General features: G+C 38.9%; 5 protein-coding genes across 5 annotated transcripts; 4 read left to right on the top strand and 1 right to left on the bottom strand.

Annotated features, from left to right (window-relative positions):
* Positions 1 to 8,406: 8,406 nt before the first annotated feature.
* fig4a (FIG4 phosphoinositide 5-phosphatase a) lies at positions 8,407 to 65,450 on the bottom strand. Its single transcript, XM_085371846.1, has 24 exons — positions 65,299 to 65,450; positions 65,035 to 65,148; positions 62,617 to 62,715; positions 61,473 to 61,596; positions 56,850 to 57,006; positions 55,945 to 55,995; positions 55,158 to 55,321; positions 54,272 to 54,400; positions 52,124 to 52,224; positions 50,585 to 50,747; positions 46,942 to 47,039; positions 43,542 to 43,675; positions 42,725 to 42,841; positions 39,386 to 39,431; positions 39,082 to 39,230; positions 38,357 to 38,523; positions 34,513 to 34,651; positions 32,447 to 32,505; positions 30,489 to 30,636; positions 30,276 to 30,359; positions 29,262 to 29,457; positions 19,630 to 19,718; positions 13,741 to 13,815; positions 8,407 to 8,793 (listed from the first exon to the last, which is right to left on the bottom strand). The coding sequence occupies exons 2-24, from the start codon at positions 65,095 to 65,097 to the stop codon at positions 8,616 to 8,618; spliced, it is 2,730 nt and encodes a 909-aa protein (XP_085227972.1). The 5' UTR covers positions 65,098 to 65,148; positions 65,299 to 65,450; the 3' UTR covers positions 8,407 to 8,615.
* Positions 65,451 to 65,993: 543 nt separating this feature from the next.
* ak9 (adenylate kinase 9) lies at positions 65,994 to 77,950 on the top strand. Its single transcript, XM_085372840.1, has 35 exons — positions 65,994 to 66,086; positions 66,540 to 66,603; positions 66,704 to 66,756; positions 66,868 to 66,964; positions 67,125 to 67,237; positions 67,407 to 67,577; positions 68,282 to 68,398; positions 68,742 to 68,816; positions 68,910 to 69,011; positions 69,175 to 69,314; positions 69,403 to 69,722; positions 70,207 to 70,325; positions 70,606 to 70,741; positions 70,884 to 70,974; positions 71,080 to 71,144; positions 71,234 to 71,293; positions 71,648 to 71,842; positions 72,051 to 72,187; positions 72,348 to 72,551; positions 72,643 to 72,918; positions 73,013 to 73,131; positions 73,397 to 73,616; positions 73,761 to 73,829; positions 73,913 to 74,125; positions 74,271 to 74,489; positions 74,657 to 74,873; positions 74,965 to 75,166; positions 75,346 to 75,492; positions 75,602 to 75,819; positions 75,954 to 76,150; positions 76,280 to 76,449; positions 76,719 to 76,817; positions 76,978 to 77,080; positions 77,176 to 77,290; positions 77,736 to 77,950. The coding sequence occupies exons 1-35, from the start codon at positions 65,994 to 65,996 to the stop codon at positions 77,948 to 77,950; spliced, it is 5,151 nt and encodes a 1,716-aa protein (XP_085228966.1).
* Positions 77,951 to 79,075: 1,125 nt separating this feature from the next.
* Positions 79,076 to 90,427, top strand: LOC146617134 (structural maintenance of chromosomes protein 6). The gene is made up of 27 exons (XM_085372142.1): positions 79,076 to 79,143; positions 79,545 to 79,676; positions 79,830 to 79,965; positions 80,391 to 80,496; positions 80,640 to 80,776; positions 80,985 to 81,046; positions 81,313 to 81,393; positions 82,111 to 82,212; positions 82,346 to 82,465; positions 82,579 to 82,677; positions 82,860 to 83,006; positions 83,348 to 83,436; positions 83,551 to 83,715; positions 83,863 to 84,041; positions 84,160 to 84,361; positions 84,857 to 84,971; positions 85,734 to 85,894; positions 86,025 to 86,160; positions 86,370 to 86,450; positions 86,989 to 87,159; positions 87,634 to 87,771; positions 87,903 to 88,048; positions 88,181 to 88,306; positions 89,398 to 89,503; positions 89,628 to 89,780; positions 89,984 to 90,081; positions 90,277 to 90,427. The coding sequence occupies exons 2-27, from the start codon at positions 79,563 to 79,565 to the stop codon at positions 90,371 to 90,373; spliced, it is 3,267 nt and encodes a 1,088-aa protein (XP_085228268.1). The 5' UTR covers positions 79,076 to 79,143; positions 79,545 to 79,562; the 3' UTR covers positions 90,374 to 90,427.
* A 2,567-nt stretch (positions 90,428 to 92,994) lies between these two features.
* LOC146617133 (required for drug-induced death protein 1-like) lies at positions 92,995 to 96,374 on the top strand. The gene is made up of 2 exons (XM_085373251.1): positions 92,995 to 93,417; positions 96,182 to 96,374. The coding sequence occupies exons 1-2, from the start codon at positions 92,995 to 92,997 to the stop codon at positions 96,317 to 96,319; spliced, it is 561 nt and encodes a 186-aa protein (XP_085229377.1). The 3' UTR covers positions 96,320 to 96,374.
* A 3,519-nt stretch (positions 96,375 to 99,893) lies between these two features.
* On the top strand, positions 99,894 to 104,868 carry tmem18 (transmembrane protein 18). Its single transcript, XM_085373036.1, has 5 exons — positions 99,894 to 100,033; positions 100,181 to 100,298; positions 103,726 to 103,780; positions 103,888 to 103,981; positions 104,073 to 104,868. Exons 1-5 carry the CDS (start codon positions 99,941 to 99,943, stop codon positions 104,169 to 104,171), a joined length of 459 nt encoding a protein of 152 aa, XP_085229162.1. The 5' UTR covers positions 99,894 to 99,940; the 3' UTR covers positions 104,172 to 104,868.
* The last annotated feature ends 17,598 nt before the right edge of the window (positions 104,869 to 122,466 follow it).

Below are 122,466 nucleotides of genomic sequence, written 5' to 3'. Positions count from 1 at the left end.
CAGAGACTAAGGCCTGGCTTTTTAACGCTGTTGTGCATTTTAATATGGGAGCCTCCGAGGATCAACTTTACGATCAAGCCTGTAGCTGCCATTTTCAGGTCTGGAAGTTGCTACTTGGCAATGGCTAACAACTTCCCATAGCCCTCTTGTCTAGATATTTGGTCATGCCTAATCTCACAGGGACCTAGATGGATATGGCTATCAACATTTTTTTTTTTTTTTTAAATATTACAGTCTATAGTTCATTTCTATAGTTGTCTAAGGACAACTGTCTCTTAGACTTGTGCAGATTTTGAACAATCAACAAGGCAACAGGCAAGAATTCTGTTTTAAAGGCAAAACGTATTCACATCAAAGCATTTTTTTAAAACTAACATGCCTGCACGAGATCTGTGAGGATTCACTGGCACGCATATAAAGCCTTCACATATCTGTTGGCCTTGAATTAAAAGTTTGTAAAACTAAAAAGTTCAAGGCAAGGCAAGGCAAGTTTATTTGTATAGCACAATTCAACAACAAGGTGATTCAAAGTGCTTTACAGAGACATTAGAAACAGTTCAGTGAATGTAGAATCTTTACAAAGCACATAATACTCGGGACAAGAAATGTTGAGTGTATAAAAAAAAAAAAAAAAAACGAACAAAGCATGAACACTTTTTATAATAAACTTTCCACAGCTGTTATTCTTAGCAAAACCCAGTGACACTGTAGCATTGAAGGTAAGGACAAAGCCTCCCTCATGTCCCTCTTGTGGTCTTGTGAAGGCAACAATGTGAAAAGACTCCAAGAGTCTCCTGCAAGGTGGGATGTGTCATTATCGGACTGTATCATGGATATTTATAAGAGATAAGATAAGATAGAACTTTATTAATCCCTCGGGTGGGTTCCTCTGGGAAATTCGACTTCCAAAAAAAGCACAGCAACGACCAAAATTACAGTTACAGAACTGTTTTTTTTTATTTATTTATATATATATATATATATATATATATATATATATATATATATATATATATATATATATATATATATATATATATATATATATATATATAAATATATATAAATAAATACAGAGACAAATATAAATAAAATATACAAAGGGGATAAATAGAATAAATAGGAATAAAAAATAAATTATAGCACATATTTTTTTTTTTTTTTTTTTTTTTTTTTTTCTAAATGACATCAGAAACAGCAGTATGCGACATTACGTGATGGCAGAGCTTCAGTTCATCCTTTGTCATTTTTTTTTTTTTTTTTTTTTTTTTTTTTTTTAATAAATAGGACAGGGGGAATGAATGAGAGAGAGAGGGGGAGAGAAAGAAAGAAAACCAAAGGGGAGAAGAGACGGTGAGAAGGGGGGGGAAGAGAGACAAAAAAAAAAAAACTCCTGGGTCACCTGTATGGAGAAAAAAAAAACAAACAAACAAACAAACAAACAGAGGAGACAGCAAACAACAAAGAGCAACATAATAATAGAGAAAACAAAGCACCATCACAATAAACTAGCTAGTCATAGATATCAGTATTTACTAAGTAATAAACAATATTGTGCAGCACGCAAGATAGACAGCGCACAGTGTGCTTTGAGGCAGCAGCCAAGAAAGCTTTAGTCCGCGTCTGTGAATACCCATGTGTGCATACCTGTGTGGATCAGCATGCTTGCATTCCAAAGGTTTCTCCATGTAATGATCTGCTAGGGAGTGTGGGGGGGCCTCAGCCCCGTCCTCCAGGGTGTGAAGCGGGTATGGAGGAGATCAAAACTCCAGACATCCAGAGGCCCCCAGAACACAAAAGACCATGGAAGACCAACAGAGGGGCAGCCGCGCCACTGTTCCAGTAAGAGCTGAGGAGAGTCCCAGACGAGGGCTCACTCAGCAGCCGCGGAGCAGAAGCCAGGGGGGGTTGCAGTGACGCGCCCGTGAGCTCCGCCGGCCCCCAGCTGCGCCTGAGTGACCGAGCCCTAGGCCGAGAGGCCGGGGGCACCCCACCTCCAAAGGGGGCCCGAGCGAGCCCCAGGCCCCAGGCCCCGACAAGCGGCCGCCAAGGAGTGAGCCGGTGTGTACCCGGACGCCCACCCCCAGACACAAAGAACCACCAACACACCGACACCTGAGGGAGTCCGCCACCGGCAGGGGAAGTGGTGGTGGGTGGAGATAGGCCTCCAAACCTTGGAGGGCCTGAGGTGTCCCCAGAGAGGTGGCGTCTGATACCCAACCTGACATATAGACACAGACATACAGGCACACACAGACACAAACATCCATTCCCACCCTCATGCTCTCATATGCACTCACTCCACACTCAACCAACGTGGAGACAGACATAAAGAGACGCTGTACACACAATCACACTCCCCAAGCGTACTCTACAATCCGGGTCTAGGTACCCTTGCCCCTGGAGGGGGGAATTGCACCCAGACCCAGGTGGTGTTACCCTTTTCCCTGCGGTGGGGAGAGGCAGACCACCCCGACTCCGCAGCAGCAGGGAGGCCCCACACCCCAGACCGCAGTCGGACGGCCAACTCCTCCTACTAGCCCTCCCGCTCCAGCAGGCCGCAGAGAATGGGGGTGGGAGAAGACTCCAAACCTCCCTCCACCCGCTCATTGTAGTGTTGATGCATATGTGTTCTAAGGTGCAATTAAAACCCAGGAGGGCATGGAGCTACCTGCCAAGGAGCAGCAGGTAAGCGCATAGTCCCTCCTGCTAACCCTCAATGACTAAGTGTATTTAAAATTGAGAGGTGGGCAACGACGTCAGGGGTGAGGTATACACCCTGATGGTGATTTGGACTCCGTGATTGTGCCCACCCCCAAGATCCTATATGTATGTGTAATGAGAGTGTGAATAATGTGAATGTCTAAGATGTGGGATAAAATTGAGGCAGAGGCAGCCAGAAGGGGACAGGGGGGGGGGTAGCCTCCTCTGCACCCTGGTGACATACCCCCACTCCAAGGCCCTGCATGTGTGGGTGGTTGTGGAGGAGCGGGAAGAGGGAGGCAGCTGGAGATGGGGAGGGAAGGAAGGGAGGGGCAGGTAACCCCTCCCTGGGGCCAGCTCCCCCGCTGACCCCAGTAGGCACTCCCACCCTCCGCGACCCGCCAGGGAAGGGGGGCCCAGGCCCATCAGACCGGGGCCCAGTGCAGTAGCGCCCCCCGGCTCCACAGAGCCCTGGACAGTCCACCCAACCCCACCACAGAGAAAACTGCACCCACCCCACCAACCACACATCTTCCAGACTACATAAGACGGTAAACGCCCAGGCTGAGATCTTCCTCCACCTCTCCTGTATCTCCCCCTCCTGCAGAGAGTTCCTGAGAGAAGAAAGCTCCTGCCAGATGTGACCATCCCCCCCACCAGTTGAAGAGCCCCCCAGGCGGCTCGATGCACCGGCGGCACCCTGCTCCAGGGCCGGGCCCCCATGCACCCACCCGCCCACAACCCCGGCAACACACCAACCAGGACCCGAGCCCCCGAGGCCCGGCCCGGGCCCCCGCCCAGAGACGGAGCACCCCCAGAACCTCACGCCCATCCCGGACCCACCCAGGGGCAGCCAGGTTGCCAGGTCAGTAACCCACGTCCGTCAGCACAGACCCTCCCCTAGCCCCGCTGCACGCAGCCGCGAGGAAACAGTCACCTGAGAGCCAACAGAGCCCTCAACCGGACGTGACCGCTACCCCGGGTTGAGCCCCCCAAGGAAGATGCCTCCGGGGAACCCCCCGACGCCCTAAGCCTGTCCCTACCCCCTCACCAATCACAACAGTGAAGGCGGGACCAAACTATGACCCCCCACCCCCACTAGGTGATGGAGCTGATAAAAGGGGCCCAGAGCAATTGATCTGATGTGGTGGCAGAGGCTGTGTCAAGACTAATGTAATCTAATAGATAATTTCTATATTGGTTAGAATTAAGATTATTTTTATTTTTCCAGTTCATGAGGACTGTTTTCTTGGCTATGCATAGGGCAGTGAAGATCATATGGGCTATATTCTTTTCTGAAGTGACATTATCTAAGCTGCCCAACAAACACACTAAGGGGGAGGTTGGAATGTTACATTTCAGACATTTTGATAAGTCTTCACATATCTCGCGCCAAAACTTTTGCACTGGTGGACAGAACCAAAGAGCGTGGATGTAATTGTCTGGTGTATTGCCTTGACAGTGTGAGCAGTTGTTGGAAGATGTAAAGCCCATCTTGAACATCCGATGACCTGTATAGTGCACTCTATGAAGTATTTTGTATTGTATTAATTGCAGACTGGGATTTTTAATTAATTTAAAAGTTTTTAAGCAAATCTGAGACCAGAAGTTTTGGTCTAGGTTGACTGATAAATCTGCTTCCCACTTTGCAGTAGGAAGGGATATTGATTCATCTAATTTAGAAAGTGTTCTGTATATTTTAGATAATAATTTGGGGGATTTAAGAGTAAGAAAATGTGCCGCGCTTAGTGGTGTTTGTAATTCAACTTGACTGAGGTTAAATTTCTTTTTTACTATGGATTTAATTTGTTGATATTCTAAAAACCTTGTCTTGTTGATCCCATATTGTTCAACTAGTCTGTCAAATGGAATAAATTCTGTTCCCTCTAATATATGTTCTAAGTATTTAATTCCTTTACAACTCCATTCTGGGAAATTAATCATATTATTGTTTTGTAATATGTCAGGGTTATTCCAGATAGGTGTACGTTTGCATGGGATTAATGAAGACTCCGTTATTTTTAGAAACTCCCACCATGCTGTTAGAGAAAAGCTGATGTTGATACTTTTAAAGCATTCATGTCTTTTGATGTTTGAGCTAATAAATGGTAGGTCTGAAATCTCTAGATCCTTGCATAGTGCCTGTTCAACATCTAGCCAGGGCTCAACTAAGAAGGTATGTTTTAACCATTCTGAGATGAACTGAAGCCTATTGGCTAAGAAGTATTGGTGAAAATTAGGCAGATCTAATCCTCCTCTATCCTTGGTTCTTTGTAGCGTTTTTAAGCTAATACGCGGGGGTTTATCTTTCCAAAGGAATTTGGAAATATATGAATCCAGAGATCTGAACCAATCTTGTGATGGTTTGTTAGGGATCATCAAAAATAAGTAATTTATTTTTGGCAAGATCATCATTTTTATAGTGGCGACCCTTCCCATGAGTGATATGGGTAAAGATTTCCATCTAGTCAGATCGCCTTCTACTTTCTTTAGAAGTGGGATGTGGTTTAGTTTAGTTAAGTCTGAAAGCTTAGGAGAGATATTAATACCTAAATATTTAATGTTTCCGGATTGCAGTGGGGCAGAGGAAGAATTATGGAAGGAGCAGTTAATGGGGAGAACTGTAGATTTTGGCCAGTTAATTGAATAATCTGAAACTCTTGAAAACCAGTTTATTAAAGTAATTACCTCAGAGAGGTTGGTTTGTGTGTTTTGCAGAAAAAGCAACACATCATCCGCATAGAGACTGATTTTATGTTCTATGTTCTTACATTTTATGCCCTTAATTGTTGTAGCCTGTCTAAATGCTGCTGCTAGAGGTTCGATAAAAATTGCAAAAAGTGAGGGGGAGAGTGGGCATCCCTGTCTGGTGCCCCTCAGGAGACAGAAGCTGGAGGATGTCTGGTCATTTGTTCTGATACGAGCCGTTGGGGAATTGTATAATATTCTTATCCAGTTTATGAAAGAGTTTCCAAAACCAAATTTGTGTAAAGTTGCGAATAAAAATTTCCAATTAACTCTGTCAAATGCTTTTTCTGCATCTAGAGATAATATTATGGCTTCGATGTTTTTATCGTATGAGTAGTCTATTAAATTAAGTAATCTACGAGTGTTTGTTGAGGAGTGCCGACCTTTTATGAAACCAGTTTGGTCAGGATGAATTAAGAGGGGGGTCATTTTCTCTAATCTCTTTGAGAGAGCTTTGCAGATTATTTTAAGGTCTACATTTAAAAGAGAAATTGGACGATAGCTTGAGGGAAATAAAGGGTCTTTGCCTGGTTTTAGCAGGAGACTAATGTTGGCAGAATTCATATTTGGTGGTAGTCTGCCCTTTTCCTCGATTTCCTGCAACATGCTGTGGAATACTGGTGCCAAAATTGTCCAGAATTCTTTGTAGAATTCTGCAGGGAAGCCGTCTGGACCTGGAGCCTTATTATTGGGCATACTTATCAGGGCTTCCTGGAGTTCACTTGGCGTCAGTGGCGAATCCAATTCCATTGCTTGACTGTCTAGTAATTTTGGAAGAGTTACGTTGTCAAGAAACAGATCAATTTCATTTTTAGATGGGTTTATTTGTGGTGAGTATAAAGTTTCATAGAAATCCCTAAAAATGTTGTTTATTCTTCCAGGATCATATATTGTGTTCCCCGATAAATCTTTAGCAGCACATATAGTTGTTTTTTCTTTATTTATTTTTAGCTGGTTAGCTAGAAATCGACCTGATTTGTTACTGTGTTCAAAATTCTGCAAGCGAAGTCTTTGTATAAGGAATTGTGTTTTTTTATTAATAGTTTCATTTAATTCTAGTTTTGTTTTGCATATTTTGTTCAATGTTTCCTGATCTTGGTGGGACGCGTAGGCTTCTTCTAGTGATTTGATGTTTTTTTCTAATTCCTGAATATTTTTGTTTTCTTCTTTCTTTTTGTGTGATGAGAAAGAAATTATTTTACCTCTCATCACAGCTTTCCCTGCTTCCCATAGAACAGAAGCAGATATTCCGGGAGTGTATTATAGCACATATTTAACAATTTCCAGTGTACCCGTGGAAGGTGTGCAGATACTGAAGATACATCCTTCCTCTCGTTCTCCTCCTCGTCGTTTATTTCTTAAAATATAGAAGAAAACATTTTTCGCCTTTATTTCCTCTGCTTTCTTTGTCACATCACATGCTGAGACAGCCGGCACCTCCTCCCCTATTCACAGACTCACGAGGCAGTGATGCTGAGACCAGTGGCCAGTCAGTACATTTACTGAATGTGTATGTGCATTGCTGGGAAGCCGTCCTTCATCACGTTTGCCATTTTTTTTTTTGACACCCGCAGTCAAAGGCCAAGCGCTAAAAGAGTGAGCAGAGAGTGAAAACAAGCGTGAGACAGAAAAAAGGGCAAAGGCGGTGCAAGATGGGGGGGAAGAACCAAGAAGAAGTCACTACAGGAGAGTGGGAACACTTATAAAAGGCCACGTGAAAGCAGCAAGCGTTACAGTACTGTGCAAAAGTGTTGAGCCACCCATCATTTCTTTATCATATGCTCCAACACCACTGACTGAAATGCAACCCCAAACTGTTACAGAGCCCCCACTATGTTTTACAGATGGCACTCATGTTATACCTCTCCTGACACACGACCCATGGTTTGAACCAAAAGTTTAAAATCTGGATCTCTTTGAAATTTTTCATCACTCCATAAGACCTGTTGTTACAGTCCAGTTCTTGTGTAATTTGGCATACCTATATGCAAAGTCTTCATATAATAGTTCTTTGGGAATTGAAACCCAAACTGTTATCTTTGGTATTTGAATTATTTGATTTGAATGATGATGGCTTTAATGATGAAAGCAGTCAGGTGCATAGACTGACCTGAAAATGAGTGAATATGTAACCAAGGTCAAAAAGAGGACTTTAAAAGACCTTCTCAAAAAACTACTGTTCAAAACAACTTGTGGTACTGTCGTTTCTACCTGTACAAAGAGTGAAGTAAGATTGCAATAAAAGCTCTGGCAGCCAATAGAAAAAGTGGAAAACTAAAAAAAAAAAAAAACAACCCAAAACTCAAATAACATTCTGTCACACTGTTACTTTGTTACTAAATACAATTTTATTGTAGAACTAATGTACACAATGATTATCTGATCTGAGCATTTATGCAACATAAATTAGTGTGTGACTTTGTAAACTGGTGGCAAGGTTTGAAAAAACAAAAACAAATCAAATATCAAGCTATCACTGCTACGTTTTTCTGTACAGATCGTTAACAACACAAGAAGACACAGTTTATTTAAATTAACCAGTGCACTCTTCAATACAGGACAAAACCCCCCTATTTTTAAATAATGCAAAAAAAAAATCTCAAAAGGCACTTTAAAAATGGTAAAGCTTAAACTGTTTAACAAAAGGAATGCAACACATCTGAGGAGGAGAAATTTCCAGGTTGCTGAAGAAATAAAAAAATTAAAAAAAACCCTCAAAGGAAAGACAAGGACATGAACGTGTCCTGACCTCACAGACTATAACGACTGGCTTGTAAGTGCCCGACTCTTTCAAACCCCTGAACTCCAGTCTGTGATGCAGTTTAATGTGTGCACAGTTTTGAATGATAAATCTAACATTCAAAGTATTTCAATTTTGAATGACGCTTGTGGATCGCAAAAAATAAAAAGACTTCTATAAAAAAAAAAAAAAACACCTTTCTTCAGTTCAAGTAGAGGCCAAGCGGAGTTCTCATGCACTGTTATCTTTGTTTTTTTTACAGCCTTTACCATAGAAAACCCCCCACATCAATTTCAAATAGAACATTTTATTTTGCATTTGTTTGTAGTAGCAAACATGATTAATGACGACGAAACATCTTCAGCAGCTGATCGTGCTTCCCATTCACACTGGTAACAGAGATCCAGTCTGTATTATCCGTGTCTCACATATATCTGTTTTTGATGTATTCCCTGTACATCAACATGTCCTCTCTGCACAACGCCCTCACCTGGCCCTGACCGGTCATCACATGGCACTCAAATACCTCCTGGCTGTTTTTGCCCACCTGTGGAGGTAAAACTGCATAGATGCTGTCCTCTGGGAAGCAGGACACTGGCTCTCTAAGAGAGAAGGAAAAGAAAAATGGGAGAGAAGCATGTGTGATTGGTGTATCACCATATACATTAACTTTAGGCAAATCACGTGGCTTAAGACAAGGCAAAAACAAGAGGTGGAAAGGAGTTTGTTTGAGCCAACAAAAGACTGTAAACTGCTGCTGAGAGGTGGAAACAACACGAGGAGGGTGAAGATGAGTGCTTTCACAGCAGTATTACTCATATTTTCCAAAAACTAGATTTTAAAGCATGTCTTACCATCTTCTGGGTGAATTATCAACTGCGTGCTTGTCAAGTCATCTATTCAGTTAGGCTTCCAACAACAGCTGAGGCCTGAGTGAGAGGCTGTTTAGACACATGGCTGCATTTCAAATGGCACCTGCCTCATGATGGGCTGTTTTCAAAGGCACAGCGGAGGCTCTCGGAAGCCTTGAGATAAATTATGAGCTGTGGAGGATGTTGTAGCCATAGAGTATATGGCTACAACCCCCCCCAAGGCTGCTGTGTAAGAATCCTTAATTACACAGACTAGTCAGTAGTGCTGAAGGTAAAAAATATCTCTAGGCCAAGTTGAGAAAACAAATAGCATTTTTGTTTTGGGACTTTTTATTGCAAAATGTGGAAAATGAAAACTACTGACTGATGCATTCATTCATCATAAACTGAGAAACCGCAATCCGTTACAATTCACTGTTTATTGCCCGTAAAATAACAAATATGACCGTGACCCTTAGGCGCAATCTGGGCGAAAAGCCCCGTGATGATTACTGTGTGTAAGTTTGATTAAAATCTGCCCAATGCAGCAGGAGGAGTGATTCCTGTGGCACAGATTCATCAGAACTTTGAGTGGATTTTACACACACACACCTGAGACTTGCTGGAGAGATCTGACTCTAACAAGTCTCACTTGTTTCACAGCCTGCTACACAAAGAAACCGGTGCTGTTAGATGAGGTTAGAGGACAATATGTTTGATTGAAAATGAACTTCACAGTTTGCAGTGTGACTTAATACGACTATAAAGAGGTGGTGCTGGTGTTCAAATAAAGTTCTTATGAGATATTGATGTTGGCAGTTTAAATATGTGCATTTAATAATGAAAAGTGAAGCAATATTGATTACTGGTATATTTTTCAGATATATTTTCCTTTTAAATTTGAGGTTGTTTTTTTTTTAATAAATTTGCCTCTTTTATCCTCTTAAATTTGCTATTATTTCCTTGTAAAACTATCATCTTGAAAATATTATTTTAAACTTTCACTAGCCCTAATACATTGTCACATGAATAGTGCTGATATTAGTTAAACAAGCAAGAAATTTGATAAGTTGCGTGTACAGAGCTGGAAACATGGGTCACAATTTGGCTATTTTCAAACTTATTCAAACAGTATTGACAAGATTTGTGAATTTTTATTAGAAGCAGACTTTTTTACCCATAAAAATAATTTTTATTTCTTACTTTCTTGTTCACATAATATAAAGCAGAAGTATAATGTGTCTACAAACTCCTACAAACCATGTGAGCAACACTGAAAACATTTCAAGTAAATATGTTTGTGTTTTCAAATATTTCAAACTTCATCTTCTGGCCTGTTGAGCTTACTATTACTGTATAAACTGTTTAATGTCTGTAATTTGTACATTACATTTGCCATATTATAAGACAACTTATTTTAGAGCATAGAAAAGCCTCAATTATACCTTCCACATGAGTCTGCTACAGTCCAAGTGATATAAATTTCATCATCAGCATGAAGGTCCATACAGATATCCACGTGCCAGCCTATTGTTTGTTTACACCACGTGGATTTGTGTGTGGAGGATTTACAGCGCACCAACGATGCATACACCTCAGGCGGCGAACTTGAAAGTAGTGTAAAAGGAATGATTACTCGGCCATTGAGCCCCCAGCTGTCCGTGTTCGAATTTGCAACGGAGTACAGTCAGGTCTTAAGGTCAAGACCTTCCAATACTGAAGACAGAAATCAAACAATCTTCCCATGAGCAACACTTGCCCCGGTGGTGCCGAAAAGTTCTTTTTAATGGGTAGAAACCTTAGAAACCAGATTCATGGTGGGCGGCCATCTGTCCTAACCAGCTGGGGTGAGAGGAGAGCAGAGGAAGAAAAGAGGGCCATTAATCTCTACACCTCACTGATGTTTCTCAACAGGAATGGGCTACAGTATTCATTTCTTTTCCATTTTTATCTCCGTCACTTGAGTCATCTTTGGCTGAGCCTGATGGATCAATAGAGGAACATAGAGGGAGGTGACACTCTAAAAGGCTTCTAACAGTGACAACACGTTTGGGGTGCTGTAACATCTTAGAATAGCACTGTTGCACAACAACAGACACACCTGTAGCACCCTGCGGGCCTGACACGAGGATGACAACAATGGCTGGATGGACTACTGAAAGGCCAGAGAGAAAGACAACGTAGATGAAAAGGTTTGATTCCCTGCTGATGGAGATTTCCTAAAAGAAAATATTGATACTTCTGCCACTTTTGTAAGATAAATTACAAATTTTCTCCTGTTCTGTAAGAAGGGATACATACAAGAAACTTTCACATTTAAAAACGGTTCACACACCAAAGACATACTAGAAACACATCAGAGGCATGTCTTTCATCATCCTTGAATTTTCCTCCTCCAAGTTGATTACATGTCCCCACTGTGTCTTTGTCAGCCTCTGTCAGTCTTCCTCTAAGTGACCATTTCTTGTCCATATCCTCTTCAGTTCCACATGACCATCAAACTTAGTCGATCCGAATGACAACCGATCTGGTTTTCTAGGAAATTACTGGCAATGATAACGAGTCGCATTCATGGTCTTCTTAGAAAACTGAAAGTGAATACCTTCCTCACCTCTCACCCATGCATTCAAACATAACAAGGGAAAGAAAACTAATTCATGAAATTTCTATCCACTTTTGCACTTTTTCATTCTGTAAAAAGGTATCATTTCTATAATGTCTGTTGAACAATACAACCGCTACCAATTCCCTCTGATGCAGTCTCTAAGCCATTTTCCCTTCAGGAACATTTGCTTAATAATCAACGTGTCTCAAAGTGTTTTTTTATTTTCCTGAAGCGAGGTTTTACTACCTTTTTTTTGCTGTTTTTTTACTACAACTGCAAGGAGCTCCCTCCACCTCCCTCCCTAATCTCACTGCAAACATCACAGTCGACAGTGACTCCTGCCTGACCTCATCTGCCAGGCTGTCCATGACCACTGCCAAGAGGGGTTCAGTATCCTGCACCACAATTAAATATTTCATCACATGCTTCCTCATACAGTACCATAGCTCTTCTCTTGGTATCCTATAAAATCCTTTCACATGCTTTCCAAAATGACACATTACAGCTCTTTCTGATCATCTCTGTACTTCTTCATCAAAACTTCTAAATATGTAAAATTTGAAATCTCTAAACTAAACCGTGTCTTAGAGCCAACTGCGAGTTAGTATGGACTCTGCCTGCCAATCGTCACAAATTAACAAGTCATATCTCGTTTGTATAATCCATAAAAACATGATTAAAAACATCAATCTGTGATTTCTGCTTTGGGAGGCTTTGGATGCTGAACTAATGGAGATTTGTTATAGGTAAATTGTCTTACTATAAACAGAAAGACAATTTTTTAAAAGAGAAAACAGCGGCTGAAAGATGGGAATTTTCCATGTACAACATATATGAAATTGGGAAGGCGAGTGCGGGAGTTATTTATAGTTACTCTTGCCAGGACAAAAAAAATTTGTATTTACTTGATTCAAAATGAGTAAGTAATTTTAGGGGGTTGTAAAGTAATTTTAGGGGGGTTGTAAAGCTGTAGCTTTTCCACATGATTTGATTTCTTTACACACAGGAAAAAATCCAAGTGAACTGCAAGCAAACCAAAATGTATCATTACAGAATATTCAGTCTGCTTATTGGGCATATATGTCTAGGGTGCGAGCAGTAAATACAGTAAGAAGGTGCTGTGTTCTGATCTACTGCATAAAATGAAGAATTCCTGCTCATGTCACAGATGGTTGCTAATAGATACAGACCCCAGCACATTGATTGCGCCTTGTTGCATCCCAGAACACAAAGCACATGTAGCTACAGGAAGTTTTTTTTAGCTCAAACTTGCAATGTATACCTGGTAGTAGGTTTGGAAAGGGGTCAAATCAAGTTCACAGAATCACAGACTGCTCTGGAGTTCATTTGGGACCACACAGGGTCCCCCTCCACCAAAGGGTCTTAGTGTGGTTGTTTTGGCTCGCACTTACATGCGATTACAGTGTTCAAATCAGCACAAATGGACTGCGCCAGAGTTCGATTTAAACAGACTAAAAACTGGAGGTGCGCAAGGACCATCAATAAGTTTAAATGTTCAAACAAGTTTTTTGCACTTTCACAAGAAGACAAAACCTAGCAGGTATGAATGTTGATATATAAGAAGCCATCATGTAAGAAAATCACAAGTGCATGTAGAGGAGGAATTTGTTTCTAAACTGATTTATGTGTTTGCACAGGTGTGTGTGCATGCATGCCTTACAGCTCAAAAGACAGCTCGACAAAAACATCTTGTGCGTTTCCATGGCTGCACATTGCCATCACACGTGTGGTTGAACTTTGAATCTGGCTGAGGGATAAAAAAAAAGGGGGAAAAAAAACCAAACAAACACCATCTACGGTAAAGAGTGGACTGTCTGGGAAATAGCGTGTATGCAAAGAAGTGAAGAAACATATGACAATTAAACAGTGCGCAGCTAGAAGCCTCGACTGAGACCACTTAGTAGTGCAATCCTTCTCCCAAGGCTAGTGAAAATGTTGAGTGCTTTATAAAAGGGGTCATTTATAACTGCAAACCAAGAATACAATACCATACATTACACGTGAGCCAGGTTTATTGAGTTTGAGTACATGTGGCTTTTTTCCCCTTTTTTCTATTAATATGTTTTACTCACAGACAGATGATGTTTGCCGGGTTTATGTGTTCAGTTCTCTCCACTCTGTGCTGGCTCTCACCCAAGTGAGCAAACCTGCAGGAAAATACAAAACATAATACAGAGAATGAATGATATTTCTGCAAAATAAGCCAGTAGTGTAGGTGTGCATTGCTTACAAATGCTTCTGCCCTCTTCATCGTGAGCGGAACGATCCAAATAACCCTAATCTGTAATAGGGTCGTTATGGCTCTACCGAATGCTTTCAATTTAAGGCTTCATACTGTCTTCAGTGTTCAACTTGTCTTCTGAGATCTCTAATATTTAGATCTCACCATCATCAAATCACAAATTTCCCTGTAGGTCATTTTTCTCTCACAAAGACTCAATAATATGCAACTGCTGAGTCCCCCTCTGGCTGTTGCTTATGATTTTTAATATTAATGCATTGATTAGCAGAGCACTGGCTGCAGCCACCATCTTTGGAGCAGTTTCAACTTCAATAATGAATGCAATTTCATTCTCATTATGTGCCACTGTAGTAGGAGAATATGAACAGCATTCTTCACTGCAATTTGAATTGTGTGTGTTTTTTAAGGTTTACTCCCTTGCTTTAGTCACCCAGTATAAATGTGACTGCCATCGAAGTGCGATGAGACAGAATACAGACCTAAGTCAGTGAAGATGTTAAAATAAATAAATGTTTTGGTAACAACTAAATGTCAGGACCATTTTATTTATTGTTACGTTAACTACCTAACTTATTAGAAATTGCTCATACATTCTCGACCAATGCCACATTTCTATGTAATGCATATGCTGTATTTTAAATGTATGCATCAGTTTCAGTGTTTTGGTGTGTGTGAGACTGATTCATGATGTTTATGACATTCAAATGTTTGATTTTTCCATGTCATTCTGATCTATTCAAGCTTTTTTTGTTTTCATTTCTACATTGCATTTCTCTATCCGGTCGTTAAGTCTGACGTCACTAGCCGTGTCTGGGCCTAAACGCCGCTGCAGGTCCATATATCAAACGATCACTATGGCATTACTGAGAGTTGAAAAACTGTCTGAAGTCTTTCATCTTTAATAAAATCATCAGCGTTCTGCTCTACCAGGTGTAACAATTGAGTTTAACATCCAGGCATCCATGAAAACGGAATTTATGAAATTTAACGGAGTTAGGAGCTAGCAGGAGGTTAGCTCGCTAGCTTCTATCTAAATACAATATAGCATGTTCTGACTGCGGGGCTTTGGAAACAAATTAAAACGTACAGCTCTGTTATCACTTCCAACATAAATGAAGACAGAAAACTAAACAGCAGTGACGTTTGTAAGGTTACTGAAGTTTGGCTAGCTGGTATATAATGATGTGCTACATGACCGCTAACGACACAGCTATGTTAGCATAATATAAACAAGCTAACTTTTTTTCCACTCGATAAAAGTTAACGTGAGTGTTCTCGGTGGTCAGGAACAAATGTAATCGCATGGCAGGATGCTGTAAAAGGACCAAACTTCAGCTAGGAGAACAACTGAGATAATCCATCCACAATATGAGGTTAGTCATTCATTGCTGCATGGGCTGGGCTGTAGTTACATCCTAAGGTTTTAAAAACTGAGCTTAAATAAATGATTAGCGGTAATAAAAGCCGAGGGAGGTCAACAGTGATCACTGACTGTTTTAGGAGCTTTTTGAGATTAAATAGAAGAAAATACATAACATTAAACATGTTAACAACACAAAAGCCATATTAAACGCAGACTACTTTAGGCCCGGAAGTAGGATTCGTCACGTCATCACTTAACGACCGGATAGAAGTGCTGAAAATTAAGTTAATCTGATTGGCAGTCAACTCAAGTAAATTGTTTTTTTTGTGCTGCAAGTAGTTTCATCTACTTGGTGACAGAGTAAAAATAGGATGCCATGGGTTGTAGCTCAGAGGTCATCTACTGATTGCAAGGTTGGTTGTTTGTGAATGTTCAATAGAAAGCATTGAAAAAAGTGCTTGTATGAATGGCTGAATGAGGCATACAGTGTAAAGTGCTATATAAAAATCATTTACCATTCAACCTCTTTGCAACTAGAAAAAAATCGGTGATTGCATTTCATTTTTTTGCTTTTGCGACTGATTGCAAGACCAACTTGCAACTTGACCAACAATCACTCAGAAACATTTTGAAAGGTTCATAAACAACTGCTGCCTCATTTATAAATGCAAACAGGTCGCCAAAATGTTGCAATTAGTCAGAGTCAGTGTGTAGGAATGAGGGCACCTCTTTGAATCAGCAGACTCAATGAGCTGCCAACTGTTGTATTTTGATTACACTGCAATATGAAAGTAAGGTTGCTGAACACTTATATCATTTCGCAATTAAACGTCCATCTTACTTTAACATTTGTATAAGAATTTCAGTTATTGGTCAAGTTTCTGTTCAATCTGAATTTCTATGTACGCAAACTGTAACAGTTGCAAATTTTGCAAAGTTACCACACTGTTATATCAGAACAAGATTGTGTTTAATTCCCAACTTGACTCCATTCAATCTGATAGCAAACTGACCATCTAATTGCCAGATAAAAAGATAAAATAAAATAGTGAGGCGTGGCTAAAAACTATTGCACAGCACAGTACATGAGAGGATGAAAGCTCATGTTACATATCTTCTGATATAATAAACACATAGCATGTATGGCCCCCATTGCTTTAATGACAGCTTGGATGTGAGCTCACATAAACTCAAGAAGTTTGTCTTATCTTAAATTGAGGTTTTGCACAATGTTCCAAAAATCTTCCATTTTTTATCCAATGGGTTCCAGGTCAGGTGTCAGGTGCCCATTGGTATTTTATGGTCTTCAGCAGTTCTTGCAATGCCTTGAAGTGTGTTTGAGGTCTGCAGTCACATGGTCTTTTCCAAACTATAATGTGCACTTACTCTATAAACAGCAAAGATTCTCTTAAAAGAATAACTATCCACCATCTACAGTTCTACTTCAGTCATCCTCTTTGGATTTAGGACAGCAGTGTGAGGGGGAAAAAGCTATCAAAGCTTCATCCAATGATCATTCTGTATAAAACGTGCTGTAAGCTTCCAAAGAACAGACAGACAGTTCTGTTCAGATTCAAAGCCTGCTGATGGCTATTCACTGTGTCCTAAATCAGTGTTGGCAGCAAACAGGGAGAAAGTACAAAATGAAATAGAAAGGACTTGCAGAAAAGAGAAGGAAGGGAAAGGTGGAGAAAGAATAGTGAGGTCAGAGGCGTGATAAACCCGCCTGGTTGATGCTTGTTTTCAGGATGACCCATATCACCCTGAGGGGGTGGCTGCCTGTTCTGCCCCTGTGTCTTGAACACTGCGTTGTTCTGACTGATAATATTAAGTGCCTCATTCAGGATAAAGTAGACTTCATAGATTTTACTACTTTTATTGAGCAGCATCCGCAGGTGAAAATATCAGATTGTCCAATACTTTGACATTTGACCTGAATGTCTGTCGTTGACGCTAAAATAGTAAATTAGGAAGCTAAACCTTTTCACTTTAACATTCCAGCAGTGCCTAGTCATCTTATGACTAGAATAAAATTAGGACAGCAACCTTCTTGCAACCAGAGCTGTTGAATGGAAGACTCCGTTCACTTCAATTGACCATTTTTTCATTTTTATAGCAATGGCGGATCATGGTCATTCTGAAAGGTAGCAAGAATTGCTAGCCGTGGCATAGAGCTATAAAAGAACAGAAGTTTGAGATGCATTTCTAAAAGGTAGGAAGTTAAAAAAGAAAAACTATTTGAAGGCCATATGACCCACGTGACGACCCCAAACCCTTCAATCGGGCACTGATTGTAGTATCAGTAACTAAAGTTTGAGGGTTTGAATCATGATTTTATGATTAAACACGTCCCCTAATGGGACACAATCTGTCTCCAAACAATCACAGCCCAGCTTGACTGACTGCAGTCGCTCTCAGATTATCAAAGATTTGCAAATAATTGTTGTTTAATATATACACACAGATTATCACCATGGTACAACCCATCTGAGGTAGTATGTGCTGATGTTGACTACTAGTCTCTTTGCAATGTGGGAACTGACTCAACTGCTTATATTCCTAAATGAAAGCAGGGCTGCCGAGCACTTAAGTCTTTTTACAGTTAAATCGCCATCCTACAGCAACTACATCACTATTTGTTGAGGAATTCAGTAACTCGCAGACTGCAGATGCAAACATGACCCCTTTCACTTGCAAACTGATAGCAGAATGACAGAATAGTCTCTCTGTCTTATTGGCATTTTATTGCTGTCTTGATGCACCAAAACTTTGAAGAAAAAAAAACATTTCAGAGGCAAAGAGACTCCAAATAGCAATAATTGTATCTCCAACCACAGTTTTTCTTAATGTGACTGAAGCATTAATGGACTAATGGAAACATTTTCATTTCATTACGCAGTCCAGATTTGCAGCTCAATCTTTTAATATAAACATTAGCCTCCTAAGACCTGAACTCTTTCACGGCATGCATTTTAAATTTTTCTTGGCCATTTGAGTTGATTGGGACCTGATGAATGTAAAAACAAAGAATTACCAGATTTTTTTTAACCTAATTTTTGTTTCTGAGACAAATGAGATCCACGTATGGTTTTAACAGTGGCAGTATAATGTCCTCGTAAGTGGATATCAGGCCCTTGTAGAGAAAAATTAACTATTTTCGTCTAGACATCCCAAAATGTGATGTCCACACATGTGGACGCCAGGTCCTGGGAGGTTAAATGAAATTAACAGGTGGGCAGTAAACATTAGTGCCACAAAAATCAATTCACCCCCTCCCAAAAAAAAATCTGAAATGTGGTCACAATTTCTTTCTTGAGAAACTGCAAGACAATTAATTTTGGCTTACTAGCTATGTGCAAAAGTTTTATTATAAATATTATTTCTAATATTTATCTTATAAATATACAATTTCTTTGGAAGTCACATATTTTGACCACCAAAATTGAATCTGTTCCCCTCAACTCTAAGTGACAATGTAATGTAATTTTCTCCTTGTATTCCTGTCATGTCCAGTTTACAAGACTGGCACTTCACAATAATATTCCTGACGCAATCTTTCCAGTTCGACGACACCACTACACTACAGTCCAAAAGGACACACTTGTTCAGTGTGAAAAAGTGCATTCTCATCAGCTCCAAATACTCAGCGCCTTGATGCACCTGCAGTGGGAGTATTTGGATGTGTGCTGGTGCCTTTGTCTTATTTTCATTTGCGTTGTTTTTTTGTTTTCACTGTCATTACGAGGTTAGGTTCAGGCAATGAGGATGTAAAGTTTTTCACTGGGAGTGACGGGATGGACGAGATCAGATATGAGTACGTCAGAGAGACAGTTCAGGTTGAGCAGTTTGGTAACAAAATTAGAGAGAAAAGGCTGAGATGGTCAGACATGTGCAGAGGAGGGATAGCAGATATAGTGTACAAAGGATGTTGAAGATGGAGCTGCCAAGCGGTAGAAAAAGAGGAAAACCTCAGATGTTGCAAAAGAGGACACACAGAGGGTGTGACAGAGGAGGATGCTAGAGATGGGGTGAGGATAAAGGAAGATGATCCACTGTGGCAACCGCTAAAGGAAGCAGTCAAAAGAAGGAAGAGGTGATTAAGTTCAGGCAACGAAGCTATTTTGTATAGCAAAAGGTCTTTGAGTGGGAAAAATAAAGATTACCCAGTTTGCTTAAATGTTATGTCAACAGCTTCTTTGATGGATGGATGGCCATCTTTAAATTTAAAGTAATATTGCTGAGATTGCGTGAGTGAAATTGTGGGCCAGTATCTGTGATATGATGACTACTGAATATATGTTATTACATATTGTTATAGTTTTCATCCCTTGTATGTAATTAGTAGCTCAGATTTACCTTTGGTAAACGAGTAGGTCATCTTCAGAGGGAAACTCAGCCAGATTGAGTCCATAAGGCTCCTTTGCCATGTGCTGCTGATAAACCTCCTGAAAATGTGAAGAGAGACACAAAAACATACTTACGCATGTGGACAAGATAGAAAAAATATTTAAAAAACAGTTTTCATAAATGTTTAATCATGGCTTTTAAATGACCGCAAAAAAAAAAAAAAAAAAAAAAGTAAGCTAGTCGACTTATAACTATAAAACCATACAGACAAGGTCATCAGGTTCAGCTGCTTCTCCCCAACAGATTCAGTAATTAGGATGGCGCAAGGAGGTTAATCTTAGCAACTTCAAAAGTAATTTAATTGTTGGTGTCTGGTAAGGTGCTTTCATGTTCTTTCGTGCTTAGGGACATGCCCTCCTGGGGATCTGTCACACAGTGTTCAGTGTCTGTTGGGATATAATAATCATAATAAACAGGAGATCATAATAAAAAGGTCAAACTGGTTCAAGCTGACTGATCGGAATAGAATTAAACTGTGAGGCAACGGGGCATTTCAAATGTGACACTTAATTTAAAAAAAACTCAACAGAAACTTTAATTTAGAGAGAACTGTAATCCTTAAAATACAATTATAAACACTCATCATTAATTTATTGTAGTCTGTAGTCTTTTCTTTACAATATAACACATATTAAGATTATCATTGCTATCAAGTGGGGCTGTGTAAATATAAAAACAATAAAATTGTAACAGAGTACCCTCCATTAACAGGCAATGCTCGAGCTAATTTATTTTATTGAAGAAATTGAAAATTGCCAAAGGAATCAAAAGGAAGGTGAAACAGCTGAAATGGTAGATGCTGCAGAATTGTGCAACACGTTTTAATCTTGATAAATAAATGATTAAAAAGTGGAAAACACAAAACATATCCTGTAAAACATCTTTGTTCTCAAAATTTGAGTTCCAATCCAACATCTGCTAGTTTTAGACCAGATTAACATGTCAATATTTTAACAAGATTTAGCAGATATATCTGTATAACCTTCCTGATTATTCAAAATGTCCTATAAAAAAGCATTTTCTAGGCAAAATATGATTTGTGGGGGTGTTTTGTTACATTTTACTCTGCCTATAGTCTCTACAGAAAAGGTAAAAGCCTGTTATGTAACAGCATATACAGGATTTGCATGAACGCAGTTAGGGCTGAACGATATATCGCATTTGCGATAATATCGCGACATGATCAAGTGCAATTTTCTAACCGCAAAGGCTGCGATTATACTCTGGACATGTCCAAATTCATGGGCTGCATCCTCCTGAGGCCGCATTTGTAGACCGATTACGTCACAGCGACGCGCCGAAGGCTGTCCAAATTACTACCATATCCCAGAATTCATAGCGCGGCCCAGCCAAACTCCAGTTTCCAGCAATGGCGGCCGCTACTAAGTTTTAAAATTACTCATACTAATCTTTCTGGGTCACAAAATAAACTTTTAACATATTTTCAGGCGAGAAAGTAGTTGTGTAAACATCAAATATCTGCTCGGTTTATCAAGATATCCCATATTTGCAAAAGTGCTTCGACGTTTTCAGAGGCGTCTGCTACCCACCAGCTCGACAGCTAGCCGGGACCTCGAGGGTTACTGATGCGGCCGAGAACGGCACAACTCCCGGCACATCATTTTCAGATCACCGCGGAGTTTCGCTGCTCGGGTTAAACGTAATATATAAGTCACTTAGACAACCTAAAAATGTTATTGTTGGGTTTTTTTCAGTGTTTTGTTTGTTCGTGAGTAAATCGGTTTGGCTGAGATTAAAGTTATTAGATTAGATAAAATAAAACTTTATTAATCCCCCGGGTGGGTTCCTCCTTGGTTTTCACACAGCTGACTAAACGTCAAACAGAAAACTTATTAAACAGAAGTATGAGACAGTCGAGAATTTACATCAGTGTCTGGTTATATTTTAGATAGCAAGAAGCAGACGGCCGAGTTTATTAAACTCCACCGAGACAGCGGTGACGCTAATCAGAAGGCTAGACCGTCCAATTTCACGCCTTTAAATTTTAAAGGCGTGTTTGTGTGTGTGTTTATACAATTGCTATTATGTTTGCACTTTATGTGTAATGTTACTGACTGCAGAGATCAGTAAGATGTGTGTATTTTTTATTTATTAGTTTTATTTATTTAATATTATTTTTTAATTGAATGACTGTCTAGTAGTTCACAGATGTCGAAAAACTGAGTGTGGTAAAGCCACTGATTTTTTTTATGTATATTTCTGCAATCTGCACATTGTACTGACTTTCATTTTAATGTTTACACCAGGGTTCCTTGTCAGCACTTTATGCTCAGATGTTTGTAAGCTAAAAATAAACTATTGTGTATGTTCAAATATACTGTTGTGATTGAAGAAGTTAAATAAAAATGTCAGTCATCAATTCATGCATCACCTCATGTCATCATAACAGAGGTCTGTCTTCCAGGAAAGAACAGTTTAAAATTAATGTAATATAGTATTGGCCATACTATATGATGTATTGCTTGTCTTTGTTTAATAATACAGAAGACAAATACCTTAAAAAATAATCGCATATCGCATCGCAATCGCAATATTGGGGCAAAAAATCGCAATTAGATTATTTCCCATAATCGTTCAGCCCTAAACGCAGTCCGTTCTCTCACTTTTCTGACATTGCAGTAATATGTGCAACATAAAGCTTTCAATTTTCCCAGTAACTGTATTGATCTGAGCTGCAGGGAGGGGAGAATTACGCAGGGTGTTACCAGAACCATGTCCAGGAAAACAGCAGCTGTGAACACACACAAGATCACAATAATACACAGAGCCCTGATCAAAGACTACACGGGGATTCGCAAAACACTAACCGCACCATACACACCTACGTGCAGCACACAGGCGAGGGTGTTGTGCAGGCGCATATCTGCTTGTACAGCAACACACAGCAAATCTACCGAGCACATGCACGCTCAAATCGAGGTGGAATACCAAATGAGCATGTGTAATTACATGGTAAACGTAGTAATGATCCGATGTTTAAATATTTCAACAGTTGTGTGTTGTGCTGGCACCCTGGCAATCCATTCTCGGGGACAGGCTTGCAGGCAGCGACACGAGATGCACGAGAGTGACTGCGTGCGCCCAACACGTGAGCAAGCTGTCCGGCCCAAAATATTCATGACCAGCTCATTGCTCATGGCCACGAGAAGACAGGCAGGCAACCCAAGGAAAATACATCATAAATCAGGAGGAGAAATAGATGGATGGAGAAAGAGGGAGTGCCTCTGCTTTCAACTCTGAAGACAAAATGCCTTCAAGATATTTCTCCTTCTCGGTGCCACTGCCCAGATAAATCAAGCAAAGGTGCTTTTTCTTTTTGTTGTTAGAACAATGTTGTAGATTCAAAGCTTTGTGCTGCACAAATAGGACAATTACATGAAAAAATGTAATGAGACTACCGATGAGACCTCAAGGACAGCTGGGACTTTCTACAAGAGCAGTCTAAGGTGCCAAGACCTTTAGTGAATTATAAAACAGGAGTAAGCCCAGGCTGAGAATAATGTGAAGATTTCCTAAATCAATAACTAATCTAAATGGCACCTAAAAGGTGGTGGATTAGCCAATTGGTTATGATCAACTCTGGGCTGGACCAATTACAATACATCCGTATTGAGGGGAAAAGGAACGCGATTAGTCCCGTACTTCAGCTAGAATGAAAAAAAGACACAAAGCTGGAGTTATTCTGTCTTTACGCTGTCAGCTGCCTCTTCTCCCCTCATTCTCCCTCCCTCCCTCCCTCTCCTGTTGCTACTTCAATCATGAAACTGATCAATGATCAGCTGATCGTCTCTCTTGTTTGTTTATCTCCCACTTTGCGCCAGAAACAGGAAACCAGCGGATGTTGCGCTAAACAACAACAGCAGCACGTTCAAGCTTGATAAGCTGTTGTTATAATTTATTTTAAATTAATTTCTAGTATCAGCTGATGTTTGCTGGAGCCACAGCTGTAAAAGCTGCTGCTCATGATATCGGTTTGGAAACATGAAGGTGATACAAATCATACATATATATATACCAACAAGACAGTGTACATCACTGTCACAACAGCGTTTGTTTTAGTTTTGTCTTTTTTTCATGTCATGTCATGATGACTGTGAGCAGCTTCGGTAGCAAAGGCAATATAATAACTCTGAAACCAACAGTTTACACATCACTGGGGGCTCATTCATGCATGACAAAGGTAATTTCTTAGAAACTGAGACATTTTAAGAGGATGTAGTTATCTGGTGCATCAGTCCTGTTGACACACTGACCTACTCTACCTGTGCTCATTAATGTGCTTCTTGGTCTCACTGTGCTTATAGGGAATCTGGGTCAAAACGTGCATCCAGTCCCCCCGGGACATGAAACAGATACCAATATAGACAGGACATGACAAAGGTTCGTTACTAATATCTACACACATACGCAGATTTTACTGCATTTGATGAACTATACAGTGATGTGTCTGTTTAGAAAGTAGCAAAAGCATTTATCAGAATCGCATATTGAGAATTTTTTTCAATGAAAATATTCCTTTTAGGCCTAAAAAGGTCTTACATGCAATCTACAGCTCTGCCTAATTTGGTATGCATGGATCTTGCCCAGTGTCAGCCAGGAGAGGCTGTAGCTGCCATCAGTCTTAGTTGGATACATGGTTAAGAAAATGAATGGATGAATGCATCTCTAAGAATATCCACTGCAAGCTCTACTCACTCTCAAATTCTCTTGCTACATGGTAGGACGACGCAGTACTTACAGTGGGGCAAAAAAGTATTTAGTCAGCCACCGATTGTGCAAGTTCCCCCACCTAAAATGATGACAGAGGTCAGTAATTTGCACCAGAGGTACACTTCAACTGTGAGAGACAGAATGTGAAAAAAAAAAAAATCCATGAATTCACATGGTAGGATTTGTAAAGAATTTATTCGTCAAATTAGGGTGGAATATAAGTATTTGGTCACCTCAAACAAGGAAAATCTCTGGCTCTCACAGACCTGTAACGTCTTCTGTAAGAAGCTTTTCTGTCCCCCACTCGTTACCTGTATGAATGGCACCTGTTTGAACTCATCATCTGTATAAAAGACACCTGTCCACAGCCTCAAACAGTCAGACTCCAAACTCCGCCATGGCCAAGACCAAAGAGCTTTCGAAGGACACCAGGAAAAGTATTGTAGACCTGCACCAGACTGGGAAGAGTGAATCTACAATAGGCAAGCAGCTTGGTGTGAAAAAATCAACTGTGGGAGCAATCATCAGAAAATGGAAGACATACAAGACCACTGATAATCTCCCTCGATCTGGGGCTCCACGCAAGATCTCATCCCGTGGGGTCAAAATGATCATGAGAACGGTGAGCAAAGATCCCAGAACCACACGGGGGGACCTGGTGAATGACCTGCAGAGAGCTGGGACCAAAGTAACAAAGGTCACCATCAGTAACACACTACAACGGCAGGGAATCAAATCCCGCAGTGCCAGACGTGTTCCGCTGCTGAAGCCAGTGCATGTCCAGGCCCGTCTGAAGTTTGCCAGAGAGCACATGGATGATACAGCAGAGGATTGGGAGAATGCCATGTGGTCAGATGAAACCAAAGTAGAACTTTTTGGTATCAACTCAAATCGTCGTGTTTGGAGGAAGAAGAATACTGAGTTGCATCCCAAGAACACCATACCTACTGTGAAGCATGGGGGTGGAAACATCATGCTATGGGGCTGTTTTTCTGCCAAGGGGACAGGACGACTGATCCGTGTTAAGGACAGAATGAATGGGGCCATGTATTGTGAGATTTTGAGCCAAAACCTCCTTCCATCAGTGAGAACTTTGAAGATGAAACGAGGCTGGGTCTTCCAACATGACAATGATCCAAAACACACCGCCCGGGCAACAAAGGAGTGGCTCCGTAAGAAGCATTTGAAAGTCCTGGAGTGGTCTAGCCAGTCTCCAGACCTCAACCCCATAGAAAATCTGTGGCGGGAGTTGAAAGTCCGTGTTGCTCGGCGACAGCCCCAAAACATCACTGCTCTCGAGAAGATCTGCATGGAGGAATGGGCCAAAATACCAGCTACTGTGTGTGCAAACCTGGTAAAGACCTATAGTAAACGTTTGACCTCTGTTATTGCCAACAAAGGTTATGTTACAAAGTATTGGGTTGTATTTTTGTTATTGACCAAATACTTATTTTCCACCCTGATTTACGAATAAATTCTTTACAAATCCTACCATGTGGATTCATGGATTTTTTTTTCACATTCTGTCTCTCACAGTTGAAGTGTACCTCTGGTGCAAATTACTGACCTCTGTCATCATTTTAGGTGGGGGAACTTGCACAATCGGTGGCTGACTAAATACTTTTTTGCCCCACTGTATCTGCAAGTGATTAATGTCCTTAAATTCATCAATGCTGTGGTCACACTAAGGAACAGTGGTTAGAGACGTCAGCACGACCACAGCTATTGCGACTGTGTGCACTGAATTTGGAGTTTCATCGACTTTGAAATGTTTTTTTCACTGACGGGGACCAGTCACTGAAACAGCCACAACTACCGTCTTCTCATAGATTTGAAAAGAGAAGAGAAATGCCTCCACAAATAATAATGCAGTTGCTTGATATAGGAATAAAACTAGAACACAACCTGTTGGCAACCAGCCGAGTCGAGTTCCATATTGCAAAGAGATGCGTTGAGCAGACGAGTTGCAATTGTGTTGTCTTTGTGTTTACAAATTCAAATCATTTTCAAACTGTTACCAATTTGCCTGAGAGTGATTGCAGTAAAACGAGTACTGACTGTCATGATATTGATATGGTAACGGTAAAGAGAGTAATTGATGGTATTGTAAAACCACTACAATATATTTTTAATTTGTCTTTCCAGGAAGGGGTTTTTCCACAAAAAATGAAAGTTGCAAAAATTATTCCTATTTATAAATCAGGTGAAAAGCATTGTTTTACAAATTATAGACCAGTGTCAGTACTCTCCCAGTTTTCTAAGATACTGGAAAAACTATTTCTAAAAAGATTTGATAGCTTTGTGGCTAAACATGATTTGTTGGCAAATTGCCAGTATGGGTTTAGAAATAATAGATCAACAGTTTTGGCATTGATGGATTTAATGGAAGAAATAACAGCATGTATGGATAACAAGAAGTACGCACTTGGAGTCTTTCTAGATCTAAAAAAAAGCATTTGATACTGTTGATCACGAAATTCTAAAAATCAAACTGGAAAAATATGGGTTCAGGGGTGTGGTACTGGATTGGATAAACAGCTATGTGATGAATCGACAGCAATATGTACAAATAAATGAGTTTAAATCTAAATTGATGGATATTGAATGTGGAGTACCTCAAGGATCAGTATTAGGTCCGAAAATGTTTATTACGTATATAAATGATATTTGTAAAGTATCGAAGATACTAAAGTTTGTAATTTTTGCAGATGATACCAATATACTTTGTTCAGGTGCGGAATTTCAACAGGTTTTGGAGGTGATCACAGAGGAGTTAAAGATATTAAAGAAGTGGTTTGATAGAAACAAATTGTCCTTAAATTTATGTTATTCGGAAACTATAAGAAAAACATTAACATTGAAATTTGTGTCGATATAATATATATCTAGAAAGGGTTAATGCCATAAAATTTCTTGGTGTGATCATTGATCAAAAGGCCTGTTGGAAATCACACATCACTTATGTGAGGGGAAAGTTAGCACGGGGCATTGCTGTCTTGGGGAAAGTAAAAAAATTTCTGGATAGGAAAATATTGTATATGTTATATTGTGCTTTGCTATTACCATACATGAGTTATTGTGTAGAGGTTTGGGGAAATACATATAAAAGTAATATTCAGACTATAATCATAATGCAGAAAAGGGCCATTAGACTAATAAATCAGGAGGGGTATAGGGCTCACACAAATGCACTCTTTATTAGGACGCAAGCTATAAAATTCCAGGATCTGGTGAAGTTTAAAACAGTGCAAATAATATATAAGGTAAGGAAAGGGATGCTCCCAATCAAAATAAGTAAATGGTTCTTAGAAAGAGAAGGGAGGTATAATTTTAGAGGGAAGTGGAATTTAAAATTACAAAGAGTAAGAACAACATTGAAAAGGATGTCTATTTCAATAGCGGGAGTTAAATTCTGGAATGAGTTAAAAGAAGAAATAAAGGTCAGTAGTGATATAAACCAGTTTAAAATAAAACTCAAAAAAGAAATATTAAATAAGTATAAGAATGAAGAAAATGCAATTAACCCAAGACAGCAGTCAAACTCATGTTTATTTTCTTCTGCAAATTAGCAAATCTAAATATAGTTTTAGTTGAACATGTGAAAATATTTTTTTGAGATGTTATGTTCTAAGTTGAAGGTATTGTATACGTTTTTGTGGTTCAAATTTAGATGATGAGGATGTAAACCTGAGGGGGTAGGGCTAAATAAGTATATACTTCTGCCTACTCCTTTTCAAACAACTGTATGGAATGATTTTATGAAATGTTGGTGAATGTATATGTTTGAAATAAAAAAGAACTGAACTGAAACTGAGTCAGACTGACTTTTTGGAGACAGGTAGCCTCCCACCAGGTGACCCATGAAATCCATTTACAATCAAAAGTGCAACATACTCAACCTCTTGTTACTAGCCGGTTGCCACAACTACTTGCAGGCAAAAGAATTCAGTGCAATCATTGGGTAAACAAATTCTTCCTCACTGCCTCTCGTATTTTATTTTTTTTAACTCTAGTGTGATTTTAGGCTTTTAATGTGAGTGTTAGGGAGTTTCAAAGCTGATTTGGACCATAAAATCTACCTTGGCAAGAAACCAAAAAAGAGAACCGAATCAGTCATCAAAAAATTAAGGCAAGCCGGAAACCCGCTGGTGACCTCTCATCACCTGATGTTCTAAAAGCAGCCAAAAATCCCGAAGCACATGCCCCACATTCTCACCCAAAGGGACCATCAAGGACATCAAAAAGGTTTACACGCTATCACAATACACGTGCACAGAACCAGAAAAACCAAAATAACAACAAATGGAATTATGCAGGATTGATTTGTTTCCTTTGACAAGCAGAGTAGTAGTAGCAGCAGTAGATTTGTAAGCAATAATACAAGAGAGGAAACTGTGCAACTATCTCAATTCATTTCTTCAATGCGTTAGAAGAAACAAACACTATTTAGAGCCTCAGCTCTATCACTGACACCGATTAAGGTGACGTCTGCTCTTCCGTCTGACGTAAACCAAAACAAAGAACTAATTTCTTCTGGGAGACTTAAGGGAGGTGGGCGAGAGAGAACACAACCAGGGTGACATACTCATACTGGAACGCAACATTCATTTGAGGCCTAAAATATAAGCAGTTAGCAACCCAGCATAAACTGAGAAGTGCTGGGAGGTCTTTAGACAACATAACATATCCTTGAATTATTAGAGGATATTAACTTGTTAAACAATTACACTCAGAAGTGAAATTATTTTTAATTTATTTAATAAGATCCACAAATTCAAATCTGATAGCTTCCTTTAATATATTTGGGGATTTGAATCTGCCTTGTTAGGACAGTGTTTGTGTGTTCATACCTCCTGGGTGCGACTACTCTCTCCAGACTCCGTTAGCAGTTTGATCGGTGTGGATCGTTGAGATACAGTCCCCTCATCCTCACGGTCCTCCTCGGAGTCATCCTCTGATGTGCTAGATATGGCCTCCTCACTCGGGGGAGGAGGTGCGCTAGCTGCAGTCTTCCTCTGGAGAATCGTCTCCTCTTTACTGCTCTTGCTGTTGCCAAGATCCACACGCATGCACACAGATCAACGTATGTACAGTATAAACACATACAACTATCGTTCATGTATTGTACATTTTACAGTTTAGTCAAGCAGCAGAATCCCGATTATTTTTATCATGTCTAATGAGTCATCAGATCAGAAATGGCACCATGTTCTTCCACAACATCTCCCAGCAGAAATGTGACTAAACATGTAACTGAAACAGACTTCATGGTTCCCAAAGGCTGTACGAGTTTGAGCCCATGATCTCTGTATACAGAGGATTCTGCAAATGTTATCCCTGATCGCAATATTAGGAGGAGAACCTTGCAAAGCAAGCAAGAAAAAGCAGATATGAAGGATAAGAGTAATGAAACACAATTCTTATTCTCAGAAAAATGGCAACAGGTACACAGAGCAGCTTTTGGGGATGTAGATTAGCTTGTACAGGGAAAGCTATCTGAAGCACAGAACACAAATGGACTTCAATTGCATGCTTAAACATGTAGATTCTAATTTCTATTTCTACAGCAAATCAAAAATAAGCATTTCATATGTAAGGGTCTTGCTAATGTAGGGACAATGAAAAGCACATGAGGAATTGCATTATCCTATTTTTTCCTGTGTGCATACATATTTATTTGGAAAATATATTAACATATAAATGTTTTTTGAAACCAAAAAATAGGGGAAAAGTGTAACATTGCTTGTGGTTAAACAAAGCTGTGTGCATGAGGGCACAGTGACATCGGGCTGATTTATTTTTCATGTAATAAATAAAAAGCTACAACACAAAGGTTGATGTGTACATGGTAGTACTACACTCACCCCAGCACTGATTTTCCCGTTTCCTCTGGCTTGCGCACTGTGAACGGGTTTGGATCCGCTCCCACTGTTTTGGGCATAAATTCCCTTTATGATCAGAAAATAGCTATTAGTCGACATCCTGCATAACAACAACAGCTAATAAATTCAGAACACACTGTTTATCAGAGACATGTTTCACTACCAAAATCATTGCTTTTGTATGTGTATATCCACCTTGCAGAGTTGGTCATGGCAATGCAGAACGTGTCATCAAAGGAGGTAAGTTCATACGGTTTGAAGAATTCCGTGTAAATGTCAATACTCTCGTCCAACTGGTTCATTCTCTTCACTTTGACCTTATTCATATTTTCCTCACAGGGAACTGCATCCAAACAGGAACAGAAATAATATTAATATTTATAACAATTACAACCGCGACACCCACACACTTTCAACACAAAAATACACTATATCGCCAAAAGGATTTGCTCATTTGCCATCATACGCCTGTGAATTGAATAACATCCTATTCTTAATCCACAGGGTTTAATATGATATGACATCAGCCCACCCTTCTTCCACAAGGTTTTGGAGTGTGTTTATGGGAATTTTTTGCCATTCTTCCAGAAGCACATTAGTGGGGTCAAACACTAGTGTTGGATTAGAAGGCTTGGCTCGGATTCTCCACTCTAATTTATTCCAAAGGTGTTCTATTGGGTTTAGGCGAGACACCTCGAGTTCTTCAACACCTATCTTGCTAGTCAGTGTTTTAATCGACCTTGCTTTGTACTGTGATACACAGCTATCTTTGAACAGGAAGGGGTCATCCCCAAACTGTTCTCACAAAGTTGAGAGCATCAAATTTTCCAAAATGTCTTGGTTTGAAGCATTAAGAGTTTCCTTTCACTGGAACTAAGGGACTGAGCCCAATTCCTAAAAAACACAACCCCACATCATAATCCCCCCTCCATCAAAATTTTAACTTTGCACAAGGGAGTCACGCAGATCACGTTCTTGTGGCAACCACCAAACCCAGACTCCTCCATCAGATTAAAGAAGATTCATCACCCCAACGAACTTGGGACTTTCTGCACACATTATCATATTACCACTGGAATTCGACAAGCTCATGAGACCAACCCATTCTTTCACAAGCATTTGTAGAAGCAGAATGCATGCCTAGGTGCTTGATTTTTACACCTGTGGCTAGGGTTGTGCGATATGACCAAAATTTCATATCCTGATATAAGATATCTATCGTCCCGATAACGATATAAATCACAAAAATTTAACATTTTCTGTAAATTCTGTGAATCTCGGGCAGCTCGACTTGCGTGAAGCGTTTCCAGCTGGGCGTCGTGTACCTGGGTCGAGTGTTTTAACTGATGTGTGAAACAATATATTTTTAGACATAAGTTGTAACGGCCGCCGTTTTCCTTGTATTTATTACACAGCGTGCTGCGGGGAAAAGCCTGCTCTAACGTTTGAGTCTAAGGTTTATTTTTTAGCACCTGACGGCTCTTTTTTGCTTCTCATCCGTAAATAAGCTGCTCTTTCACGTGGTTCAGTTTATTTTGAAAAGTCTCAACAGGATCTTGAGCTTTATTGTGAAAGGTTTATGTGGAAAACAAACAAGCGGACACGCAATGGTTTTATCGTCGTAGTTGCTAACGACAACGCATAAATACAGACACTTGTCCGTCCGTAGTGCGGTTATATAAAATATAAGAGAAAGAGAGAACTTTAAGAAATTAATATGGCGACTACAGTGACCATCAAAACGATGAAAAAAATATTGCAGTAAACAGTTTATTTTGCGACACCACGAAACAAAATGAAACGATAGACATTTTTATATCGTCATCCGATATATATCGTTGTATCGAACAGCCCTACCTGTGGCCATGAAAGTGTTTGGAAGACCTGATCTCAATGATTTGGCAATATAGTGTATATTTAAACAAGTCAGTTACAACATCAGTATAAGGTTTGTTGAATCCCTAGATTGGTCTGCAGAGTTATTTTGCATTTATTTTTTACCAACAATAATTGCAACCAAATACACAGTTCCTGCTAGGCTAAGGAATATGGTAAGCAATGACAGACAAAGCCATTGATGGTTGGTCGTTTAAATCAGTTTCATAAATAGTTCTGTTTCTTACAATTAAAACCATTAAATTCATTGACAATACCTTCATCATAGGGGACAGGAAGGTAGGACAGGACTCCCTCTGACCACCAGAGTGTATAGCTACAAACAAATAAAATACACAGCATTAAAATATTAAAACTTTTGAGAAGGTGAACGCAACCTAAAGTCTGAATTAGTCTCTTCTGGGACTTAACCTACATTTGGAAAATTGGCCTGTCTGGACCACCTAGACTTTTATTCAATGTGAGCAATTTGAGCGAACGCTCTTATGATGATCTGGTTTAGCGTGCGATTTGCTTCTTACTCCTCTTTGAGAGGAAAAGCGCAAAGTGTGGAAGCTGAATTGAATTTAGCTGCAGCCATGCTAATTTCTTGGAATAATGACTGAGCTACTTTGGCCCATTGTGGCTACACAAATTCGTGGCCTGAAAAAGAAAATTGGGTCTGCTTTTACATAAGCATGAAGACAGTATGAAGCAACCAAAGTGAATACACTCTCACACTTACGCGCATAAATAACAAGCACAAAATCACTCTGGGTCAAAACATGAAGTGAATTGCAGTCATTACCAGTGTATGAATGTGAGAGTGAATGAATAGTGGCATTGTAAAGCGCTTTGGGTGCCTTGAAAAGCGCTATATAAATCCAATCCATTATTACTGGATCATGACTAGGACAGACCAATTGATAAACTGACATTGTGAAATTTGTAGGACATCAGCTTGAACAGACAACACCTGCATGAACAAACAACAGGTGATAGAGACATGTGTCATACGGACATGCTTATGTACTGCATGGTGGTTCTAAGAAGACACAAAATAAACAATCAACCACATAAACAGAAATACAAGGAAAAAAGATTATTGATATTTTCTTAGTATGTAGCCCTGTCTTATCATATATTCAATTATATTTAACAATATCTCACATAAAAGGATTTCAGATTTCACCGAAGCGATCGTAGACTCCCCAATAAAACGCATAACCTAACATTACCTCGAGACAAACTGACAGCAACGACTGTTATATTCTATCTTAAAGATCAGATTTGATCTTACAATAGAAATTATATCATATCCAGATACTACAGACATCAGTGCCAGTGTTAAATTACCACTAGGATAATTACAAGGAGAGTAATTACTGTGTTAAGACTGTTCTCCATGAGATCAGTGAGCATGGTCGTGGAGCAGCCAGATCCTCACATCTCAAAATATGCATTAAAAAATGGCAACGTATTTAAAATCTAATGGATATTTTGTCCACACACACACACACACACACACACACACACACACACACACACACACACACAGAGTTTCTTCAAGTCATTGATAGGATAAGCAATAAAACAGCTTTCAATGTCTTTCTCTGTGCTGTTAATGAGTATTTATATCAAACTGATCACCCTCTTAGGATTATCTTACAGCATATATACATTTTCCTCTTTGTAGGGGTTTTGGATTTCTGAATTTTGAGCATACCTCATTTAATGTTTGGGTTGCATCTCTTATAGGTTATTTCTCATAAGAAAGTACTGTGTAAGAGCTTCACAGGTGAAAGCTACAAAAATAAATAAATACAATTGGTCACTTTTTTGACAGTCAAAGTCTGAAGTCTGAAGCAACTACAATCTAATAGTAAAGTGTGTAGTTGCAAAACTCTGTGTTGTTTTTTCTCACTTTGCACTGATTTTTGCACATATGCTGTGGAAACATTAAAAATTTGTTCTTAATTTGCCTGTGTTTCCTCTGGATCTCCTTCCCTATGTTTAGCATTCCTGTACTTTCAGAACCCACGCATAAGATACCAATTTGCACATAGACACAGGTATAAAAGCATAAAGCTCAACCCAGTAGGAAACATATAGCTGCATATAATTAAACTTTCAGGATCAAATTTTTGAAAATCTTGTCCAGCTCAAGAAAAAGCTGGACGTTTTGCACACTTGGATGTGCAAAAAGTGTGCAATCCCAATCCTATAAAAATCCACCAACATTTAAATGAACAACTTCAATATTGAAGACAGAGAAATAAGGTCTGTGTTCATGCAAAGCAAGCACAGTAATCTTTTGGTTGGTGTATTTAGGGTTATCTGTTACCTCCGTCTGTCTTGGGGGATGGCCATGGTGCTTGTATGATGCAGATAGAAGTCTGTGGGAAGCTCCCAAAGGTGTGGCTTAAACTCTGATGGCTGGTAAACTTGGAGGAACAAGTTGATTGCATCTTGTCTGTCAGCATCTGAAAGAGAGAGATGGAAACACGAATAGCTAAAAAAAACAAAAAACTCCAAAAACTGTAAAACAAACTGTAAAGGTTATGATGATATAACTGGTTCATCAAGAGACGTGATTATACACGATCTGAACTCTCTTAGGCAAACTTTCCTGTCATTTCTTTAAGTAGTCTTCAGAAATATTTATCCAGGGTTCTTGAAAGACATTCAAAGCTCCTCTCTTGCCAGAAGAGTTGCCAGTCATTTCCAATCCAGTTCTTGGGTAATTTGACATAGCTGAGCCTTTTCTTCCAATTTCTCTTACCTAGAAATAGCTTCTTGACAGCCAAACTTCCATAAAGACCGTTTCTGATGACATTTCAGTGAACAGTAGATAGACAGACTGAACTCATCCTCAACTGGTCTAGGTAGCCATTGGTTGCTTTTTCAAAATGACTGAAAAAGCAGCCAATGGCAAAAGATAAACCTTGAAAGTCTTCGAAGCCTGGAAAACTACTGATGTAGATGACTTAAAAAAATATACTGCTTGAAAAAAAAAGTCTTGAAGTTACTAATGCCCAGAGATGCTCAGGAAGAGGAAAGCCAAATAATGTGCATACTTTAAATTGAATCTTTTTAATCATGTACCATTTTATATATTTAAACTTTTGAGTTTTGTGTCAACAGTGCCTTGTTTAAAAAAACAAAAGAACAAGAAAAAAATGTTAGTTTATAAATTACTGTGGTTCCTAATGCAGGAGAGTACAGTTCAAAAGTGAATGTGAAGCAAACTTAAGCCTCCTTTACCATGATGGCAAACTACACCAGCTCTTCACTGTGAGCAGCATTGAAAAGATTTAAGTTAATGAATCAACATCTAAGTAACGCTGACTTGTACATACATCATAGCAGTAAAAACTCTTGTAACAACTGCACTACAGCATTTTGGCTATGAGTGTGTGCTTAGATAATCTCTGTGAGCGTTTGTGTGCTCAGCATGTGGCACGTGCTTTGTACATTTGTCTGGTTTAGTGCCATTTAATTCACCCTCCCTAACTACAGCACGAAGCCACGTGCATGCTGCCCCAACAGTCACGTTAGGTAATTAGAAACTAAACAGGGTTTTATTACAGCCCACCACCAAGACTGTTCTCCAATTACGTTTTTTTCTCTGAGATTTATCTCGTGTATCACACATGATACGAGTTACTGGTGATCTTTGAAAATAATATACACGTGCAACCATTATGAATGAAAGGAAGGAGGAATATAATTTGACATCATGTCTGTTAATTGTCTTAATAAGCATATGAGGTCACACTGCATCTACCAATTAAAAGGCTGCACAGGATATGGAAGCTTACACTACATGGTTCTGTGTATAAAATTGATCTGTGATTCAAGGGGAAGCTGTTACAGTGCTTGACTATGATATAAAATTATATGTCATTTACCTCATAGGAAGTAGCATTTTATAATTTTATTCTACTGTATTTATTTTAATTCCCCATATACATAATAAAAATATATACAACATACATATGCACATATGAGTGCCATTAATAGGAGAACTTATTATGGAAGGATTATGGTTTTAACATTTACCGGGTGTTCTTTTTTTAGAAATTACTGAGCAACACAAGGGTGGAATTACCCTTTTCCAATTTTGCAGAAACTAGTCTAAAAGGGCATGGAAAACATGACCACGGAAAACATGACCACGGGAAAATCTGTGAAAATGGTTGTGCCCTTGTAAAGGGTCAAGTTGACAGAACAAACCAGCCAGTGCTCAGACTACAAAGCATTTAGGCTAATTTGTCCTTATATAGTCTTCTTAAGTGGCAACAAGTAGTTAATCATATTACCTGATTCAGGTCATGGGATTGTTCAATTTGCAGTTCATGAATCCCGTTCGAGTGTGATGGTCTCTGGCTGTCTGTGCTGCTGGATTATATGGGCTTCTTTTTAAAAATTCTTAATACACGCTACTCTCAGCAACAAACTACTGATTGAATTTCTCAAAACTAAATCAAGAGCAAAGCACCACAAACAAGGTCGATGTTGTAGGTCAAGTAGTGCAGTTCTGTTAATCAAGGTTTAAGACACAGTACACAGTCTTCTTCTTCACTCCTGGAACACTCGCTGGTGTACTGTGAAAACACCTTTGTAAACCCATTAAGATTTCTAGATACACTGATTGTAACCACGCACTAGGGTGTCATTTAAAATGATTAAAAATCTAAATTGCGGACATTGCAAAGCCACTTTTATCAGTAATTGCTGGGTAATTATGTCATGTCTACAAATTGGCTGCAATCAAAAAAATATCTGCAATTAACAATATTAAAAATCTCATCTGCAGTCATGCGCAGAAAAAAGGGGTTTAGCAAAGGTAAATGTGAAGTAACTGCCTTTTTTTTTCCTGAGGAATTTTGACCCACCTCTCTTTACCATGTTCCCACAGTTCATTGAGCTTTGCAGGCATTTATTTGTGTGCAGGTCTCTCAAGGTCTTGTCCCAGCATTTCAGCAGCGCTGATGTTCTGGACTGACACCTTGTTGCTGCAGTCTTTTAGCTACTGAATTGTATATTTGAAGCTGATCATTATCCTGTTGCATGTCCCAATTTTAGCCAAGCTTTAGCTGTCAGACAGATGTCCTCATATATGACTCTAGAATAGCTTAGTATGCAAAGGAGTTCATGTTTGGCTCAATGACTGTAAGGTGCCTCGGTCCTGCTGCTGCAAAACAGACCCAAATCTTCTCGCATCCACCATTGTGCTGACAGTTGGTATGAGGTGTTTGGGGCGACCGTGGCTCAGGGGGTTGGGAATTGCATCTGTAACCGGAGGGTCGCCGGTTCGATCCCTGGGCTCTCTGTCCTAGTCGTTGTGTCCTTGGGCAAGACACTTTACCCTACTTGCCTACTGGTGTTGGCCAGAGGGGCCGATGGCGCGATATGGCAGCCTCGCTTCTGTCAGTCTGCCCCAGGGCAGCTGTGGCTACAAACGGTAGCTTGCTTCCACCAGTGTATGAATGTGAGAGTGAATGAATAGTGGTATTGTAAAGCGCTTTGGGTGCCTTGAAAAGCGCTATATAAATCCAATCCATTATTATTATTATTATTATTTAGATTTTGCCAAACATGGCATTATGGTCTCGTCTGTCCAAAACACATTGTTCCAAAAGTCTTGTGATTGGTGCAGATGCAACTTTGCAAACATAAGCCATTTTTGTTTTTTAGAGAAACAATACTTTTCCCCGACAACCCTTTCAAACAAGCCATGCCTGTTCATTTTCTTTTGAATTGAGATGTCATGAACTTTGATATTTAACATGCTAACATATGGCTTTACAGTCACCAATTCTTTGACTTGGTGCAGTTTCTCTGAGTCACACAGTCGCACAGTCTGGCTTAAAAGTGAATTTGTTAAGTTGTCTGCTGGGAAGATTGGCAAATATCTTGAGTGATTTTCACTTGTGACCAAACTTTCTCACAAAACGTTTTGTGAGCCGATTCACATTTGTCCTATGTTCTGTTCAAGTAAAGGCAGAAATGTTTGCTTATATGTAATTATAGAGTGTTGTTTTCTTCATACTTCACATGAGTGTAAACTATACATGCATGCACAGGTTGAGCCCATTTCTATGGAAACCTGGAACATAACTAAGGGTAGATTCTGTTTAATACGGAGCATAGCTGAGGATAGAAGGAACTAGCGTAGAACACACCTGAGAAAGCATTGCTGTAGTACCGTGACAGCGTTTGCATGATATCTTTGGAGTGCTGTGTCCAGGGTGCAATCTTGCGGTAAGTCTTGACCCTGTGCACGAGCTGAGAGCCCCCGTACTGCAGTGACAGAGTGTCTCCATGGTCTTCATACAACTCCTCAAACAACCTGAACAGCACAAAAGAAAAAATGTCATCAATTCGCAAGGGCAAATAAAACTGTGATTCATTTATTATTTTGGTGATGTGGACTTTTGGAGGATTATTTTTTGGGAAAAAAAAAGGTGTTAAAAAAAAAAAGTAATTAAAAATACCTCAACTGATTGGGTCTGTATTTTGTGCTTGTTTCTTTGTATGTGTGCAACAGTGATTAACTACTAGAGAGTTATGAGTCATATTAAGTGGTGTTAATGTGCTGTTCTAACAGCTTTCACGTTGCTTGTAAGAACGCTTCAGTTCAAGCATGTGACAGATTCTTGTTCTCCTTGATGCACTGACTGTAGCTCATGCTGTGTTCAGATGGAAAAAACTGAGCTTTAAGTGGCAGTTTCAAGTAAAAGTAGACAGAGACACACACTACTGACTAATGTTTGCGAATACTGAATTTAGAGCAGCAAACTTTGGAATAAAAGGTTGGAATAACTGCGTCTGCCAAAAGGATTCCAAATAAATGAAAAAGATAAAGTTTAGCATGGATTAGATTTTCAGGCAATTATATGAACTTTACCTCACGCAGTCAGTATCAAACTGGAGCTTGGGCTTGTCAATCATTCCCAGTGCGTAAAGCTGATAAGCCAGAGCGCACTTGCCCACCATGAACTGGGCAGTATTGGTCCGGTCAAGACAATCCACACAGTTGGTCCGCAACACACCAGTCTACACATCAAGCAACAAGAGGAAAACAGCTGACTTTATAAACTACAGCCTATTAACTCAGTAGTAGTAATCATTATGATGATGACAAACAGGCAAGCCTTTTTAAAAAAGACTAGATTTTTACAATTGTGTGCAAAAAGCTGCAAAAGACCTACCTGCAGTCGCCCAGTGGATGTTATTTGTCCACCTACATCTCCCCACCTGTAAAAATGTTACTTAATTTACTGAAGTCAATAAACAAACGGAAACAAACCGAACACATACATCACAATACTATTCTTCTGCAAGAACATTTTCTAATTTATTCCGGCTTCAGTATGATGAAACTGCGATGATAACTGTCATCACAGTGACTGTCACCATTACGAGAATGAACATAATGGAATGGGTGCAGACACAGCAAATGCACCCTGACACAATGCACCCCCATCAGGAGTGCAAGTACAGAAGAAAATGTTCAGCAGACAAATTCTAATACCCAGAGATGAAAAGTGGAACTCATGTTCACATTTACACTGCTGTAGTACTTTCTGTGCAAAACCAAGCAAAGTTATACTGACCCCTAGGAAAAAAAAGTTACAGTATGTTTAAAATTTAGAAAAAAAGAGATTAATTCTTGGTTATTTTGTTAACGTGAAGTCAGAAAGAGGCAAACAACCAGAGTGCTAGTTTTTTTTTTGTTACATGAATGTTAATAAACAGGACACCAATTTACTGATTAGTGAACTTGTTAGTAGGTACATATTGTGTTACTTGGGGCCAAGCTGAACCATCCAGTAGCTGGCCGTTGCTTTACACTTCACTGTGTAGACCTTGCTAGTACCAGTTTAGACCCTCTTTTGCTTTCAGAACTGCCTTAATTCTTCATGGTTTCATAGATTCAACAGGGTCATGGAAACATTCCTCAGAGATTTTGGTCAATATTGACACGATAGCATCACATTGCTGCAGATCTGTCTGCGGCATATCCATGATGCAAATCTCCCACCACCAGTGTTGGGAAGGTTACTTTTAAAATGTATTCCACTACAGATTACAGAATACAAGCCCCAAAATGTAACGTATGAGAGTAACGTATTCTGAATACAATGGATTACTTTATATATTATCAAGCTTTTTACAACTACATGAATGTACTATTGCTGTGTGATTTATTACTATTACTGAAGGCTACACGCCATACCAGTACCAACTAGATTTTTAAATCTTAATATAAAATGAGTAACCGTAGGGTGGACATTAGGTAAGGCTGCACTTTTTGCAGCGAAAACTATTCGGCGTGTATATAAAGCAGGTCTGTGTCTCCGAACCGTAGTAAATGGACCTCTGGCTAATACGTCGGGTTCCGCGTCAGGCTCGTAACCGATAACTAGTTTTACTTTGTTGTCTGGGTCAACTCTGCTAACGAGAGACAGAGAGAGGCGTTGAAAGGCTGCTCCAACAGAACGTCTTGTTTTGGAGGAAAACACGAACACAGTGTACAGTCGAGTCTTAATAGCTTACTTACAACTGGGCTACACTGCCCATGAGGCTACATTCTTTAGGGTTATGCCTGTAGCACTCTGCCTATTGCCTTCATATTAAATAATTTTTTGAACAATAATTAAAAAAAAACATATTTTGTCACGTCATTATGTGGGCTGCAAGTAGAGGTGACATGGGCCGCGAGATTGAGACACAGGCATTAGAGCCTCTTAATGCGTTTTGTTTGGGTTTCCAGTGTTGTGCCAAAAAGTGATTTCCAATGTTTCCGTCTGTTTTTTATGTGTAATACCATTACGTATGTTGCTAAATAGACTTCGGTGAACAGGTATTGCAAAGGGGTTAAATACACAATTTAAAAAAAATTACCTGTTTCTCAATTATCTTTGTAGCTGTGTTATTGTACTTAATTATAATCAATCAGCTTCCTTTTGTCCACTTAAAATATGTTTACAGAACTATTTTTGCATTTGTTGCAATTTCATTGTCCTCTTGGCCAGAATACTCTTAAAAGAGACATTTTTTAAAGCAAACAAGAATTTTTTTTAACTCCATAAATAAAGGACACATAAAAGTCACTGCCAAAAAGTGATTGCGGCTTCTACCTTCTTACAGGAATGTTGTTTGTTGGTCAAGATGACTGGATATAATTCATGAGGGATATATTTGACATATGTTTCACATATTGTAGATCAACAAGTTATTTATAGCAGTTTAAATACAACCAATCAGTTTTTGGCAAATGCCAGAAATCAGTTTTTGGCAGACAATCACTTTTTGGCACAACACCGGCAATGCGTGGAATTACCAAAAATAGAGAGGGGACAGCCTAACATATGAAACAGGAAAAGACTGCCGTGTAATCCCTTTATTTTAACAAAGTAACTGTATTTTCCTTATTCCATTTAAATTCTCTACCACTCTCATTCAACACTTTCTTTTTAAAAGGGAAAAACAGCAAATAAAGAAAATCACCCTTTGACGAAAGGCAGACTAAATTGTACAAAAGCAAGCAGAAATCAATCAATGCAAAGAAACCCCAGTAATTCTGAATTTCTCCTTGTGAGCTGTGGATATTTAAGAGGAAGTTTTAAAACACATTTTATCATCTCTGAATAAACTCCGTGACCCACTTTAAAATCAATCAGCAGGTGTAGCTAAAGTATGCATCAAAGTACAAAGTCTGAATGCAGCGAGATGGAAACTTCAGACAAACGTGTAAATGATCAGAACAAGGCAGCGTTATCAAGACTTTGTAAATATCTTCATTATCCATGACCCAATTCCTGCATGTGATGAATGCTACAGGTGTCATACCTGATTGCACAAACAAACAAAACACCTACCAGTGTATGTGTGTGCGTGCATGTGTGTAGTTGGGAGCATGTGGCTGAGCGTATGAGTCCTTAAAGCAAAGAAAGTGTGATAGCTTACGTAATGCAAAAGAAAGGGTAATAAATATGTGCTCTGGCATGGTCGTTGTGTTATGTAACAGAATGCTAATGCTGAGTAAAAGCGATTAAATCATCCAGACAGTAGAAGAGCCAGGCACTATGTACATGGATGGCAATCTACTCAGCTCATTAGCAGAAATTTCAATGTAATACAACTGCCATCAGGCATAATTTCCATTAAGAATTCATATGTGGAAAGTTTCAAAATCAAGCAAGTGTCGATAAGTGTGATCATGAATATGGAAAATGACAAAACCTTAAATTTACAAAATTTGTGGAAAACATCCGATATATAAATCTAAAAAAAAGACACTATTGCGGTTTAGTTTTCTGTAACCCGGTCATATTCAGATTCATTAAGCAGCTTCCATTTTACTTATTAGTTTGCTTCAAATAAAACTGAAACAGTAACAGATGTGTTTGTTTTGCACATGGGGCTGACTGAAAGTTTTAATTCTTGTCCAGCAGTGTGTGTTTCGGCCTTCTCTGTTTTAAAGGGGCAGAAAAAGAAGCAATCGAATAGGATTTAAAAAAAAAAGAAAAAAGAAAAAGTCTCACCTTTCATCTGGTCTGAGAGTGTGACAGTAGAAGTCAGAGCGATTAATGAAGAAACCCGTTCGCTTGACCACGTTCTCTGCTATCATACTCAGACGGTCGAGAACATTGCACAACTTGCTGGGACAGAAAGAGAAAGATTGGAAATGTCATTTTAACTCGCTGAAGAATAAATCATTTTAAAAAATGGATGTGCCTGTAGAAGCTCATTCATCAAATTTTATATCCAAGTCCCTAGACTTTAACATCTCTATTCTTTGCTCCCAAAAGGGCTCAGGTTAAAATGTCAAAATCTCATATGAGTGTATCAGAAACAATGAGAAGGTCTGGAAATGAATAATGTCAGTATTTTAATCCAGAGAAGTTTCAGAGTATCCCAGATAGCTGCTTTGAGCTCTCTTTAACACGTCTGTCCGGACCTTCCCAAAATTCCTCTACAACAATGTGAGAGGAATTTCAAGCAGTTCTAAGAGAATTATAAAGTCACATAGAAAATGTTTACTTCAAGTTATTGCTGCTAAATATTGGTTATACAAGCTACTAAAGCCCAGGATGTACTTAGTTTTTCACAGTGACTCTGATTTTCCTGATATACCACTTTCACAGGAATGAGGTGGACATGGGGGTCACAGTGATTTTGTTATTTGAGTGCTTACAGGCATACAAACTTGTCCAAAGGTTCAATTTTCTCTTTATGTAATGTGCTTACGTCACACCATGATATTTTTCCCCTCTTTCAAAGTGAGCTTCTTATTTTGATGGTAAAAACACAATAAACCTGCACCTTAAAGATATTCTGTGCACTAGTATTTGTCAATACCTCTTGGTGTATCGGGCCATGTCCCAAGCGATATAGTCTATGCAATGGGAGGGAGGGAGGAACTGATTCAAGTTGACCACAGCACGGAACAGCTCCTCACTCAGAATCTTCTCGTGTTTCCTTTTTTCACGCTTCTGTAGCACAACAAAGAGATGTACACATGTATGTGTGATTCTATCAAACGTCAACTTAAGTGTTACATTATGGGGAGCTTGATGTACAGTCACAATAGTATCTGAGTTCTTTGAAAGGTTTCCATTAGGGCTGTAGTCAGACATGTAACAGATTCTGTGTTTTCCTTTGAAGTATTAATCAACATCCGTTCATGTCTTTTACACAGTGACCTCAGAGAACACAAAGCTGCAAGATGCAATTTACAGGTATCGAGCAGAGTAGAATATATGTAATAGAAACCACATGATGCAGGCCAAGGACATCCCAGCCTACTAAAATCAACCTAAAAATGAAAATTAAATGTGAAAAAACATTTTAATTAAACAAAAACAAAAACACGACTTTCACAAGGAAAATAAATAATCAGAAAAAAAAAGGGGGTTATGTTTTGTGTGTAAAATATTAAAACGAGCGGTCCACACACGCACACGGGTACTTAAATATAAATATAGGATATACCTCTGGCACTAATTGGTATCAATTTGAAAGTCCTAAATTGCTTTGTTCACGAATGATCCCATTCACAAACTTGGGTGTCCACGTCGCCTGACCTCTCACCTGCCTGGCGGGGTGATGATACCCCATGAGCCTTTTATGGCTGAGGGGCAAAAAAAACAGTAAAACATTTAGAAATTTTGTCCAAAGTAATATTTAAAACATCTTTCTCCTGCCTTTTACTTCAGTTATGCCTGCACAAACTTACAAAACTTTGTGGCCTTAAGAACTGTTGGTCAACATCTAGCAACCAACCAGATTGGTTTCCAAGCTCACTAAGAAAAAAAATGATGGGCAACAACATCAAACTGCAAAATACAGCAAATTTGATGGTGTAAAATTTAAAAGTACCTTTGGCGAGCAAACATGGTGCAACAATATTACAGTGATTATAAATCTTGCCTCTAATTTTGTCGTAATCAGTAAGTGAAAAAAAAAAAAAAAAAAACAGAAAAAAAAATCGAAGGAATTATTCTTTGTCAACTAAAATGCATGAACTCATAATCCTTCTGTGTGATCTGCAGTCACACTATCCATTAAGCTATTTCCACATGAACTCCACTGTAGCTTTATGACTGATCACCCAGGGTGATAATCAGCTTGGACGCATCATTTAGCAGCTCACATCGCCATTCAAACATCCAGCAGTGGCACCACAGCAACCAGTCAAATTACCAGCACATTTCCTCGACCATTCAGCAGAGCGTGTCATACAGGCAGACACGTATACACGCTCGGTCACACTTTCTGAGCACAGATGAGATGCTACAAGTACAGTACACGTGAACAAACACTCAGAACAGCAGACTTGTATTGTTCACAGGTATAAACAAGCTTTAATAAAAGGCCACAATAATGTTGAGGTGCAAAAGTGCAGTCGCAGATCACGAATGATAACATAAAACAGTCACACATGCACACTGACGTATGGGAGTGGGCTTTTCAGTGACGTATTAGTGACGTTAATGAACACTGTAATAATATGGGTGTATATTTTACCACAATGGTTTAATGGGTTTCATGTTTTTCTGTAAGGTTACAATCCAAATTATATATCTAAGGGTACAGCGTACAAGGTATCCTGAACAAGTCATTCACATGCTTTACCATGTGTGCCTTTACGCCTCCTTTCTTACATGCTGGGATGCATGCATTAGCCCTTGCCAAAATGATGCACATATAAAAGAGTTTGAAGGGCCAGCATGGCCCATGCCACCTCCATTAAGGGATAGATGGCAGTGGGTTTTATGGTTAAATGCCATTTCCTTCCTCTTTCTGTCTCTCTTGGATAATCTGGAGGGGGGTATTGTGTTAGCAGGGGATCCCCTGCTTTGCTCCCCGCAGTCTGCAAATTTCACATGGCTGTGGCTTGTGCACACCTCTGAGCTCTGTGATTCGTTCCTCATCTCACAGTTCCCCTTGTGAGTGACAACGTGAGCTGGAGACCCAATCTACGGAGTATATGGCCATGTGCCCAACATAAAGTAACTGTGATGCACACAAGGATACATCTGCAGCATGAAGCAAGATAAAGCATTTTATAATCTTCATAATTTATAATAAAACATAATAATCTTGCTTTTTTTTCCTTTTTTTTTTTTAAACTGACAGCAGTTTAAATGAATTATGTTAATTTTTCAGCAGAATAATATGGAAGGCATAATGTGGTGAAAGCTAGGTGTGTCTTATCAAATGTGCTTGTGCGTGTTGGTATGCTTGTGTTTCCAGAACAATGCAGAAGCAGATCAATATTCAAGGCAGCTTTTCAACTGCTTGTAATCAGCAAGCACTCAGAAAGTCTCCTGTGACTAAACGGCTCCACAGCAACACCTAACGCACCAATATCAACAGAATGCTTGACAAATTACAGTCGTGCCCTGCACTATAATTTTAAATAGCTACCTCTTGAGTGATCACACAAGAAAGTTATATTTGATCTAAAGATATGCCTGATGCATATATAATCCTTAGCCATTTTTAACTCTTTCAGTTTTAATAAAAGTGCTGTACCGAGAGTATTGGCAGGGACTAGAAAGAGAGGCCACATTTCTCCCACGTTAGCTTCTCTTCATTGGCTTATCTAATTTAAAATCCTTCTCCTCACTTACAAGGTCTTCAATAACCAGGTGGCATTTTATCTTAAAGGCCTCCTAGTACCATATCACCACAATAGAGCACTTTGCTGTCAGACTGTGGGCTTGCTCATGGGGAGGGATTGTTAAGGTTTTCTCTGTATTATTTTAAGCTGTTTACCGTACAATATAACGTGCCTTGAATTGACTGTTTTTGTGAATTGGGCTTATGTAAATAAAACAGATTTTACTGACTTTATTGAACTGAAATTTGATATACAGAAAATAAAATGTAGATAAATTAGCAGAAGACAACATGAGCTGTGTATTTACGTATTTCCCTTTATTGCATTGTTTCTCTGAAAGCATTGTGTTGCAGATGTGCCCTAAAGTGCTAATTAACTGTAGCACTGGAAAAATTTAACCGTGAACTCTCTAGCCCTAGAATGGATTCACAGGTACATTCAAATCTGCTATTAATTTAATAACTAAGACGTTCGAAGTCTGCATACTTGCATAACTGTGTGGAGATGTGATTTTATTTATATCACAAGAATTTATGTAAATAGTAAATAGCTTGTAAGTGATTTTATTACTTAATGACTGTATTTTTGTGTCATTAAACACATTTTGGAATACTTATTTCAGCACCTCCCTACCTTGACCAAGTTGAGGATGATGATGGGTGAGCCAAACCGCTGTAGCATCTGGTCAAAATGGAGGCCAGCTACATAGGCGTATGGGTCAGCTTGGTCCACTGCAAAATTAGACAGAAAAAATATTTTAATGGTTAAATATTTAAGGGTCCTCACAACTTTATTGACCTCAATATAAATTATTTTTCAAAACAATATTGCATATTGTCACAGCTGAGGTAAAAGTAGCAACAACACTGAGAGACCTACATCACCACCACCACCAAAGATCACTACAGTGGAACACTTGGTCTAGCTGCTATGAAAAAGAAGTTATCTGAGTCACTTGACTAAATGCTTAAATTCTTATCCATCACACATCACTATGATAGAGCCATCCGCTGTGTTGTGCCTGCATGACTGAGCATGCGTCAAGGCATGACATGACAAAGAGATCTGATAATAGAGATCTGATTAGGGCTGTGCGATATGAACAAAACACTCGACTTGCGTGAAGTGTTTCCAGCTGCGCGTCATGTACCTGGAGTCGAGTGTTTTAACAGATGCATGAAACTATACATTTTTAGACATAAGTTTTTAGCACCTGGCGGCTCTTTTTTACTTCTCATCCGTAAATAATCTGCTCTTTCACGTGACTCAGTTTATTTTGAAAAGTCTCAACAGGATCTTGAGCTTTATTGTGAAAGGTTTATGTGGAACATAAACAAGCGGACACGCGATGGTGTTACCGTCGTTGTTGCTAACCACAACGCATAAAAACAGGCGCTTGTCCGTCTGTAGTGTGGTTATATTAAATATAAGAAAAAGAGAGAACTTTAAGAAATTAATATAGCCACTACAGTGACCATCAAAACGATGAAAAAATATTACCGTAAACAGTTTATTTTGCAACACCGCGAAACAAACGATAGCGTAAAATGAAACAATGGACGTTTTTATATCGTCATCCGATGTATATCGTTATATTGAGCAGCCCTAGATCTGATGATAACTTTAAAATAATTTTACTAAGACGTATTCCTGATATAGAGAGCAATACCTCTATCGAACCCTGGCATTACATCATGGAGTAAATCCAGGATTTACAAGAAGGGATACAAACAATTTAGACCAAGCCCAATTCATGTGTTTTTAAAAATATTTCTGCTACATAAAGGGCTTAAGAAATGTATTAGATCAGCACCCAATGTTTGTTTTATGTCACAACCATAAATTAACAGTACTGGTAGTTACCAAAATCATCTTTAATGTTTGTAACTGTTAATACACCTTTGTGTGAAAGCTCTTTAATTGAAATTATACTTTTCATGTCAAAATTTAAATATTGTTGTTATCCATTAATTTCCAAATTAACTGGTTTACAATTAAAAAACCGAAAACAATAAAGCACATAATTATTTTTTTGATTAAAATGTAAAAGTACTTGATTGGATTTCACTCCAATGTTTATGTAGTCTTATTTGTAATAAAACAAGTATTCTTAACATTTTTTGTATCTATACTTTTCTTTTTGAATTTAAAACTTTTCCACGTGACTATTTTAACAGACGACCTTTAACACCGCACTGAACCTTTGCATTTTCATTTTTCTATTAAATGTTCCTTTTAAAAAGCACATTTACAGCTTCTACTTGCCACTAATGCTCAACCCCACACCTGCACACGTTGCCAAATTGGACTAGTGCGGCTGCCAGAAAGGAGACTTAAGAAAATAGGTCAGATCGTGCTGCAGTTCATCCCACAGAGCTGCTTGTGTGTCAGAACTGATAAATTAAATGTCACCTTTTTCAGCTTCTCCCCAAAACCATTTAATCGTCATGTTTTCCACTGCTCACACCTCAAAGGATGATAGTTTATGTAAAGCGCTTGTGCACCTTGGGAGGGGAGTTTGGATAATGACATTGGTGACTTTCCTTCAGCGGTCAACTAAGGTCATCTCCTAAAGGATTCAATTATGCAATAATGAGTCTTGACATATCAGAGATGGGGCAAGGAGAGATGCATTGTGTAATATAGACGCTCTCTACTCTGCATGCACTCAGTCCAGTATGTCTCTTAGCTACGTTGTTGACCTAGATTCAGCTACGACAATGGGCTTGGATATTTGTGATCCCTTTAAAATTTCAGCAGAAAAACAGAAAAAAAATATCAACTGATTTCCACATAGGTCCTAAAAGTAAGTAAAAAGAACCCAACTAAACATATGTGACAAAAATGTCACATGTTGGTCATTTATTTATTAAGGAGATTGATCCAATACCCAAAAGTGCATTTTAAGCTCTTCAGACCACTTCAAGTATTCCAAGATTTGTTCTGTTTTTGATTAGAGCCAAGTCAATTTGATGCCCTAGGTAAAATTTAGATTATGGTCCAATCAATAAATGTGTGTATCAGCCTACCACAGAGAACATATTTGTTTTGACCAACATAAGTGACCTGGAGACGGACAGTTATTTAATATGAAAGGTTCCACAATAATAATAACCTATATTATTAAATAGAAACAAATAAAACTGATTTTTGAGTTTCATTTGTTGTACCATCAATGAAAGCAAGCTATACTGGCACACCAATAATTTATTTAAATATAATTTTTCTATAAACATTTATGCACCAGTGAAGATGTCTTTCTCTCCAGTCAACAACAAAGCAACATTTTCCTCGTATTAAACATGGGCTAATGTGAGCAGGACAGCTTTTTAGTTTCACCTAACTCAAAATTAGGAAGGCTCAGGAAGCACAAAGATGTGAAATGTACAAAAATAAAGTCCAGCTGGAACGAATAATGAATAATTTAGTGATTTTAATTTTAAAATTGATCTTAAAGTGTTTTTAATTATTAAAAATGAAATCCCCAGTAATAGTAGACCTATTGGGAACAGGATTAAAGACTCAACAAACTAAACTACTAGTTTGCGTCAACCACTTAATTAGATGGCATATTACTTCTCCTCAGTGGAGGCAAAAATATGATGGAGGGGAAAAAGTATGCCATGCACTGAGAAAACTGTTAACACACGTAAACAGGTCAAATGTTAAACTGATGGTGGAAGGGTTGGGGAAACATTTAGGAAATGTCAGATAAGGACCGTTTTGAAGGATCAAAGTGAAAGCAGGACGATGAGGGAAGATGACACACGGAGAGATCTTAGGAACATGCTCAGTGTCTATCTTTCACAGGTAAATGTCACCTGAGGATGAATTAAAGGGCAAACCAAACGAAAAAAAGATTACAATCTAATACAGGCATTGTACACATGCAAACACCAGTCTATTCCTGTGTGTACACCCCCACACACAGAGCTGTCCTCACCGTCAGTCTCGGTACCTAATCACCTCCCTCTGGCCACGGCTTTGTGTTTTTATCCTGCTTATAATGAAATAGGACGGATACAAAGCTGAAGCCAAAAGGGGCCATCCTGCCTTCACAGTCTTATTTTTTTTTTAATCTTTTGCCAATAGTTGAAAGGAATGGCCTCAGTATACTCTACATATATTCTCTTATTTTAATGTAGCTTTTCTTCGATGACTTATTTCTTCTGAAGTATCAAAAGACAAAAATAATACATATACAGTTCACCACATGTTACATATTTCAGCCTACAACAAAAGCTGCTGATGCTGAAGTTTAAAGAAGAAGTCTTACATCGAATTGGAGGTTTTGGCATCATGGTGGAAATGTCCTGGGACCAGTAGAGTGGGACGGAGCCTCGCACCTGGACATATGAGGAGTAACTCCCTGCTGTGAAAGACATAACTGAGGCATCATGGACGACCTGTTCAGTCTCTACCTCATTAGCCACATCCCCCTGAAAAAAAAAAAAAAATAAAACAAAAAATGAGAAAAGCAAAAAAGAAATGATAAACTTCGGCATGATTGGGAAACCCAAGAACATGTCTTTAGAGAACATAAAACAATTATTATAATACAATTATATAAATCTAAATTCTTTATGTAGTCTACAGGAGTGGTTCTTCAGGCTTGTTGAAGAACATTCAGAGCTATTCTTTGGGTGTTCGCTGTTTTTTGCTCTGTAAGGATGATCTCACATTACTTCAGTAACGTTAAGGTCCGGGCACTGGGACTATCCGTGATGTTTTTCTGCCCAGGTATGTTTTCACTGCATTAGCAGTGTGTTTGGGATCATTGTCATGCTAGAAAAATGAAGCCGTTGCCAATCAGATACTTTCCAGATGGTATTGCATGATGGATCCAAATAACATAGCACTTTTCTGTGTTCATAATTCCATCAATTTTGACATGATGACTATAATGCAGCACTAAAACCACCTCTCCTGTGTTTTATAGATGGCTGTAGACAGTCACTGCTATACTGAAGAATGGACAGAAAAACTTTGCATGAACTTCAGAAAGCTTGAAGAGCTTTTGCTCAAGATTAATGTAAAAATTACGATGCCATCGCCTTGTGAACCAATGAGGGGAGGCTCAAAGCTTTACACAGTGCTGTAGTTTATCATAAGATATCAAAGTGTTTCTTCACCTTTCACATGGCAAACATTTCAAAACTGAACGTACAACTTACGTGTATATATTATATAAACACTCCCACTGCACTTTATGTATGTATATGTACATATGAAAAAAATTATTTGAGTTTATTTCCTGTGTATAACAACCATTTTACCAGTAACAGAAATTACTGGTGTACAGTTTTTTGGGCTTTTTAAAAAATAAAATTATTTTTCATTTCTATTGCTATTTTTTTTATAATATAGCTCTAATTCACTTCCTTTTTCACTGACTCTTGTGCTGCTGTATCCCCACTGAATTTCCTCACTGTGGGATTAATAAAGTCTATGTCTATGTTCTTCATCTAACATTCTAATATAAGACTTCTAACATTCGGTCTGCAATTACCTTCCTCATTCTCAGTTTTCCTACTACAGTCATGTGAACAGTAAATACTAGAAATTGTTGGGGGATTTTTTGTTACATATTTTGTTACATATCTGGGCAAGAAAACTCTTCATCTTCTTTACCTACAGAAAAAAAAGGATATAACTGAACAACATCCCATCTCAAAGACACTCACTCCCATTCCAAAAAGAGAAAGTGTGTCCAATTAACCCCCTGTGATTAACCAGAGTCATCTCAATCTGTTTTGTGGCCCTGATGCCACCCTCTACTATCTGTTCCTCCGAGTTACCCTGGTAACTTCTGTACCTCACAGTTGGCTCCCCTTTTGAGGAAACGGGTGCCAGCAAATTTGCTGGAGCGCCTGGCAATCAGGGTGATGTGAACCGGTCGGCCGTAGATCAGAAGTTCTGTAGGTGGTCGGTAAAGGAAAAATAATAATAATACCAATATAGACCTAACAGCCTAACAATGACCTGTGGAAACAAACACATATTATTAGTAAAATGTAAAGAAAAATCCTTTTTAAAATTGTATTTCATTCATAGCAGTCATGCTTTGACATTAGCTCTTAATGATGACAGTTTCACTTGTAGTTAGAATATGAACCTGGGAAATATATTTATTTCCGATTCATCCCACCTCTACCAATATTAAGAAACCAATAAGAAACCTTACTTATAGCTCGTGATTGAACCATTCCACATCTTTTTTAGTGCATTTCTGTGTCTTCCCATCTGCTAAAAGGTTTTGCATATTTCCTATCTGGTGAGTCTCTTCTTGTTGCACCCAGTGGCCCTTTCATCCACTCAGAAAAGAGGACTGAATGCCAAACAATTTCCAGGAATTTGATAAACTCAAAACACCCACACACTGCCACAGCGGCAGCAGGCTGCCTAAAGAGGGAGACAACAGCAACAGGCCTGATTGCATATTAAGTTATTGCACTTCTGTGTTTATCTGCAGAAGACTCACAGAACGTGGCTAAAGACAAAAAACAAGATAAATCTGGTTTGAAAGTATTTGTATATTGAACATCCATTAACGTTATTAATATTGGCTGAACAAAAATAAGGAAAGATTGCTTAACGAGACACAATGGTGAATGACTAAAACTTGAAAACTGAACCTGAGGCTGACTTTTACTCCCATAAATCAGAGGTAATCAAGTGCAAAGTCCCTCTGCGGCAGTTACCCATGCATCAATAACACAAAAAATAAATGAATAAAAAGAAATCCAGGAGAATTTATTCATGGAGAGAAAATTTGCTGGTGTGTACTCAAAACTTAAAAGAAAATGATACTAAAGGACTGAAGCTCATAAACAAACCAAAAAAAAGAAAAGTATTCATAATTCATACAAAACACAGGCACGTCTCCAGAAAGAAGCACGTGTAACTCATCTGTTTAATATGCACAGTGTTGTTTCTCCCTGCAGATAACAGCCCGAGCACTTCTGAAAGTGCTTGTGCAGTTCTGTGATGAATCACACAGTGTGATCCACGTGATCTGGTGGGGGCTGAGCACAGTTCAACAAGTGGTGCTGCGAATGAGAGATGAGAAGTATCGACAAAGGATAACAATGTGAGAGTCTTCTGTGGTGTTGGGTGTAGTTTCACACATGGAGTAATCAGTTATTCACTTAATTTTCAAATAAGCAATCCTTTACCGTTAAAAATAAATAAAAATAACAGCAGTTCCCTGTTCTTTTTGCTGTGACAAAAAGGGAAAAAAAGAAAATCAAAGACACAGACTCCCTGGCATGCAGCTACATCTATGTGGTTGGTTAAAATGATCAGTGCTGACAGATGCATCCCAACAAAGTCTCAACATGGCACCAACTTTATTACTTAAAAGAATGCACTAGAGCTGCAGTCCCCAACCTTTTTTGCACCACGGACCAGTTCAATGTCAGACAATATTTTCACGGACCGACCTTTAAAGTGTCACGGATAAATACAACAAAATAAAATGATACGACCAAAACAAAAACGGTGGTATTTTGTAAATACAATAATAAGCGCAAATTTACGGTGTAATTGTGTAACTTTATTAGCAACGTCCTCTTGAAATGTGCCAACAACATTGAGTAACATCCTCCTCTCTGCCCCTTAATGCTCTCTGGTTACTATGGTAATGGTAATATAATGCAAAAATATTCCTTTCAAAATAAGACACACAACTACAACACGGGAAAAAACCCAGGGAAACCTAGTTAACAATAAAAACCCTGAAAACCATAAATTTCACACCCGAGCCTCAACTGTCACGGCCCGGTACCAAATGACTCACGGACCGGTACGGGTCTATGGCCCGGGGGTTGGGGACCGCTGCACTAAAGGTACTAACCTTGAGGATATTCTTTTATGGTTTCCATAAAAAGCATAGCAAGTGTGTCATGGCAATTAAAAAGGAAACACTAAATAATTCTATAAACAGCTGATGCTCAAAGGATACTGGACTGGCCACAAAATCCATGGATTATATACATAAGCCAGTCATGATGCACTATGTCCTTGACTCGCTCCAGGAGCTTCCCGTTCCACACATATTTGTAGTAAGGCTCGTTGTAAAGGCCATAAACCACTGTAGAGAGGAAAAAAAAAGAAGACTGAAGCATTTTTCTGGACTGGTATCAGTCACGCTCATCAGACCATAAAGATCATATTTAGTGATAGTTATATAACTGATTAATTTTATCTACTGGTATACTACAAAATATGTCATAAATGGCACGAATCCTGTGTCAAAGAATATAAAAGTATTTCCCAAATAGAGTATCTGTGACTTTAATGGTATGTTAGGTTTTAATGTAGCCACCTTAAGTTGCTGTGTCTCACTGCATTTGGACTTGTATTCAATAACTGGAAAGTATATTCTCTTGGGTTAAGATCAGCTGACTGATTTGTCCATTGAAGAATATCCTATTTCTTTGGCTTGAGAAACTCTCAGCAATATACTTTTTTGATCATTAACCATTTGCAGTCTGATCAGTTTTGCAGCATGTGTCTGAATCTGAGCAGAGAGTAAAACCCTGTACAATTCACAATTTATTCTCCCACTTCTATCAGCAGTCACACACTACCAATAAATAATAGTAATGCTGTTTCACTAGCAATCATATATGCAAATTCCATATATTTTGTGGTTTTACCTCTGTACACTACCACAGCATTTTTTGAATAAATAAATAACAAATTATGGACCCAACTGTATATACTTCAGGTACAACATGTATTCCCTCTCCAGATTGAAATCATAGTTTTGTGTCTCCCAATGAGCTCCTCCCCAGCCAATACAATGAAGAAAATAAATGAAAGGAATATAGATAAACTCCTCTCACCTTTTGTAGGCAAACCCTCATCTTCAAAGATGTCAAAGCTGTCCTGCTTGCTCTGTGTGTGTACCTCTTCCTCAGTAGAGGAAGCTGCTGAAGACCATTGTTCATAAGGTCTCTGCAGCAAAGTCAGGTTGTACTGCAGTGAGTGGCTCAGGTCATAGCTGTAACTAAAGAGCATAAAAGCAAAGTCATATGAATCAAGTACAACCTGTGCTGCACACCATTATTACACCAAGCAATACTTTATACACTCACAGAAATTCTTTTTTCCCCACATATTAGTAAAACCATAATGCAATGCAAATTTATAACATAAACACAATGTTTTACATATCTTTCAGCAGTTATGTTGGTGTTTTAAAATACTATATAATCAGATGAGTGATTAGCAAATCACTCATTTCAAACCTCTGAGATAATTTTCCTCACTGGAAAGGGTTTTTTCCCCTCTTATCATCTTTAATACTGCAAAAACTGTTAGAAAATGATTCATATTATCAAATTAAATCTCCAGGCCATAGCCAGAGTTCCTTTCCCAACCAAGGCCACAAGGTCAAGAAATGCTTTTTAGTTGTTCCTAGCCTTCAAGCTGAGCAGGGCATCGGTACACGTGTTTAGTCTGGTGTGATGCGATATTGTAAAATTCAAAGGGCACTTGTACTAAATAAGCCTAGAGGGAGTGTGCTGAAAGCCCCCTTGATAACAGCATTTATAATCTGACGTAATTTGTGCATATACAAGTTACTGTATCCTTCTAATAGTGAGAGTTTGGAATAACAAACTGTCTTACCTGAAGTAGAAGTTGCTGGAAAGGTCCACATTCTGAAAGATCCTGAGATACCTGTCAGAAGAAATCTATTTTTAAAAACATTTTTAATTTGCACATCCAGTGTAACAGCTATCATTTCATCTACTGCATTCAGGTACTCCTGAACCGAAATGCACAACAATAGCAAAAACAGTGGTTAACTTGGACAGAGCCTCAAAATAACAACCAAATAAATGTTTGGGTGTATTTCAAGATGGCTACTAAGCAACAAGACTTGCATTGCTGCACTAGAAAGTTAAACTAATGAATCAAAGCGAACAAATAGTTACAACTTGGCAAGTGGTGACCATACTAGCATATGATATATATAGTATATATAATAATGGGAATGCTATTATTATACTATATAACAATGCACTCATCAATATTTCTTCAGCTTTGAGAGATTCTTCCTCTTTTGTCAGACTTTCCACTGTTTTATACAATTTGGGGATTTTGGGTGGTTTATAAATACCTGATACACCTTTTCCTCAGTCAAGTGGTCAAATAATGTTTTCACACTAAAATTGTGTACATGTGTGAAATCATGGGGGGGTTTTTTTCAAGCCACTATTAGAAAAGCTTCAGTCCTTGTCCACTGGTAGTGGATGAGTCAGCCTTTGTGTTTTGTTTTGTGGGGTTTTTTGTTGTTTTTTTCCTATTTTGGCACATTCTGTATGACAACACTATTTTTGGCCAGACTACAATTGTGGGTGTGAGCAGAAGAGAGTAAGCGTTTTGTTGTTGTTGTTTTTTGCTACAAATGCATTTCAAGATATTTTATTATTTCTGAAAATTTCCATACTCAAAATTAATAAAATCATACAGTAATGTACTTAAATAGAGTGGCCTCAAGGTAATAAATGGGAGACAGAGTAACACAATACCTTGCTTCATCGGGGTGTGTAACTCTGACTGAGTCATTGGGAATGTAGATCATAGTGGTGTCTTCAATTTTGTAGATGGAGTGGCCCCCAATATCAGCCATCTTTCTGCGCTTCGTGATCAACACGATGTAGTACCCCTCTAGGAAACGCACAAATCCTGGCAAAAAGAAGACAAGTTTTAAATCTTTTACAACAATCTCATCAAATGGAATTTCCTTTCCAGCAACATGTAGTGTGGCTCAAAACAAGTTGATTTGTAGGTCAACTTTATTGTTGCCAGCAAATCTGCTACAGTTTTGACAGGACAAACAAGTGAATAGCTCCACTTGCGGAGGTGGATAGTGAATGTATGTGTGTCATATTTGACAATATTAACCATGTAATTTGCTCCATTTACGCTTTGAAATTTTGACCCAGAAAACATCATGCAAACACAGTCAATGATTTGCTTTCAGCATCATACAAGCTATTTTTCCATCTGTGACATTTAGAAAATAATGCAGACAATGTCTGTATGTTTTTAATAATATCTTACTTAGATAAACACAGTTTATGTAAGTGTGTCTGCTAGAAATATACCTCCCCTTCATTATAAAACTATTACTAGAACTAATTTGTTAATGGATGAATTGAGGATCACAATACAGACACACGGCCAAGAGTGCTACTCAGCCCTCAAGAACAGTTGTATAATGTCTCCTGCGGTTTCAGAAGGATTTTTCAAAAACAAGAGACACCATCTTCCACCTAACCTGGAGCTTTAAAGATACATTTTTAATATTTTTAGTAGCTTTATGTAGCTAGAACAGTGGCGAGAAGACAGGAAAGCTAAAAAATATTTTCAGGTATAAACAACACCGGCTGCTGCCCTGCTAAAATCGAACATCTTATACAAATTCCTACTCTTATTCCACATATTTACAAAGAGTAAAACTGATAAAGGAAAATATGGCACAATAGCACTGATAGCAGTCAAAGATATATATTTATTTGTATATGACATTGTGATGCATAAAGTCATAATTTCACTATGTAAATATTTTGATTAATTAGTGTTATTTAACTTAATTGGATATCAATTCATTTTTTTCAGTTTATACAGTTCTTACAGTGGCTTGCTAAAGTATTCGGGCCCCTTGAACTTTTCCACATTTTGTCACATTACAGCCACAAACATGAATCAATTTTATTGGAATTCCACGTGAAAGACCAACACAAAGTGGTGTACAGGTGAGAAGTGGAAAGAAAATCATACATGATTCCAAACATTTTTTTTTTTTACAAATAAATAACTGAAATGTGGGGTGTGCGTAATTATTCAGCCCCCTGAGTCAATACTTTGTAGAACCACCTTTTGCTGCAATTACAGCTGCCAGTCTTTTAGGGTGTGTCTCTACCAGCTTTGCACATCTAGAGACTGAAATCCTTGCCCATTCTTCTTTGCAAAACAGCTCCAGCTCAGTCAGATTAGATGGACAGCGTTTGTGAACAGCAGTTTTCAGATCTTGCCACAGATTCTCGATTAGATTTAGACACCAGACAGGTCAGGGATAAAGTTATTGAGAAATTTAAAGCAGGCTTAGGCTACAAAAAGATTTCCCAAGCCTTGAACATCCCACGGAGCACTGTTCAAGCAATCATTCAGAAATGGAAGGAGTATGGCACAACTGTAAACCTACCAAGACAAGGTGGAATTCCAATAAAAGTGATTCATGTTTGTGGCTGTAATGTGACAAAATGTGGAAAAGTTCAAGGGGGCAAGCCACTGTATATTGAGAATCCCACTGAACAGTTTCCCACTTCACTTGTAGTGTAACAGATTTCTTCTCACTTGAAGACAAACACAACCTGAGCTAAAATCTAAAATAACTGATCAATGACAAATGATAACCAACAATGGCAAATGATGCCGCCTAAGTAGTGGTATGTAATTAGTTATATGATTAGTTAGTGAATTTGTCACAAGTTAATCAACATTAGCTAACTTTAATAATTTGTTACTTCAAACTAGAAAGTGGCCTGACATCCAAGTTGGGTGAAAAAAAAAGTGTGTTGAATTGGTAAGTGCAACATACATACTACACATATACACACACACACTAAGGACTCTTAAAGTTATACTTTGAAGTGGCTTGTACTTAATCTGCAAAACGCTGCAGTTGAAGTTAACCAAAAATATTCCGTTTCATAAACTAATCAGGTAAAACCTTTGAAATAAGAAGTTCTGTTTCACTCATGAACATTCACGTGACAAATTCAAAGTAATGGTGTGCTAGTGTGTCTACATTATCAAAGGTTTTTGTATTTTTTTCTGCATGATGACCGAGAAGCAATAACCCTGTGTAAGATTAAATAACACTTATGAGTTCCTGTATGAGTATACCGGTACTGTCCTTCTTCCTGGAGGAGATGGGTCAGACTGACAAAACCTGCGAATAAAAATATACTTACGCTAATCATATTCATTTTGTACTGTAATAAGAAAGCTACCGGGCAAAAGGCCTCTTAGAATACACCTTGTACCCTACATGGCTACATCACACTTTTATTACATAATAGCAAAATGATGGCTTGCGAACAAAGATGTCATTGGGGTTGGGGGTTGGCGGAGTATCTATATTATTCAAGCAGAGGACAAACAACTGTCTGTGTCAGGGTGACCGACTAACCTGCTGTGGAAATGTCCACAGAACTACTTTGTTGAAGTTGGCAGCAATTATACCCTCAAGTCTTTTTGAATATGATGCTACAAGTTTAGCACACTTATGTTTGGGTTGTTTCTCCCATTCTTCTTTGCAGAACCTCTCACGGTCCAGGTTGAGCATCAATGCACAGTCATTTTCAGATCTCTCGTTCATCTTTCCCTCCACCCTGACTGCAGCAAAACACCCCCACAGCACCACCATGGCTAACTGTAGGGATGGTATTGGGCAGGTGATGAGTGGTGCCTGGTTTCCTCCAGACATGACGCTCAATCTTTGTTTCATTGGACTACATAATTTTGTTTCTCACAGTCTGAGAGTTCTTCAAGTGCCTTTTGGCAAAATCCAGGTGGGCTGTCATGTGTCTTTCACTGAAGAGTGGCTTCTGTCTAGCCACTCAACCACACAGATCTGACTGGTCTGACTGTCTTTCTGGAAGGTTCTCCTCTCTCCACAGAGAAATGCAGGAGCTCTGTCAGAGTGACCACCAGGTTATTGATGACCTCTTTGAGTAAGGCCCTTTTACCCTGATCACTCAGACTGGCCGGGCAGTAAGCTCTAGGAAGAGTCCTCCAAACCTCTTCCATATATAATGATGGAGGGCACGGTGCTCACTGGGACCTTCAATGCTGCAGCAATGTTTCTGTACACTTCCCCAGGTCTGTGCCTCGATAAACTCTTGACTCAGATGTCAGACAATTTCTTGGACCTTGTGGCTTGTTTTGTGCTCTGACATTGTCAGCCATTTGGACCTTATATAGACAGGTGTGTGACTTTCTAAATAATGTCCAGTTAATTGAATTTAAGTGGACTCCAATCAAAATGTAGAAACATCTGACAGATGATCAGGGAAAACATGATGATTGTGATGGCAAAGAGTGAATATTTATATGCATTCTATATTTTTGCTTTTTGTTTTATTTTTATTTTTTTCCCCAATTGCAAGAGTTTCAAACAAACTTATTTTACTTTGTCATTATGGGTACAATGATATGATGGTATTTGAGGTGAAAAATGATAGCTAGCTCACTAGGTAGTTTATTTGGAACAAAAATTAAAAATAAAAAACTGCTTATAAGGGGAAAAAAAGTCAGTTTAGGAGTGTAATCAGGTCTTTAGGGCAACGTACAAAACACAGATGTGCTTTTACTGTCTCAGATAGCTGAAGTAAAATATCCATCCAACCATCCATCCATTCGCTTCCGCTTATCCTTTCCAGGGTTGCGGGGGGTGCTGGAGCCTATCCCAGCTGTCATAGGACGAGAGGCGGGGTACACCCTGGACAGGTCGCCAGTCTGTCGCAGGGCTAACACACAGGGACACAGACAACCATTCGCACTCACAGATTCACACCTATGGGCAATTTAGATTGACCAATTAACCTATCCCCACTACTGCATGTTTTTGCACTGTGGGAGGAAGCCAGAGTACCCGGGGAGAACCCACGCAAACACGGGGAGAACATGCAAACTCCACACAGAAAGACCACGGCCTGATGGTGGAATTAAGCTCAGGACCTTCTTTCTGTGGTTTTTCATTTTTGTACCCAATTAAACATTCATAAAGGTGTTAAAGAGTTAGTAGTGGTCGGTAACACAATCAAGTGTTGCATAATTCTATTTTATCTTTTTAAACATAGCCACTATTGAAAAAATTGCAAATTAATAACATTTGGGGGCCGGATCTTTTTGTACAACGTGTTACACATGTTAAAAAACATAATGGCAGAAAACACGTGAAAAAGCTGTGAACTATTACAGTGGTTTGCAAAAGACTCCCAGGTGTTCTTTTATTTTGCAGTAATAATGGAAAAACTAGGCCAACACACCCAACTGTAGACTTTGGAGATGAGGTAGATTCTCACATTATTCTGAACTGCAATGACTGTTGCTTTGCCATTGAGTGGAGGAAATGTACTCACCCACAATGCCAAAAGCTGAGACAGTCCTGGACAGGCCAGAGGAACCCTTCTGACTAATCTTAGTCCGGTTGCCCAGGTCCAGGCGGCCCAGCAACTCCCTTACCTCTTGCTGGTTATACACATGCTGGAAACACACACATGCACGCATGTACGGTATTAAATACACATTAGATGAAGTGTTTATAAAGTTTAGTTTATTAATTAGCCACATAATCCTATCTGATTTCCATCTAAAAATCAACACTAAAATATATAAAGCTGTGTTCTGACAAAAGTGACTTAAATGTGCTGCTTGCGGGTGACTAATGGCTTCAGTCAGAACTATTAAGACTATTTTCTGTGCAATAGCAGGTAAATGAATAACAGTCCCTGTTTAATCAATGCCCAAAATTTCTACAAAAGGGATTAGATTGACTGCCATTGAGGCAATTAGTCTGAAAATAGATCGGCTGCTTTCTGCATTGGTTCTGTAATGTTAAATGACTAAAGAGTAGCTTTGCGTGCATTTCATCTACAAAAAACCCCCCCATCTCATTTACATAATAAGCTTTACAATTGGCACAGACCCCAAAGAGAAACGTAGTAATGTACTGTGTGCTGTATGCTACTGCATTTGTTTTAAGTGCATGATTCTATAGATTGCAATAATTCTCATTCTGTTATCTTGTGGGGAAATAATTAATTTAGGACTTCTATCAAAGTCTTTTATTCCACTGTCTTCACTTCTTATGTAAAAACTAAAAGACGAGGGAGTATTTCTAGCTTTAAAACCTCCCTAGCAACTCATTAAATTATCCATGCATCCAAGTACAATGCTACACAATGCCAATAAAATTGAAAACACACAGTTTTCTGATGTCATTTTAATATCTTTTGGAATGAGACTGTTGGGTGATGAATATTTATTAATGGATGCTTCATAATAATTGCATCAGAAGGATAATTACCCACAACACAAACAAACAAATCAAAAACCAGCTCATAGATCCTGGTAATAAGAAAAGGGTGTGAACGCAGCCAAACTCTCATCAGCAGCACACTTCACATCAGCTGAGTGATTGCACAATTTCCCCCTTAGGCATGTTTCTTGTGTATTACATAAGAATATACATTAAAATTTAACTCGTGGAAAGTCGTCACTTACCTTATCGTCAATTATAACGAGGTCCTTGGGTTCTGTGCGGTCAATCTTTAGGACTCGATGTTTGGTCTGTGCATGATTGCTCCCAACCAAAAAATACCTCTGAAAATAAAATGACAAGTCAAGTGAGTGCTGCAATGCATTTGGAGCCTATTATCAGAAGAGTCTTTGCAACCTTAACCTTTCACAGCTGCATGTGGTGATAAATGCATAGAGGGAATCTTGCATACAGTCTTCTAACTTTGTGGACTGCAGCTTTGTCCTGGATGATGTTGACTTGGGACCAATTCAGACTTCAACCAAGAGCAGAAATGTATTTAATAGACATAGAATCAATCCAATGACAAGTCACATTCCTGCATTGCAGCACCACTGTTGAAGTCAAACTTGAATTTCTTTTTTTCCTATAATAAAACATTTTATTTCCACAGTCCGAGTAAGAATCAGTGTGTCTGAAATTTGTGAAATTACACTCAAGTATGTATTCAACTAAAGGCGATATCTTAAAAACACAGATTGAAATAAGAGTGCATACAGTGCAGAGCACATGCAGGCACAGCACATATTTCATCACAAGTTACATTTTTACAATGTTCTTTTTGTCAAGATGTGTGTCTTCCTTGCATCTTTCTTTCTTTCTTTTAGGTCATTACTCTTCTCATTCAGGGTTGCAAAATAGCCCAAAATTTTCAGTCCACTAAAGAGTGTTAAATTGGAACATCCTGTATCAGCACACTCAGCAACCATTAGAGCATTTTTTTTCCCTGTTCCACCTTTTCCAGTATCTAATTTAACCCTCTTTGTCTGTAACAGAAAGCCTGCACGTGCACTGTTCAGCAGAGGTTCAATAAGAAATTATAAATCAAATAAGACAAATGTTTACTTGCCTTAGTGTCTAAATATTTGTAGCAAATGGGAACAGCAAACCGAAACCCAGCTTAAGCACACATTTAAACCAAGCATGACCACAGCTGGTGAAATGCAGCGACAATTGAAAACATGATACTATTAGAATACGCAGCAAAGAAAGTAGCATAGACACTCTACCTCTCAAGGACATACATCTAATATTTAAAAAAAAAAAAAAAAAAAAAAAGCTAAAGAAAACTAATTTTAACTGCCAAAATCTAATTCACCAATTAAATGTCCAGATAATTATCACACACATGCTCTTTACTGACCTCATGGATGTCAGGTCCTGAGGTTTCATATAGTCACCTGCAGCTTTTGCTGCCATCTAGTGTACATGTAGCGTGTACACTAGTGTCCCAAACATTTTCCCAGATCAACTATAGAACTCTTGAACCAAAGACTAGAGAGCACTTTAAAAAAAAAAAAATAGGTAATAGGTTTTGGCTGTCTTAAATGAACAGTTGTGCCACAGTGTCGTTATCATGGTACTTCAAAGACAGTGATTGTCCTGAATATATATCAAGTTTGTGACATTTATGTATTAGGCACAAAAATTGAGCAATATCATTTTATGAACCTTTGAGCATTTCCCCATTAAGCACATATGTCTTAAGTATGGTCTTGTCTGAAAGCCTTCAGCCACCCCTTATTTGTTTTCCTTCTAAGCAGATGAAAACATGTAATTTTTAAAAATCTTCTTGAGCAATAGTTCTCCAGGTTTTAATGTACAAATTAAAGTTCTTCTCTAGACATCAGCTGCTTTTTCACTCATTTTCAGTCTATTTTCTGGAGATTTTTTTTGTCTGTTAAGCCACTTGACCTATGAATCATTCAAGCATAGAAAAAGCACCTAACTCAAGGAATGAATTATTTACATATAACAGACAACTTAGTAAAGAGCCCATTTTAAATTTTATCTTTAGGCACATCAATACTGTTGCATTCTGTCACAAAACACACAATTTATTTCAATTTCTTTAACCAAACCTTGAAAAAAATGCAAAATATAAGATAGCTTGACTGGAATAAAATACTATTTTTGCACAAACAACATGATTGCTAAAGAGCTGTGCAGTGTGGCTTAAAATAATTGAGGAAACTGAACAAAAGAAGAACTGACAGACCTAAAAAAAATATCTACAGCAGAAGACTATATCTGAAAGTCGCGTCCTTAAGAAACAGGGGGAAAAAAATCCCACAAACACTCACTTGACCTAGATAGAAAACACACACAACTGAACACCATCAGTCATAAATTGGCCTCGTCAAAAACACCGGACCTCAACACTACTGAAGCGGCGTGCACAGCACAACAACACGACACAACAAAAGACAACCACCATCTAAAGAGTTTTGAATGTACTATTCCTGAAAACTCCTTAAGGAAGCTTAGCAAAATGGAGAAACAGCGCAGTTTAAAGAACTGTCATCGCGTGTAGTTGTAAACTGCCCAGGTGAATTGGACTTTATGAAGAAATGGTGACATTAAGGGCTCATGTAAAGACTTACTGCTCTGGTCTCGTACAGAACCAGTCGCTGGATCCCACCGATGATAGCTGCTGATTGAGGCATTTTCTATTCTTGAATTGTTCAACAGTCAGTCTGGAAGAGGCTACAGAGGAGCTACAAAGCGAAAGTGAAAAGAAATGAATGTTGTTACATTCATTTCTTCACATTATAAGACACAAAATGACGAGCCAGCATATTTAACAAATGTGTTCATGTATATAGCTTACTTTTTTCCCTCAGTACTTCCTAGCTAGCATCACTCACCATTCATCCACTTAGCTTGTATGATTAACCACAAATGGTCTTCATTGATGACAATATACATCTCCCCATGCAGTCGCAACAAATACTGTAAACGCTTCACTTAACAACAGTTAAAATGCATCTGTACTCTGCCCAGTGTATCCCGTTAGCATGTTGGAGTTGAATTTGTTTTAGTCAGGTGACTGTCATGAATGACTTCGCTTGTCGGGTCGTACGGTGCCTCGCAAAGTCAAAAAGCTCGAAGGACTGAAAATGCGATTGATACATGGGTTTACTATCTTTGCATTTGAATTTGCAGCGGCTTTAAACGTTTATAACTGCTCTTGAGTATGATAAATAAATAATTCAATTAATTAATTTATAAACGCTATTTCAACCCTCAAACTCTAAAGGTAGCATTAACTAGGTATTAAGAAACCTTCAGCCAGCCCTTTAGTTTGCAAGTTGTCATGGTAACCGTATATGGATAGCTAGGTTATTGTAACGCTAGTGAACAACTGCGCTAAAAAGGGTATTAGCAGATAAAAGAAAATACAGACACTCGCAAAGGTAACTGTAAGTAACATTGAAGTAAAATATGATAATAATAATATTTTACATATTTGTCAGATTATGTAAACTACACATTCAAGCTATAAAACTGATTGCTTGAATGATTATTTGACTTTTATAATTTCTGTGTTCACAAAGTTTGAATGGCTACTTTAGTAGACAACTTAATTGAAGATGAAGCCGAAAGAGAGAGACTTCTTGCTAAGCCCACCTGCTTTATCATCGTTGGAAGACCGGTAATCTACATATATATATATATATATATATATATATATATATATATATATATATATATATATATATATATATATATATATATAAGTGAATATAAAGTGAAATTTAGCTAGGTTACGTATATACCTTTGTAGTTGTGTTTAAGTCCAAAAGACAGTATGCACAGTACTATCTGTCAGTGAATCAGATATGTATATATAAACAAAGAGGAAAGACCATGAATGCCATGCAGTTATAAAACACATTATGACGTTTAGTAGATCATCAAGTGTAAAATGTTTAGGCTATACTTAAAATTCCTGGACACAACTAGAATTTTCCATGTCTTAAGCTGCACTCCACAATCACAAACATCATGCAGAGAGTCCCCACCAAAGCTCAACAAGTGCATACCCAAACACTAGCAAATATTTTTTTCTAATGCTTCAATTCCTCTATATTCCACTTCTTGGCAGGGTGTTGGCAAATCCACCTTGGCCAAAAAAATTGCAGAGTCCTGGAGGTGTATCCTTATTGATGGTGAGTACCCTTTTATGCCTTCATAAAAAAAACTTTTTCATAAAAAAAATCTTTTTACCAATTCGAGATGTGTATGTAGATGAGTTTTCACATCTTTCAGATACCAATCTTCTCAACACACACATAAAAAATGAAACAAAAGAGGGCCTGGAGGTAAGTAAAATTTTCTGTATCATTTGAAAGGAAGCCCTTTGTTCCTGTGATGTGTTTTCTTTATGCTTTTATAGTCATTAGAAACTCTGAGTTGCATTCTGTTGAATATAGCTTTTGGACATCTTATCTGAGGGAAGAAGTGTACCAGAGAATGTGGTGCTGAAGCTGATTCTTGCCAGGCTTAACTCGCCAGATGTGGAGCACTATGGTAATAAATAAGACGTCATTTAATTATGGCTATGCATGCAAAACAAACTTTTCAGTCACCAAATGTTCTTTGCAGATGAAAATAAGATGACTGATAGGTTAGACGATAAGCAATATGATAAGCTCTGCACTGTTTTGTAATTCACATGTTTTTGATACAGGTTATGTACTGAGCTGCCTGCCGTTCATGTCAGAAGAGCATCTGAAGATTAATGAGCAGATTGAACTGATCAAAAACCTCAAGCTAACGCCTGATATTATCATTAACATCAAGGTTACTGTCATTCTCTATTTGGAGTTGTCCATTGCATTTGATTTTTTTCTTTTGCATAGTTTAATGTCGTAATTTTTTAATCTAATATCTCTTTAAGTTCATTTATGAAAAAGATCTGTCAGGATTTTACTGAATTGATTATAAATTAAATACTTTTACTTTTCACCAGTGTCCAGACAAGGACCTTGTCCAGAGGCTATCTGGTCTGAAGCAGGACCCAGAGACAGGGCAGTTTTACAACAGGGATCAGTGGCAGCGTGAAGAGGTGTATAACAAGGAGAAGAAGAGCAAGGAACAGGATGCAGAGGATGCAGAGGATGTGGAGGATGTGGAAGAGCAGGTATTACTTAAGGGAAAATAAGTGTTGTCACTTGATCATGTAATATGCATAATCATAGCTCTTTTAGTTCTCCCCCCTCCTTTTGTTTTGATGCTTGTAACAAATATAATCCAATGACTGCTGTTTTGCTGCTTTTCCTCTTATTTCATTGTATCAACCAAAACAAACTGACAGAAATCACTGCCTTTAAAATCCTCTGCCTCCCCAATCCCAGCTGGTCAGATTTGAATGACAGAGCCACTGCATTTCTTGAGTAAATAAGAGAAAATGACGTCAGTCTGCAGGTATAGGACTTGCTATCCTTGCTGTCATGATAGCGCTGAGCAAACTAGCCTAAAGTACCAGAAGCAATACCCAGAAGCAGTTGTACTCATGTCTTGGTGTAGGAGCATAAATATTATAAGCTTTGCCATGTTTACCTATGTATTTATTGCCTAGTGAAATAAAGCTATTGATCTAGTTTCAGTCTTAACTGTAAGATTTAAGGGTGTTGAATGCTAATCAGAATTTTATCCAGCAATTCTTAGACGATTAATATTTTTAGCACCTTCCTAGTTCCGTACATGTTTGGATTTCAGTTTTGCATTTTTAGGGGGCTGTTTTTATTTTAGCTAACCTTTTATTCCCCAGGTGATCAGTTGTTATCATAGCAAAGAAAAAACTGCCAAGCTTTGAGTTCCATACTAGTATTTTTTTTTCCTTAGGAAGAGGAACTCTCAAAGGATACCAATGACAGAATGGTGTGGACACCAGAGTATTTGGCTAAAAATGCTTTTGTTCGAATTAACATGTACAAGGATAACATGCTTAGACCACTGGAGGTGAGTTGCCCAGACCTAGACCTGTCATCAAAGTCACCCACTACTGACACACCAAAAATGTAGTTTGTTGTGTTATTTAAAAAAATCTTGAATAAAAATTCATAATTCCTTTAAACCTTGTATTTGAATTTACTTGGGAGATGCTGTTTTTGCTTAACCAGTATGTTTATATCATAAGGCAGTGAACATCCCAGATTTTTTTGACTCAAAAGGCAGTACTTAAGGGCTTTTGAAATTTAACTACAGACAAACTATATACTGTATTAATATTTATTGTTATTAAAAGAATAAATTACAAAAGAAAAACACAGAATGAAAAGTATATTAATTGATATTTTTTCAGGACTACATGGCAAACCACAACCCTCTCTACCTTTTGGAGTTGGATGGAAATAATTCAACAGAAGAGTGGCACTTGGTAAAGACTAAAAAAAACTTCAACAAATAGTATTGGTGTTTTCCAGAAGTGTTGTCTCTGTAAGGTGTGTTTTTTGACATTTTGTACTTCTAGTCTGTTATGTCGCGTCTCGAAACTTTGGCTATAAATCGCGTCCCCGTTCCAGTCCTCCTCCACCAGACTGAGGATGAGGAAATGCCAGAGGACGTTAGCACGGTCTGGAAGTCTTCACATTTTATTTCAAAACACAATCAGTGAATGGGAACATGTACAAAATACTTGTATTTTGAATAACATGTGTACTACAACCATCCCAATAATCCTGATCCTAAGAATTAAGACTGGACTTGCTTTAATATTGAAACCATATCTTTTTCAGGAGGACCTACTGAGAATTATGTCCTCTTACAGGATTATGGTCCCTGGCTTTAGGTGGAGAAGGAGCCGCTGGGGCAGAACTTGCCCTGTTGCTTTGAAAGAGGGCAAGGTCATTCCTGGCAAGCCACAATTTAGTGTGGGGTGAGCAGTCTTTTAAAAACTGTTTCCAGATGAGGATTCTATTGAGTAGCAATGTGAAAATGTTAAACAACTCTCATTCATTGTACAGATTCCAGGACAAACTGTACATCCTTTCGTCAGCGGAGGCACACCATAAATTTGTCACAAACCCTCGCCCTTACCTGTTACCTCCAATGCCGAGGTTACCCTGCAAAGTTTCAATCATTGGGCCTTCCCTTGCAGGGAAGACCACCTTATGTAAACTTCTAGCTCAGCACTATAACACAGCGGTAATTGACATGGAGGAACTGTTGCAGCCAGTTTTGGTCAAGGCTAAAGAGGAGAGGATTAATAAAATTAAAGAGGAGACAACACAGGCTGCTATAGACAAAATCAAAATGAAGATGAAGGAAGATGGACAAAATTCAGGTAAGCTGAACTTTGTTGGTATTTTTTTTTCTATAATCACATGTAGAATTACATTTGATAAACTGTGACTGACAATAATATGTTTTTGCAATAACAGTAATGCCATGTACCATGGCATAATAACTTGTCTGAGCACTATATACTATTAAGAGTGTAGCTTCTATATATATGTATGTAATAGTCCTCCAACAAACTGTATGATATAAAGCAATATTTGTACCTATTGCTGAACAAGTGACTGATAATGTCATACACAGAATTAATGTGAAGGTAAGATGTGAAAATACTTTCTTATAAACCATATGTATCATAGATATGTGAAAAGGAAAGTGCACCCTCTTTCAGTTTCATGGTTTAACATATCAGGACATAATTAAACAATATTCTGGTTGTTGTTGTGTTATGTTGTTCTAACATTTTGAAGCATACTGAACAACAGTATATTTGTATGAAAGAGGATCTTATTTGTTCTGTTGTTTTTAAGTGACAGAGGATCATCCACTGGTGCAAGCCATGGTACTCAGTGCTGTGCAGCAAGCAAAGCAATCGAGTACTACTTATTTTGGCTTGTATGCTGAGATACTAGAGAAGCGTATAAAAGAGGTACGTTAAAGATTTAAACCCAGGTGGGAGATTTACACCGACTTCCCAGTCTTAAGCAGTTAGCATGCATACACGTTCATATATTTGAATGATTAATGACACACAACAGGATTTTTCTGCAACTTTGTTTGGCATTGTTAGATTTTTTTTATTTGTATAAAATCATTGACTTACATCGCACAACACCCAACACTAAATCACGCATACAGGGACACGACACTTAGACAGTCACATGCATAAAGTAAATTTAACTTACGTGATAAAAAGTTTGATGTTATAGATTGAAGAGGTGGAGGGCAAGACTGGGTGGGTGCTTGACAACTTTCCCAAGAACCTTTCCCAGATGGATGCCTTACAGCAAGCTGGACTTCTGCCAGAGGTCTTCTTCTGTCTCACAGACAGCGATGGACACCAGGGTATGAGGCACAAATAGAAAAGATTAAACATATAAATTTGCATTTATAATTTGCAACAATTTGGTTTGAAATGCCCTTCAGTGTTTACGCATACACTTTGGTGCTTTTTACATTTCCATTAATACATTTTTTCATTGAGCAGTTTTGAGAAGACTTTATGAGATGAATAAAGAAAGTGTAAAGAACACTGTAAAGAAGTTAGAGGATGAACAGTCTCAGGCGATAGAGCTCTCGTAAGTGCACATGAAATGATGTTGTGAATTTTTTTTCTTTGTATGTTTCTGAGTTAGATTTTTGTTGCAACTTTTGTTTTTGTGCCTTAATTCTCTCCATTTTAGAAACCAAGAGGAGCAAGAATCAGAGGGGCAATCAAATATGAAGACAGTTATGGGAGAAGCTCATGGTGCTGGTTTTGGGTTTTTTTTATATACTACCCTTGAACATATACCATTCAATCAGTATAATTTTTATTACATTCTTTTTTATTTTCAGAAGATCCTAAGGAATTGAACACCACCAGCTCTGCAAATCAAAATGCAGTACAAAAAGAAGGTAAAGTTACAACAAGAACATGCTGTTTTGTTTTGTTTGGTTTGTTTTTCTCAGATCAAAAATGCAAATTGACTAAAGAGAGAAACTAGTATAAGGTGCATATTCAGGTCAGTCAGTCATTGTCAGGATTTCCTGGGGTTTGACTCTCATGACTCTCTGAATTTGGACGTGCGCTGAAATGGCTATGCTGCCCAATAAAAACTCCAATTTTCAATCAAAATCACAGATACATTTTTGAATGTGCTAACTAATTTATATGTTGTATTTGTACTGTTTGTGAGCACCACTGAAGTATCATTAGCATTCTTTCTCTAACTCTCTCTCGTTCACACTCTCTTTGTGTGGTCCAAGCAGCAGTGGTAGTACATGATGATTCAGAGTTGGGCTATGCAGATAGCCCCGAGATGAACGAGTATAAACTGCAGTTACGACAGTTTGTGGGTGAATGGGAGAAAATGCAGTCTGGTTTAACGGTAACCCACTGTACCCTGGAGATTGGCAGGAAAAGCCCAGAGAACCTGCTTCAAGAGATGATCCAGCAGATGGACAGTGAGTGTAAAGCTATGCAGACCAAATCACTGTTGTCTTAGAAACAAATTTGCGCCAGACACACACAAAAAAATACTGAGACAAATATTATGTTATTTTACTGGTAATGGATTGGAATAAATAAATGGTGAACTAACGAGTGATATATCATGTGATATTCTGCTAAAAAGTTCCAATCTAATCTTTAGCTCTCATGTGTGATCTTCAGAACCCTTTCAGTATGTGTCCTGGGAGTTATCAGAGGAGGACATGGAAAAAGACGCAGAAGATATAGAGGCCTTAGCTCAGCTGGAGAGAACAGAGGAAGGCAGTGATGATGATTATTCCCTAGGGGAAAGAGATGAAGTCAGTAAACTAAGGAGTCTTTCAGCTTTAATATCCATATGTTTACAGCGCTATTTAAAATTGTAGAAAGAGAACAAAGAACTTACTGCTTTCTTGACAAATATTAGTAAGGCAAGCAATCCATTGAAGTATGTCTATCTTATCGTCTTAATGAATGCAGGGAGACACCACGACCAACAGATTCTTAGGTGACACCCAGCATTTCTGCCCTGTTGTCTTAAAAGACCATAATGTCCTGCGACCCTGTACCGATGAAATTGCAGCTAAGTATCGTGAGAAGACCTACTACTTCTCCAGCTTAGAAGCCAGGGAATCATTTCTTCAAAATCCTGATCAATTTGTTGCACACACTGAGCCTCTCAAGGTATAACCTTAACATGAAAAGAGAAAGTCATATGCTGTAGTTCTGAACAAAAGTGTCCTCACTGGCTCTTTGTCATGTTTTTCCATCCAAGCCTCCTGCTCTGCGGATCTTTTTGCTCGGCAGCGGAGGCTCAGGCAAGACGACTAATGGGAAGTGGCTTGCACAGCAGCTTGGACTCTTCCATATCCAGTTCAGAGAGCAGCTCCAAATGCTCATAATGGCCAAGACAAAGATGCGGATACCTGATGCTGATGAGTTAGTGCTCTTACAAGATGATTCTGAAGACTTGGATGCCAAAATAATGGAAGCCAGGGCGGAGGACGAGAAGGAGTCAGAGGATCCCTATGATAACATGAATGAGACGGAGGTCAGCTTCAACACAGTTTCATTCTAGCACAGTTTGTTATGATATTTCATTTCAGGTTTTGAATTTCTGTGTATGTGCTTTTCTGTAACTTTAGCAAGAAGAACTGACTGAGGATGAAATGGCCATCAAAGCCTACCTATCTGATGGAGATCCTCTCAATCCAAAGATTCTGGACATGACTATTGCACCATACTGGAAACATGAACCATACAAGTAGCTATTACAAAACTGGATGTTTCCTGCCTCTTCTTGTTTTCTGCCTATTTGCTGTCTTTTTCAGAGCAAATCGCGTTTAAAAAAAAAAAAAGCTAGCTTAGGGTAAACATCTAGTTTTTAGCTTTTTCTAAATGTAAATTTGCTGGAGTAGCTTTATACATAATGAACTTTAGATCGGTAACTTCCCATCAAGGTCTCTTTGAGAGTTTTGGTCACCTTACAAGAGATATTGTTCTTTAACTTAAGATCATCTATGTTCTAGGTCTACAGGTTTTATTTTGGAGGGCTTTCCTATTGATCTGAATGAGGTGCAGTACATGTTTGAGCAAAAGTTTTTCCCTGACGTTGTGGTAATGATGGAAGTGGATGTTGAGGATGTCCAGAGTCGTCTGTTGCCACAGTACCTGGAGATTTGGCGTGAGCGTCGAAACAAACGTGAAGCACAGCTGAAACTCCTTCATGACCTGCGTAAAAAAAAACGGGTAAAAAAATAAGTGATACTTAGGTCCCAGTTTTAGTAACTGTTATTTTTCTGCCAGGAAACATTAGTCTTGCTGTCTGTCTTGACAAATTAGGATAAATTCATTTCTTGGATCTGAAACATTCATGGTAATTTTGTAATTCAGGAGGAGGATATTTCCAAGAGAAAAGCTGAACTCATGGCAGAGCAAGATTTAAAGGCAACTAAAAAAGAGGTAAGCAAAAGAGGTAACCCGAATTATCACATCTGCATTTGATTCAAACGTCTTCTTTCTTTCTGTATTTGCAAACAAAACAGCTCAGTTTTCAAGATGGCACAAAAGATGATGAAGAGCATGAAACTGCAGACATAGAGGAGATGATTGAGGCCCTGCTGGAGGAGGAATTTCCTGCAGAAGAGGATGAGGAAGACATCGAGAATGAGGAGACTGAGGAACTAGCTACCAACAGGCTGGAGATAGGAATAAAAGAGCGTTTTGTGACACAAGAGACCAACCTTAGTTCTGTGATGGTACATATACACAAAACAAAAATGAGCCCTGATCAATTCTACTTGTATTTCATATTCACAACAAGACTTTACTTTAAAATATTTGTATTTTACAATAAAACTAGTTGGATCTTATATATGGTGCTATATGTTGTTCTATTGTTAGGAACTCCTAGGTGAACACAATATACCCAGAATGGTCATCAATGCGTCTCGCAAACTACGCATTGTTCAGTGTCAGCTGCTCAAGAAAATCAAACCCTTGTTGACCAACAGGGAGTCACTCTTCCAAAAATGCCACCCCATCCCCTACAGCCTGGCATGCAAACTGCTGCTCTCCTCTTTTAAGTTCTTCAGTGCCTTTGGCTTCCTGGACCCCATCAAGGTAGGCAGGGTTTAGGAACGTCAGCTGTGCTTCCAATAGTTCCAAGAAATATTTTAATATAATTACTCCTTTGTTTTAAGCTGAAATGTTGACAGAAAAAACAAATATGTAAAATGTCCTTCATAAAGTATACTTTAACATTTTTTTCATCCATTTCCAACCTGTAGCTACACAAAGAAAGAGACCTGATCCAGCCTCTGAAGTGGCCTTTCAACACAACATACCTCCTGCTGTTCCATCAGTATATCTACTTCTTTGCATCTAAGGAGAACTGTAACACATTTATGCTCAACCCCTTAAAGTACCTGCGGCAGCCCAAGCCCACCACGTCACTTCCTATTAAAATAGCAGTGACTGGACCTCCAAAATCTGGAAAGACCACCGGTAAGATACAAGATAGTTAAAAATGAACTTTATTACATTTTTTACTATGTTCATTTCTTTTATTTTACTTTTTGTATTTCTGCTTCCTCAGTGGCACAAATTTTTTCTCAGAAATATGGCTTGGCTCAGCTGTCCATTGGTAGCGTTATGCGTATGGTGCTTGACACTCAGGGGAACACCGATCTGGCTATTCAGATGAAAGAGTATCTCTTACAGGGCCTTGTTGTGCCTGATGAACTGGCCATTCAGTGTCTGGAGGTGGCACTGATGAACTCAGTCTGTAGCATGCAAGGGTAAGACAAAGGGTTTATCACATGTATGTGTTAATACTTAGCAAAACTCAATGCTAGGTGCGATCCGAACTTAATCTTTGGCATGGATTTTGTTTTTTTTAAGTCAAGACTGTATAATTTACTCTATTTTTATTGGTTTAGTGTGTATCTAATATACTATGATATTTCTGGTATTTCAGATATGTGCTTGATGGGTTTCCAATGACCCTTAAGCAGGCAGAACTGATGGGGTCTCAGAGCATCATCCCCATGATAGTAGTTGAGCTAGAGCTGGACATAGTGGAGGTGCTGAAGAGAGGTCTTGCAGACAAGATGAAGCCCAACAAGTCAGAGAACACAGAACTTATAAATATAATGACAGATTTTAGGTCTGACAGCTGATTATAATTGCAAAAATTATAATCTTCTTGTGTTTCCTTTGTTCTTACACTTTAGGCCTCACTTGACGCACGATAGCTCTGAGATCCTACACATTCGTAATTCCTGCTACAAGAAGGAGGTGGTGCATGTGAGGCATCACTTCCAACAACAATATCAAAACTGCTTGCTTCTCAATGGCCTCAAGAGCAAATGGTGGATCTGGGACAGAATGATAAAAGAGGTCAGCACCAGCATGAAATATATTCAAACTTACCTGGACAGGATACAGAAGGGTAAGTTCAAGAAGAGTTTAAGCTGGTTTATTTCACCAGAAATCCCCTCAAGATGCTGTCAAACTCATGGGCTAAATGTTTTACATGCGCCTAAATGTTGAACCTCTTAACTCCACGCATGATGATTTAACCAGGGCAAGCAGCCTGCATCAACAAGCTGTGCATCACACCCAAGGAGTTTGACTGCCGACTTGGAGAGTTTGGCCAGTACTGCCCTGTCTGCATGGCCCTACATTACCACCTGGTGGACATCTCAGAAACTGCAGCATTGACTCATGCGGCTGAGTACAGGGGACATTATTTCAAGATGTGTGATGAAAACCATTTAGAGGTCAGTTTCTTGGAAGTTCCCCCATAAATTAATTGCAAGATTCATAGGTAAATGCCCAAATGAGTATGGGAAGGCATTCAAACCTAAAAACTGGAACTGGAACTTGTTATCTTGCTCTCTCAATCACAGATGTTCCTGTCTACTCCTGATCAATTTGTCACACCTGGCTGCCCGCACACCCTCCCAAAACCCCACCTCCTGCCAAGGAAGCTGACTGAGATACACGTGAAGAACAGGTTTCCACAGCAAGTTGAGATGAAGGGCTACTGTCCTGTTACTTACCTGGATGGAAAGCAGAGGTACATTATCCACTGTGTCACTGAGAAATATGCTTCAAATTGCTAAAAAAAAAAAAAAAGAAAGAAAGAAAGAAAGAAAGAAAGTTGGCAAACATATTTCTTTGTGATTCTGACTTTGTGGTGTCAGATAGACATACATAAGATCCTAAGGATCTTCTCTTTTTTGTAGCATTTAAAATCTAAATACTTTATTCCATCACAGTATGTCAGAAATATTGAATATGTCTTCTGTGACATTTTTTTCACATGGAAGTCTTATTTGTTCTTAGGTACGAAGCTCTGGTTCGAGGAAAGATGGAATATGCTGTGGAGTACAGAGAACGAATTTATATTTTTGAGACCAAGGAGAAACGGGACAAGTTCATGAGGTGTTATTTCTTTGTATATTTGAAAAACGTGTGCCTTTTTTTAATGTTTTCTTTTTTCACTTCACTTTTTTACAAACTACTTTGAGCTACACTTATAAAGAAAGTGGGTGGTGTGTAAACCTTTGGTCTATTCACTGAAATGTGAAATTATTTATTTAAGGACTCCTGAAACCTACTGGGCCCAAAAGCTGCCCATTAAAGTTCCTCCCCTTTCTGAACCTGTACATCTCACCTCCCTTCCAACGCTGGGCTACCTGGAGCAGGTCAGAAACTCTGTATCACATGGAAAATATTGCAGTATCGTCCTGTCTGCTGAGATTTTTAAAAGTACATCCATCAACCACATTGTATTTTTTAGGGTGTGGCAGAAGCAGTGATCAAGGCAATGACAGCTGCCGGGTGTCTCAAACCAAAGCATCCTTATCTCAGTTTAAAGAGATCAGCTCTCAGTTATGTGGCCTTGTATTTGAAAGGTAGGAATGTTATATTTAAACCTTTATTTAATATATTATGAGAAATATTAGGATGATTAAAATGGTAAATGGTCTGTATTTGTATAGCGCTTTACTGGTCTCTAAGGACCCCAAAGTGCTTTACACATCCAGTCATCCACCCATTCACACACTGGTGATGGCCAGGGACACAACGACCGAGACTGTCGGAGCTGGGGCTCGAACCGGCAACCTTCCGATTACAAGGCGAACTCTCAACTCTTGAGCCACGATCGCTCTTTACTTTAAGTTTAAAGTAAAGATTTTATGTGCTGCTTTACCTCATTCTGAAATGTTTTCCTATCAAAGTTTACTATGTACAATGTATCTCATTCACCTTTTAAGACTTGTTATATGCTTCCAGCACTGAACTTGTTCATGTGTTTTTTCCTACTTAAGTAATAATTCCAATTTTACATTGTTATAGCTTTCAACCACAGGAGTACAGACTCCATTCGCCAGATGTACAAAAAGAAGCTGGCCTCATTTGAAGAGAACTGCATGCTCATCCCCTACCTGAGCACTGTAATGAAGGGGAACTACAGGCCTCCCAGTGAATGCCCGATTGACTTTGAGTTCAAGCTGAACAGGTTTTTGGCCTTAAGCGACTTGCCCGGAGCTAATGGCGTACAGCTTGATTAGTACTTTTGACTACAGCATTGTCATTGTACTTAACGTGATGTGGTAATCTGAGTCTGCAATACAATTACATTAAAAAAAATTACATTGACTTCTTTCGTTTATGTTTCCAAAGACTGTATCTTTAATTATAAAAGCTCTTTTGTCTGTATCATTATTTACCAGTAACTTTCACCATACACATTTCATTCATTTCATAAGCATTTAATTTTCTTTTTCCTGGATTGAAATAAATTTAACATTCAACAACGATCGTGTATACTTTATTAAGGTTTTTTTCTTATCCAGTTTTAGTCAGAAATGGGTTTGACACACATATGAATATCTGTTTCACAGTCTTTAGTAATATTACACAGGGTGTTCCGAGTGGTGGTAGTGCACCTTGTCATGAGACAGAGTTCAGTACTTTGATACTTCCAGAATGCAACAGAGTGAACAGATGGTGGCTTGGATGAGAAGAGGCCTTGATGGTTTTGTAGACCTGAAGGTAGTGAAGGTAGCAGGGTGTTGGCGGTCCTCTGTGCTGATTAAATGAAAATGAAAATTGTGTGGCCGTGAATTGGATGATGGGTGGATAAATGCTGCACATGACTGCAGGTTCCTACCCCAAATAACAGCCTAAAGAGTGTTGTGATATTAACGTCTACAATGAGTGGAACCAGGCAAATACAAAGAACTGAAGAGACAAAAAAGAGCTATATGCGAGTTCATTTGACAATAATATTTAATTAGAAAATGCTCGTTGCATTCAATTCTAGTAAATGTGTGTTTAAATACAGACATTTCCACCGGAGAATCATCCGAGTACAGTAAAATAATCATCTGACACACACACAAACAGCAGGAGCTTTCCGCGTGCTACGACTGCGAAAGGAAAGGGTACAACTAAAGCATTAGTACAATTAAAGCACAACTACAGCACTAATTCGTTGTTACTTAAAGAATTAATCTGGCAACTGTTTGTTTGTTTCATTTAATTTATTCTTACACGTTGCTTCTCTTTAACTCTCTTCTTCATTGTTAAAGTCTATAATATTTCATTTTCTTTATTTTTTACTTTTTTTTAAATAGCTGTTCAGATTTCTCGATCTCGCGTATTCCCGCGAGATTTCAAAGCGGATAGCGGGCGCGAATTCGATAGCCGGTCTGGTGGTCGTTCCCATCAGTTGCGTCGGAGAGTGTGAGGGTACCGCAAGGTAGGTCAGTTGTCACTCCGCAAAATACCATACCTGCGCTTCCAGTTACTTAAGGCGGCACAAAACTAACCCGCAGCAAACTCGACTCACGTTTGGATAGACAGTCGTTGACTTTCTTTTTAGCATGTAGCCTTAGTTAGCCAGCTAAGCTAGTCCTGTAACGTGTGTAACTAAACTTAATTAAGCTACTAATGTCGCGGTTTAAACTGCAGGCAATGCTTTAAAACTCATATCCGTTAACTAGCAGCCGACGTGACGGCAGAATTTAGATGGAGCGCTGATTCGACAGTTTAAATAGATGTCTGACTGTGCTAGTAGTTTTATATGTGTATCAGGTTTCTTTCACTCTGTCGCTTTCTATTATTATTACTTCTTCTTCTTCTTCTTTTTACCGTTAAAAGCAACACGGGGTGTCTACGATGTCTAAAAGGAAGGGCACCTCCGTCAATGAAAATCCCAACAAGAGATCCAGATCTGTGAATGAAAGTGAAAATGCTGCTGACAGTGACCAGGAAGATCCCATTCTGAGTAATGTACGTCTGCCGTGCAGTGAAGCACGCTAGTTTTGTTTGATTTCCAGTTTTTGTTTAATTTCACCCTCGTGTATTTACTTATTTCTTAAATAATTCTCTGAGAATGCAAAGGATAGAGGCTCACAGTGTGGATACTTGTTACTTTGTGTGCAGTTGCAGTGTGGTGCGGAGGTGGTGAGTGATGCTGGGATTGTAGAAAGTATCACTCTGAAGAATTTTATGTGCCACTCGCTCCTTGGCCCGTTTACCTTTGGTTCCAATGTCAACTTTGTTGTTGGCAACAACGGAAGTAAGTGCACTATCTTATCTGGCAGATCGGAGATGTAACGAGGCTTCTGAATCCCCCTCGTTTCATGCCAATGCAGGCTGCAACCCTATATTTACATTTTGGCCAAAATGTCTCTATTGTGTGCTGTAATTATCATGTAAAGGCTTCTATCATTGCTGAAAATAGTTGAAAAATTATTAACTAATAATTACTAGTTAATCACTTTGGTTTAGTGAGATCTTGTTGCTTTCTCAGTGCTGGTGCTTTCTGTTGCACATGTCTGCAAATGTCATTATTTATATGGTGTTATTAGTGGTTTGAAGTTGTTTCGGTGCATTTATAAAATGTGAAGTGGAAACTCAGTGGCTGTTATTATCGTCCATAAATCTTTGTTTATTACAGTGTCCTGTCTGTTCAGTTTTTGTGTGCCAATTGTTTTGTGACAGGTGGAAAGAGCGCCGTTTTGACAGCTCTCATAGTTGCCTTAGGCGGGAATGCCCAGGCTACAAATAGAGGATCATCCCTCAGGGGTTTTGTGAAGGAAGGAGAAAGGTGATTTCACAATAATTTTTTTATCCGTCACGCACTATCTGTTATCTTATTTTGTGATGAGAGAGCACATCATAAATGTGAAAAGTAATTACAAATAACAAACGCAAGTATCTGACCCTTGATGTGCATTTCTGTCTCCTCAGTTCAGCTGATGTTTCCATCACATTGCGTAATAAAGGAAGGGATGCTTACAAACCAGAGGTGTATGGGTCGGCTATTATTCTAGATCTAAGGATAACTCGGGACGGACTGAGAACATATAAGCTGAGAAGTAAATCAGGTAAAAATGCGAAGGAGTTTGTAAATTTAGATATTGCAGCAAACTATTTGCAGTAAATTCTCCATAAGTATATTTATAATTGTCCATTGATTTAAAATAAGAACAGAAAGAACAAAGATGAGTCATTTAATGGAGTCTGGAAAATCGTCAGTGAGAGTAAAGTGAATGTTCACAATGTTTTTCTTTTTGTTTTTTCTCTCTCTTACAGGTCAGCTAATCTCAACCAAAAAGGAAGAACTTGTCTCTATTCTGGATAATTTCAATATTCAGGTATGAGAGATGCAGGTCTTCTTTCATGTAACTCAGAGATGCTCTACCGCCAACTTTCAGCCAACTCTGTTTTTGTCCTTCACACATTGATGTTCTGGTTAAACTGCACTTTTGACTATGCTGTGATTTTAGCTGTATTTATCTGTACAATTTCAACATTTGAGCTGAAACTTAAGCAACAAATTGTGGGGCCATGTCAGTTGTTAAAGGGTGTCACGTGAACCTGTGTTACTGTCATGCTTATTAATGTGTTTTCTCTCCCAAAGGTCAACAATCCTGTATCAGTTCTCACTCAGGAAATGAGCAAGTACTTCCTACATTCTAAAGGAGAGGGGGACAAGTACAAGGTTAGTTCAGAGTACTTGCATGTTTAAGCCACACAGCAGCATTGGGTGGACAGTTTGCTACACCGTGAAACGTGTTTCTTTATGGTACCTATGAAAATGATTGTCAGTCAAGGCAATTAAGTTTGTGCCTATTTGTAGGGCTTCATTGTTTCCAAATGCAAATATTTGTTTGGAAATTGCGGGGGCGGGGGTGTGGACAAAATAGCTTTTCTATTTCACCTCTCTTATTCTCCACACAGACTCTTTACCTGCATGTAACAAAAGACTGCCCAAATGTGTTTGGTTAGTAGCTTCTAGCAACAAAAACCCTCTTCTTTGATTCGAATCTAATGCCAATAAGAGTTTAGATTTAGCATGGAAGAGATTTGGTATAGATGTTGTTCTGGTACATTTGGAATTTCTGATCACATATATACATATCTAATGATGCTGTCACCAGCCTCATCTGCAGTTTTGTTTTGATTGGTAAAATGGCAAACCATATACAAACTTCAGTTGCTTATGTATACAGGACCTTATATATTCCCCTTGCTATAAGAGCTGTGTAACACCCACATTTCTTATCCGTAGGATAATAAAGGTTTATTCTATTCTATACCAGCTTGATCATCTTGTTAGCCTGCTCCCTAACTTGCAGCACAATCTCCTTGTTTGAATTTGTTAACTGTTAACTATAAATAAGCCCCGGTTGTTTTTAATCTATTTTTCTCTCTGCAGTTTTTTATGAAAGCCACCCAGTTGGAGCAGATGAGAGAGGACTTTATCTACATCAAAACCACTAAGCATCTCACAGAGGATAAAGTTGAGCAACACAGTGAAGTATGTATTTGTGTCGCTGAAATGGGCAGTAGTGATATTATTACATTTCTTGAATTTAAACCCTTTTATTTGGATTGCACAGCTAAGTTTTGTTTTAAAGCATCTTTTAATATTCATTTGTGGTCATTCCTAGTGCTTGAAAGACCTAAAACGGAAGTACCTGGAGAAGGAGGACCGTTACAGGAGCCTGGCTTCACTTGATGAAATGCACACCAAACTGGAGGAGTTGCAGAAGCAGATGGCTTGGGCTTTGGTGAGATCATTTTCCTCCAACTTCCCGCAATTTTCCAGTATTTCCCTTTCCCTATTTAGTTAAGATCACTTGTTTAAATTTTAATTCCTGTACAAATATGTTAAATGTTGCAGGTGACTGAGATGGAGAAGGACTTAGAGCCAATGAAGGAGAAGCTGCAGGCAGACAGACGATCCACAGAGAAATATGACGACAAGGTGAACGAATGGAAGGTATGAAACTTCTTCGGTAGTAACCCTGAAATCAACATATAACACATCTCAAATGTTAATAATTCTTTTAGAATTAACACAAATTACTACTAATTAAGTAATTGCTACTTCAGTTTTATGGCTCAGACTTTTGGACTGTTCATTCTGTAACCTTTTAACCCTAAACCTTTTTGATCATGCAGAATAAGGTCGATGAAGCAGAGAAAAAGTACAAACAGGTCCAGGAACAGCTAGAGAGGATCACACAGCAAGTCCAGGAGCTTCAACCTAAATGTGCTGAGCTCAAGACTGAGTCGCAGAAACGCAACAACCTTTTAAAATCCAGCGAGGTGAGAGTTGAGTGCACTAACCGCAGCATATGGTGGATTTCTGACAGTCGGCTCGTTCACTTTTTACAAGTACTTAATGATTTTATGTAGCAAGTCTGAGGCTTAGTTTATAGTGCTGAGCAGTGTCTAAGTGCATTTGTGTTCCTCAGCAGATGCAGTGGCTTTCCATCATCTGATGTGTTTTTTTGTTTGTTTGTTTGTCGTCATCAGTATAGGAGCGCTGCATCACCATTCTGTCATATAATTAATTCAAAATTAGTTTTAAAAAATGACTGTTATCTTTGTGATGCTTGTACGTCAACTTGTGAATATTTAACTCTTCATTTACGTGTGCACATCAGGTCACAGTCCACAGATGCAAAGCCAACCTGAGAGACTTGGAAAAGGACAAAACTCAGCTGATGTCGAGGATAAAAGATCTCAAGCTGAGGTTTTGTGTCATCTTATTTAGTTGTCTTCTGCATTAAATTGAGGTTGAAAAGTTATTTATTCTGTTTTGGCTCGCCTGTGCTTTATTTCATCACACCCCTTTTCTTACCTCTAGCATCAGTCAGAAAACGGGAGCAGAGAGCAAAGCCAGAGCAGAAAGGATCGAGCAGATCCAGACTGAGCTGGAAAACCTGAAGCATCAGATCTCTACACTGGGCCAACAGATTGACCAGTATCAGCATGCCATCAGTCGCGCCAAAGAAGAACAAGGAAAAATGAGGTAAAACAATGCACCAAAGGAAAATCATTGTACATGCAATAACCAATAATTGCTGATTCTAGGGTAGCTTAAAGGAATGTATTTGCAGTTTCTAATTGAAGCTATTCTCTAGAAATGACTGTATTTTGCCCCCCTGTTTGTTTTCAGGAGAGAGCAGGAGGTTCTCCAGAGGTCCATTGAAGCCAACAGGAGGAATCTGCAGACAATGGAGAGCAGTCGGTCCAATCGGCTGCGGCGTTTTGGAGAGCAGATGCCTGCGCTGCTAAACGCCATTCAGGAATCTCACAGAAGAGGCCATTTCAAGCACAGACCTCGAGGACCGTTGGGTAAGACCTGGTTATGCACAGAAAGTGTAGCATGTGCCCCCCCCCCCCCAAGTGCGCAACCACAGTGCAAAATGTGTGGCAACAAAAAAACACTTCTAACTTTCCTTCTCTTTTACAGGTTACCTAATTAGTCTGAAGGACCCAGAGCTCGCACTGGCCGTAGAAGTATGTCTTAAAGGCCAGCTGCTGGCCTTCACATGTGATAACTATGAAGATGAGAAGGTTCTGCAGGGCCTCATGGCCAAAATGTTTCAAGGAGGTCGCAGACCTGCTATCATAACTAGCAATTTCATCTCACAAGTTCATGATACAAGAAAAAAGTGAGTATAGAGGTTTAATTATATATATAAAATAGTTGTGCAAAGTACAATTAATACAACAAGTATTCAGTTAGAAGGTATCCTTCTTCAGAGTGAGTGTTAGTGCATCTCAAATGTTGTAACTTTTTTCTTTTGGAAAATATTATGTAATGTAATGTAATGTGCATGTGTTAGTCCCCATAGGGAAATAGTTCCTCTGCATTTAACCCATTCACCCAGTGAAGCAGTGGGCAGCCACCAATGCAGCGCCCGGGGAGCAGTGTGTAGGGACGGTACCTCGCTCAGGGGTACCTCAGGGTAGCCGTTCAGTGGAGTCGAACCCCCGACCTTCCGATCATGGGGCCACCACTCTACCTACTGAGCTATCCCTGCCCAATTTATCATACATACATATATTATGTATGATAAAGATTTTCTTTATGTAGCTTATTACTTAATTATTACAAAATATCTGAAAAAATGAATCGAAATTAGTTTTGATGTGTTTTGTGTCAGGGCTGTCAGTCATCCGAACTACCCCTCCGTGCTTCAGGCTCTAGAAATTGAGGACCCAGTTGTGGCCAACTGTCTGATCGATCAGAAGGGCATAGAGAGCATTCTGCTCATTAAGGTAAAGCATAACTTTTTTTCAACACAAGATGCTTGATGGTAGCCATAGTTGCACATTGAGTGGTTAGACATGTCTTTTTTTATATGATGCAATGTGTAAAGTAAGCCATATATTAGATAAAGTATACTGTAAATGAACTGAAGGGCCTTAAGCATGTGAACAAACCATAATGAATCAGCTGTTTAGGTCTATTAAGCTTATCCCTGATCTGATCTTCTCTACAACCTGAATGGCTATTACATCAAAGTTTTATACCTGCCAAAGTCAGCTTATTGTGTACACAGCTACCTGTACATTTGCCGAACAGTGCCTGAAAGTTTATTTGTTTATTTGCCTGACCGAGTCTCCTGAATGTTGCCTGAATTTTTGCTTTAATGAAAATGATCCAAGTCAAGGAATCTAATTCAATTCAATTCAATTTTATTTATATAGCACCAAATCACAACAAAAGTCGCCTCAAGGCGCTTCATAGGTACAGGAATAGGAATCTGACCTTTTGCACAGTGGAGTCAGTGTGGTTATGGTCACAAATCTGCCTAAACCTCAGCTGCTGGGTCAGAAATATGGCAGAGACCTATAATGTTTTTGAAAGCTTCTTAATATTTACTATATCTATTTTTTATTCAAATTTGTATAAGAATATTTGACAGATTCTTTATGTGGAGTCAGACTTTGGATACCATAGAAGAGATGTCTGCTCCTTACCTTCTGAACTCTGTGTTCAGACTTCATGTCATATTTACATGTTTTCCTTGTTGATAGAATCGAACAGAAGCTCGGAGAGTGATGCAGAGCAAAAATCCTCCTGCGAACTGCATCCATGCTTTCTCTAAGGATGGAGATCAGATCTTTACTAACCGGAGTTATGCTGCTGAGCAGACTAGAGCCAACTATCTCTCAGGAGATGTTGAGGAGGAGATCAGGTATATGTCTGACTTGTACACATGAAAACTCGTATTTTATTCTCTGTCTTTAGACTTTAAACTTGTGCTTTAAATGTTCTGTCCACGTCTCTCCATTTTCGCCTTTCCTTGTCTCTTTGATTCCTCTCAGACACTTACAGAGGGAGTTGGAAAACCAGAAAGGTCAAGCATCACGCTTCCAGCAGCAGATGAGAAAGTTGGATGACGACGTCAAGGAAAATGAAGGCCTACTAAGAAGAGCCCATCAAGAGCAAAAGACCATTAAAGTTAGTGGTATTTTCTGAAGGGCAGATAAGAATACTAATAGAATTTGTATTTTCAGTTTTAATATTTTAATATAATCATATTTGGGGTTTAAAGCATATTAGTCATTCATTTCACTTACTTTGATATACTTTATCCATTAGAAAGAGAACAAAGTGTTCTGATATCATATGAAATGAATTTGCTAACAAAGTCTGTGTGTTTGTTTTAGGACAAGGCCACAAAGTTGCAGCTAGAGCTCACAGATCTACAAAATGTTGAAGAGCCTCAGTCAGAGGACCTCAGGCCCCTGGTCTGTAAAGAACACCATGTATTTTTCCATCTGTATAAAAAGATGCACACTTGTACTGGACTTAGAGCTGGCTATATCCCACAAATTGGGATGCTGTGTAAAATTTAAAAGCAGAATGCAGTGGTTTGAAAATCCCATTAACCCATATTTTGTTCACAATAGAACATAGAAAATAAATTGTCCAGCTTTAATTCTGAGAACAAAATCATAGAAACCGAATTAATTTTATGTTTATCCATCTGTTTTGTAGTACCGCTTACTTTTCCAGCCATTTTTTCCCCCATCCCAACTTGTTTTAAGACCTGTGTCTGCTTTCAAATTGAAAATGAGCTAATGTTTTTCCTGAAAAGTAGAATGTCTCTTTAAACATTCGATCTGTTTTCTGTGATTTTTATGAGATTTACAAATAGAAGAATTCTCTTTTTATTTACACTATAAGCATTGTCCCAGCTTATTTTGGTTTAGAGTTTTTAAATATTGTACATAATGTCAACCAGATCTACTCTTATGATACACCATTATCTCTAATTTTCAACAGGAGGAGGATCTTCATGAGATTGTTACCAAGATCAAGTCCAAGCGAGTGGAGTTAGATGAGGGACTGGCCCAAATGGCCGACCTCAAGGGTTCTTATGAAAAGGCAGAGCAGGAATACAAGCAGCACAAAGAGTGCATTAACACTATCGCAGAGGAGGCTGACTCAGTCAAGGTAATATTGAAAGAAAGACCCAGTGTGAGAACCTTTGTTTTTCAGTTGCTAAATTCTTGACTTATAAGGTATCAGGTCAATCAAATGAAGTAACTTTCAGTAGATATATGGGGGGGGACAACTTTTTAATGTTGCAATCTTGTAGTGACACTATGTGCTATTCTTTTATTTGAGACAGTTGGCAGTAAAGTCAAGAAATAAGGTGAAAACAGGATATCAAACGTGATCTAAATGATTTTTTTCCTGTGTACGTACTGCTAAATGTGACTTGTAGTCTACAGTGCATTCAGTGATCAGTAAGATTGGTAAGGACATTGTGTCAATGCAACTACCTAACATTATATCAACCCTGATAATTTGGTGTGATTCTAACTCTTTGTGTGTTGGCCATGCCAGCCCACCGTGCCCTGTCTCCGAGTTGGTGTTTGTCTGTTTTTACCGAATTCTTTATTTGCTTTCTCTTAATTAATACAGGAGGATCTCAGTAAAACTGACCAGGAGGTGATAAAATGCAAACATCACAAGAAACACTATGATGAGAAACGCAGTGCCCATCTCCACAACATTCAAACTCTTGAAGGCAACCTTAAAAGCAAAGAGAAGGAGTACGAGGTATGAGTATCAGAAAAGCACTTTGTATACAATGTATCTGCTTTAGTTTTAGGAGTTAAATAGCACTGTCTCTTGAAGTTTTGCCTGTATTTAGCAGCTAAAATATTGGTTTGTTTTGCTCTGTGACTCAGATGTCAGTGGCCAAAGCCAAAGAGATTTGTCTGGAACGTGTGGAGAGCCGTCGGTCAGCCAGGAGCCTGGACAGCGAGATCAGTCGTCTCAAGCTTAAGATCACTTCACAGAAGGAACAACAGGGAGACCGTGAGGAGATTGTGAGGTATTGGATCCTCACGGTGTATTACTGACATGATTTCAGTGATGTTTCTGTGAGGTGTTGAATGTACACGCATTTTAAACTGATGTCCTTCCTTGACGCCAAATGTGAATTGATTTCCTTTTCCACTTACAGGCAGTACCACGAGGCTCTGGAGAGCTACAAGAACATGACACAGCAAATGAAGAACCTCAACAGCTTCATCAAAAGCCTCGACAGTGTTATGAACCACAGACTTCAGGCTTATGCCGAGCTCAGGAGGTAAGTGGTGAATTCATAGTTTGCTGTTTGTATTTTGCAGTGATGTACTTACCTGTGCAATAAAGTAAAAGAGAGTAAATAGTTACATCTGTAATCCAGGTAATAATTATTAAATTATTAAGACTGTGGCTTCTGAATCGGAACTTTTTTTGTCTAGTTATAGACCGAGTGACTAGTCAGATTTTTAAAACAAATGTTAGCTTAACAGTCCAGACAGCACATGTGCAAATCTGTTCAAATGAAGGTATTTTGGCCTGATGCTTTTTTAAACCTCACTTTAAATTACATGAATATATAAACATAAAACACTGAATCTTTGAAATCAAATTCAAAGCATTGCCCACATATGTGTACTTAAAAGGAGCTCATGCTAATGACCCTCCAGTTAGCCCCTGCACTACAAAATGATAGAACAAGATATTAAAACAAAACAACAGCCTAGAGGTTTTTGGGGTCTTTTTCTGTGTAAAATATCTCACCCGTCTCATGCCCACCATGTAAGTTTTTCACTAATAAGCACAGATTTAAATATCAGTTCAACAGTCACAAACATCTTGCTGTTTCCTATCATTTGATGATGGGTCAGTATAGTTGCTCCACACAAACACTTGGATTTGGATGAGTGGAAGAAAAGAAATGGATGAATCCCGCACTAATGGACAACATTAATTTTAATGCATCAAAAAAGTCGCCTTGATTGGCGAGCTATCGCTATTGACTGTGACCATGACATCGTTGTTCATTGGCAGATAAGAACTCATCACACATATCACAAACTTTCCCCAAAAGGGTGCGCTGCTTCACACACAGGTTTAGCTAGTCACGAGCATTAGTTACTTTCAGGTTTCATCTTCTCTCCTAGCTTAATCACAGACACTGCATGTTTATTTGGATCGATCAAATTGAATTTTTAATTCTTCAAAACCTGGACTTGTAGTTCTAGTAGCTTTAGTACCATATTTGACAACAATTTGTTAAATACTCCTACAGGTCCCTCTGAAGTCTATACGTAAAGTTCTATTTTTTATATTTATATTTTTAAGATTGCGGTTATATGATTACTTTTCTCTCTCTCTCTCTTGGTATCATAGGTTCCTGTCAGCCCGCTGTAAATACTACTTTGATAGCATGTTAGCCCAGAGAGGCTACAGTGGAAGTATGATCTTTGATCACAAGAACGAAACCCTCTCCATTTCCGTAAGCCTTTTTTTCATTCATCAGTAAGAGGCCACTACAGCCTCAGATTTATATTAAAGTGCCTAAAGGTTTTTGATTATTATTATTTAAACAGAGACTCATTATTCTTATGATAACTTTGTAGGTGCAGCCAGGCCAAGGAAACAAGGCTGACTTGAGTGACATGCGCTTGCTGTCCGGAGGGGAGCGCTCTTTCTCCACTGTTTGTTTTGTCCTCTCTCTTTGGGCGATCACAGAGGCGCCTTTCCGCTGTCTTGATGAGTTTGATGTTTACATGGTAATACAATAGTTTTCGTTCGCATTATATTTATGTTTAGATTGCGGGTGCATGCATATTGCAAACTGAGATAATCATCAGTAAAAACAACAAACGATAAGGAGACAGAGAATATGCAACACTTCGTTACAGTTGCAAAACTGTCCCACTGGGTTTGGCCCCATTTAAAGATAACATTGGCTTTGGGTGTTCTCTTTAAATAGGACATGGTGAACAGAAGGATATCCATGGACATGATGCTGAAGGTGGCTGCCAGTCAGCGCTACAGACAGTTCATTTTCTTAACCCCACAGAACATGAGGTAACCACTGACACAACCTCTGTGTGTTTATATACAGCATTTGTGTGCTACAGCAGCTAGACCACCCAGATGTGATTTATTGACTTGGTCGTTGTAGACTAAGCCACTGTAGGGTAAAGGTCGTGTGACTTCAATGCGCTGCTTGGTTTCAGTATTCACATCATAATTTTTTATTTATTTTTATTTTATGTTAAGTTCCCTTCCAGAAAGCAAAATCATCCGCATCCTCCGCCTCAAAGATCCAGACCGGGGCCAGAGAAATACGCAGAGAAGTGAAGACGAGGACCAGTAATATTGCTAGCTCTGTTTAACATGATAAAACCTTAAAGTGCCTCTGAAACACTGATGCCAGCTTTTCGGAAATGTTTGTAATATTGAAGGCCTTCAGCCGCAAGTTAGTTACTTCTCAGCTAAACTTCGGTTTTGAGAAGCCTCAGCTTTGTTCATGTAAACAAAAATAACTGTTCAGTGTGCTGTTTGTCAAAGATTTTGTTCTCTAATACTGGATTCAGACAGTAATAAAAATGTTGTATGTTCAGATAAGTACAGTTACAGGGAAGGAGTGTTTTTATACCCACAAGAAAAAATAACCGTTAACGGACTTGAAAACGGGCACATTGGAGGAGTAAATGGGGTCATCGTAAGCGCGGGTTGAGTTTCTTTAAATTCAGTTCAAAATTGGTTTATTTTGTTTTAAGTGTAGCCTCATGGAGTCTTTTTCCACCTCAGGTTTGTCTAATGCAAGTAAGTGTATTAAGGTGCTGCTGAAGAAACCTAAAACACAGTTGTGACACCAAAATTTTGAGCATATTTTTGTTTTTTTTAAGTATAGTCTTTATAAAGGTTTCTTTGACTGTCTTACGCTATACTATCTCATTTATTGTGCTAGTGCTGTCCTGAAGGTTACAGGGGTTGTGTGGTAGTTTGGCTGTGGCACAAAGCAAGGGGTGATATAGGGCACCCGTTGGTTATTGTAATTGGCCTATGTTATGTATATTGTTATATTTATTAACTGATATGTTTCCCAGTACTTATTAAAAGGATTTAAGGGTAATCCCTCATCCCCACTGACATTTCAACCTGTTGCTCACTGATAATTATAATTAAAGATAATTTTATAAATCTGTTTCAGAAAACGGCTTTTTTTTTTTTTTTTGTTCTTCATGATCATCTCGTGAATGCAATATTTAGGGACACCTTGAATTTTGGGCAGAGGTAGTTGTCAGCAAAGGTTTAAGGTCACTGCAGTGGATCATCTGCCTTCACACCACGTGTCAGCATGTCCTCCGTGCCAAATTGCCGTCTCCGAACACATCTTCCTCTTCTATTCGTCCTTTGACTTCAGGCAGCTTACAGTTTAAAAAATAAATTATGGGTGAAGAAACATTAGTTGGTTATTGTGTGCAAAGTTCAATGAATCTTTCCCTCTGGGAGGATTGTTGTCATGGAGCAACAGACATCTTCCTGTTGTATTAACTCATTGGTCCTTCATGCCGGATGAGCTAAAACTTTTTCACATTATTCTGATTTTGGGTGGGGGGATGCAATGGTATTATGAGCATAGACGTTATAAAAGATGGATCTACATGGGTGAAATCATTGAGCTGAATGCTGTTGCTTTCTTCATCAGTTCATTCGCAAAAAAACTGATAATTACAATTCAGTCGATCCAAAATTGACTCTGTTAAATTGAGCGTTTCTGCAGGATATTGCTCCCTTATCCTGTGCCTATTAAAAATAATTCTGGTTTAAGTCACTTCTGCTGTGGCTTCACTTCTCATTCCATCTTTATGAGTGTGGACATAAATGCACGATGATGGCACATTTATGTTAGCTGGTTGTCCAGCAAAGGAGTAAAACTGAGAGGCAGTAACTAGTTTTTCCTTACTCTACCACAGTGCTATTTAAAACAGGGATCTGAACAGACATATTAATCAGAAAGATTTTGAAACACATTTCTCTAACTTCTTGCTAAAATTTTTTTTCATGTTTATATTGACAGTTTAAGTTTGTAAAACTATACAGGCTCATCACCTTGTACATTTTGAACATACAGTATGAGGTCAAATTGCTTGTATTTATAAAAACATCCAACCATTTTCTATCGTTTCTCTAGTTCAGGGTTGAAGGAGCTTTTCCCGGCTACCATGAGGAAAAAGCCAGGATACAGCCTGAACAGATAACTATTGATGCTCACTTTCACACACACTTTCACAGTGTAAAACTGCCACTTAACCTAACCCATGCATGCAAACTACACGTCTGTGTTGGTTCTCTCTAGGTACTCCGGCTTCCTACCACAGACATGCATTTAGTGGGGTTAAGCTATTTTGATGAATCTAATGTGTCCATAGGTCTAAATTGTCTTATTGTCCATAGGTGTGAATTTGATTGCAAATGGTTGTCTGTCTGTTTTAGCCCTGCGTTAGATTGATGACCTGTTCAGGGTGTAGCCTGCCTCTTGCCTCTTATGTTAGCTGGGATAGGCTCCAGCGCCCCTGCAACCCTGACAAGGATAAGCAGAAGAGTATGAATGAATGGATGTTGCGCACATATAAACAGTACTGAGAGAAAACAGAAAAAAATGACTCTCTTTAAAATGCTATAAGCTATTTTTAAGACAGTCTAAAGAAACAGCTTAGAGATGCAATGCTCCAAGCTGGACTAGAGTGGGAAACCCTGTTACCCTTAGCTCTGAACTAAACCTAAACTAAGAAAAGTGCAGATAAAAGGTAGTTTATTGATTTGCACTTTGCTCTGCGGTAAACTATTCAGTGTACTTCATTAAAATATTCCAACTGAAACCCTGTGACCTATTGAGGTCAGCCTAATGAGGAGGAAGGATTTGCACCTTTAAGGGCTCTGAGCCAGATCCCAGCACACAAGGCGGTCCAGTGGAATGCACTTCCACTCATGCACATAACGTCTGCTGACAACAAACCTGACCTCCTGAGGAATCTGGTGCCTTTCTTCCCCCCTCCTTACATCTCAGAGAACTGCAACAATCGGGTAAACATGAAGCCCAAGTCTCTTCCATCCAGGCTGTTTCAGAGAGATTCACCTGCAACAGCATCAGGCAAGAGTCCCAGCAGAAGTGCAGCAAAGTATGAGCGGCATGTGGACTGCGTTGATCACCCAGAGCTGCTGGATCCATCTTTGTCCAACGACGGGCAGCAAACAGCTGACAGCAACAGGCAACACGAGAAGTGCCACAGAGAAACACTTTTCGCCTTCCTGCCAGAGAGGTACGAGCCACTGGTGGATGATGAGGCGAAAGCCAAGGCAAAAGAAGAGAAGAAGAAAAAGAAGAAGGAAAACTACAAAAAAGTCAAGAAGGTTTGTGTATTTTTATTTTTACACATTTTTTTTCTAACAGTGCAATTTTCCAAATCCAAGTTTAAAGTTGCAAATTCATTGTGTGTATCCAGCCTAATGACAGTTTTTCTCCAAATTTTTTTTCTTCTTCATAGAGTCAGTGTGGGTAAGTTGAAATGCTTTCAGTATGAAATCAATCAGCTGCAATCAAATTATTTTAATTTATTTGATCAAGGTTTAAACAACTCTTAATAAAACAGTTCTCAGCATTACTGTGTAAAGTATCTTGAGATTAAGATGCTCCAACGTAAATAATCACAACAAGCTTTTTATCATAGGTAAGATTAAAGGCTGATATGATGACGCACATATTTTAGAGGCCTTTCCTTTGGCAAATAGGACTAACTTCTGGGTTATCAGAGATTATTCTCTCTAGAGATCTTTTATAGCTTCATATGTGTCAGCCGTGTGGCGAAACGTGCACCGAGGTGGACAACAGTTCAGGCTAACACAATAGAGCTCAGGACATGCTGTTCAAAGGAGTTTCCCACTTCCTGTATGAAGGCAGCCTGCACTCAAACTTCTCAGCGTTCGCATTCTCAGTTCAAGTGCATGTCTGTATTTAACCCTGTGCACATCTACAGTCAGTTTACTACGCAGAGAGGTTTATAACCATACCACGTGAGTGATAGGAAAGCAACAATTTTACAACAACCTTATCTCATGACCTGAACATAACATGTGCACACGCACAAACAAACAAACTCAAAACATAAGAGTCCATGAATCAACTTCCAAAGAGCAAATTCCCAAATTCTTTATTAATGGGGAGTCATTTCTTCTTTTAAGTAACATTAAAATATAATGATGTGGTGAACTCAAGAGAAAACTTACACTGTTCAAACTTTTGTCTTTTCTTGTAGTTCTGGTTTGGGTAAGTTGAAAATAATCTCTGCCTCCATCTTTTTTTCACTTAAAAAAATATGTGATCAATGAGCCTTAAACTAATGATTCAGTCTGTCAGGGCTCTGTGCGCGGGCAGGTGGAAATGTGGATCCAAATGCAGGACTCCGAGACGAAATGTAACTAAAACCACAGCTTTTATTGCTGGCATGAAACAAAAACCAAACCATGAAACCAAGCAGGAACACACAGGCAGGGTCTGAGGGTACGACGCGACACCGAGCATGGGAAAACACAGGGCTTAAATACACAGGGTAGTAATGGGGGAATGGGCCACAGAAGGGAGACACAGCTGGGGGAGATCAGGGCTAACGAGACGGGGGAAACAAAGCTGCACACACACTAACATAAGACAGACTTTCACAATAAAACAGGAAACATGAATCACAACTCAGAGACACGGACTCAACACAGAGAGACAGAAAAGGACACATGGAACTGAACTATACATGAAACCACAATTCCTAAAACATGGATAACAGAAACATGAAACTCTAATAATAATAATAATCATCACAACCACAAGAGAACAAGAAAACAATCCATGATGCAAAATTACACCAAAACATAATAAACTCAAAATACTGGGTCCAACGGACCCAGAACCGTGACACAGACATTCTGCTGTTTATTGAACAAAGGGCTAATAAATCTTTTGCAAGCTGATGATTCAAATTTAAATGACCAAAATGGCCAAGATCGCTTCTATAAATTGTCCTGAAATTATTAAGTCTCTCATCCTCACAGCATGCGCCCCACTTTCTTCATTTGTTTTTTAATGTTTATCATTACTTTCTACAATTATTGAATTGTTTATCATAATCATTATCATAATTATTTCCCATAAAGATACTTCTGGCTACTTCCTTATTCACAAGGGGTCGCCACAGTGGGTAGATCCCCATGTTTGATTTGGAAGAGTTGTACACCGGATGTCCTTCCTCTATGGAAGCTTTTTTCACTACTGAAAAAATTGCCATCCATAAGTCAAATATTCGGGTTTATTATCTCGAAATTTCAATTTACTCAGAATTCTGTGTCAACAAGTTGAAATTTCAAGATGATAACTTGAATTTCTTCTTAGCTCTGCATGGCAAAAGGCCTAAAGAGATTTGTGTCTCCTCCCAGGAACAAACTGGGGACCTTTTGTTTGTTAGGCAAATGTATAAACCACTAGACCATGAGACAAAACAAACCCCAGCTGGAAATCTAGAGGCAGGAAACACAGCAAAGGCTTGTGGCTCCTTTTGGAAAGAACAAGTTGCTTTTTAACCAGTGCTTACGTGTGATTTATAAGGAAATGGAACGTGAGCTCTGTCTTTCTTGTAAACATTAATGTAGGCCAGGTAAATAAATCATAAATAAAAGGGTGCTCAGATTTTAGTGTGTTGTGGTTTTGTTACTGATTAATTTAAATTGCAGACTGTTGCATTCCCCAGTAAAACTTCTGACTTCCTGCATCCTCTGCAGCCAGTTATCTCTTTCCTGTCCAGAGAGTACAGAAGAGGATTGTGCTCACAGTGTGCCACTCTTCCTGCTGCGCCATTGTTCTAAAGCACGCACACTTAAATTATGTCCTAACTTCGATTTTCTGTTATTTTCACCTGCGTTTTGAAGAATCTCTGAGAACTGATGCAGCGTCTGAATACTGCGAAAGTAAAAATGATTATGACCTGTGTGGAAACAATCACATTTGTTACCGCTGCTTGTTTCTTTTCTTTCTTGCCTTCTCTGAATGAGTGGATTAGTCGATTTATAGATCATAAAAATGTGGTCAATGATAGGTGGATTTATTAAGTCATTTTTCCAATTTATCTTTCAGAATGTCGGCAAGGCGCTGCGTTCCACATGGAAGTGTTTGATGCTTGGTCTCTACAGCTTTGCTCTCGGATACTCCACTCCCATCACGGTGGCTGCTACTTTTGTCCCTGACTTTCACCCGAGCAGGAACAGGACCTGATTCGAGCTCTGTCGATCTCCTCCACTTTGTTTTCATACTATATATACCAGTAACTCGCAGACTCTTACCAAAGACTTTAAAAATGTGAATAATGATTGTGCAATTCAGATTACATTTTCAAATTCCCTGCTTTTGCAGATCTTACAAGATCTACTGCATGGTCATATTTGCAGAAATATGCAAGATCATAAAATCTTATTAAGTATTAGGTTAAATACTGAAAACACTTGTTTTTAAATCAAGTGTCTGCATGTGTTCAAAGGGATTATGTGGGCATGTGGAAACTATAGCAGGGCAGCAATAACAGGAATATTCACCGTAGCTGCAGGTGAGGTGAGTCAAGCCAGAGACCTCTTTAAGGGATTTGCAAGCAGGAAAGACTCAACAAGGAGGTGATTATCAGTAATACTGGAAGAGCAAGTAAACAGAAAGGAACCGGCCCAGTCCTTTTCTGGGTGGCACAACTTAGGTGCTTTTTGGTGTACAAATTCTGCTGTGAAACTAAACTTAACAAACACAAAATGAAATAAGACTGAAACCAAAAATGAAAACTAACAAAATAAATATTTTTTTTACTTTCAAAACTAGTAGTAATAGTTTTAATAGTTAAAATCTTTTTTGCAAATTTGAGAACACAAGTATGAGGAGGTTTTTCATTTTGGGTGTTTTGGTGGGTGGTGGGCGGCTACATGACTTTTACGGTCAAAAGCCTTTACAAAAACAGAAAGCTAACTAAATAAGATACAATTTAAAAAAAACAACAACAAATTAAATAAACTAATATAAATTAAAAAACAAAAATATAACTTTGCTGTAAATACTGTAATGTGACGCCCAAGATTTGAAGAATTCTCTGCTTGGAACAAAATATTCTGACTTTTAAGATATTTTTAAAGATGTGTGTAGATTTGATCATTTGTAAATTATTAATTATTCATGATGTTTGTACTTTTGATTAAAATAAAGCATTACTAGGAATGCATCTGAAGAGAAATTGACGTTTTTATTATTATTACTACTATTATTAGAGTGAACTCATTTTAACAAACATAACACATTCACGTGTTGATTTAATAATTCATGAATAACAACTTTGGCAGTTTGGGAGTTCGCCTTGTAATCGGAAGTTTGCTGGTTCGAGCCCCGGCTTGGACAGTCTCGGTCGTTGTGTCCTTGGGCAAGACACTTCACCCGTTGCCTACTGGTGGTGGTCAGAGGGCCCGGTGGCGCCAGTGTCCGGCAGCCTCGCCTCTGTCAGTGCTCCCCAGGGTGGCTGTGGCTACTATGTAGCTTGCCATCACCAGTGTGTGAATGTGTGTGTGAATGGGTGGATGACTGGATGTGTAAAGCGCTTTGGGGTCCTTAGGGACTAGTAAAGCGCTATACAAATACAGGCCATTTACCATTTTACTAAAAAACAACTAGAATTAATTAATTATTAGAACATTTTCATAACAACTGTATGTTCTATTTTTAAAAAGACAAATTCTTAGAGACTTTACAGAAGAATCCACCATCAGCCCAGATACCGTTTTCTTCTCCACAAGTCTCATGGACTCAGGCGCTGCATTTCCCACAGCTACTCCACTCCTCAGTGGCCTCTGGGTCACTTTTGTCTCAATAGACTGCGTTACATGCTTTGAAGGACATGTCATTCTTCTTTGTGCCTTTGCTTCTTCTGGTCTTTTCTTTCTTTTTAGATTTCAGTGCCTTGGTGGAAATGTAGTCTACATGATGGAGGCTTAGCTCTCTTCCTGACAGTCCTGTCATTTTGGCAGGGAACACAGATCACTGAATGTAACACAAGTTGAGGTATGAACAGGTTAAAGACCATCTCTTCCTCAGGAACACATTCAAAGTTGACTGTTATTTCTTCAGATCCTACCGCCTCGGCATCCAAGAATGTAAAGATTAGGGGCACCTCGGATACCACTGCAGGGTGATGAATGGGGCTGATGGATTCTAGGGTCGGCTGGGCAGTGGCTAGTGTTGTCTGAGTTTTGCCTGGTGGTGCTTGTGATGTCTGGGGGTTTGCTGAAAGGGGAAGGGGAAGTAAGTGGAAGGGGTCTCTCGGTTGTTTTACTGGGAGCAAGAGCACTTTCTTGGAGGATGTGTTTGTTTAAGGGGAACATTCCTGTCCCTCTGAACCCTGCCTGTGCATTTTCAACAGTGGCAGCCTTTCTGCATGCTGGGCAGAAAACTGAGAAAAACTCAGACTTTAATAGCTTTTGTGCTGCCTGTCAGATTAGTAGCAAGATGGGTCTGGCGTCATCCTGAGGTAATGACTGAACAAACAACTGACCCCATTCCAAGAAGAGATCAGCATTTATCCTGCTATTAACTAAGACCTGAACAGTAACATTCTCGGGGCAATGTTGGAGCCACTCACATCGTAGTCGTTTCCCTTTGAAGATAATCATGTTTTAACTGAAAACACCTTCCGCGTTGAAGGCTGTTAAGAAAGCAAGTGGTAGTTTCACCTTTCTCACCTGCACAGACCTCCACACATGGTTGCCCAACCACTCCAAGCACCTTGGTTGAGGAGAACTGGTCATGGCTAGTTCATCTTTTCCTGTGTGTGTGTGTGTGTGTGTGTGTGCATCTAAGTGTGCATTGCTCACAATGCATACTACATCAAGGCTAAAGCACCCACAAACTTTAGATCTGCACAATTAGAAAGGAGATGTTTTGACATGTATTGATATATTTACTGTTTTTTTGATAAAAGGAACCATCAAATTTCAATGCTGAAGGAGGCTCATTTAAGCTGAAAAGGGTGACTCAATGTACCACAATTCATTAAGGTAAATTGAGCTGCCCATAAAAAAATGTATTTTTATTTAAAAAAAGATAGCTAAAGAAAGAAGATGCTTGCTATCTGGTGGAAACGATTACAAAATGAAGTATTAGCCCGTTTTTTTAATCAATGTATATTTTCAAGAAAGATTTGTCAACCAGAACACTCACCCCTCAGTTCTTTTCACCAAGCTGGATGTGAAGCATTTCCCCACCCACAACAGCAACTATAGAGCAATCAAATCAATTGTTTTGTTTTGTTAAAGTACAGTTCTGCCAGCAATTTGAAAATTCTTTACGGCCATTGCCTGTAAAAAATTAAAGAGCTAGGAGACTTAAACCTTAAACGGCTCATTTTACCTGATGCCCCAATTTACCTGATGACACCCTATTTGTGCTGAGTACGCAGAACGAAAAAGTGTAACAAAGACAATCAATCAATAAAATTAAAATGAATGAAAAACAATCTTAGACCGAAAAAATATGCGATTTTGAGTATTTTAATGTTTCACATGTCATTATGTACCCATGGATTCTTTTCCCAACCTTTCTTCCTTTGGTAATACAACATTTCAGGTTGTAGCTCGAAATGTCGAATTCGGTAACTAAAAATCATGACGTTTCAACTTATTTTTCCCAGTCTTATTTTTTTTTTGCCTAGCAATCTTATTCTAATTCAGTTTTTATTATATTTTACTACGACGACTGTTTTCTACAGTCATTGGTAGAAACTAATCGTCCTGTGACGTCAAACGGCTGCGACTTAACGTGTCACTTCCTCAGTGTGCTGGTGTTTACACACAGGAGAATTAATATTTTTAGAAGATGACGGTCAATAAAGCAGACAATATTAGCAGTATCCCCATCGACGGATTCAGCAATTTAAGAATAACGTCGTTATGGACTTTCTTCATGTCGGTAAGCTCAATTTTGTTTCCCCGATTCCAGCGGAGACTAGCAAACTACGCTTCAGCTATTACAGCTAACAGGAGTCTCTTTCAGTTTAATTCAAGTTTGGCAGCTCCATTAACGGTTGTGTATGTGTGTCTCTGTCTTGGTATGCAGGTGCAGTGGTCCGAGCCCTGGCTTATCGGTCTGCTGGTGTTTCATGCTGTGTGCTTGTTCCTGACTTTGCTCACCTGCAAGTATTACAGAGCTCAGATCTGCCACTTCCTGCTCGTAGGTACGTGTCACAAAACAAACTACACTGTTCAAAAAGAAGAAGGAAACTTGATAATCACGTTAAAAGTCTGTACTGGTATACGCTCTGTAATTTATTAAAAACAACTTTAGACAAGCGTCCATTATGCCATTATTGGTCCATCTTTATCGGGTTTTTTTTACCCAGATCTATATATACCCAGCTGTCTTATTATTTTAAATCCCAAACAAGCTTACTGCCTATTGTTAGCTGTAGCATCAGTCTCTCAATTAACATTAACAATGGGAAAATAGAGAATATTTGTATGACATTCATTCCCGTTTAGGCTTTCTTAGGCAAGTAAAATGTGCCTTTGATTTTATTATAATTTGGCGTCAGTAACATATGAGCTGCTTGGCCGAGAAATGTATGGCGTAAGATCAGATAAGTGGATCTCATGTTGTGTAGAAAGATGTCTCAGAATGTTGCTGGTGTTTCCACTCCCTACTTGAAATAATCATGTTAATCATGCAATAATCGATGCAGACATTAAAGCTAGCTCTTACTGTCAAATTAAGCAAGTCTTTGGACCGCTTCTCACCTCCCAAATCTCTCCTATGGCTCCCTTTTTATGGCAACACCAAATGTGCTTGTATGATGTTACTGATTTGCAGTCAGTTTGCATTTCCAGCACCTGCAAGCAATGATAAAGGAGTTGATAAACTCAGTGTTGTATGATTCTGATGAATTGGAAAAATTGGAACCAGCTCTCAAGTTCTCCGTTTCTCAATTTTTATTCCTAGTAAGTGGGAACTAAAACAATCCACTATTTGAGAGCGGAATTCTAAATCACACCAAATATGAAAGTTAAAAATTGAAATCAAAGGTTGATGCAACTTCCTTCATAATGTGCCTGAGTGGTGCTTCTGTGCATCCCTGACCATGCCTGGGCATGCTCCTGATGAGATTGGGGACTGTGCCTTTGGCTCCTGGACAATCTGTAGCATTATCTTACAGTAAATACAACAATTTGTAACATCCAGAGGTTCTCAGTTGTATTGTCTGGGAAACATGAAGGCCATTGAAAGGCATCGTCAAACAGGACAGCAATGACCCCATCCTATATGTGGTACGGCTCATATCATCAGCTGATATTTACATTGATTTTTATACATGTGTTTTCTGTTAATTGTTACTATTGACCTGCCATTAACTCATAAACCTAACTACCTGAATTACTGCTCAATTATTGATGTCATCAAGCACGATTTAAAACCACACATTTACACGGTCGCTAAAAGAGGGAAGGGTATGACTTTCAACATTTTGCTACAGGTCAGACACTTTAACCCGCACATTATTATCAATAATGGGAGCTTTTAATTCTAAGCATTGAAAATAAGATGTAAATGACTTAAAAGGCCTGGTTCTTTGTATCTACCATACAAATGTGTGGATAAAATAGAATAAAGTAGGATGAAAGTAACAGATAAACAGTGAAATTACAATAAGTTCCTGTTTTTTTAAACTATCTCAATTCAATTCAAATCTACGGAGCCCCTCTGATGACATGGCCCAAAAAAAAATAAAAAATTGTGGCCACAAAATACTACTTCGTGCCCTCGAAATACTTATTTGTGGCCACGAAATACTATTTCAAGGGCACGAAATAGGTATAACGTGCGCACGAAATGCTAATTTGTGGGCACGAATTGGGTATAACGTGGCAACGAATTACGCATTTGTGGCAACAAAATAGATAACATGTGCACATCATATTGATACAATTCCTGGACAGCTGCGTAGAGACATAAGCATAGGAGTAGGCTAAACCTATACACCATGGACAGAGACAGTATGATTGAGTTTTATTTTAGGCTGCGAATGAGCTACAAATGCAAAGCCTGGCAATGCAACGAACCATTATTACGGAGAGACATTTAAACAGGATATTGAGAGCCCAGTTGATTTACGGACGTAAGTACGACCTGGACGCCGGGATAGATTTTATTGTCAACCAACTGCAAGGGCCTGGGAAGGATCACGGTTATCGGTCAAGTGTTTCGTGCCCACAAATTAGCATTTCGTGCGCACGTTATACCTATTTCATGCCCTCGAAACAGTATTTTGTGGTCACAATTTATTTATTTTTTGCACCATGTCATCAGAGGGACTCCGTACAAATCTGCTGATCTGCTTTATAATCACATCACAGTCAGCACAATGAGCTAACAGAACTCTTTCTGTTATTTTACACATTTATTTATTACAGTTTAAGCCCAAAACAGCATTTCTTTCTCAAGTAGAAAAAGTGAAATGCCTTACTAAAATTGCACTTCTCTTTTATATTAAATTATCTCCAAATGTCTTTACACTGACAGAAAGAGGAGTTTCACTGGTCTGCCCCACTTACAACCAAAATGGGGTGTATTTGGCCCACAATTCGAAATGAATTTGACATCCCTGATGTATGTGGCATGATGATGATGATAGTATTAGAAACTGTTAACTGCTCTTTATATAGACTGACCTGGATTCATTACAAAATGCACTCATTAGCAGTAGTGCTAACATGTTAAGTAAAGCTTTAAGCACACAAAAAACCTACCAGTGTGTTGCTGAAACACTCTGAGAAGCGTAATTTTTTTCCATGTCAACCTAAAACACGTGAAAGCACCAAAGTCAGAAGAAGACCTCACAGTAGGGAAAATGGGACCATTTGATGCAGAGTAAGAATCCCTGCTGCGCACAAAACCAGCCAAGCAATGATGCAATCAGGAACCAGACTTTCCAACATTTCCAGTGTTTGTTATCTTAACTATCACCGTCTACAAATGCCTCTCAAAACTATGTCTGAAAAATGACATTTTTTTGAACACTTTCTCATGGATAAACTGCAGAAACAAACCCCAACCCCTCATTTTTGACCTTGAAATCTCAGAAAACATATTTACTGGCTCATAGTGATGATGTAAAATAGTTACAGTTAAAAAGCGTAATGCTTCTTAACTTTAAGCCTAATTAATACTGATAAATCTCAAAGCTACCAGTTAACTTCATCATTATTAGTAAATCTGCTATACCTTTTACACGTTTTTTTCAGCTGTTTTTAAATGTAAATGACTTGATGTTTACATGTAGTACATGTAGTACCCGGCTTGGACAGTCTCGGTCGTTGTGTCCTTGGGCAAGACACTTCACCCGTTGCCTACTGGTGGTGGTCAGAGGGCCCGGTGGCGCCAGTGTCCGGCAGCCTCGCCTCTGTCAGTGCGCCCCAGGGTGGCTGTGGCTACAATGTAGCTTACCATCACCAGTGTGTGAATGTATGTGTGAATGGGTGGATGACTGGATATGTAAAGCGCTTTGGGGTCCTTAGGGACTAGTAAAAGTGCTATATAAATACAGGCCATTTACCATTTATTTACCATTTACATGTGTAACCTGTGACTGATATCCCCTCTCTTTACAGTTGGCCTGGTTTATAGTGCTGAATATCTAAATGAGCTGGCTGCCAGAAACTGGAGGTAACACCATTGATCACCCATATTTTCTTTTACTACTGTTGCGCTAAATATTACAGGCGATATGTCAAAGCCAAGAAAATGTTCTTAAGCTTCACTGTTTCTTGCAGGTCCTTTTCAAACTTCCAGTACTTTGATTCCAAGGGCATGTTCATATCTTTGGTTTTCTCGATTCCTCTTCTTCTTAATGCTGTCATCATCGTGGTATGTTTGGCACTTGTTCTCGGCATATATGATTTTTTTTTTTTAAAGAAAAAAAAAAATCAAACTCTCCCTCTACAATATACTTTGACAGATGGTGTGGGTGTACAGGACCTTTTCCACTATGACTGAGCTGAAGACCCTTCAGCTGAAGAGAAAGGCCCGCAGAGAGAAGAGAGAGAAGAATGACTGATCCGTCTCTGCATGTCCATAAATGGGCTTCATTTGGAGGAATTTGGACACTCGGATTTGCTAATCCCGAATTTTGGAAATGGAAAGTCAGTTCCATCGTATGACTTAAAAAGGATTTTTTCATTGATGTCGGTTAATTTGAGGAATGGGTGTCTTTTTTGTTTTTTGGCTGTGACTGTTAAAAACCTGTGTACACTATGACATTTCTGAAGACCAAGGACACTTAGTGTTTTGTATTTAACGTGTGAAAGCATGTTAAAATGCACCCCCTCCCCTCAAAAAGACTATCGTTTTAATTGTCCAGGTGTCTGTTACCCTAAATGTTCATTTTGCTCATTTTTTGATTATCAATATATCAGTCATTTGCATCACTAGTTGCATGAAACTTGGCCAGGGTGTGTTTTTTAGGATTATTTTTAAAATTTAATGATCCCCTCTATAGTGTGGTGTGTAGCAGTGGTTCTCAAACTTTTCACAATGAGTACCACCTCATAAAATAAATGGCTCTTGAAGTACCACCCTTATGACCAACATTAAAGTACAGTAGTATAGGCCACATACAGTTTACACAGACAATTTTATTTCTTATATAAATGCTATTTATTTTAACTGTCATAAACAGGATGTGACAAGTGATAATAATAATAACAACTGTACTACATTAAAACATTCACAGCAGGTGGGATATCAAATCTTTAACTAATGACCTGATTGAAACCTGCTTCCGGGTCCAAACTACTCTGCATTTATTAAAGCTGTTGTGTTTTTAACATGTTGTAACACTTTGTATCTTGTTCTATTTAATCTGAACAAGCCCCTAAATAATTCAATGATCACTGTCGGCCTCTCACGGTTTTTATCATCACTATTCATTTTAAAGCTCAGTTTTTAAAACCTTACGATGTAACTACAACCCAGCCCATGCAGCAGTATATTAATGACTAACCTTATATTGCAGTTCTTCTCCTGACTGAAGTTCTGTCTGTTTAGCATGCGATTACATGGAAAATACACCGCTCTCAAGGCGCTGCTGCTGCGGTGCTACTCCCTTTACGGCCTGGGTGATGGTACCGCTCTCGAGCTCATGGAGAGCACACTCCTTGTTAGGAACAGATGAGAGCGGATTTCTCACGTCTTTCTCCGACAGCAGCAGGGAGCTGGTCTCACCAGCTCCCTGCTGCTGGCCGCAAAGGGTTACCACTCACCCGCAGAAAAAGCAGATTGAATTCTCCTGACTACCAGGAGCTTCAGCATTCAGACAATAGTTCCCGACTCACCAGCAGCATCTCCCACGCCCCCACTGATTCTCCCAGGGGCCTCATCGATGGAGGCTAGGATCAGGGCACCGTGGAAAAGGGCTGTGTTTTTATCATCAGTGTGACTCGTGTCGCCTTTGCATACCTCCACAATGGTATATCATTTAATCTTAAGAAAGAAATTGGAGTATTAATGCCTTTCCCACCAGAAGAGCCCAAGCACCACAAGTGGTACGTGTACCACAGTTTGAGAAAGACTGGTGTATAGAAAAGGATATTGGCATATATGCCAACACTGTTTGCTCTCGTACCTTTTTTGTGCCCATTGAGTTCTATTATAATCATATATTTCAAATATACTGTGATCCTGACATGTTATAATGCTTTTCCCTTGAATACCTAATGGCATGAAAAATAGGTTTAGGATGAAATGAGCACTCTCATCACCGGATGTAGGCAAAACTCCAATGTGCAATAATTAATTAATTAATTACATGTGTCGTAAATATTTATGTAATTAATTATTTCCGATTTTAACTAATCATTGCCACATTTAATTAATTATTTAATGATGTATTTAATTAATTCATTATGGCAGTCCTGGCGTTTCATAGGAGTCAACTGTGCCAAAATGAATTAATTATATAATTATTTAAATGTGGCAATAATTAATTAAAATGTGGAATAAATAAATAAATAATGTGTCAATAATTAATTAAATATGTCAATGATTAATTAATTACATGTGTCGTAAATATTTATGTAATTGATTATTTCCGATTTTAATTAATTATTGCCACATTTAATTAATTATTTAATGGTGTATTTAATTAATTCATTATGGCAGTCCACAGGTCTAACCCTTTCACTCCTTTGATTTTTTTCCTCATACTTTTTTTTTTGCCTTTTTGTCAAGTCTGTCTTTGTCTTTGCCGTGTTCTCCTTCGTTTTGTACATAACTGTTTTGGGGGCAAATAAAATGCAAGTAGGGATTAAAACTTCAACTTTTGTTGCTACTCGTACCCACAATGCAATGCGCGAAAGTCACGTGGTCTGTCGATCTCCATTGTTCTTGTAAATGCAGTTGGAGAGAGAAAAAAGGACACCGATAGCGATTTTCCTTACTGAGGATTTTGCAACACTGGTCATTTCTGCACGATGAAGCCCACATCGAATTCAGACGAGGATGTTGCTGCAGTCTTGCAGTCTTCCGAAAGCGAAAAAGATAGCACTAGCAATGAAGAAGGGGAGGAATTTCTGCCAGGTAATGAGGAGCCTTGCAGCTCGTCTGAGGAGGAGAAGGAAGATCGAAAAAGTCAGTGGAGATCGAAAAATGGGGAAATCCTGTGGTGTCCCACACACGAGGAGACCCTGCCATATTTTCCTTCTTCCATTTTAACCCCAGGACCAACCCCTTACGCAATTGCTAGGATCAGCAGCCCCGTGAGTGCTTTTGATCTTTTATTTGCGGAGGACCTTATGCAGCTAATCCAGCATTTTACCAACCTGCAGGGGAAGAGGTCGATAAAAGATTGGAAGGACGTAGAAGAGGAGGAGCTGCGGGCTTACATGGGCCTGCTGATCCTGGCTGGTCTGTACAGGTCTCAACATGAATCTACAATAAGCCTGTGGGATGGGGTGACAGGACGTGTTTTTTTTTCTGCTACAATGGCACAAAAAAGATTCCAGCAAATTAATCAGGCCCTAAGATTTGACGATCGTCTTTCCCGTTCAGGTGGCAGGGAGAATAAATTGGGTCCTATAAAGGATTTATGGAGCAAGTGGAGTAGCCGCCTGCCCACATTTTTTAATCCAGGGAGGGACATATGTGTGGATGAGCAGCTGGTCCCTTTTAGGGGCCGCTGTTCATTCAAACAATATATGCGCCTCAAACCTGCAAAATATGGGCTAAAGATCTGGGCCCTATGCGATGTGAAGACCGCCTATGCCTGGAGGCTGCAGTTGTACACTGGGAGGTCTGAATCAGCAAAGAGGCAGGTTAGTCAAGGAATGCAGGTGGTGCTTGATTTGACAGACGGACTGAAGGGCCACACAGTAACAATGGACAATTTTTTTACATCATTTCCTCTTGCAGAGGAATTGAGGAAAAGGAAGATGGCCCTGGTAGGCACTCTGAGGATTAACAAACCTGAGCTGCCCCCACAGCTGCTGAACATTCAACACAGAGAGTTAATGTCCTCTGTCTTTGCTTTTAGTCACAACGCTGCTTTGGTATCCTACGTGCCAAAGAAATCAAGAAATGTTCTCCTGTTGAGCACAAAGCACCGTGAGCCACAAGTCGAAAGCTCTGGCAAGAAAAAGCCCCAGATCATCCTGGACTATAACAAGTGCAAAGGGGCTGTGGATCATCTAGATCAGGTAAGCACAATTATACATCAATTATTTGCCAAATTATTTACTGTTACTCGTTGTTATAACTCTGAGAGTCCCATCAGTTATCTGATAACATAAATGTGATGATGATAGTTTGGATAGTTACAGTGGAGGTTGTATAAATCTATTCATGTCATCTGATCATTTCTCTTTATTTTGCAGGTTTGTGGCAACTACTCCTGCCGTCGGAGGACACGTAGGTGGCCCATGTGTCTGCTGTATCACATGCTTGATGTAAGCTGCTACAACGCTTTTGTCCTCTTCACTGCTGTGGACACAGAGTGGAACAGAGGAAAGGGACATATCCGGCGTCTGTACATAGACCAGGTTGGCAGAGCCCTTATCACCCCGACCATGATGAAGAGAAACTACCTGCCTAGAACACATTTCGCACTCAGCCTGGTCTTACAAGCCCAAGGCAAAGAGCAGCAGAAGCAGGTGAAAGAGGAAGAGCAGCAGGAAGAGGAGGAAGAGCAGCAGGAGGAGGAGTGGGAGTCGCCTTCCAAAAAGCGGATGCAGTGCGCATCGTGCAAACAGCGCAAAAGGATCATAAACAACTGCAGCAGATGTGGTGCCCCTGTCTGCAAAATCCATTTGAAAACACTTTGTGCTTTATGTTATAAAAAGTAAATTACATCTTTGTTCAGTTTGTTGTTGAGTTTGTTCAGCTCAGTTCAGTTTGTTTTTGCAAAAAAGTGTCATTGATCCAAAAATAATAATGCATCTAAATCAATGTTGTTATCAATTACTGACCTATTACTGTAATAACCTCATCCCAAATATTTTGTTTTGCAACCAATTTTTGGAAAATATTGCAGATTATGTTTTTTTCCAATAAAAAAACAGGGGCCTATATGACAATAATGGTATAGAAATATACAAATATTAATAAAAAAGAATAAAAAACATTATACCTATGGTTAGGTCTAAGGTTGCTGAAAAGATTTGATGTTAATAAAGTGGGGGGGGGAAATTTATATATGACATTGTTATAACACATTTGTGAACGGGATCATGTGGGGTCCCGAGGGCAAAAGTTATCTTTTTTTTTTTTAAACTCTCATTGCTCCAAAAATAATAATGCATCCAAATCAATGTTGTCAATTATTGACCTATTCAAGACTGCAATTACCTCATGCCAAATATTCTATTTTGCAACTAATTTTTTGAAAAATATTGCAGATTATAGGTTTTTCCAGTTAAAAAACAGGGGTCTTTATGACAATAAGGGCATAGAAATATACAAATATTAATTAAAAAAAAAAACTAATGAAAAACTGTATACCTATGGTTAGGTCTGAAGTTGTTGAAAAGATTTGATGTGAAAAAATTAATTCATTTATGATATTGCTATATCACCTGTTGCCTTGGGACCTTTCGGGGTCCCGAGGTTAAACTGTCTTTTAAAATTTTAAAGGTACTACAAGGGTTAAATTTAAGTCTTAATAAATTCCGTGTTCTTGCAGCTTTGTATCCCCAGATTGGTTAAACTTATCTGACATGTCAGTAGCTGTGGGAGGTTGGAGGGTCTCTGAAGTTCTATGAATTGTCAGTAGGGCCTCAGAGGGTGGAAACTGCAGGACACACTGTGTAATCAGATGTGCCAGTCCCCCAGTGCACAACAGGTTTCTTGCAAGCTTCAACTCCCCACACCTCTCGATCGTGCCAGGACTCTGCAGGACTTCAAAAAGCTCTGAGCACTGGCTCTTTTTCCTCAAGGGATGGGAAAGGCATAAATAGATGTGAATAATATTCACATTGTAGTTTCCTCTCTTTGCAAACAAAGTAACTGTACAAAGTTTTATTGTTTATTATTCCCACCTAGGAGCAAATGTAGCCCCCATTGCCACGAAGGAAGCTCAGGTTGAATCCTCAGCATTCGATGTGCCTGTATTGATGGATAAAGGTCAAATAGATTTAACATGTTTGCTGTTTTGTAGCATGAAAAATACAAAATTGTAAAAAAGGCAGAAACAACTAAAAAGTTTATGTGCAGGTTGGTGGTTTCAGTAAGTCTCTGGGAACGATGGTGCACCACTAGAAGGCAGTATTAGCTAAAATGACATGAGATGTGCAGCTGTCCATACTCGAGAGAATTATTCCTCTGTCCACACTACATTTTTATTCTTTTTTTTTTTTTTATCTCTGCAAAGATTTGACAGGGTGTTTATCTTGGCTACAATGTTGTTTTAAATTTTATTTATATCACTCATTTGTTTTTCCGGGCGGATGAATCTTAATATATATATTGGCGTGCTTTGCCTACATTCATCTGTCAGCATCTATTAAGTTTTGGCAGTGAGCAGTTGGATCCATGGAAGTTATCTAAAAAGATGGGAAGGAAGAGTAACGGTGGTGTTGCACTGATAAAAGGTGGTGTTGTGAGTGTGTGGGTGTGCACACGTGAATCGAGATTGATCAAGACTCCGTCCCTTGTGCTGAAGGCTCCTCCAGAACAGCTGGTGAAACATTACAAGTTTCTCTGTGAAAGCAGGTGTTAAACTCACGTATGTATCGCCTGTGAGACTGCTTATCACAAGACTGTGTTACTACATTTTGAGGTACACCACAACTGATGCAACCATCTCATCTTATCCAGACACATGAGTCACATACAACTGATTAATGATTAAGTACCCTCCCTAGTTTCAGAAGGCCTTTTTCTTCTGCAGCAGAAGGCTAGAGTGAATGCTTTCCCTTGTTTAAATCTGGCTTCAGTTGGTGCGAATTTTGATGCCAAATTCACCAGTTAATGAATCTCACATATGGCTGCTTTCTTTTTGTCGTGTAGAACCGTATATTGCACAACATCCAGTCAGCTGCAGTCCTGCAAGTAAAAACACTTTGGATAAAAGAAGAAACATGCGTTAGAAGGAGATCTGAGGAGATTGTGCAAGTTATTGGACATCGATGCTGATGAACTGGTTAATATCAGTTTTGATGAATGACTTGTATTCTCCGCGGGTAATTAATCATGAAAATCTATGATTAAAGACAGGGAATAAACACAAAAATCCCTGATTTCTATTGCAGATGAACATCGTGCCTTTGTCAAAGGTGCCCGCTAGCCAAAGACACATTGACCCTTGATAACCTTTTTATTGAATATTGTAGAATGTTCTGTACATTGTACACTGATGGATGTAAATTAAGACAAACAACTGGTACAATGTCTACCAAATGTAATGAGCCGTTTATAAGGAAAATGTTGAATATAGTGAGTTAAAAACAGTATAGACACTTTAATAAACAGTTTGGGATTACTGCCGGGAAAATGACATATCAAAGATGAATCATGTATATGGATTATGGCATTAGGGCTGATGCTGAAGCTCGCGCAGGATTTGAGGAATCAAAACTTTATGGCGAGAGCGTTGAAACATGAGTTATTCTAAATAGACTGATCAGCCACAACAGTAAAACTGCTGACAGGTGACGTGAATGTCACTGATCCCCTTGTTACTATGCAAAGTTCTGCTAGGAAAACTTGAGTCCTGCATTTATGTGAATGTACTGTGCTGTGCAAAAATCTTAAGCAATCCCTCTTTTCATTATTTTTGCCTGGAAAATGGCAAATAAATGCAACAACTTATTGTTGCAACTTATAAGTGAATAACTTATAAGTGAATAAACAGCATATATGGCGAAAATAAAGCCTGAAGATACTAATGAGGTTGCAATTTATTGACCACCTTTATTTTGAAATGTTCTTAGTCTTCAGAAATGGTTCTCCAGGCTATTTGAAGGACTTTCTAAGGTCTTCTTTGGACGTTTGCCACCTTATATGTTGTTCTCAGTCAAGATGATCAGTCAGGTTGCCAGTCAGACATCTTTCATATGATGCTTTATGTGGGATCAAACTCTGATGGTACCTTTCTGAATTTATAATTCCATCCATTTTGACAAGATCTCTAACACAACTGCCTGAAGTGCAGCCACAAACAATAACAGAGTCTGTGCTGTGTTTTACAGATGGCTGATGGCTCTTACTTTTGTACCTCTCTTCTGACATTCTCCATACATTGAATGATGATTTGAATTAAAAAAAATTTGGATTTATCTGTTCAGTACATTTCTTGTGTAACTTTTCATTCTTTTACTTCCTTAAGTTTGGTTTCTTGACAGCCACCGTTCCACCAAGACCCTTTATGATGAGGCTTCAGTAAACAGTAGATGATCAACTGAAGGGCCAGATGCATTTTGAGTTTTGCCGAATTCCTTCCTGTTTCTTAAGGATGTATCTTTTAGATTTAGATTGTTTTGTATTTTGTTTTGGGGGGTTTTCTCAGTAGTCATACTTTCTTTGTCTTCTGCTTGTCCAGGTACCTCAAATCTGAAGGACACAGTGCACATTGTGGTGAAATATGCCAATTATCCCGCTAATAGCTCTTTGGGATTCACCTTGTTTGTACACATATACTATTTTTTCCTGGCATCATTATCTTTAACATAATTTTTTGTAGATTTAACTAAAGAAATGGGAACAAATTATGTGTTTTTATGACAGGCTGCAAGTATCTGGAGTATACAGGTATAAAGATTTAAAGTTGGTTCTTTGCTAATTTGTCTTCTGGACACAACACTGGTGTCCCTTGAGTTGATGCTCAAGTGATTGATATGTCACTGTTAAATGAATTAACAAATAAAACATTCATCTGAAAATGGTCAAGTACAACAATGGACTGAAAATGAGTGAAAAACCAGCCAATGTCCAAAGCAAACCTTTGAAAGACCTTCAGAACACCTGGAGAACTATTGCTCAGGACCAATGGAAAAGTTACAACAAATTCTGGCTCCTCAGAGGCAAAATATAATGAACTGAGGGGTGACGCAAGACCTTTTCCACAATAATGTACTCTGTTGTTTACTATCCAACTAAACAATGTTGCAGAAGAAGCTTGTCACACATAGAAACAGCATTCCCTGATGGCAGTGGACTTACCCGGCAGGAACTTGGGCCTTCTACATTGCAGCAACTCTTCAAACATAATGATCAGTGAAAAGTGTTCAACCCTACTACAAGTTTTCCAGATCCCAATCCACTGCACAGAAGCCATTGTCTCAGCGTCGCACTGTTGACAGAACAATTCAGTGCAACAATGCCTCCATAACCTCCTATTCAAAATAAATGAATGGGCGGTCCTGGCACTTCTCAGCAGCTTCTTTTGTCATGGATAACATGACGGCATGTTTTGAGAGACTGAATACTGCTTCAAAAATAACTCAACAATATGTGCTCGAGACATGTGAGAGTCAAGGGTTAGTTTACATTTTTGGGGAGAGGTTCCCGAGGCAGAAAGTTGCAATCGATGCCTCTGAACTAAATTTTAAAGTCCCTCTAAAAGCAAAGAGAATACACTGCACAGCTTGGCACATCGAGAATGAATACAAGTGTGGAAATGATCGGTTTTACTGTCACCATCATTCTTACGTCTACAGAATGAGGTTACATTGCAAGGGTGTGTCTGTGAAGGTTCTCAGTCATCCAGGTCATCGTAGTCAAAGGAGCTTGCAAAGAAAAGCGTCTGGACTTCTTTAAGTTACTTGAAGACGTTTCACCTCTCATCCGAGAAGCTTCTTCAGTTCTAAGGTCAAATAGTGGAGAGTCCCAGATATAGGGCTTTGGAGCGTGATGTCACGGGGGGTGGGCGTGGAAAGGATTTTGGCCCGATCTGCCATTTTGGGGGTCTAGCGCAAGTGAAAAGGGAGCGAAGTCACACACACCAGCCATGGTTCGTATTTGCTGTGTGGTCGGCTGCAATGTTCGATCACACGACCGGCAAGAGAATAAGGTTGAAAATGGTTTATCTTTTCATTCAGCAGCTCGTGTATTGATGTTACCAAACGAAGGCGTCTAGCCTGGATAGCAGCTGTGAGACGAGCTGACGTGCAGTTCTCTTCCATCTCCAAATATCTGTTGGTGCTCCAGACATTTTCATTCTGGTAAGTTCTAAATATGTTCATATCACTCTTTATAGCCTATTAGTTTTATTTTCTATGCGCTCTGAGGTCATAGCAAATTAGAACAAACATCCTACTGAGTGATTTTGCAGAACTACCTTCTATCTATAGAGATGCTAATTATTTGGCATTATTGCAGCAAACCAGCCTATGAAATGGATGAAACATCGTGACTGGGTTCCAGCGCTACACAAGGGACCTGCTGCAAACATACCACCATGCCAATCAGATTACTTCTTCCATGTGAGGGTGAAGAGGGGACCCTTCTGGATAAGATGGTGAAGGTTTGCTGCGTTTTGGTGAACAGTGTGATAATAAAATCAGGGAAGAATGAAACCTGCTCCTGTTAAATATTCTTAAGTCTTGTGCTGTTAAAATTGCTGTATTTTTTCAAAAGATACAGTAAATAATGTTAGTAGTGGGTGATGTCATGTAAACACTCATGATTTTGTGTAAACATTTTGACATTTGTAAACTATAAATGACATGGATTCTACATTGTAACTGATGTGATGTTCTATAAGGTGGTTTCAATAAAAAAAAAAAAGAGGCAAAAATTAGTTTGTTTCTTTATTCAACTTTTGAACAGTGGTACTCAGTCAGTATATATTCAGTAAATGCAAATTATTTACACGGCAGGGCACTACAGGCATAAATCTAGACCCCTAGATAAAACATTATGGGTCATTCCCACAACCCACAGCTTTACTGTGTTCCAGCAAAGTATCCAATAGCAGTGACAACTCCTCCAAAGTAGCAGGTGGGATTTTTCTGTTTTGAGGACAGCTCCTTTTACCTGTCACTACAGATGGTCTGTTTAGGTTTTGATCAAGAGCCTTTTTTTGGGCAGCTGAAGAGGAGAAGTCTATCTTATGGCCAACCTCTGGCTGTATCTTGGTCATATTACCCAGCAAAACCCAGTATGCAGGTTCATCTGTAACAGTCCTTGTGCCACGGATCAACACTGTTGCTTCTACATTAAACAGAAGAGCAGCGACATGGCTGCAGGTCTCTGCGACTCCGGCCATACAGGTGCAGTGGGCGGCTTCAACCTTCCCTGTGATGCTCACAGTGACCCATGGCTGCAATGCTGGTTCATTCAGTCTTTGAGAGTGCAGCACCTGAAACACACACAGACAAAGTTCATTTAAAGACAAGAACTATGAGCCAAGGCCGACGTAAATGTTCAAATTCAAATTTTATTTGTCACGTACACAGTCATACACAGTACGATATGTAGTGAAATGCTTGGTGAAATGTGTCTACTTTATCATAAATGTAACAAAGTGTTTAGAAAGTTAGCACATACATGTAATTTTTCATTTCTTTATGTGTCCATCTATAGAACGCTGCATGTTATAGTGTAAATCTGCCTGCAGAAAATGAACCTAAAGTATGTACCGGTAATGCAAGGATGTCATCACTTTAGAGATGGAGAAAGCATAAAGTGACAATTATGAATCCCTTAATATGATAAGGAGATTCTGCAGGTCATTGATCAATATATAAAATTAAAATAAATTGTATTTTTAGTGACACAAGATACAAACATGGAAGCAAGATGTTTAATTAGGATTATTTATAATAAATATGAATAAATTAGTGCAATTTCTTTAACCATAAAGAATAACAATCCTTCAGGACAGTGTCTCATCAATGCACTGAACTCACTATGTTATCCCTCTAACAGCCTCCACATGTTCTCACTGTAATTTCCCCTCATGAATGAATTTATGCTGCACTAATCTGAATGTTTGCAAGGAAATCAAACGCATTTCACTCGCAGTACTCGAGCTGACTTACCTTTGCTTGAATGACGACTTGTACGCGCTGATTCCACAGATAAGGTACGAAAATATGTCAGGCTACGTCAGTAGCGGTTGGTCTTCAGGGTTTCTACTCCACGGCCGTATTTCATACGGGTCCACATTTCCAATGCACGCTATTTTCTGCAAGTACCGCTGCTTCGCCTCTGAATGAAATCGGTCTCTATACAGTTCACTCTCTTTTGAGCTGCTTTTAAGCATCTTTCTTGTAGTCGTCGTTCCAACACAGTGTGTTTGGTTTGATTCGTAGACCCCGAAAATGGCGCTGCGCTCCCATAATGCATTGCGGCATGACGTCAACTCCAAAGCCCTATAGGGCCTAGTGGGAGTATCCCCCCACAGGGGGACAAAAGGACCCCCTGATGATCCTCTAATCGCCTGAGCCAAGGTGTGAAACTGGGTGTGGGTCCCAATCAGCCAGTCAGACTCAGCAGTCCATCTGCATCTTAAGGATAAAGGACACTCTTTCGAGGATGCCAATGTTCACATTTTGGACAGAGAGGACAGATGGTTTGAAAGAGGATTGAAAGAAGCCATCTATGTCCACTGTGAGCGACCATCTTTGAACAGAGGCGGTGGTTTACGACACCAACTGTCTGCCATCTATAATCCAGTTTTGAGATCCCTTCCCAGATGCCTTAACGCCCACTCACATCCTGGGCCATCTGATCTCAGGAATTCGCATGATAAGGTGGGACCAGGTTTCACAATGAACTCACCCGAAACTCTGGCTGATTGGGACCCACACCCAGTTTCACACCTTGGCTCAGGCGATTAGAGGATCATCAGGGGGTCCTTTTGTCCCTCTGTGGGGGGATACTCCCACTAGGTTTATATCTGGGACTCTCCACCATTTCACCTTAGAACTGAAGAAGCTTCTCGGATGAGAGGTGAAACGTCTTCAAGTAGCTGAAAGAAGTCCAGACGCTTTTCTTTGCAAGCTCCTTTGATTGCAAGGGTGTGTTGGACAGATTAGTCAAAAAATTTGAATGTATGTGTTTTTGTGTGGGTTGGGGTTTTTTTTTACTCTTTTTCTTGATGCTAAATTTTCAGCAGTGTCACATTCTCATGTTAAAAGGTGAAGAATTCATGTGTCTTATCTGTATGTGGTGTGATTGTTTTTTATTCCTACAGCAGTACATAAATCATACTGAGTTGAATGCCTTTAAAACTAAGTATACACAATTATACATTTTCTTTCCTTTTTTTTCTTTTTATTTCTTTGTTTATATTTTGCAGTATGCAAAGTTTTCCTTGGTAAACACTCTTTGGGTTTTTTGTAAAATGCGTGGCATGATAGGGAGTCAAATCCCCGACCTGTATTGTTATTTCAGTCTTTCACCACCACGGATAAGATCCACCTATTTGTAAGAGAAGTCTCTGAGTGAAGCTTCCCTGTCAGGATTGATTTTAAACCTGTAAAGAAAACTTCAGACTCAAAGACGTGACCTACAGTAGGTTTCATTTATTTTATGTTTTTGATTACGGAGCCAGCTGGCAGCAGACACAGAGAGACTTTTTTTATTATTTCATAAAAAATGGCAATAAACAGATGTTCTGTAGCACAAAATGGTTGCTTAAAGTTTATATCTGGAGAACAGAAAGGAAATGATCTCAAATGATGCCAGAGCTTTCTGTTGTCTGTCACAGTGTTCTCTCTCGTTCTTTCTATACAGTTTATGTTGGCCCCAGCTGCACTTCTCAACATCTGCAGTTGACTGGGTAAGATGTTTGGCACCTACTACGTTGTTACTACAGTGTTTTGCTCATTAGGGCCAGTTCCAACCACTTTTACGTAAACCTTGCAAGTTCATCAATGTACATTCCTCAACTGCAGCTGACCATAAATATAGATTAAGCGAGACATCAAATAATTTAGTGTACAACCCCCCCGCCCCAACACAAACACACACGCGCACACACTTGTTTCTGCACAAGAGGATTTATGTCAGTTTCGACGACAAACCAGCAGTTTAGTCATAGCTCATAACATCATGAAATGATGTATACAATATGTTATTCAAAATGTCTTTAATAGATATGAACCAGTGTTTTATTGATCCTATGTGGCTTTACAGTTAATAAATAAAGACTGCATGAACATACTCAGGGGCTGGGGGATGTAACAGTTATTTTTTGCTGAAAACGTAGGTTGTATAAATGTCTTCAGAGTGTAGGGGAAGGTTTTTGATGACCAAATGGTATGTCTCCCTAGACCAGACCTTCCCAAAGTGCCCCCCCTAGGGGGGCGCAGAGCCTTGGCAGGGGGGCACAGGATGAAAAGGGGGGGAAAAAACAAAACGCTTGGACACTGCTAGCACGGGCGCCTACAGAAACGCAAAGCAGGAGATGAAGCATAGCTGAATATGTTTCCAAACCAACTTCATTCTAAGCCAAAGACTAGAAAATATGGTGAAGCATATCTTCCCTTTGGTTTCACCTGCACAAGTGCCGAGGTAGGTCTCCCCTGCAGAATTGGTTTTCCCTTCATCGGGAGCAGCGCTGGGCTGTTTAAATCACGGACAAACAGCATCCCACATTCGTGATTTTTAGTTCACAAACACTTCTTGTAATGACTAACTACTCCTGACATTTTGGAGATATACGAATATCAGGCTGATCCTGCCACGATTTGTTCCCTGGTTCAAATCACGGACAAACAGTATCCCACAGCTGTTTATGTGTTTAAATCCATTTTGCACAGAGAGGTATTTTTTTGAAAAATGTATTGACAGCAATGTTGAATATTATTACACAGGAAAAAAACAACTACACGTAAAATAATCACACCGTGAAGCCTCTGCCTTTGTAAATGGAGGGACATTAACTGCGTGTGTATGTAAGCGTGTAAAAACTGAAAAACTTTATATATTCTCTTAAAATGATCCAAAATACATAATATTGATTTTATACAGTTGGACAGATGCTGCAACATTTTGTCGATTGAGGCTATTCCAGGTCAAATTTGGCAAGGTGGATTTTAGATCAGGAAAACTATGAATTCCAATTCTGTGTCTATTGATGGGAGAGTGGATAGAGAGTTCACTGCCACTGCCATGAGAACTGTCTGCGTGTTCCTGCAGAGACAAGAACCTGCTGTTCTTTGAAGGTTTGTAGGGGAATTTTGTAATGATGAAATAGTAAAACAGCACAGGACTGGTCATATATGGTGCATGTAAGTAAGGAACAGAGGTCAAGCAGAGGTAAGAAGGTGCCTTGATGCTGATATGAGATCTGAACCTGCTCATAATTTAGACAAGATTCAGTATAGAGGTTTCTCAGGTGCATCATGCCTGTTGTTTTGGCTGCTGCACTTTTTCCCCTTCTCATCTTTTCGGACAGTTTTTTCCACTAATGAGACTATACTCGGAGCCTATAGAGGTTCCACAGAAAGTCCAGGTTCTCCACATCAATATCTGCCATTGCCAGAAGGGTAGCTGTGTCTCCCAGCACAGTCTCAAGAGCATGGAGGAAATTCCAGGAGAGGCAGTTACTCTAGGGGAGCTGGGCAGGGCAGGTATCTGCTTCTTTGTGCAAGGAGGAATGGGATGAGCACTGCCACTGCCTGACCTCCAGCAGTCTACCGGTTATGAATGACTAGTTGCACCCTGCGCTTTACACAGATGAGGGCAGGTTCACCCTGAGTACAGTATAGATACTTTGCATGATTCATCCATCCATCCATTCATCTTCCGCTTATCCATTTCAGGGTCATTTTACATGATGTTTATTTTATTTTTTTATTTTTTTGAGAGTGAGATCTCTTTTGAGCAGTGTATGATGCTGCATGGTTTGAATTACTCACTATGAAAAAGTCCCGATCCAATACTTAATGTCCACACCGAATTTTGACTCAGCCCAAGAGGCACTCTTTTCTGAAATAGTCATATATGTGGTGTCTGGGACACTGTGAGCCCATGGGATGTAGTTACATCGTGAGTTTATGAAATCTGACTTTAAAGAAGTCCCGCAAACAGGGTTGATACATCATTGCTTAACAAGTGGATAGAGACTTTCTATGATCCGATTCTCAGCCCAGATCAAAACCATATGGTAAAGGCATGAAATATGAAAGGTATGTAAAGGTTAAAGACACACAAGACAGTAAAGTCAGAATGCTTAACAGTGTACACGTGTTATGTAAAGTGACCATAATGAGCCACAGTTTGTTTTTACCCTGTTAAAATGAGCTATTTAATCTTTAAACATTTGAGTTATTCAGTTATTATTGCAAAATGAATAGCAGCTGTTCAGTAACATACAGTGAACCCCCTCTTACACAACTCAATAACTGTTTATAAGGTGGTTCAGATTTGGTCGTGTGATTTTATAAACAGACATACTAAGCATTATATTGATCCTATATGTAAGGAGAAGCTGACAAACACATTAATGAACTATTATGTTGAAATATGTTAAACACATATCTCAGTAGTAGTACTATAAACTGAAAATTAGGTTTGGGCCTTTAGCAACGAGTACTGGGAGCAGCGTACTCTGACCTGATGGTGGTGTCCTGTAACAGCAACATCTCTGCTGGTTGAGTCACGCTGTGACTGGGCATGCTCTGTAATGCAATAACGAGAGGAGAGAGTGTGATAGATGACTCACTCCGGGTGTTCTTATGAATATCTCAGTGTGATATACATGATTATATAGACATATTCTATTAAACCTTTCCAAGGTATGGGTGATGTCTAAAGCCTGCCACTCTATAATAGAAATTTAAATAAAATACCCAGTTATTACTGGAGGACATACTTTTATTTTGACAGAATTTAAAAATCAATATGACATTTACAGCATTTCGATTACATTAATCCTGTCTCCAGGATTAATACTAAAAGCCACCAGGGGCTTGAAATTAGTGACTCACTCTCTGGATTCAGTGAGTCATCAAACCGCCTGCACTTACTGCAATTTATGGCCCGCATAGAGGATGATCACCTTCTTTCATTATGGTTTGATTTTAGCGTAGCTAGTAAAAACAAAGTCATGATTAGCAATGTAATCTGCATAGCAGAAAAGATTGTACATTTTGATTGTCTTACCCTCACAGCCCTCAGATCTGAGTGACTTTTAAATACTCTAATCAATAAAATCGGTAGCATCTGGACTGTAAACACAGTAATAGCCACAATCAGTTAAGCACAAAGACACACTGTTGCATTGGTTTGATATTGCATTGAGAGAGATATGGAAAAAAAAATCATATGAGCATGCCAAATGCAGGAAGCTTTCTAAAAGTTCTAGTCTGTGTTTGTGAAAAAGTTTAAAATATATCAAGATCACTTAATAAAATTCAAGAAATCTTGCACTGCCACTTTATAAATCAAATGTTTCTCAAAACAGATGTGAGCACTTGGAAACAAAATCCAGATCACCAGATACTGTTTGACTTATGTTTAAGGTGAGATCTGCAAATATTTCTCAAAACAGATGTATGCACTTGGATGAAATATCCACATAACACATATGGTTGGATTTATGTTTCAGGTGAAATCTTTACCGACATCATCGTTCTCCGTACGGTCCCACCTCGCGTTATTCATGGTGAACAGTTTTCATACCCCTAGCATTTTTTCATACCTCTGAAACTGGCTCCTCTCGGTTACAGATATCCGATTGCATTGTGGGAAGCCACAGATGATATTGGGGTTCTTGTCAAAACTCTTAGGTCATTAAGACGGTAAACACACACAGAAACACTGAGATGCTAAGGAGCAATGTCATCATGCAGTAAGCCAAACTCCAGTTATTGGCATTAGTCGAATTTCCCAGAGGAACCCACCCGAGGGATTAATAAAGTTCTATCTTATCTTATCTTATCTTAGTGTTTCAGACAAGTACACTCACTGGCCACTTCATTAGTTACACCTGTTTAACTGCTTGTTAATCCACATATCTAATCAATCACATGGCAGCATGTCCATTTAGGCATGTACACATGATCAAGGTGACCTGCTGAAATCAGAATGGGAAAGAAAGGGTGTTGGTACCACATGGACAAACTGCTGATCTACTGGGATTTTCCAGACAAACATCTCTAGAGTTAACAAAGCACATTCCCAAAAAGAAAAAAGATCCAGTGAACAGCAGCTGTGTGGACACAAATGCCTTGTTGATGTCAGATTCAGAGGTGAATGGCCAGACTGTTTTGAGCTGATAGGAAGGTATAAGGAACTCAAATAACCAACACATCGAATCTTGAAGAAGATGGGCTACAGCAGCAGAAGGCTACACTGGATTCCACTCTTGGCACACTGGTACCAGTTGAGCATTGCCTACCTGAGAGCTTCTTGCTGACCATGTCCATCTCTTCATGGCTGCTTACAGCAGGTAAAAACACCTCAAGAAAGCTCAGATCATCTCAAACTGGTTTCCCGATCATAACATTAAGTTCACTGTATTCAGATGCTCCCTACACAGCAAATCCAGCATGTCCAAATTAACACTGTCGGATTTGATTTCAACACTATTAAAGTGTCTATATGGGTCCACACCAGAGAGTGTTAATTTAACTCTTTTTGGAGAGTTGGTACGTTAACTCTGATTTAGTGTTAAACACCAAATCTGTCTGGAGTTGATAATTTAACACTTGGTGTTAAGAGTTTATATATTAACTCTCAAAGAGTATTTTAGTTTAACTACGTAAGAGTTATCTTCTAATTCATTCTAAAAAGCGGGAATTTTACTGTTCTGAACTTCTAGAAATTTCTTTTGGAAATAAACATTTACTAAAAAGATGCAATGGTTTTTGAAAAACATTTATTCTGAACTGTGCACCACAATTTCAAAACATTTTCTGAAAGATGTAACAGTGTACATGTTCTCACTTTCATTAGAATTTTGTTTATCA

The sequence above is a fragment of the Diplotaxodon limnothrissa genome, linkage group LG15 (genome assembly GCF_057381915.1).
Source record: "Diplotaxodon limnothrissa isolate DT_005_m linkage group LG15, D_limnothrissa_male_GT1.1, whole genome shotgun sequence".
Taxonomy (NCBI): domain Eukaryota; kingdom Metazoa; phylum Chordata; class Actinopteri; order Cichliformes; family Cichlidae; genus Diplotaxodon; species Diplotaxodon limnothrissa.
Note: the sequence above shows the minus strand (reverse complement) of the source record. Positions and strands in the feature narration are given on the sequence as shown.

Excerpts from the sequence above, each read along its gene's own strand:
- fig4a (XM_085371846.1), bottom strand. The coding sequence starts at position 65,097 with ATGCCTCAATCAGCAGCTATCATCGGTGGGATCCAGCGACTGGTTCTG. Across the intron at positions 55,322-55,944 it reads TCCAGCAACTTCTACTTCAG|TTACAGCTATGACCTGAGCC; the intron begins GTAAGACAGTTT and ends TATGCTCTTTAG. Across the intron at positions 30,637-32,446 it reads TCCTGTCCCCTATGATGAAG|TTCCCTGTGAGGAAAATATG; the intron begins GTATTGTCAATG and ends GTTTGGATGCAG.
- ak9 (XM_085372840.1), top strand. The coding sequence starts at position 65,994 with ATGGCTACTTTAGTAGACAACTTAATTGAAGATGAAGCCGAAAGAGAG. Across the intron at positions 69,723-70,206 it reads GGAAGATGGACAAAATTCAG|TGACAGAGGATCATCCACTG; the intron begins GTAAGCTGAACT and ends GTTGTTTTTAAG. Across the intron at positions 70,326-70,605 it reads TAGAGAAGCGTATAAAAGAG|ATTGAAGAGGTGGAGGGCAA; the intron begins GTACGTTAAAGA and ends TTGATGTTATAG.
- LOC146617134 (XM_085372142.1), top strand. The coding sequence starts at position 79,563 with ATGTCTAAAAGGAAGGGCACCTCCGTCAATGAAAATCCCAACAAGAGA. Across the intron at positions 81,394-82,110 it reads GAGAGGGGGACAAGTACAAG|TTTTTTATGAAAGCCACCCA; the intron begins GTTAGTTCAGAG and ends TTCTCTCTGCAG. Across the intron at positions 90,082-90,276 it reads TTAACCCCACAGAACATGAG|TTCCCTTCCAGAAAGCAAAA; the intron begins GTAACCACTGAC and ends TTTTATGTTAAG.
- LOC146617133 (XM_085373251.1), top strand. The coding sequence starts at position 92,995 with ATGCACATAACGTCTGCTGACAACAAACCTGACCTCCTGAGGAATCTG. Across the intron at positions 93,418-96,181 it reads ACTACAAAAAAGTCAAGAAG|AATGTCGGCAAGGCGCTGCG; the intron begins GTTTGTGTATTT and ends TTTATCTTTCAG.
- tmem18 (XM_085373036.1), top strand. The coding sequence starts at position 99,941 with ATGACGGTCAATAAAGCAGACAATATTAGCAGTATCCCCATCGACGGA. Across the intron at positions 100,034-100,180 it reads TATGGACTTTCTTCATGTCG|GTGCAGTGGTCCGAGCCCTG; the intron begins GTAAGCTCAATT and ends CTTGGTATGCAG. Across the intron at positions 103,982-104,072 it reads TTAATGCTGTCATCATCGTG|ATGGTGTGGGTGTACAGGAC; the intron begins GTATGTTTGGCA and ends ATACTTTGACAG.